The 144,179-nt window shown below is 46.1% G+C and overlaps 6 protein-coding genes across 13 annotated transcripts in view; 4 read left to right on the top strand and 2 right to left on the bottom strand.

Annotated features, from left to right (window-relative positions):
* The first annotated feature begins 23,645 nt into the window (after positions 1-23,645).
* On the top strand, positions 23,646-35,003 carry LOC142582742 (alpha-tocopherol transfer protein-like). The gene is made up of 5 exons (XM_075692752.1): positions 23,646-23,911; positions 30,029-30,268; positions 31,822-32,015; positions 33,260-33,370; positions 34,656-35,003. The coding sequence occupies exons 1-5, from the start codon at positions 23,755-23,757 to the stop codon at positions 34,887-34,889; spliced, it is 936 nt and encodes a 311-aa protein (XP_075548867.1). The 5' UTR covers positions 23,646-23,754; the 3' UTR covers positions 34,890-35,003.
* Positions 35,004-35,098: 95 nt separating this feature from the next.
* On the bottom strand, positions 35,099-45,415 carry LOC142582740 (solute carrier family 2, facilitated glucose transporter member 6-like). 2 transcript variants are annotated; one of them, XM_075692747.1, is made up of 6 exons: positions 45,165-45,415; positions 42,530-42,888; positions 40,836-41,059; positions 39,068-39,342; positions 38,187-38,459; positions 35,099-37,087 (listed from the first exon to the last, which is right to left on the bottom strand). In XM_075692747.1, exons 2-6 carry the CDS (start codon positions 42,798-42,800, stop codon positions 36,739-36,741), a joined length of 1,392 nt encoding a protein of 463 aa, XP_075548862.1. In that variant the 5' UTR covers positions 42,801-42,888; positions 45,165-45,415; the 3' UTR covers positions 35,099-36,738. The 2 variants fall into 2 exon arrangements, with proteins under 2 accessions (XP_075548862.1, XP_075548861.1); XM_075692746.1 differs by lacking the exon at positions 45,165-45,415 and having other exon boundaries at positions 42,530-42,951.
* Positions 45,416-45,436: 21 nt separating this feature from the next.
* LOC142582738 (neprilysin-1-like) lies at positions 45,437-59,825 on the top strand. Of its 5 annotated transcripts, none has more exons than XM_075692740.1 (7): positions 45,437-45,586; positions 45,671-45,748; positions 47,202-47,362; positions 49,575-49,678; positions 51,157-51,408; positions 54,726-54,986; positions 57,826-59,825. In XM_075692740.1, the coding sequence occupies exons 3-7, from the start codon at positions 47,251-47,253 to the stop codon at positions 59,809-59,811; spliced, it is 2,715 nt and encodes a 904-aa protein (XP_075548855.1). In that variant the 5' UTR covers positions 45,437-45,586; positions 45,671-45,748; positions 47,202-47,250; the 3' UTR covers positions 59,812-59,825. The 5 variants fall into 5 exon arrangements, with proteins under 5 accessions (XP_075548855.1, XP_075548852.1, XP_075548854.1 ...); XM_075692741.1 differs by having other exon boundaries at positions 45,533-45,586; positions 45,674-45,748; XM_075692737.1 differs by lacking the exon at positions 45,671-45,748.
* Positions 59,826-61,400: 1,575 nt separating this feature from the next.
* On the bottom strand, positions 61,401-70,626 carry LOC142582739 (uncharacterized). Its single transcript, XM_075692742.1, has 3 exons — positions 70,325-70,626; positions 65,153-66,129; positions 61,401-62,380 (listed from the first exon to the last, which is right to left on the bottom strand). The coding sequence occupies exons 1-3, from the start codon at positions 70,453-70,455 to the stop codon at positions 61,815-61,817; spliced, it is 1,674 nt and encodes a 557-aa protein (XP_075548857.1). The 5' UTR covers positions 70,456-70,626; the 3' UTR covers positions 61,401-61,814.
* A 47,847-nt stretch (positions 70,627-118,473) lies between these two features.
* LOC142582743 (uncharacterized) overlaps positions 118,474-144,179 on the top strand; it is a 38,738-nt gene continuing 13,032 nt past the window's right edge. Inside the window, exons 1-5 of one of the 3 annotated variants that reach the window (XM_075692753.1) lie at positions 118,474-118,705; positions 121,754-121,842; positions 129,637-129,873; positions 135,004-135,812; positions 142,508-142,815. In XM_075692753.1, the coding sequence (XP_075548868.1) occupies positions 118,661-118,705; positions 121,754-121,842; positions 129,637-129,873; positions 135,004-135,812; positions 142,508-142,815 (1,488 nt within the window). In that variant the 5' untranslated portion in view covers positions 118,474-118,660. Of the gene's footprint in view, positions 118,706-121,753; positions 121,843-129,597; positions 129,874-135,003; positions 135,813-142,507; positions 142,816-144,179 lie in introns of those variants that run through there. The other 2 variants (XM_075692756.1, XM_075692755.1) reach the window with 2 other exon arrangements.
* Positions 118,719-121,346, top strand: LOC142582744 (uncharacterized). The gene has a single exon (XM_075692757.1). The coding sequence runs from the start codon at positions 119,545-119,547 to the stop codon at positions 120,547-120,549; it is 1,005 nt and encodes a 334-aa protein (XP_075548872.1). The 5' UTR covers positions 118,719-119,544; the 3' UTR covers positions 120,550-121,346.

Raw genomic sequence — 144,179 nt, forward strand, 5'->3', positions numbered from 1 at the left:
TAATCTTGTTTGTCCCGAACGAAATCGTGGAGGCAAGCTGTGCTCCTTTGGAGAAAAAGATGCGCAACAAAAGCACAGCAAAACATACACCACAAAAATGCTCTGCTTTTTTACATGGCCATCAAGAAAAATATTTTTCGATAGCAAAACACAGTATCATGCGTCACCTAAACTTACCTTCGAGCATTTTTTCCACGGAAACTCGCTTAAAACCCACATGGCGTCATGGAATGTCCCAAGTACTAGCTAGTAAGATTGCTTAACTGTCAAATATATATTTTTAATTGCTCGCTATCGGTTGTATAGACAACAGCGGCTGTCAATCAGGGAATGTGAACACTGAATGTGACGCGAATGGTGAACTTCGAACATTATGGCTTCCTTTGATGGGCGCTGTCGCAAAAAGAATGCACAGTTGATGGACGCAATTCCTAAGGTAGTTGTAGTCAGTGCCCGGTTAGCGCCTTAATGCAATGTCATTCAGTTTCAGCACAGCGCCAATGCGCAGACACATTAGCGGTTAACTGGCTCTGATCACTGCCAGCTCCACCCTCTACAAAGTCCCCCCCCCCCCCCTTAGCCTTACTCTTTCTCGTTTGCTTCGTTTCTGGCTTCTACAATGAGACAAGAAGGGGCGAGTACAACGTCGATTGTAGGAATAATTGGTAAAGCGCTCCGAAGCGGGTGTAGCCCGAAATAACTCAGAATAGCTGCTGAAGTTTGCCTATAGCAATTTACCAACTTGCACTTCCAGGTGGTATGGATGATGCATAACTGATGATGCAAAAGTGTGCGCAAACACAGGCTTCGGGAAACGTGTTCGTTATCCTGCAAAATGATGGGAGGAAATGCTCTTGACAAATGCAAGCTTGAAGGGCAAGTACGCCGAAGACGAAAGAGTCCTGTCTGTAAACCGGTCATGTCCGTCTAGCTTTTACATACGCTTCTGTTTCTTCTTCCTTCATATGATACTCCTTTAAACAAGAACTCAACACCACAATGATCTAACATTGTTTTCCGCAAGTTCATTTGCAACTCGCGTCCGAAATATGGTCATTTGCAAAATGCGTCACGCAATAACCAAAAATTGGAGCGATAGCCGGGTCGCGCTAAGTAATGTTCGTTTTTCAGCCTCACCCGTTTAGCTAGAGTCAGCGATTCGGTTGTTTTCAATAGAGGGGCGCATGCAGCATATATACGTTGCAGTGACCACTGCTAATATATAGAACGCGCAAGTGTAAGCCTGATATAGCGCTACCGTGTTTTGACGTGCTGACGAAACAACAGGTGACATGGTTCGAGTATGCAGCATAGTCCGTAAATACAAAATACGTGAAACAACCGTTTTCTATCCGTAAGGCACAGTTAATAAAGTTCGGTGAGCAGGCACGAAGTGAAACTAATCATTGCGACAAGCCGACGCAGCGTCGACGGGGAATAAGACCCACGCCGGGTCGCGTCGTCATTCGTCGCGATGAATGCCGGCCAACGTGCGGCCGTCGGTCTCCGGCACGAAGGGAACAGCGGCCGCGGCGACCAGCAGCACGGCCAAGCCGAACGCCAACGACATGCTCCTGAAGTCGCCGGCCCTCAGCAGCTCCTTGTCGAAGTGGACCATCACGAAGGCGACCAGCCAGCGCGAAACCCAGAGGAGAGAGGAGCTCAGGAAGCGCCACCGCTTCAGGGGCAGCAGCTCGCTGACCACCAGTGAGGGCACGTGGCACAGGCCCACCGAGTAGGCCAGCACCAGCAGGCAGACGGAGCCCATGACGTCCCACCTGGTCGCGCTGGCCGGATCGGGCGACCACCGGCTGCACGGGTGAGCGGGTTAACCGAACCCACGACCGCGACATTGCGTGGGCCAGTGGCCGATTTCTTGTTTCCAACTTCCTGCCTCCCAGTGTTTCCAGCACGGAACGATATGCGTGACGAATTTGGAGCCTGTCTACTTGATTACCGCTGAAGTGATGGCAAGCGGCGTGGCTGGCACTGTGACGCCTATGGTGACACCGCTGCGATAATCACTGCGATCGCTGTGACACCGGCGTTTCGCTCCTGCTGTCGCCCCCTGCTGCGCGAACATGGAAGAGCGGTTTCGAGGCGTCGTGTGCGCGCCCTGGGTTGAAAACGATAGCAAGCCCTTGATTGTTGAAGTTCCGGTGCGAAATTATTGAACATTGAAGCCAGCTTATTATGTTGCTTCCTGTGAGGTCCTTTGTCCATTATTACGTCGTTTGTTCGTTAACACCGACGGTCACCCTACTTCAAGTTTCAAGTTTATTTTCTCCAAAGTTAGTACAAACTATGTGCAAACACTGTGTGACCCGTTAGCTAAAGGCTAGTAGTGGGGCTATCTACAAATATATAATTGGCAGTAAGCGTGTCTGTGACACGTTAATGCACAGTATAAATATAGGGAGCACAGAACATATAAAAAACAGTATAGATTGAAAGGAACACTTGGTTAGTACGAAAAAAAAAATATCGTTTGCAACTTGGCATAAAAAACATATTTGTAAACAAGTACGTACTGTTGGTCGCGTTCATGGGATGAACATATTCAGGCAGGTTCCGCGGACATTTGCTGAAGGTATTATTCTTTTCAACCATTTTGATACATTTTTGTTTTGTTTAGCCTCAAATGGTTAGTTATTCCATACTTTTATGCCAATAAATTCCCCTAATCTCTGGCCACATATATTTCTTGTCGGTGGTACACTGAAGTTGCAAAAAGTTTTATTTCGTGTTGGGCGAGTTGGCATACGTAATATTGATAAATAAAATGGATGATTGTCTGTTATGATGCTATTAATGCATTTGACTATATTTATTTAGCGCAAGCAATCAAAGGGCAGTATTTGTAATTTGACAAAGATTTGTTTACTTGTTTCATTTCGCTGAGAGAAAGTAAGGTGACCGAATTCTAACATGCCATTCGGCATTTTTTTAGACAAAGACATCTAAAAAGTCTTCCGTTAGATGTTCTGTATGCGTTTACCAAAATAGACTCTCCTGACACCAGTAGTGGGTGGTTACCGCAGATCGAATATATACTACTATATTTCAGGCGCTTAGGTTATGTTTAGAAGCACTTCTACTTTAAGTCTTATCGTAGATCAACACGTCTATAACCATTTGTAGCAGTTTCAGGACAATTTCAAGAGGTTCTATATCTCGTAGGATATGATCCCGTTTCTACGAAAGATCACGGAGACGATGAAGAAGAGCGCGCCGTCCTCCTTAGTAAGTTAAACACGGTTATAACAAACTGGACAGTCTTTCGTGACTCCAACGCAGCCCTTCAGTGCATACAAAGCCCCATGCTCCACGGACCGAATGAACAACTGGCCTCAGAAGTTCGACAGATATATCATCGCAGCCATGACAAGGGACACAACATCATCTATCAATGCTTTTCAGGCCTTTGCAGCATCAGCGGTAATGACCACGCCGACGAAGCCTCCCGATATGCATATGAAAGTGTTCAACGTGTCTTACTCCGCTTTCGCGAACAGACGCTGCGGCTGGGCTGCGATTGATGAACCGTGAACTTACTTTGCCCCTGTGGAACTCGAACGTTTCCACCGCGTGGTGTTTGCGTTCGTTGTCTCCGGATATACGGATGCACCGACCGCCTAGGTTAACACGACGGGAACAGAACATGCTGTACCGTCTGTGCCTAGGCGTTGCATTTACGAACGCTTATGCCTTCCTTATTGGAATGGCCAAGAGCCCCACGTGCAACACGTGCAACAGCGATGAGACGCTCACACACGTCATCACAGTGCGCGGAGACAAGTGATGTGCAGAGAGCTTGACCAGTTGGACAATCGTCCACTATCAGAAGTAAAATCTTTAGCTCAGTGATCCCAAAGAGTATCCACGCTGAAGGCCGTGCAAGCGTTACTAAGGTTCCTGTGGTCTACGGGCCCCCTACCGTTCTATAGTGTACGCGGTTTGTTTGTGCTCCTCTCTCTCTCTCTCTCTCTCTCTCTCTCTCTCTCTCTCTCTCTCTCTCTCTCTCTCTCTCTCTCTCTCTCTCTCTCTCTCTCTCTCTCCTCTACCACTCTTTTTCTCTTTTTATTCCTTTCCTCCTTCCCGCGGGGAGGGTAGCCAACCGGAACTACCTCTGGTTAACCTCCCTATCTATCTATCTATCTATCTATCTATCTATCTATCTATCTATCTATCTATCTATCTATCTATATATCTATCTATCTATCTATCTATCTATCTATCTATCTATCTATCTATCTATCTATCTATCTATCTATCTTCAAAATGAACTCGACAGTTCCTCGAAAAGTGGTCGCTATATCAGTAGTTTACATCTTGAACTCGCCGCAGAAATTGCAGAAATTAGTGACACTGAAGCTTGCGTCGTTAGTTGCAATTTCACACTAAACTACGGTCCGAAAATCCCATTTTAGTTGTTGTTGCTTTTTTTCATTTCTTCCCCGACCCTTTCCCGCATCTATATGCAAGTTTCTGCTAAAAAATGGTATCTGACGAACGGAAATGCGGCATTGTAGCTCTTCCTAAATGGCGCCCGGCCATTTCTATAACTTACCATATTGTTATTCCGAGCGCAGCCACCGCCATTATTTGAATGCGTAAGTATTTCTATGCTTACCCAGCGAGAAAAACCGTCCGTCCGTCCCGTAAAACGGCCCATTTCAAGACAGCGCCCGCAGCGAGCGAATTAACCTTCGTACTGCCTCTCGCTTCAACGCGAACGAAGCAGCGAGAACCCAGCTCTCGTGAAGCTCTGAGCGCACGCCGCACACTGCCCCTTTCGCGGATAGCTTTCAAGGTACGGGCCCGCGCGTCTCTTTTCAGCGCTAAGCAAGCGGCGGGGGCGTTGCCGTATGCACGTGCGCCCCGTTTTGTTGCGCGGAAGGAAATTTGCATGCGCACTCCTTTTACCACGACCGGGTTTGAAGCGTTTGCTGTAAATGTACGGCGCTTTTGAAAATTTTCGTTATTTGTGGACGCAGTTTCGACAGGCAGGGTCGGAAAATCGTAAATGGAGGGAAATGTTGTCATTATAACCAATAATTCGTTATATCAGAGGTCGTTATAAGTGGTTTCAACAGTATTTACGCAAAGCAACATTTTGAGGCACAGCAAAGGCAATATTCTTCAGCCAAAGGTTCCCACATTTCTCTTTGACGAGTTTTCGGGTCGGACAAGTACGATAAATAAGCCCTCATGGAGTTCCATACGTAGGCTAACTATATACAGGGTGTTTGAGCTAACTTTAGCCACAGTTTAAGAATATGCCGATGCACTCTAAGAAGGCGCGACCAAATGCATGTTGCTTACTTTTGTATGTATGTCGCGCTATTCTTTATTTTGCTTAATTAGATAATTAGTGAAGATTAATTACCAACGAAGCTAGGGAAAAAGAAATCCCATTAGAAAGTTGCAGAGAGGTTTGGAAAACGTCCGAATAAACAGGTTCTGTATCTCTATTTATTAAGTATTAGTGCTTTACTGCTTACTGCGGATGCCCACGAAATACAAAAAACAAACATCACATGACATTCCCGCTTGCGCCTCGTGATTGCACTGCTTCCAAGCGTTCCGCGCACAAACGAACATAGCATTTAGCCAGGTGTGCTGCCGCTGTGTTTGCATATCGCTATCATGAACTGCGACGAGGGAAGCACGTCGCTGGCGTAAATCGCTCAGCCAACGCCTTCGTCTCTGCCCTGTCGCATGTTAAGCGACAGCACGCCCTGCTATGATGCTACGTTCGTTTGTGCGTGGACAGTTTGGGAGCGCTGAAATCACGACGCGCAAGTGGGTATGTCACGTGGTATTTTTTCTTTTTCATTTCGCGGGCATCCGCAGTAAGCTGAAGAACGCTAATACTTAATACGCGCCGGTAGAAAGTTGGAAACTGTCTAATCGGACGTTCTGCAAAGCACTCTACAACTTTCTAATTCGAATTTTTTTGCTTAACTTCGCTGCTTCGGAAGTTGGTTAACTATCTTGACTAATGAACTAGTTAGCCAAAATACAAAAAATTACGTGACGCACTACATACAAAAGTGAGCAACATGCATTTGGTCGCGTCTCGTGTTAGAGTCCATCGGCATATTTTTAAACTCTGGCTAAAGTTGGCTGAAACACCCTGTATAGAACCGGTAGACGGCGATACCCTGCGTGACAGAGCACGAGAGGCTGGTCGGCAATAATGATGGGCGGGGCCTGGCGGCGCGGTCGTTATAGACCCGGGAACACGCGTAGTGACGCACGCTTCACAACTGCGATACCGACGCGGCTCCACTACAGCGTTGCACGCTATTTCCCTAAAGGCAGAGAAAACGCAACCGGTGGTAAACGATGTCGCGCAAATGCTGCATGTCTGATGCGAACTATACGCGGCTTGACCTCGATCTCTCGACAGGGCCGCTTTGTGAAGTGGAAACGGGAGCGCTGTCGCCTCGAGGCCGGCCTCGGTTCTGCTCAACGCACAGTTTCACGCGGAGAAAATTGGCCAACCGTACAGGCTTGATGACTATGTACCGCACTGCCCTGCCCTGCCCAGCCGAAATACTGCAAGGGGCAATTAGTCAATTCACTGTATATCGCATGTAAAATTGTTTGAACGCTACAATCATTCCTTGGAACGAATTTTCGCCGTCAGTCGGAACTTTCCGGAGAAAGGGGGCTTTCATCAGACACGCCTGCTTAGGTCCACAACAAGACCAGCCGCGAGAGGTCCTTCGGAGTCATCTCAACGCTTAGATAGGCGTCCTCTGTTAAATTAGATTAAATTGGTACTTAGTGTGCCACCAACAGGATTTTTTTATATATGGGACACGCATTAATGGGGACTCCGGTTGAAATTTGACTATCTGGGGTTCTTTAACGTGCAGCTAAATCTGATCACCCGAGCGTTATTGCATTTCGCCTTCATCGAAATGCGGCCGCCGCAGCCGCGATCGAACCTACGATTTCGAGCTCAGCAGCGCATTACGCCATGCCTACAAAGCTGGGCCACGGCGGGTTGCACCTGAAGAAGAAGCGATGGCGGTGGTGGCAGAAACGGTAGTAGCAGCGGCAGCAGCATAGTTATTTATCATTGTAATGTGCTAGTTGACAATGCTATTTTTTTTTCAGTTATGAAATGTTCAAATGACGATGTTATATTTCCTTTTGTGCTAGGTGTAAGCTATCCGCTGTTAGCAAAAAAAATTTTACCGGAGCAGGAGCCTCTGTCAGGCCTCGGTGCCTTTTGCTCTTGTCCCCGTTTCTGTAAAGATACAGAAGAAATAAATATTTCTTTCTTTCAAAGGTGACTACAACAAAAATAATATTCGCGATAAAAGAAGTTAAGGGAGATGATCACAAAGCCCTGGTCTAGCATGTACGCCTGAGCCACGCACCATTTTCAGTTCCAGAATTGTGCGAGGTGGGAATTGGCCAGAAGTGGTTCGCACAAGGGGCCCCGAAATGTGGACCTGCCGAGGAGCCGTGAGACACATGGAACATTTGGATCGCCACTGAAAGAGTGCGAGGGCTGAAATTAAGTCAAATGCTTTTTATTTATGTGCAGTTATTTAGAGGGAAAATAGAGGAATTCCAGATCAAGCTACAGAACAGGTATCCGGCTTTAGCTCAGGAAGAGGACCTTAGTGTTTAAGCAATGAATGACAATCTTGTGGGCATCATTAAGGAGTGTGCAATGGAAGTCGGTGGTAACTCCGTTAGGCAGGATACCAGTAAACTATCGCAGGAGACGAAAGATCTGATCAAGAAACGCCAATGTATGAAAGCCTCTAACCCTACAGCTAGAATAGAACTGGCAGAACTTTCGAAGTTAATCAACAAGCGCAAGACAGCAGACATAAGGAAGTATAATATGGATAGAATTGAACATGCTCTCAGGAACGGAGGAAGCCTAAAAACAGTGAAGAAGAAACTAGGAATTGGCAAGAATCAGATGTATGCGTTAAGAGACAAAACCGGCAATATCATTACTAATATTTATTTATTTATTTATTTACCCTCAGGGCCTTTCGGCATTAGAGAGGGGAGTGGGTTATACAACAAATAAGAAGAAAATAAATCATGAGCTTATACATAATATTTGCTAATTATACAATGTTAGCTGAAAGTATGATAAATGCAGTAATAGAACATGACATATAAAAGTAACATTAAACAAGAAAAAGGAAAACACCAGGAGCAGTTCGTAAAAATGTTTGCTATTGTACATTGTTAGCTAGTGCTTTTCGAAAATGATCATTGTTATGAATGGAAACAATGTCAGTAGGAAGATCATTCCAATCTTTCGACGTGCGTGGCAAAAATGAATGTAAAAAGTGCGTCGTGTTACATGTACCAATTCTAACTTTATGATGATGATCAGTACGGTGAGATAAATAACATGGTAGCGACATGAATTTTGAATGAAGTGTAGGGTGGTGATACAGCTTATGAAAAAATGAAAGGCGGGAAATTTTTCGACGTGTTGCTAGCGGTTGAAGACCCAGATTCGATTTCATTGAAGAAACGCTCGCACCACGGTAGTAATTCCAAAGAATAAAACGAGTGGCGTTGTTTTGGATGAGTTCAAGGGAATGTATTAGGTTTTCGTGATAAGGGTCCCATATAGCTGCAGCGTATTCTAATTTTGGCCGTAACAGGGTTTTATAAAGTAGTAATTTTAAAGGAGAGGGAGCATGAGAAAAGTTACGGCGTAAGTATCCCATCAAGCGGTTAGCTTGATTAATTATGTATTCGACGTGATGATTCCATGTTAATTTAGATGTTATATGTACGCCTAAGTACTTATATGAGTTAGTAGATTCTAAAGCAACGTTATTCAAGTAGTACACAGGCAGATTATCGTTAGATCGGGATACTCTCAGAAATTTGCATTTGTTAATGTTGAGTTCCATTCGCCTGTGTCTGTTTGTCTTACCTGTACTCACCTACGGGGCAGAAACATGGAGGCTTACGAAAAGGGTTCTACTCAAATTGAGGACGACGCAACGAGCTATGGAAAGAAGAATGATAGGTGTAACGTTAAGGGATAAGAAAAGAGCAGATTGGGTGAGGGAACAAACGCGAGTTAATGACATCTTAGTTGAAATCAAGAAAAAGAAATGGGCATGGGCAGGACATGTAATGAGGAGGGAAGATAACCGATGGTCATTAAGGGTTACGGACTGGATTCCAAGGGAAGGGAAGCGTAGCAGGGGGCGGCAGAAAGTTAGGTGGGCGGATGAGATTAAGAAGTTTGCAGGGACGGCATGGCCACAATTAGTACATGACCGGGGCTGTTGGAGAAATATGGGAGAGGCCTTTGCACTGCAGTGGGCGTAACCAGGCTGATGATGATGATAATGATTTAGAATCGTGAGTATGACCGACAGCATGGCCGGTAAACTTCTCGCGTTTGTTGTGACAGCCTTCTTCCTACTGTACCTCACGTATTTTTCCATCGACTCTTCTAACGGCCTTCAATACTTCACTTCGCTCCTACAAGTCCCTTTCGTTTTTACTCTAACCCCGCCCTATACAACACTACACACAATCCTCCTAGCTATGATTGGCGAGACTAACGCGAGACTCAGTTTTTGGTCCAATCACTCTACAAAAATCATAGCGCTTTACTACAAATATCCGACACGGAGATAATAAACATCGGAACTAATCGCAGAAATCTGAGCGTCAGCAAATCTAATTACCTAACTTCTCTATTTGGACCCTGCAGATAAACGTGGTTCTCCCCGATATCTCGCAAGCTTCCATGCGTCGCATCACGTTCAGGTTAAGTCTCCGTGGGATACGTACCTATGAAGGACGTTGCCTAAAGCATATCACTTGCCTTAGCAGGCACGAAAATGGTCTTAAAATACTTCTATGCCATACTTCACGCCATTACGATACTGGAAAAAAGAAATTCGCAGAAACAATACGCTGCCTCCAACGCCTTGACTTGTCGGTACTTCACGAGAGAAGCCTTCAAAATGTTTCGAAAACTTGCCTCTATTGTATTTTTCTTTATTTTCCATTTCATTTCTCATTCGGGTGCACAAAATATAAGTTTCTCTCTTCAGTGACAAAATTTGGGCCGGGAAAGTTTAACACTAGTTGCACGCTTAAAATATTAAGGTAGGTGCAGCAGTGCGTATCTTCGTGTCTCATTTCACTGCAAAAGATGCAAAAAAAAACTAAGAAAAAAATCTCAAGTGCTTAGTCGCGAACAATTACGTGTTCCTTAGAGGCAAGAGCGAGCGGCTGAGAGAAGAGCTGGCTGTCACGGCAGCGTCACGTATACCGTTGGGCCACTTGAATCTGATATTGGCCAGCTGCAGCCTGCAGATGTAGTTCTACGAAGCCGGCCTATACGCATAGTAACTTTTGCCATAATTCGCGCTTCAACCAAGGGTGCCAAGTTCATTGCTCTGCTTCGAGTGCGTCGTCGCAGTTCGTTTGAATCCTGAGCACGCCGTAACTTTCGGCGACGCGCGTTCACGTTCACGTGAAAGCTCGCCACTTTCGTCTCTGAAAGGATTCATCGCTCAAAAGCGATCATGAGCCTATTGCCAGCGGCGCGCCTGAAGTCAATGTCTTGCGCATGTTTCTCCGCCTACCACGTCGGGTTTCTACACCAAGTAGTGCGTCGACCATGTGACAGACAAGTCGAAAGGAGCGCTTCCTTACAAATTGCAGCTGACTGCGGAAGAGCAACTCGCAGATACGCGGGCCCGAAGGAAAGATGCATTGGAAACACTCGCGCAACTCATGGAAGGTGAGTAATACTTTCCAGAAGTACATGTTGCTGGGCCAGCCGGTTCGTATCGCTGAGTAGACCATAAATATGACCGCTATGACGATCGACATGACCGTCCTTCCGTGTTTGCGCCAAGCGATCAGATTTATGGCTTATACTCAGCAAGAGTAATACTTTCTTTGCTGGTACGTTATGGACCGATAGCGAAGCGAGTGGAAAAACTGAAAGAGCTGTAAAATGTTAACCGCTGCCTGCGAGAGGAGAAAAATGAATTGAAATACTTTTGAACCTGAGACATTGTGTCTTTTCCCAATGTATTCCTTTTATTATTATTATTGTTGTTGTTACTATACTACGCGAAAACGAGTAGCCATCACCGGCCAGGTGCCTCCTTTGGACTTTTAGAGCTACAGGAGCTGTCTGGATAAATGTGAGGAGGATTATCGGCTGGATAACTGCTACGGCTACATTAGAATCACCAAAGGAAACTTTGCAACGGAAGCAGATATGGAGAAAGCGGCCACGTTATTGTGAACAATAATATACAAGAAAAAGCTTCGGCAAGCAGTTCTATGGTGACCGCAACCACTTTACCACTGTATTCCAAGATAGATGGGACAGCTCTTAAGGGCACCCCTTTGAAACATCGTAGTGGCATGCGCCACATCGAAAACTTTTCTTTTGTATCGTAATGCCTCGTTCAGATTTTTCCTTCCATATGCATGCATCGTGCTAACAACCCATCTAATCTTAAAGGATTTCATTGTCCTTAATGGTGTTCTTCTCAACCTTCATGTTTCCTAGCTTTGCGACGACAGTCCTTTAACGACATTTTAGTTCTTCCTCTAGCAGATACATAAGCATTTCACCTATACTGGCTTTACAACCTAAAGCCTCGGATCGGTTTACGACGTCTCCGTTTACGTTTGGATGGATGCTGCGACATGACAGCAAAGCTCGTTGACTTATTGTGCTATTTCCCCCGCTATGCAAGCGCAAATTTTCCTGTATAGGCTTCGCGGTCAGTTACAACCTGATATACGGCTTCGAACAGCAGGGCACTTCTGTCTTAATAATTCAGAAAGCTTTTGTCTTTTGATTTTATTCTTCGCTGTTCGATATGATTTCATAGCTAGCTTCCTCTCCATCGCGCGTGTTCAGTACGTTGCTTATTTATGATCGCTAGTGTCCTACTTGAGGCACCTTAAATGACTCATGACTCCAGCACCTTCTGTCGGCGAAACCGCGTGCCGCTGATTGATCGAAAGCCAGACGAGAATGAAGACTTGCATGAACAGAATAAACAACTTGAGGTTGTGCGCTGTGCAAAACGTCATGCTCCCTTGTATTGCAGCAACATGTCTGACACATATATTGTACACTGTACATGCAACACGCCTGGATATTAGTAGCGGAGGAAGCCCCTATTCGCCTAGTACATATCAGAGCCGTCGACCTTCGCCACAGCGAAGAATGATTATACGGTAGTGTTTCTCTCTCTCTCTCTCTCTCTCTCTCTCTCTCTCTGTCTCTCTCCGGCGGCGCTTCAGGACAACCCCACATCGAGGCCAAGGTTGTCACATGCCGCAAGAAAGACTTTCTTTCGAGAGATGATGCGAGCAGCGTTGAAGCTTTCTGTTTCGCACGCACAACAATAGCTGTAATGTGAAATGAGGCGTTTCCTCGTGCCGCACGAAATCTGATTTGATTACTGCTCGAAGCGCTTCCGCCAACAAGCATCGCAGGTCTCTGCAGCTTGAAGGGTTGCGGTGCTTGTCTGACCGTGTCCGGAGTGTCGGTTGTTTCGCAGTCGAGTCTCTTAGTACGCATACACATTATAACCCACTAGATACAGTACGCAGGGAGCTAACGTGATATTTTCCTTCCTTCTTTCCCTTTATGTTCCTTGCTGCTTCATTTGTTTTCTTTCTTGCTCTTTCCTGCTTCTTTTCTCATTCTCTCATTCTTTTACTTTCTCTGTCTCTGTGCATGTGCGCGTGCGTGCGTGTACGTGCGTGTATGTGTGTGTGTGCGTGTGTGTGCGTGTGTGTGTGTGTGTGTGTGTGTGTGTGTGTGTGTGTGTGTGTGTGTGTGTGTGTGTGTGTGTGTGTGTGTGTGTGTGTGTGTGTGTGTGTGTGTGTGTGTGTGTGTGTGTGTGTGTGTGTGTGTGTGTGTGTGGAATGACAAAGATGTAACAACCACGACGGTATTACGACGACTGCACAAATTCCGCGAAGAGTAATAATACGTTATTAGAAGAGCGACAATTTTACAATTCGAGTGAGCGGGCGCCAGTACATCCGGAACAGTTGACTTAACACATGCATGGTGGAGACCGCAGCCCGTACACGGCTAGGAAGGACTCGTGATTAATTGTTCCAACTGACGTGGCCTTCGCATAGCTGCTGTTGGGTTGCGTTGCGGTGCTTTAGGCGTTATTGCTTTTCTGTATAGGAGCGCTCCCAACATACCGTTTTCCAGCAGGAGCAGGCATTATCTAAGAATTCCGAGTTTTGACCGGCAAGTGCTGCTGTCAAGATGACAGCGGAACAATTTCGTTCCTGGCGCACATACCTGTCTCAATTAAGCCTAATTATAGGAATTTCATATACGTCATTCTGCAGAGCAAATTTGCTTTTAGAACAACAAAAATTGCAGGACGGCCTTTTGAATGGGTGTGTGTTTATGAGGAACGCTTATATCTGTTTATTGATGTTTGGTCTCCCTCTGGTGTTTCCTCGCAATGTTATATATATTTGTAGGTTCTAACTGGGCGTCTACATAAGCGCAGCAGCCAGCTGTGACTGCTTTATTATCTTTTTTTTTTTTTTACTTTCCATAGACTGTAGGGATGCCCTGATTGCTCTGCAATAAGGGAGCTTTAAAACTAGGAAACCTAAAGTTAAGGGACAATATCATCTGTTCGAACCGCCGATTACAAAGGAACACAAGCGGAGTTTTGGTTTTCGGGGACGCTGCATGAGACGCTTGGTGTGCGCTACACTAAAGCTCCCTAATCACCAGCGTTCCGTACACGGCGCATCGTTCATTCTTCTTGATGGAAGACAGGCCTTATGGCGCAAGTGTAAGATGCCAGGACCAATACTGCCCCGTCAACAAATGATGGGCATAGTGAAGTGGAGAAGGAAATTAGGAAAATAAAGACATTTGACCAACTCATGGGGGAGAAATGCGAAAACACCCATGTACTTAGATTTAGGTGCACGTTAAAGATCCCCAGGTGGTCGAAATTTCCAGAGTCCTCCCCTACGGCGTGCCTCATAATCAGAAAGTGGTTTGCCACGCACCGTCATGCTCCGTGATCTTCCGGTGACAATAAAGAATCTTGGTATACGCCATCCTAAAGCTCGCCAATATTTAGCGTGCATTTGACGCACATCGTTAACGTACACCATGCGAGATAACGCGGTCACGTGACGCATACGAACAATGGAGAACGTGGCCGAAGCATAACGGCGGAATCAGCGCGCAACGTCGGATAGTCATCAATGTACATACACAGGCGCGCGCATATGGTGCTGCTTCTTGAGCGAGTTGGAATTTCATACTGTGGCGGAGCGCGCTTTTAAGATGAGGACAGGGTAAGGCGCACAGATAGACACATTTGTTTATCTATCTGCCTCACTCTGTCCTTGTCTTAAGCGCGCGCCCCTCTGCAATGCGCATGCAGTGACACGCAGAGTGAGGGGCTGCTCGCCCTATGCTGCAATAATGTTGCTTATGTTCTTTTCAGTGCTTTTTTCGACCCCTCGCCGCTGTAACGTCAATAACACTTGCCGGTGCCGTTGCGGTGGCTAGAGTTGTTGCCGCTCGTGCAGCGCGATATCGCTTGCACGTGATCGGCTTCCTGACCTGGATCGCTCTGCTTTGGCTTTCACCATGAAGTAGTTGGCAGTGCCTATTTGTAACTTAAATAATGAGAGAGAGAGAGAGAGAGAGAGAGGGGGGGCGAGGGCGAGGGAAATCCCCACGAGTGCACTGCACTGCAGCAGAGGCTACGGCGCTAGCAAGCCATGACATTACCGGCAGCCGAGAATTGCGCGGCAGCAGCGGGGTTAACAAAAAATAATAAAAAGCAAGCATCGGAAAAAAAATATATGCACCATCATCGCAGCATAGAGCGAGCAGCCTCGCACTCGACGTGGAAACGAGCGCATTTGTAGATCGGCCGACGAGTCGCCGAGGGCGCTCACTGTTCCTTCAGTTATGCTTCGGTCCCGCGCTGCGCTGTTCTCATTTCATTTGACCTCGAGAGTGCATCAGCGTACATCACCAGCGTCATCGCTGTGCCATGCCCAACGTCTAGCGCACATGTTTTCGCACGAGCAAACGGAGACAAGTGCTGTCCAGTCGTTCGAGATGCATGGCTCAGCGGTGAATGGTGCCAACTGTCTGCACGCAAGCTTTCTGTCTAGCAAAATTCCCGAGGAACTTGATGCTCAAAAAGGGACAGGCAGCTGCACATGTCGAGAAAACACGAGTTGCATCAGTTAAACGCCTGCCCTACAGTTCCCTACAGTTCCCTACACTAATTAGTAGAGGGACTCTGGTGCTACGATCGTTCAGCCGCCATGGAAATGATGGAAGGAGCATGGATTTGCCTGATCTTTGTGTTTGTGGCGTAAGACGTTCTTGCGACTTGGTTCGTTACGCTTTATCTACTTTCATTGTCCTAAACTTGAGAGCAATAACTACTTCTCTAAGCGCAAAAGGCTCTGTGAACACGCATTATGACTACTACTTGCAGTGGTTTAGACTGTAGAAGTGGCCAAATCGAAACGCACCAAGCGTCACAACACGCCGACTTGCCTGCGAGAAATTCATAAAGGCGGTCTATGGCTCCCGTCTGTGCACGCATCTGTGGCGTAATGGTTTCAATATTGGACATCTGTGCTAGGTGTCGTGTGTTCGAATGCAGCCGTCGGGCAATTTTAATAATGTTCCTTTAATTATTTAAAGTACAGTACCTTGCTGAAAACTATGAGTTCAGCAAGCCGTTAGAAGCCAAAAGGATGAAGTTTAGGCAAATCCATGTGCTTCTTATAATTACCATGCTGGCTGAACCACCTCGATTGCAGCTCCCATAGATATTAGCGCCAGTGCCCCCCTCTAGTAATTACTGTATGAAACTCTATGGACGCCTGCGACCTTATCAGCCTTCTTTGGAGTCAGCTTAAGATGCGCTGGTTTCTAGAGCAACAACAAAACGACGGGGCCTGTATTCGCGAAACTTCTCTTACGTAATCCAAAACAAAAGAGATGTTCACAGAAAGACAGAGCTTGAAGCGACTAACAGTGGTAGGACAAGGAACGTCACTGAAGCGGACGTTTCGAAGAGGGAATTTGCCTTAGACAGGCCAGCAACTGCTTTATAGTTGCTGCCCTGACGAAGACAAGTCACCGTCAAAAAACCTTGGCTTCAGCGTCGTTCATTGTTCTGCCCCTGCTAATCGCTTAAAAGCGGCTTGTCATCAACCAGCATTCCGGCACCAACCACCCATATAGCGATCACCCCGATGAAGATTGCTGGGTCGGTGACAAACTGCAGCAAATACGTTATGTACGATGAGTTTCTGTGAATGCTGCCTCTCGCCTTCAAAGAATTAAGCGTGAAACCACTTTCTTGAATAGGATGGTAAATGTTCCATAATTATGCTGAAATAGGTGTTACGCCGTGTCTATAAATTTTGTTTTTGCCTTTAGAAGTGACAGTTTAGCGCAGATAACACAAGATACGTGTTCTCAGATTCCTGCACAAAAAGCATTCTCTCATTTGATTGCGTCATTGAGTTCGTCGAGAGTAATCTAATGAAATGTGACAAAATATGCGGCATTAGAACATAGTAGTTGTAGTGGGCATTCCTTGCTGGTGTCATTGATGTGTGAAACATTGGCCAGGGCTCCCACACGAGAGCGCGCTTTAATTCAAATCAACCACCATCGGAAGCTTGTCGACGTCTGATTACAGTGTGCGTTCTGCGATACAAGTGCGTGTAGAAAGGGCATGACGCAGATACCTGCTTAGTATAAGTAGCTTGAGATTATCAAGGGAAAACACGGGGAAGGCGGGAGATGGAAATTCAAGACGATGAGCAAAACGAGAAGAAGGTAGAAGCGGGAGCCAATGTTTAAACAAGTGAACTTGTCGAAACGTTGTCAAGTGGTCTTGAAGAAGACAAGTCCACCTGTCGAAACGTTGGCTCCCGCTGTTACCTTGTTCTCGTTTTGCTCATCATCATGAGATTATCAAGCCACTTTTACAGCGAAGCTGTATATGGCTAGCGGATTCCGTCCGTCCATCCGTCCGTTTGTCGGTCCCACTATTCCGGTGGAACCCCATGCACATGCGCAAGAAAAAAGAGAGAGACAGAGGGACGCGCGATCAGCCAACGCCACCTAGATAGCACAAGGCCTGTTTACTCCTATCCATGTCGTCACACTACCTTTCCCGAAATTTCCATTGACAAGGCTAGCGTTATGAAAATGGTGATATTAAGATCACTGTTGCTTACTGGGGAGCATCCCCATTAGATTCTATGGCAGTTGGGTCAGGCAACATGACCTCATGAATCGGAGTGAAAAGGCCTTCTGCTATTTAGGTGGTGCTGTATTAACTAGCTGCGCCATTATTGACGTCGTTGCTCTCCGTCGCAGCCGAGCGCGCGGGCAGCAGTTTCTCTCCGGCACCGAAACGGGTTGTCCGCTCGTCATACGTACTCCTGAGGAGTAGGCAGCTTTCGATCAGATACGCCGCGTGCAGAGCCGTAAACGACCTCGTCTACGCCGTGCCGATGCTGCAGCCCGGGCACAAGAACAGACTCGTGCAGCCGAGCGCAAGCAGTAACTGTATATCGAGGATCCGGCAGCCTACCAAGCCGCAGTTTAATGAACCCTCTGCATTAACCCAGTTATAAACACCGGGCCGTTCGCATCTGCCAACTGAACATCGCAGATATTATAATTGTATCTTGCACGATGTTCTTTTATGGCGAAGCTGTTTACCGCAGCCACCGCCCCCCCTCTTCCAACGGCGCAATCGTGTCCGCGGACAGAAAAGCGCGAGCAAAAACTTTCATCAGCAAAGGCCCATACCCTCCCTAAGCAAGCAAAATATCCATCATACAGAACATGTTGAAAACTGATCATCAATGGATCATACCCGCGGAAGCAATGGCTAATTCCCCCCCCCCCCCTGTAAGCAAGCAAAAACTTCAATGGCTCATAGCCCCGTAAGGACACCTCCCCTAACACGCCCAGATCGGACATCGAGCGTTTCATGCGAACGCACTTCTCGGCACTAGCAAGTGACCGCACCACAGCGGTCATCGTTGTCGGTGATACTAAAGTGGGCATTGCCAAGCCACAAAACAGGTGGTTGGTCCAGTTCGTGGCCAACTAGTTTACCTTGATATGCTTCGCCGAAGCCACTCAGACAACAACCACACATGAAACGTGTATCGATCTTACGTTGACAATGAGCGTTTCTGCGCTTAAAACTGAAGATTTAGCCGTATATCATCGTGACCACAAAGCAGTGGTGGTGAATGTTACAAAATAAAATGTTTGCCGAAGTTTACTGTTTGTCTCGTCGCCACATCGTAGGTGGTGGTCCTCCCACCGCTTCGCTGTCCAACCACCTTCCCATGGTGGAGTATGTCCTGACTTTTTAAAATTTATTTTTCGTTGAATAGCTTAGCTAACGTTCGCTGGGACACGGTATACTTCGCCGGATACGCAATGCGTACCGCACAAGATCTGATTTCGACCTGCGAGATATAAGCTCGTCTAAGAAGACCGATCAGATGCTGTTTTATGTCTTCTAGATTAGATCTGCCTTTGCCGACTATCTAACACGCATTTTGTTACCATTTATCTTAAATAAACACAATTTTATCCATCGAAAAAAGAATATTGGCTTTTTCCTTCGCTAGCGCAGGTCTTCCTGGGCTGCTGACCTTCATCTCACTGCGGTAATGACCGCACAATCGAAATATTTACGTCGGCAAAAGACGGCAGACTGCACGTGGTCGGCCTTGAGACCGGCGAAGGCCGGGTGAAAGGCAAGCGCATTAATGCAGCTCATTGTGGTTTTACCTTTGGATACCGAAGCACGGGCTGCTGCGTTGCTTGATGGGAAACCCAGGTAAAAACGATAGTGTACGAAAAGAAACAAGCCCTACTGTGGCGTGCAGGCACGTGCAAATAAAAACGGTAAAAAGTAAGACGGTTTAAAGATAAGACGGTTTTGCGTGCCAGATAACACGATAGCATTATTAGGCTAGCCGTACTTGAGGACTCCGGATTAGTTTTTTTATTCGCTCTTCACGAAATGCGTCTACCGCGGCCAGGATTTGATCCCGCAGCCTCGTGCTTAGCCGCGCAACGGCACCGAGCCACTAAGCCACCACCGCGGCAGCCTGCGCCGACACGTGTTTGTGCTACTTAGCACTGAAAGAACCCAACGGCAATGCTTTCGTAAAACATTTCTATTTTGTGTTTATTCGCTGCTCGGACACTAAAAAAAAACAGCACAATAGTAGTCGTTTGTTGTTTATTAAAATAAATGAATGAATGAATAAAAACGAAGAGAAAGAAATTACTGCTGACACATTAAACGAGAAGAAAGGGGGGTTAACCGAGGGGCCCGATTATTATTGGTCATATCATGAGATATGACTGAGTTCATGAGTTCATGAGGTCAGCATATCATGAGTTCTCATGATATGCTGACCACATTGTAACTCTGGCGCAGCCTGCCGACACCTGAATGGTGGTCAGCTCTGAGGACGGGGGGTTGGTAGGAGCGGGTGTAGAAGAACATGGAGACAGGATATAGTAAATAAGATAACTATTTACGTATATACAACAGAGAGATTAGGTCAGATTTATCCATAGTTTACTTGTGCAGCGACTTCCTCGAGGGAGTTTGTCACCCGGCCCCGCACACCAGTACTGTTAGGACATAACGTAAAGCAACTTCCAGGGCAAAAGAGGCCACGTGACTGAGAATTTCCTTCACTGACCAGCTTACCTTGCAGACAGCTGTATTCAAATAGATAGTTAGTCACCCTTCGCCGACTGGACGTTCTCCTTTCTTCCTCGGACCTTCTTTCCAAGCGCTAATAGCAGCCCGTCTTGGTCTCCTAGCTCTGTGTGAGTAGTATGCGTGTTATGCCCGGCTTAGAAAAAAAAGAAAGTCATGCTGTCTGATCTAGCAGCCTGCCGCAATGCTATCGACAATGTTCTAGGTCCGATACCAATAAACAGACGCCTCACGTTGTAATACGCATGCGCTTTATTTGATGTACACAGACAGCCCACAATTGTGCGGCGTTACTGGCGAAGCCATGTTCCATATAGTCTCGACAGAAAACAATGAAATGATCATCTTGAACGCAATAAGAAACACATACTTATTCCCCATTGAAATAAAGATAAGCTGATAATAATGAACTTTAGACTGTGTTGACAGAAGTTGAATTATTGCTAAACTCACGCCCAACGACAACCTTATCGAGTCAATTGTAAGAACGACGCTAACACTAGCTCAAGTCTTGAAAGGTCGATGGCTACTCTCTCTCCCTGGAGACAAGGCTGTTGAAACAGAGTACAATTCTAAGAAAGAAGCGACAAAAGGACGATGGAGACGAAGAGAAATTTGTCTTGACGCCTTCTGGAAGCGAATTCACAAAGAATATGTTTCGTAGCTACCATCATCTCACTATGTCAGTTGCACTTCTTCAAGTAAGGCGAAAGTCGGAGTTGTCGTGCTTACTATGAACGAAAACTGCAAGAATTTTGTGGAACCTGGCTGAAATCGACAAAACATATCCGGGTCGAGACAATCACTTCATCTGTCTCTCTCAAAAATCCATAATAAAAGAAAAAAAAACAAGTCATAGGATGGTTACAAGCGTGTAACGCGAATGGCTCTTTAAGCGTTAGATGTGGTGCAGGCTCAGTGTTCTCGCTCCCCATATCGAGCTCGTCGATTCGCTTGGGGGTCTGAAGGTCCTTCTCCCTCCATAACATTTCGTTGCATGTGATGTTTTATAGCGTTGTCGTTTAAACTACTTCGTTCCTCCTCGAAGCTCGAGAGCTCAATCACTGGCGCAGCCGAAGGCGATATGACGTCGACGACGGCATCACGGCGACGGCATGACGGCATGACGGCAATGGAATGACGGCGAAATGATATGGCGAAAGTAAAACGTCGACCGCATCACGTAGTCGGCACGAGGACAGTCGGATGACGAGTAGATGCCGACGGTGGCGTGACGATGGCTGTATGACGACGAATATATGGCGAAGATGGCGTAATGGCGACAGCACGATGGGAATCCGATGACGAGGGGGGGGGGGAACGACCCCAATGGTGTCACAACTATGACACAATGACAACAATGGTGTGACAACGGCGGCATAATCACGGTTGAATGATGACAGCGTGATTACGATGGAATTACGAAAAAGGAATGACGTCGATATGGCGATGACGACATGATGAGAATTGGATGTCGTTTCTGAAATTAAGACGAGTGTACGACGACAGCGCGACGACGACTGCATAAGCACAATAGATGACAACGACTGTATGACGACGACTGCGTGACGACGACTGCATGATAAGAATCCGGTGATGAAGCTGGAATGACGACAATGGAACGACCACAATGGCCGCACTACCTTGCTCCATGATGTCCTGGAGTATATGACTCTCCTGGATTGTATGACATTCCAACGTCCTGGAGTATATCAATACGACGCCATGACGACGACGACGTGACAACGCAGTGATAATCACTATTCAGTCACGACAGCATCATTACGAAGAAATTTTGAAACAGGAATGACGTCGATGCAACGACGAAGGTGGTATGACGACGATGGCGTTAAGAGAATGAAATGACGACGAGTGTATGATGACGATGGCGGGCGCAGTCGGTTAATTTCCCTCACCCGTTACGCACGGAGGGCAACACCATCTGTTTGTGTTTCAGGTAACCAAGCTTGGCGTCAGCGTGAACAAAATGTGATTTCTTATTGGTGGAAGCACAGGCGATGAGCCGTGCATGTCAACCAATGGAAATACCTTCTGGCACATGCCATGGTACTATCTGCGCCTACGAACCACGCCAATGGCGCGAAACTGAGCAATGAACTAAGAAAAGGTAATGCTTTAATAAGCTAGGCTCGGACATCATTCAACGCCTAGAAATTCAGACTTGAGACATTGTTAACTGGCGCTAAAAAGACGCGGAAGGAGAACAAGCACACAGGACGCAGCGCTAGTTGTGTCCTGTCTGACATTGTGTCCTGTGTGCCTCTTGTACTCGTCCCGCGTCTTTTTAGCACTGTAGTTAACGATGTTTAAAGTCTAGAAAACGCTAACTAGTCCAACTTTCTTATTAAATAGTGATTGTAAATCATTGTTGCCATAAACGAAAATACAATAATTGCAGTTCCTCGCCTTCGTTATCCCCTTCATAGTCCTCGTCATAAACGGATGTTGCGGAAATAGCGATGAATGTCCAATTTACGTTTTTACTGCTACTTGGACACATAAGACTCACCTGCGCTTGTACTGTGGTATCTAGACAGCATATTTCACCCTTTACAAGAGTTTTCTAGATAAACGAATCCATGTAAGGAGTTTGGATAGCGATTTGGGTTATTTTTGTGTCACGCAAATACACGGTGATATTAGTATGCTCTGAGGCGTCTAGAGATTCACACCATATAATTTATGTCATCACTGACGTAATCTTGAGAAAAGAAACGGGGGTCATGTTTGTTTTTACTGCAACTGGAATTGACAATGCAGTGTTAGTTTCAATAAAAGCTGGAACTTGACAACAGGCTAACGTTTCAGGCAACAGGCTAGCGTAAGTGCACATGATACTTCCTACTGGACGTAACAGGGGGTAGCAGCACACATCAGCACCTCTAACATAACAGTATATCTGCGTGGACTGACCTTGACGTCTTTTAGACCGAATAACGCTAAAATTAAAAGACATTTCACGTAAAAAAGAGGATCGTGCTAACCGTCGCCCGTGGCCTCTGCTGAAATGTACGAGCTTTCGGGCTCTTCTCGTGACGTCACGGCTTAAAGTGCAAATACGCTTCGTCAGCTGGGAAGTATTGAACATACAAGCAGGTCCATGGGAAGGATCGTGATTGCGCTCACGAAAACTATACAGACGCTTGCTTAGTCGCCTTTCCCTGCGAAGGGCCCATGTGCCTTGTTACTGGCCTAGAGCGTCCCACAGTTCGAAGAGGCTTCGCGAAACAAACGTAGCACTAAGCGACAATGTGTAAGACAAGCAGTTGCTGCCTGACATAATTAGTTATTGTGGAAGAACGCATGTCGGCTTGCTTGGCTGCGGCGTATTGTAAAGGTATTGATTAGCATATAAGACAGTGATCGGTAAAGCAATCTCAGCTTCTTCCGCTGAGGCCAAGCCGCATGCCGCGTTCATATCTAGGGTCAAATAAAAGTGGCCTACTGATACTCCAATGCAAGGCCGTATAAGATGCGCCGCATACTCGAATTACGTGAAGCGCAATCAATACGATGCAGATAACCCTCGCAGTGCAGCCTGCTGACCTGGAGCAACGCGTAGCGCGCAGCAAACCAGGACACAGCGCGGCGGGCATTCCGCCTCCCCTCGTGGCCCATTCATTTAAAGTATGCATCAGGCACTGCGACAACAGCTTTCAAGGCTGCCGCCTTCATTACAACTCACTCTCGCTGCTCTCTCCCTGTAACCTGTTCCCCGGAGCCCGCTGTTCGCATAAACATTTTCGTTGTCGAGGGAACGAGAGAGGTGGAGGGATCTCTGCATGGTCACGTGTGACCCTTCCATCCGCGCAGTCTGAGGCCACTCTCACTCTCGCAAGGTTTCCCGGCTTTCGAGAGTGACACACAGGCGCGCTGACTCTTCTGCTGCGGCCGCCACCGTCCACACCTTGCAATGTCCGGTGTGTACACCAAGAAGTCCGTCGATGACGTGCACGACACTTCGGTGGGCGCTCTACCTTTCAAGTTGCAGCGGATAGCGGAAGAAGAGCTGGGCGAGACACAAGCTAAGAGACAGGATGCGCTCGAGAAGCTCACGCAGCTCTTGGAAGGTAAGATTACATTGTGCGGCATGTTTTACAGTGAAGCCGTTATCCTCTAGTTGGTCGGAAGTTTTGAGTCCGTACTCACCGAAAAGGAAACGGCACCTGAAAAAGGGTTCTTTTTTTTAGTTTTTGTGTAACAGAATTATGTTTTCTCGTATATTCAAATTACAGTCCGATTCTATCATGTCCGCAGGTAGTGTGTAAGTCGTATACAATTTTTCTGACGCATTTTACGTTGAGAATTTCAGTAACGCGCTTGCGCCAGGTGAAAGGCTTACCAGAATGAGGATGTATGCTCCACTCCAGCACACCTGCGTGCGCGCGTGACGAACGCGTGCGCGCGATAAGTCTGTCCTTGATGCGTGGACGCCCTGCCCGTTGTATCTGCCGCACAGCGTGTGCTCGTAATCGACATCGGGGCAAACACTGTTCAAAAAATCACAGTAACGTTTGGCTTCGTCAACGCGGGTTGCGGGCAAGCGTATGGACGCCGCGAATGTGCACCGTAGCGTCGAAGCACAAACGTAACGGTCGCGAACGCAGTTGCGGAAACTACATTGATTTCGACGGTGTGATGCCTTGTGGTGGTGGTAGTGCTTGTGCAACGTCGGCTACAGACCCTCTTCGTGATTACCAACAGAGTTCCCGGAAGACTGCCAGTTAAGAGGAAGCTTTAGATCGGTGCTCCCATCTAAATACATCTAAATGTAGAATTCGTTTTTATCGGCAACGACTGCATCAAATTTGACGAGGTTTGTCGCATTTCAAAGAAAAAACGTAAAATCTAGTGATTGTTCGTCTCTAGTTTTTTAGTTAGGTCGTCAAATTTTTATAAAATATTGGCAACAATCGAAAATTTTCAAAAAAATGACACTATCAAGTTTACACCTCCTAACTCAACAACAAAAAATGGTAACACAGTTCTGTGAATTGCATCTAATAGTACATCTAAAACGGACAAAATTGACGTGTTACACATGAATATAAAAAATTTTAATAATATGTAAATACAAATTTTCCAGAACCCTTGTAAACAACGTAACAAATTCACGTAAGATCTTAAACGACATATCGAATTTGTTCGCTTTGAATAATCTAATAGAAGCCGTTTACAAAACGAACCGCGATATCTTTTCTTGATGCCGATCTATGAATTTATAAACTTCGTGCTTCTATTTGTTTCAGACTGTCAAATATTTGAAAATCTTTTTAACAAAATTCAAGCCCTCAACCGATATTTCGATTCCAACAGTTACTAGAATTTAACTTTCTCTCTCAAATGCAACAAATTTTACGTAAAAATGTCCAGCGGTTATCTCAGAAAAACGTTTCTTTTTTTGCGTTTTACGTGTATTTGAATAGGCCGCGTCGGAGTTGGGCCCGAGCTAAAGCTTCCTCTTAAGCCCTCTGGAAAAGCGCGTTAGAATAGTCTTTAAATTTATAGAACTCTCCAGTTGGCACCAATTCTGCTGTACAATTGGAGTGTTCGACGAGTGAACCTTATTGTGAAGTACAACAAAAAGAATCCATACATGAGCTCGATGCATGGCATACGTTCTGCTTATCTGAACACATCAAAAATATGTGCCTACAGCATGCTATGCTACAAAATATTCCTATTTTCTTGGCTAACATGACTGTCAATAATGCAGCAGAGGAAGTTGTCTGGGGTCCTGAACACGCTGCTGCCATGGAGGGGAGAAAAGGGTCTCTAATGGAGGCAGAATTTTCTTGTGGATTCACTACCTAGCCGTCGCATCTGCTTGTAACGCCGTGTGCAGATTAGTAAAATAAGCAAAAGGAGTTCGGGGTTGTAGCCCTTTTACAACATGATCTGTTGGAATGACCATAGTTTGTTGTTTTCTGGAAACATTAGTCAGGGTACCGCACAAAGTTCAATGTATTACCTGTCAAATGTGACGCTTTGTTAGCCGCAGTGAGGAATTCGCTCTTTTACTGTGTTGGCGCGGACTCTGTCAACCTAAGCAACATGAGTTGCTTAGAATGTGTAGTTTTTCTTTATTCCGTTTTTGTATCGTTTGTAGGGACAAACGTCTGGAAACCAATGCGCTATCGAGTAGGTAGGAGCAAGTCTACATAAAACGACATTAGAGCTTCTTCTACATGACTTGAAATAATTGCGAAAGATATGAACTAGCGTACATGTAAAAAAATGCCGCATACATCCACGTGGTGCAAAAAGGTCAAAACAGAGTCCTCGTTCATTGCCAGCTACGGCGAACACCGACGCGAGCGAAATCAATGCCGATTGATAGTGGGATATTAAAGGCTGAGTACTGACCAGGATGTTTGTTAACAGGAAAACCGCTCGGTATCATAAACGTCGATATATGTATGCTTCGAAGGGAACAAACGGTTAGAAGCAGAGGCATATTTCGTGTACAAACTGCAAAAAAATAATACTTTACTGGCTACGCATCTGCGGCTTCGCATCTTAAGCGTGCGTTGCCACACAGTCCGTCTTTCTGAAACTCAATGTTACAGAACTGCTTACGTCCGTGCAAAGGTCGGCGGTCGCAACGTCGGCGTGCTGCAGGAAGCACGTACGCTGAATACTCTATATTTTCAGTCGATTAGAGGCAAAGCGGGCAAAAATAAAAACGATCTAACGCACGAAATATTTACATCAACGGGAAACGCTCGATTAGGTACAGTGTTTTTTCTTTTAATTATTATATTGGCTTGTCGGCGTGACCAGGCGACTTACAACCACTTACAGATGCTGGTGCAAGCGTCAGCTTCCATTCAAATCATGGGTACTTTTTATTGGATCAAGCGGTGCAGCCTTTCTTCACTATACCTATAGCCGGGGGCCGACGACAAATGTTCTTAGCAAGCAGAACTTTGGCGAGTTGGTTCATGGTCGGATGGTTGGGAAAGCAGCACTATGTTCACATCTGCTATGTGTCATGTGTCAGTCCCATGTGTTATATGTCAGGCAGATGTCAGATGTGTCAGATGTCGGACACATGTGTCATGTGTACTATGTACTCTCTGCCCTGTGTTTTAGCGCTGCGTAAAAGTACCGCTAAAACTTTTCCAGAAGCCACTGGGCGAGGCGCATGGCTTTAGAGATGCCACAACGCTGTGACCTTGTATATACGCACCTTCTCTCAACATCATCATTAACAAGCCCTTTTCCTATCCGTCCCTTTTCCTCGGTGTCGAGTAACAGGCCAGAGCAAGGTATAGCTCAGGCCGCCCTCTCTGCCTTTCAGTAAATAAATTAATATCTATCTATCTATCTATCTATCTATCTATCTATCTATCTATCTATCTATCTATCTATCTATCTATCTATCTATCTATCTATCTATCTATCTATCTATCTATCTATCTATCTATCTATCTATCTATCTATCTATCTATCTATCTATCTATCTATCTATCTATCTATCTATCTATCTATCTATCTATCTATCTATCTATCTATCTATCTATCTATCTATCTATCTATCTATCTATCTCTTCCCAACCGTTCTTAGCAAGGCCGTAAATTATTCCATTTCGCAAGGGTGCTCGTTGCCATCGATGATCATGACAGTCGAAATCCAAACCAACCTCAGAGCCAATATATAACTAACCGGGAATATTTAAGTAGTCAATAAGCGTTACTTCGTTGGCTTCTTGAAATAGTTTCGCTGAACTAGTGAGGTCTTGGTTGTGCAGCCATCTGTTGCCGTCTCCAGGAATTTTAGACGTTACCCTTTCGGCAATCTGTTGAACTTCACTGCAATATAGCAGCGTAATTCAATGGGCAACATTTAAAAATATGTATAGTACAAAATATTAGCCGAGTTTAAACAAGTTTCTAGTAGCAACGTCGAAAGGGTACTTCCTTCTAATAACATACGCATTTAAGCATCTTTTCAGCCCCTAATCCTACGTTATATCAGTGTTTAGGTCAGGACCAAAATACTGTTATAACGCAGAACTAATTGCCGAGTAAGTGTGATAAATGCGTACGTTAATAAAAGTAAGTACCCTATCGACCTTGATAACGAAAACTTGTTGAAACTAGGTTGATCTTTTGAAATATAAATCTTGGAAAGTACTGCCTCTTCAGGTACACTGATGTGATGCGCCGAAGCTCAACGAATTATCATAGGGGCAATATCCAAGATTCCTAGGTGTGCACTCGAGGCTCACTGCCCCAAAGTGCTAAAAATACCAATTATTCTATTAGCATAAAATACGCGTTAATTCGCTCTTTAGCCTATCAGAAGAATTTTTCGTAAACGCCTTTTAATGTATGTACGAATATATTTGTGCGAGTTACAAGAACGCACATTAACACTCTTCCCTTCACCGGTGTTTGTCACCACTCACTTAAACATCGCATCGACACAGTAACGATGTAATTTGAAGCTGCAGAAATGAAACAAACAACGAGAAGGATGAATTTGGAGAAGCAGCGGATGTTAGTTAAAACATTGCCACATTTAAATTTCTATAAGGTGCGTCATTACTTTGGTTTCTGGGATGGGGTCAAGTTGCCCATTTATGAAGCCTTAATCGGTTAGCCGTTACATGGACACGAAAGGCGAATTTGTATTGTCAGCTTCCTGTTCCGGATATATATAAGTACACACATATTTAAATAAGTAAAGCTTTCCAACGGCCGTATTTGAGAAAAGACCTTTAGCAAAACAGATATTATAACAATTAGATCACGAAATACTTTTTTTTCTTTTATGCGTGGCACTTGATTGAAGCGAGTTAACATCGTATGCAAGCATTACACAGACAAAGAGCAATAAATGTCACTTTAGAAAGAACCAACAGACATGATTTTTATGAGCAGTAACCGATTAGGAAAACGAGCACAGTTGCCCCTAAAAGAGGAGCAACGACAAATAATTAATCAATCGAGGTCACCAGTCCGGTTGAGAGCTTTTTGGTTTAGAGGTTTTGCTTTCGTCATTACTTGTATCCGTATTTGCACGTCCGCCTTTCAGTAACGGAAATCCGTACCAACCAGCGCGTTATAAAATAATTTGCTTTGTGAACCCAGGAACTGGTGCCTTCCTGTAACAGCGCTTAGTTAGTCAACAAAAACGTAATACTATAGGTCAATATTCAAGAAAGCATTCTTACGCTGGAAGTGATCGCAAAAGTAGACACCAGCCAGTCGCAATGTCAGACAAATTATTAGTGAAGGCGTCCGGCCTATTGCAGACGGCACTTACGAACAAAAATGATTAATTCGGCCCAGATTTTTCAGCAGTTTTCGAAACCCCTCTTTAGTTTTAACTTCGCCCACCTTGGGCATTACTAAGCAAGCTGACCTCAACAGGTTAAGAGTTGTCCTGTCTACTCCCACCACCTCTGTTCACGTCTTCAGATTCGAGTTCATTGATCTTCATTTTACCACATGAACCATGTAGCCCAAGAACGAGCAATCAGAAGTTATCTTAGGTTCCGTAACTTGTAAGCAAATGCAGGCTTCCTGCCACGATTGACCTGTTTCATTAGTAACTTATAAATTCCAGTGACCGAATACACAGAGCCTTTTCTTCCGTAAGGGTGGTTTTCCTTAGGCCAGGCGCGTTTCCTAATGATGTCTAACATCCCAATTGGCTCGCAGCTGTTCTGCTGAACAGTTTTAGCGTAAGAACGTGTTTGTGAATTCGGGCCCAGGTGACGTATGAGTAAAGCTTTTCGTTCGTAAATGCTGTTTACTATTGGCCAGGTGCCTTCGCTGGTAATACGTCTGACATTGCCAATGACTGTCATCTACCTTTACGACAAATTCTATAGCGTAAGAACTTTTTGTAGGGTCCCGTATTGACAAAGCTCCTTTCATCTACGTGGCATCCGCGATTGACCACCACCGCGGTGATCGCTTGCCACGCCGACCCATCCAGCAAATCAGAAAACTCTACGTAATAGGAGTTTTGCAAATGCAACCCCAGGTTTATTGTGTCTTTTGTTTCTCTAAAACACCGCTGGAAACCTGTACTTTTTTGTTTTCAATAGTGAAACTGGGTCACGAGTAGTCTCGACCAATGTTCTTTGGAGATCCCAACAAGTTCTAACAAATGCAGATATCTTCAGCTCATTTTAAACTCGGACCCCGTGCTTTCGCTTTCTGTGCCACAGCGGAAGCGGAGCTCAACGCAAACAAAGATCCCAAGTTCCTGCTGCGTTTTCTCCGGGTACGCAAGTACAACGTGGACGGCGCACTTCAAACTATCCGCAACTACTACAGGAACAGAGCTTCCTGCGTGTCCATCTTCCGGGACTTCTTGCCGCGGAAGGCACCGCCGGCGGGCCGCAAGCTGATGATGGTGATGCCCGAGAAAGACGTTCGTGGGCGTCCCATAATCCTTTGTAAACCAGGCAAGTTATATGTCGTTATGCAACCAACTTGTGTTCTATAGCTTCAATGTTATCATTGCGGGCAGACTACTGCTCTTGCTGCACTGTCACCTTTGCCGTAGATTGCGACGCCTTCAGTAGACAGACCGCACTGGAAAGCAGTTCACCACTGCGAAAACCGGAAATTGTGCAAGTAAATAATCAAATATTAGCAACTGAAATCTTCGAAGAAAGCTCCTGCCGGAGCGGCATTTACTACTTTCCAAACTCAGCGTGGTAATGTATGCTTTCTTCGAATATGTGAAATTTCTGAAAGAGCTGCTCAAATATGTAAATTAAGCTAAATGATTTAGAGTGCGTAAACGTCTTTCAGCGTTCTTGGCGTTCTTTCAGCGTTCTCCACAGATTTAGTACAAGATCTACAAACAGTATGGAATAAGAAATTGCGGAGATGACTTCATTGATTGTGGTATAACTGTGTTGCCTTTGTAGGTAGCCGCAACTGACGAAAAAGCGAGCCGGGTTTAAATCACGCATTGACGCTGAATCTGTCGCTAGGTGCTCCACGCTTTAGTTATGAAGTAAGCTCAGGATAGCTAAACGGGTGCGATGTTTCTTAACCTACTTGCATTGCTTTCTTGCATGCCATATATATCTCACTCTCTCCGCGAAACTTCATTTCTGGCTACGACAAGATGTTATGATTCTTTCGTACTACGTGAACATTTGTGCTGTCTATGAGAGAGAGAGAGAGAAGGCACTAGACAGACTTGTGCTCCTATCGTCGACAGCCTTTCACATCGCACCGTTGCTCAGAAGTGTCATCGCACCAAGCCTAGTACATAAAATTTCGGCTGCGTATTTTACTGAACTTCGGAGAAAGAAATATATATATATATATATATATATATATATATATATATATATATATATATATATATATATATATATATATATATATATATATATATATATATATATATATATATATATATATAAACTAAAGGCCCTTCGCTTAGAACAGTGACTGAAAAGCGTAGCACGAGCGTCTCTCTTGCACCTGCTGCAGCTTACATATAAGTGCTCTCGCTCATAAACGCATGCTCACGAACTTGCGCTAGCAACACGGAGGTACTGCACGAATTGGTGAAACCTCCGTGCTTGCTAGAGCCCGGTAATGGGGCTTTATCTTGCATGCACTCAGCGTATGACAGCTCTCAGCTTTGAGATTATGAAACAGACATGTGCATCTTTTTTTCACTTGCATCTCTTTATTTAGTTTTCGTATGTTTTTTTTTTGTGTGTGTGGCAAGAAAAGCAATGTTTTTGTGATATTTCTTCGTATTGTTTTCGTGATATAAAGGAACGGTTCCAGGCAAGACAACACAAACCGGCACTAACACAAAGTATAACTTCTTATCGCAAAGAAAACTTTGCTTGGTCACATATGCAGGAGGTTCGTATTACACGCCAGTAGAAACACTAAGTATAATTTGCAAGTTAATAGCTTCCATAAGGACGTCTGGCTGTCTGATGAAAGAATGATATGATATATATACCTCTTATTACTCCAGGTGTATGGATGCCGAACGAGCTTCCTTACGTAGACCTTCAGTGCACGTGGCTCATCTGCATGGAACACATAGCGGCCGACCCAGCAGCGCAGGTCCTAGGAGTTGTGCTCTTGGTGGACTACGCCGAATTTACGGCCGACAAGATCCTATCGCTGAGCTTCGGCCTCATCAGGAGAGCCCTGGAATATATCCAGGTGCGGACACCCAGTCAATGCGGGATTCATCTCTCTCTCTAGAAAGAGTCTCTACAGCAAAGTTCAGGTACTTCAATGCGTGACGACAAGATCTCCCAGGTAGCAACAAGCTAATCTCCGTAAACACAGCTCGCACATGATGGATATTAGATAGTCGCGAAGTAAAATAATCTCTGAGGTAGATAGCTACAAGCACTCCCACTAGCTATGGTTGAATAAAGACGAAAACTACCCGAATCCGGCTTGTAAAGCTCATTTGCTTCAGCATATATAGTGGAATGACGTCGCAGCTAAGGCTTTGAAGTTTAAATTGTTAGTTATAATAATATCGCGGTAAAGTGATGCAAGACGAGGAGGCAGGAAGTAGAAATACCCAAGACACAGCGAACTGTTTATTTAGGGGAATTTGTACCCTCGAAACTTAAATACACTTCGATGCGGCAACAACAGCGAGAGCGCTTGTCGGTCGTGATATCGAAACACACGGCTATCATGCTACCCCCATTCCATACGGGCGTCATTGCGCGTTCTACGTTACCTTGCTATCCTCACTGAAATTCGAGGACGTACTACAACAATCGGTACACTATGACAGGGCGAGCCCGTCTTTCTACGTGTGGCTACAACATTGGAGGCGCACGAACGCCAGGTTTAATCGGCCAAAATATGCGTGGAAATGTTCAGAAAATTCCACCCCCCCCCCCCCCGAAAAGAAAACACTGATTTTAGTAGTGTGTAGGAATGCACACGCTACTTCACCGACAGCGATGTGACTTCGACGGTTTTCAACGTCTGTATAAAAAGCGAGAGTTAAGAGAGAGTTAACGATTACAATTCAAATATATATTCTGTGAATTCGCCTGCCCATACCACGACCTGATTATGAGGCACGCCGCTGTGGAGGATTGCCGAATTATTTTGGCCACCCGCGGTGCTTTAATGTACGCCTAAATGTAAGCACACGAGCGTGTTTGCATTTGGCTCCAATCGAAATGTGGCCGCCGTGGACGGGAACCAACTCGCTACCGCGAGCTGTCCCTCGATGTTTCGACACGCAGGTGTGCACGACCTGCAACGAAACTCGCCACGTAGCAGCTCCTGATTTGGGGGGAAAGGAAACGTTGACGACATGCTGTTCATGTATCTCAAGGAAAGTGCAGACTGACATTTGTTGTCCGTGTATGTCAACTGTCATCGGTCGCCCGCATGGTGTAATGGATTTGCTTTTTTTTTTTACGTTCCAGGATTGCATGCCGATGAGAATGAAGGCAGTGCACATAGTGAGACAATCGTACGCGTTCGACATGTTTTTTGCGCTCATCAAGCCTTTCATCAAGGCGAAGCTGGCCGAAAGGGTAAGCGAAGTCACGTACTTTTTTACTTACTATACGCGTGGCTTATTAGGTGGCATTTGGCTTAATTGCACAATCGGTTGCACAAAGCGCTTTGAATTAAATGGTGTCGCGGCTTCCGTGGCCCGTATACTAAGACAATCAAGTTGCTGAGCCTCCCTTTGTAACTAGTTCCTCTTATCTTTGCAAACACGAAAAAAATATATATAAAACGCCACCGCTCAGCATTGATATTAATTAAGTAACTGATTGAGGCTGAAGATGTAACCCTCAGACGGCAGTGCGCTGCTGACGATAGGTGATGACCTTGATGTGTTTGGCGGATATCACTGTTAAAGTTGATGTTATGACTCGCTTTTTATCTTTCTTTCTTCCTTTCTTTTTTCGCTTCTTTTTACGCCCACGACGCTGCGGGCTTTGTGTATCGCGTTTTGAAGCTTCTTTACTTGGTTACCGCTTTCGATAACTACGTTGAAAATGACAACTGCGACAAAATGTTGCACCACTTAAAAATCATATGTATCGATAGTGTAGGTAAGGACAAGGCTCAGTGTAGAAGTCTGCGCGTACAAAGCGAACGGACACGTTCCGAACAACTCCCGAAAATTCAGCTTTTCCATGCTGAAGCTAACAAAAGGGCCGTCAATACAGCTCGGCCGAAGAGACGCAGAACCCAGACACGGCCAGACCTGAACCAGCTTGTCCGCTCGCTGCTCCATACGCACCGCATTTGCTGCATGCGGCTGTACTTATAAGTTTTCGCGAGTCTTAGAGGCAAAAAGCATCATCGGGACTCGCAGCAGCATGCCGTGTGCGACTGTTGTATTGGAGTCATAGCAGACCACTCTGGTAGCTGTGGGACATGCCGCTAGCGGTGCCTACCGTTTGTGACAAAGAAATGTCAACGTTCTTAAGTGAAAATCTGTATGATTGCTACACTAACGGATTTGCCGCAATTACTTTAATGAAATCTATTGGCTGTTAAGAAATTGAGCACAAGTAATATATTGTTGCACTCTTCCTTCAATCTTAAACTATAACCTAGAAAAATTGCTTCTTATTTCTTTTTTTGGGGGGGCATTTGAAAAATAATTCGCGGCTTCATTAAAATGGTTTCCTCTTACATAAGCAGTGAAGGGGTGTTAGCGTTCGATGTAGAAGACGTTTTAAGTGTGACATTCCTAATTATTGAGTCTTCTGCCATTTGGGAACAATTGAATCTACGTTGCACAAAACTTATTTTCGTTTCTTTTTTCTTTTTCGTGCCTTGCACTCTTTTATCCCCAAGTTTCGCTTCCACGGAGACAACTTTGAGAAGCTCCACGAGGAGATCTCTCCGAAGACTCTGCCAGAGGAGTACGGAGGTCAAGGACCGCCTGTCGACCACGACGCATTTTGGAGGCGAGTGGATGCCGAGTCCGAGGACTTCGCTGCCGCCAACCGCTTTGGATACCCCATGAAAGACCAGGACGACTTGCCGCCTGACAGTGAGGATCTGAAACAAGAGCTCACGTCGCTGTGATTGCATCATCAACACTCACAACCACTCAGTGTGCGGGTGCTGTAAGACACAATAGTTATGTGCATCGCAGGAAGCACCGCGTTTTACGGCGAAATAAAATCAGTCCGACACTAATCCGCAGCGCTAGAGTGAAACAGCAAGGCATTACGGGCGTGTGTTCTTTTCATTGAAGCAGAACTCCAGCCGGCAAGAATGAATAGTCTATTGCTTATGAACACAAGCAATGAACCTATTGGTTTGTACCTAACATGAAGTGTTTTCGGAGCCTCTATCGGATTTTTTCTAACTCTGTTCAGGTTCCAACGCTCATTTGTTTCTGCATCTAAGCAGTTCTACCACTTGATCTGCGAGCTTCGTACTGCAAGTAATCTTGTTTGTCCCGAACGAAATCGTGGAGGCAAGCTGTGCTCCTTTGCAGAAAAAGATGCACAACAAAAGCACAGCAAAACATACACCACAAAAATGCACTGCTTTTTTACATGGCCATCAAGAAAAATATTTTTCGATAGCAATACACAGTATCATGCGTCACCTAAACTTACCTTCGAGCATTTTTTCCACGGAAACTCGCTTAAAACCCACATGGCGTCATCGAATGTCCCAAGTACTATCTAGTAAGATTGCTTAACTGTCAAATATTTTTTAATTGCTCGCTATCGGTTGTATAGACAGCAGCGGCTGTCAATCAGGGAATGTGAACACTGAATGTCATGCGAATGGGGAACTTCGAACATTATGGCTTTCTTTGATGGGTACTGTCGCAAAAAGAATGCACAGTTGACGGACACAATTCCTAAGGCATTTGTACTCAGTATCCGGTTAGCGCCTTAATGCAATGTCATTCAGTTTCAGCACAGCGCCAATGCGCAGACACATTAGCGGCTAACTGGCTTTGATCACTGCCAGCTCCACGCTCTACAAGGTCCCCCCCCCCCCCCCAGCCTTACTCTTTCTCGTTTTCTTCGTTTCTGGCTTCTACAAAGAGACGAGAAGGGGCGAGTATACAACGTCGATTGTAGGAATAATTGGTAAAGCGCTCCGAAGCGGGTATAGCCCGAAATAACTCAGAATAGCTGCTGAAGTTTGCCTAGCTATTTACAAACTTGCGCCTCCAGGTAGTATGGATGACGCATAACTAATGACGCAAAAACTGTGCGCAACCACAGGCTTCGGGAAACGTGTTTATCATCCCGCAAAATGATGGAAAGAAATGCCCTATGAAACTGCGCAAATGTAAGCTTGGCAGGGCAAGTACGCCGAAGCCGAAAGAGTCCTGTCTGTAAACCGGTCATGTCCGTCTAGATTTTACATACGCTTCTGTTTCTTCTTCCTTCATATGATACTCCTTTAAACAAGAACTCAACACCACAACGTTCTAACATTTTTTTCCGCAAGTTCATTTGCAACTCGCGTCCGAAATATGGTCATTTGCAAAATGCGTCACGCGATAACGAGAAATTGGAGCTATAGCCGGGTCGCGCTAAGTAATGTTTGTTTTTCAGCCTCACCCGTTTAGCTAGAGTGAGCGATTCGGTTGTTTTCAATAAAGGGGCGCATGCAGCATATATACGTTACAGTGACCACTGCTAAAATATAGAACGCGTACGTGGAAGCCAGATAAAGCGCTGCAGTGTTTTGACGTGATGACGAAAGAACAGGTGACATGGTTCGAATGCGCAGCATAGTCCGTAAATACAAAATACGTGAAAGAAAAAAGAGACAATACAATCGTTTTCTATCCGTAAGGCACAGTTAATAAAGTTTGGTGACCAGGCACGAAGTGAAACTAATCATTGCGACAGGCCGACGCAGCGTCGACGGGGAATAAGACCCGCGCCGGGTCACGTCGTCATTCGTCGCGGTGAATGGCGGCCAACGTGCGGTCCTCGGTCTCCGGCACGAAGGGAACAGCGGCCGCGGCGACCAGCAGCACGGCCAAGCCGAACGCCAACGACATGCTCCTGAAGTCGCCGGCCCTCAGCAGCTCCTTGTCGAAGTGGACCATCACGAAGGCGACCAGCCAGCGCCAAACCCAGAGGAGAGAGGAGCTCAGGTAGCGCCACCGCTTCAGGGGCAGCAGCTCGCTGACCACCAGTGGAGGCACGTGGCACAGGCCCACCGAGTAGGCCAGCACCAGCAGGCAGACGGAGCCCATGACGTCCCACCTGGTCGCACTGGCCGGATCGGGCGACCACCGGCTGCACGGGTGAGCGGGTTCGCCTTAAGAAACGGGCACTGAACGAAACTGTTAGCTCAAGTTGCAGTCAGCTGCAGATCAAGGAAGCGGCGGCAAACGCACCCTCATAGAAAATGTTTACGAATTCGCCAGCGAATCACCTCATCCTCATTTCTCCTCTTCACCTGTCCTTGCTCTCCAAGTCCCCACCAAGTCCTCTCCAAGTTCAGGCGCTGCTGTGTCTTGAACCCTAAAACAAAGGTTACGGTGCTAAGCAGACGCGAAAGAAGTGAGAGACAAACGACACATACGGGCGAATACGTTTGTGTCTCACTTCGTCCTCGTCTGCTTAGCGCCGTAACCTTTGCTTTTAAGTCATGAACCAACTAGCTCGGCAACAAGTTTTGTTAAACCAAACCACGCACGTTTGCCGGCGAATCTCGCACTCACGCGCCATCACATGCGCAGATGGTGCGGGACAGATCGTACGCGTCGAAGCGCGGCACGAGCACAGATTTCTTCAGAGAAATGTCGGTGCTCTGGCTGCCTCACAAAAATACGAAACTATGTCTACCGAGGCGAAAATAGTGAGCCAGGTGGGCGCGAAGTGACACGCGTCTCGTAGGTTCAAACCGCAATTCTTCGTGAGGCGCGGAAAACACCAGGCGCGCGGGCGTGAGCTTTCGAGCGCCGGCAAGCGTGCGTGCAGTTTGGCCTTGAATGACGATGTGTTCGCGAAATACAGCTTTCTATGAAACTGTTCCAGATTGTGTTTGTTTGTTGTTGTTGTTGTTGTTGTTGTTGTTGTTGTTGTTGTTGTTGTTGTTGTTGTTGTTGTTGTTGTTGTTGTTGTTGTTGTTGTTGTTGTTGTTGTTGTTGTTGTTGTTGTTGTTGTTGTTGTTGTCGTCGTCGTCGTTGTTTGGTCGAATCGATCGCATTCTGGCACCAAAGCAACGCTGTTGCAACCGAACTGTCACAACGCTAGAGTAATTATCCAAACGACGTTTTGTATGTCCGTTCTCCGTCTGCTTCTTCTCTGTTTAAACAACGTGGATCACCAACCCTCCCCGTTCCCGCACTTCGTTTCGGGCTCGTCGGTGTTGCGCGATGGGCGACCTAACCTGATGACGACGTGATCGAACGGACGCAAGCCGGCCAGGACGCCGGCGACCAGCACTGCCGAGACGATGAGCAGTTGCCGACGGCCGATGCAGCGGGTCAGGGCGGCGAACAGGGTCGTGCAGGCGACGTGCATGGCGAGAACCAGGCAGGCTGACTCCTGCGGCGACGTCACGTCTATCAGGGGGCCCACCGCCTGCACGGCGTGCAGGAGCACGAGCTGCGCGCACGGCAGGTTCTGCAGCAGGTTCAGCAGCAGGCACACCGACAGCATCCTGCGGAGGGTCAGTGTGCACGAGTGGACAAGTAGCAGTCAGCTGCCTTTCTTGCCTACGCGCTGAGCTAATAGGGGGAAGGGGTCGACCTTAAGGAGCAAGGAGCGCGTATACCGTGCCGTGGACACCGCGACTAAAGAAAGAATCAGAATTCATCTGAAGCAAAGCTTCAGTCAACGGTGTGTGTTAGATCGGAAACGATTGTGTTTACTTTTATTCAGTGCAAGCGTGCTACCTCGTGCAATATGCATGGTTATTCACCACGAAAGTGACAGCTTTATTCCTGTGCAATGTTATTACGTTCATGCAAGATACGGCTCCAAGGCTTTACCGAAACGAAAACGGCAAATCAGGCAGATCTACTTCTTTTTTCATTGTGCGAAATGTTTTTATACCGCTCCCTGGAAAATAACGTTTCAATCGTTAGTTCAGCGCCTATAGAGTGTTTATTCTTGTTTGTCCGTGTCTGTTGAGCCAGCTAACCTTGGTCGTGGAGGCCCATCTCGCCCAAACGCTCAAATTTGGTGCCCTAAAGTACCTTATCAGCTCTGCTACGTTCTCTACAGTTGCAGCAGTAAAGACAAGTGCGTCCTTTGGTCGCTACCCACCTGGCCACCTTCTGTCGGCCGATTGTCGAGGCGTTCGATTCGTCTCCCGTCCTGCTGTACCTGAAGTCGGTGGGCACGTCGTCTCCGTAAAGCCGCACCATGGCGGTGTTTGAGTCACGGTAGCGGCCTTTGGTCGAAAACCAGCGCGGGTTCTCGACGATGTGGTTGTGCAGCGCAAAGACTGACAGCGGCGTCAGGGTGAACACGACCGCCGACATCTGCCACGCAGCACTACCTAGAACGTAGGCCGCTAGCATGCCCAAGCTCACGGCCACCTGTAGGCGATGCAGACGGTCCAGATGACTCAAAGCGCCTTTAGGCCTGAGATATGCGAGTTAAATGCGAACTTTGTCTAAAACAAATGTCTAAAACAATGCCTAAAACAGAAAAGATGGGAGCATCCTGTAAAGTGCACACGCAAAAAAAAAAAAAGGTGAGAAGCGCATTTTGTGAGAGTGCCGAAGCATTAACTGCCAGAGGCAGAAAGCCGTCAAGGGAGTATCTCTCCGCAGTCCATACCACGAGGCCTATAAAGAAAGGTCCACGTCGAATGGCAAGTCAGTCTACTCGAGCCTCCTGGATATATAAGAAGCAACCTTCTTTATGAATTTTTTATGAATTTACGTGCAACTTTATTTTCTCGTTGTTTAAAATCGTCACACATTCTTCTGTTTTTCAGTTAGGGTTAAATAAAGGCGCCTAATCGCTTACTCTGTTTACTTTTTCTATGAAATGATTAATGTCTAAGAATAAGTACGCAAAGTTGAGGTTCCTCCAAGCCGTGCCTAGTTTTCACTTCGAAATTCTTCCACACCACTTAACCCAAATAGAGACAATGGCTGCCGAAAGAGGCAATGGCTGACAAAGGCTGCCTAAAGCTTAGTGTCCTCGTTGAAGTGACTGGAAATCATTGACTAGAGATTATCTGTACCATGTGTTCGCTCAAAAGATGGTATACCTGTGCAACAAACACCGCTCCCTGTATTAGAATAATCGAAACGGTCACTAGGCGCATCACTGTTTTTCCCCCGAGACTCCGAGGAGTTTTTTATCGCTTACTCTCGAAAAGAAGCGAACATTCGATTACTTCGAATAGTATACGAATAAAAGGACAAATACCATTGTATTCGTATTCCAAAGTTCAATATTCATGCACCCACATAGTTAGGGTAAAAGCGAAAAATCATCATCCACAGGACAGTAGCACGAAGCTACAAATGAAGTAGTTGGTCCTGGTTCAGGAACACAATACGAGAAAAATGCCTATCCTAGTTGTTCTCTTATCTGCTAGCCAGGAGGCTATACTTACGGGCAACTTTCTGTGGCCATGAAGAGAAAGCTACGGAATCACAGCACGCACAATAAAGAGCGTTCCTGAATACAGTGCAGCATCATTCGCGTGAGTTTAACAGAGAACAAACATATTATTTATTGCATTTCATATATTGAAAAGAGCATTGCAATATTTTATTATTAACCGCTTTTTTCTCTTCCGCGTTTGGGCAAATGCGAAACCGTTGCAAGTGCCGGGCTATGCTGATTCAAAGCGGCTGTCAGAGTCTGCCGAACTATACTTGGCGCCCTAACACATGTACAGAAGCTCCATCCCCTGTATCCTTTCACCTCATTGCCACAGAGAGTTCGATTCGAGAAGATGGTAGATCGCAGGATTTGAAACCAATCACAATCAAAAGGCCTAGTTTAAGCCCAGAGAAACTTAATTTGCACCCCGCGTTTAGGGTGTCGGCGTAAAACGCCCGCCGCGCACCTCGGTGAGCCCGCCAAAGAAGGCCCTCTTTGCGGGAGGAGCCACGTCGCAGACGTAGAGGCTCACGGAGTTGGTGGAGACGCCGAGCCAGATGCCGCACGTTACACGGCCGATGAGCAGCATGGTGATGCTGTTGGACACGATGACGCATATCCAGGCGTTGATTAGGCCGAAGGCGGACAGCAGCAACGTTCTCCTGTGGCCCAGCAGGTTGAGCAGGAGCCCTATAGGTGTGTCACGAGAGAAATCGGGAAAGCAAATGTGTACGATGACACACTGGGTAATTAGAAGTTTGCTTTATTGAGGCCCGGGCTAGCCCCCCTTAAGAACAATTACATGAGGGAGCAAATATTCGCATCAGGCTGAGGCATGTGTTTGCTGCAACGAAAACACAAATTAGAAAATCACCGCCGCGTCCAGTCTGCGGAGATGGTCGAACAGCGAAGCTGTTTTAGTTACAACGAGTGTTATACCATGCAAGTCAAACATCGCAAGCAGTATATATTGTAAATCTTTTGTTTCACCATTCTTCTATCTCATTTTCGCTTTTGCGTGCTTCGCGTGGTGATCATGCTTTAGGAGCGCTGCCGTTTAAACTATAGGCATACTTGAGCCCTACTAAGTTATGCTAATGCCGTGCATGGTTATAACGGCGCGTTTTGAGGACAAGGCACAGAAAGAATGCACAGAGGACAGTCGCCGATCCTCTGTGCATTCAATAGATCAGATCGGCGACTGTCCTTTGTGCATTCTTTCTGTGTCCTGTCCTCAAAACGCACCATTATAATGATGTTCCATCAAGCCTGCGATGAACTAGCCCATCTAAGTATCTTAATGCCGCGCAGTATGGAGGCCACATAAATGGTACGATATTTTAAGTTTTGACAGACGCCCGCCTATATAAACGTTTGCTAAGGCCCGACAGGTCCAGCTAACCTCGGCTCATGCGCATGCGCATTCCAAGGATCGCGTGCGCTCGTATATGTTCTAGCGCGCCATTTCCCACTCAGGTCAGACACATGTGCTTCAAGATGAGCAGTGAATCTACCGAGGCGAAAATGCAGCCTGTCCTACTGAATACTGTTCTCTCCACCCGTTAAGCTGCGTGTCAAAGCGCGGCTGTTGGCAATCCAAATTTAAGCACTGGGTGCCTAATGCAGTCGAGCCCGTTTATAACAAACAGGCTTATGCGCCAAGGATTATTCGATGTATTAGATAATTGGACGCGCCCAAACTCACCTATAACGAATTTGAGCGAACATTTGTGATGCGTTCGTTATGTACGGATGTTTTGTCTCCAGTGTAAGAAATAAGCGAGGAAGAAATCGATTTATTGGGAACAGAGCTAGAAGTTTAGCAGGCAGTAATTTTTGCCTGTGCTTCGAACTGTTTCTCAGCATCACTGAGAATGGCGTTCTCAATATGAGGGATTGTGTAGACCGGCTCCAGTCCACTTGCCTCTCTATGTCGGCACGGTACCGGCTCACCGCACCTATGGCAGAAAGTGAGTCCAGAAGCAAAACGCGACGGGCCGATGCCCCGAAAGAACGCCTCGAGTCCGATATCCAATGTCCGGTTCATTACGAACGAGCTATTTGGCATCGGTCAGCAAGTTTCGCGTGTTCGACGCACAGGCCGTAATCCATTTATCGGGGTCTCTCGTATTCGACCTGTTGTCCGCCACGCCAGCTCACCGGAGAGCAGCGCTCCAGCGACCGCCCCGAGCAGCAGGACGTCGCCGGCCCACTGGTTCTGGGGCGTGCTGGGCGGCAGGGTGTACCAGGGCTCGAGCTCGATGCGAGGCATGGACGCGGACGCGTAGCCCAGCGCCGTGCCCGCCGACATGTTGACCAGCAGGGCGACCATCATGGCGCGCTCGTGGCGACCGCCGGCCGCCGGGTCGTCCGGGGCCGCCGTGGGCGTGGCCCCCTTGATCGCGGGACGCCAGCGACGCAGCGCGTCCATGGCGGCGTTGACGGGCGAGCCCGCCGCTTGTTGCTGGGGCGGCGGCTGCTCGTGCGGGGAGGCAACCAGCGAAGGGTCGCTCGACGTGCTGCGAGGAGTCGCATTCGGCGACGAATTCAGGCTTTGTTGCAACATCCGGGATGATGCTGAGGTCCGCGGTCAAAGAAGCCGCAACGAAGGCTCGGCTAGAACTACACGACCCAGTGACATGACAGAAGCGAGACAAATAAAGCAGCGAAAGGAATATTACTAATAGAAACAAGAAAAATACGCATCAAAGAGCAAACAGAGCTACATATACCAGCTCGCTAGGTGCGTCACTGATCACATGCTCAGAGCATCCTGGGAGCACTATGTGGTCAGTGACACCTAACGAGGATGTGTGTAATACGTGTATAGCTCTGATCCCGGAACTATAAACGTTGTTGAATGTAGCGCCGTGTTGCATGTGTCTGCGTCGCTCTTTAGTAGTGTGTCGTATGCGCTATGCCGCAGGCCTTCACTACGAAGCACCAACAAGCGCAATGCGCAACCATCGTACACTTCGTAACTCGCTTAGGCAAGCTGCGACATATTGCAGAAACTCGACATCGCACACATGAGAGAGCAGTGCACGTTACTGTCAGGCAGACGTAAATTCAGAGCGTAGTTTATGGCAAGCAAACGCGGAGGCCCCGTGCGGTGGGCCTTGCCTGAGATTAATGCATAGGTTCAGGTCTAGCCATGACGGCTTAGGGCCCGTGCACGTGGTAAATAGTGTGTTTTGCTTATAATTAAATGAAAATTCGATTGATTGATCTGATTGATTGGGACTCATTAAATTCCGGGAAAAGAAGATATGCACGTCGAACAGACATACTGAAATCTATGTGAAGCGATGCTTTCGGGAAGAAAATTAATGAAATGCTATAAAACTAAATGACGCGCAGAGACGCGCTCTTGTCAACCCGTACAACGTGTAATCTCTTGCAATGTTTGCGTTTACGCACCGCACGTCTCAGAAATTTAATATCACCCAAAGTATGTTTAGTGCGCCGCACCGCTCACAGGTTATACCATAGTGCATGTAGCAATTCGTGCCACACTGAGATGTCGACACACTCACGTCGCAAGGACGAAGGCCATGCCTGTTGGTTGTCGAAGGGAGAACGGGGTGGAGACGTGTATGCAAGTAAGTACGACGCGAAACAGAGAGATAAGTTTCGTTCTACTTTTGACCCAATGGAAACTGACGCCCACACGTGACGTCACGCATGCGCCAATCATCTCGTAGCTATGGCTAGCGACGGCACAAAAGAGGTATGCGCGTGATTGTAGCCTAACTGGGGTCTAATGGTTACACTCCGCTTCATACTCAGCGCGCAATGCCGTAGAAGATATATATGTATACGCAGAAGTTCCGTCATGAAAACGGATCACTTCACGCATTTCGTGGTCACTCATGCTCGCTGCGCGAGCCGCGCTAGCGTGTGTGTGACGTCAGCAGAGGCTTTACAAAAAGCGAGCGCCCGCATGGGCACAGCCAGAGAGCATTCGATCTGGCGCCCACTAAAGTACTACGCAGCCTTCTTATCGCTTCTTGCTATCTGCAACCCAAGATTATCGCAGCTGCCGAAATGGGTTGCTAATCAAAAACCCCAAAAGCAAAATGACCTAAAACGACGTGTTAACAGCCGCATAACGCAGTTCGTTCAAATATTTAGGGATTTTAACTTTTTTTCGCTCATTACTTAGCATAAATGAAGACCAGTTCTACATAACTTCAGGTAGGCAAAAGGCACTAAACTTTCTCGTTACGAACGCCGAAAGAAGTCTTTCTGGCCTCCGCGTTGTTGCACACTATGTATGAAACGCAGCATAAGGCACAGGGCTGTTGAGCTGAGAGCCTGACCTTTAGTCCCACCATCTGGCATGTCATTTTATTTTCTGTGTTTGAGGTGTTCCGCAAGGCTCGGCAGCAGCACAGACAGCTCGGGATGGTTCGCAAGAAAAGCTTCTCTTTAAAATGTGACGCGCGGAAAGCTTACCGCAACACGCCTTTCTCGTGTCGTGGTAAGCTTCTTGAACAGTGACTGCGCTCCTAACCATGTTTTGTAAACGTGTATGCTTTGTATCACGGGGCAAGAGCACAAAGTTTGAGTGACTGAAAACCCTCAGCGTTGCTTCACCGCTATTAGTGTTCGTTAGCTATAAGCTGACTGACAATATAGAGGAACTGCCCCCCTATGATGTACGACACGTATGCTAATATACTAGGAAGCGACGAATTGGGGCTTCAACAACTATTGTTACCGAGCTAGCCTCGTCCGAGCCACGAAATGGTGAAGCCTAAGCTCACCGCGATAAAAGAAAGGCAACACTTACGCGCGGCATTTTTTCTCTGGAGCCAGCGTGACGGGAGAACAGCAGGAAACGCAGCTGATTCACCGCTAGCTTCTTCGCCTTCTTCGGCGCGTGAATCTTTCTTGTCGATGTTGATGAATCGTTGCCGCGTGGCTCACGTGAATTGGATGTTCATCTTTTTCTTGCTGGCCAGTATTAACGCTTATCCACTTCAGAGGAAGGGCTCAGAGGCAAGTGGTTATAAAATTATTAGAGGGTAGTTATTTCGTTATTCGTCAAACCTTATCCACCTGAGTCTTGTCCAATTCCCCACAGTTGCTGTGAGCCACACGTCCAGAGGACAAGAAGAAGAAAAAGAAGAACTGCGCCGAGCACCCGCGTATGCGTCACGAGGCGCGAGTCGAAGAAGAAAACGGCTGCATTGGTTGCACCTTCGAATCCAGGTGGGTTGCGCCACTGACTCGCGAACGAGAACAAGAGTCAATGTTAGCTTTCTCCTGCTGCGCTGTTTCCCGCTTCTCGTACAGCAGGAATCGCTCTACGATTTGTGCCGGCTAGAGTTCCCCAAGTTGCCGGACGAGCGGTGTCGTTCCGCCTGCGTCTCCGTAAGTTGCACATTCTGACAACGCTAACTGCCGCAGAGTGGTATGCGGGGGCACTCACTGCGAGGACAGCTTGCGGCTTTTATTTTTGTTTGTGTAATCGGATCTAGTGGCACGCATGTCCACACAGGTTGACGAATGAGAATAGAATACGTCAAGAAACTCGAAGTCAGGTGCTGTAGTGCGGGCAGCAGCACCCGCTTTGACTTCAGAGAAAAGCTTCGTAAGCATATAGATTCGACAGTTTGCGCCGTTCGTTCAGTGTGTCTATTTGATTTCGCACAAAATGGTGGTGATGCTTCACGGCTTATGTCCCATTCTTGTAAGAATTAAGGCTCTCAAGTCGTCAGAGTCAAAAGGTGGTCTCGTATTCCGGGGGTGTTCTATAATACCGTTACAACATGTTATGTGCTCGGATATGATGACTCGTATGACTACACAGGTCGGCTGTTTAGGACGCAATGCGTCGCCAAACCCAAAACGAGGCCTGGGCTTTATTGTCTCCTGATATGGGGCGGCGCCAGCATTCAGCAGTCAATTACAATACATAACTTTTAATCCCTTTTGAGTTGTTGATGGACATTCATCTCGGTTTCATACTTTTAAAATTGCCTTCGTTTCGTACAAACGTCAAATAGCCGCTTGGCCAAATTTTTTTACGTTTTCCCAGCCAGAGTTGATGCTGACTACATAGTTTCGACAACTTCGCTTGTAATAAACAAAATTACCTGGCTCGCTGTGTGAGGTAGCCTGTCGAGACTATACCCTTAAAATGTCACTCCGACAATAATTAAGCCGGCTTTACCCTCACAGTTAACGGAAAGGAGCGATGCCCTTAATACGACTGTGATAATTTATTATGTAATTTGACCGCTATCGTCAACAGCAATCGTTACCAATGTTTCTCCCGCAGAAAGCATGCACCTTTTTTAATTCATCTTGTTAGTCACGTTCATGCATAAGTTAAAAGGGACATCTAGTGCAGGTTAGGCTATATTGAAAAAAGTATGAGAACAGCAGCGCCTGTGGCCACACCTTTTGGCAATATTGCGTTAGAAGTGTTGTTACGTTGTCCGACTCTTCTAAAAGAAAGAGGCCAAAACGTGTTCGTTATGATTATATCTTTTTTTCTTCATTCGAGAGTCAAACAGCTATAAGCGGTTTGATGTTAATAATGATTTCACCATACGAGTCAACAACTTTATACAGCGGCAGACTTTTTGTCTTAGTGTTATTCTACGCCAGGCGTCATATATATAGAATGTGAAGCCTGGTCTCCACCGTAAGCTATGAATTCATCCTTTAAGATGTACTGCAAAACATAACAGCCGGCACGACTGTTACCTTAAACTTGACAACGTGCGGTTTCATCAAGTTTAGCCTGACAGAGTTGCAGGCTTGTGCCTTAAAGACTTTACGAATTCCGTTGCAGGGACATTGTTGTTTCTGCTTACAGACGCCACCGCGTGCCTACCCGTTCCCTGACTGGCTACTCTACGTCGACCATGAAGAAACATGGTGAAAAGAAGCACGGTGGAGTCTACCCTGAGAAGAGGGAGAGAAAGGAGCCACCGGCTCCACCGGTCCCTCCAACCACTCCTCAAGATGCTCTCGCCGGTGAGCGCACCTCTAACGCGGCGGACAAATGAAAACCGAGCGGAAAAGTCTAAGTCAAGAGCGGTAAATTTGCGTGCGCCCAGCTTTCTCGCAATTAAACGAATTAGCCTACAAACAACTGCGGGATAAAGAAAGCGTCTGCGCCAACGTTGGTTTGCGGCCCATAGGAACAATGGTTACATCAGTTAAAAGAAACAGGTTCTTTTTTTTTTTAATTCGGTTGACGCAAACTCGATCTAGCAAACCCCCGCGAATTTAGTATGGTTCATATAAAGTTTACTCTTTTTTTTTCGCTATGACTGCTTAGTTACACATGCTCATTGCCATGAATAACTTCAGAGCTTTTCATACATTGATATTTTTTGGTGCTGAGAGAGGCAATAAACACCTTCATTGGGAGCAAAAGAATGGTTTTTCAGGAGAGGCTCCCTTTCCCCGGGGATCCATGTGCCATCTTTGCTACGACCGCCCTCTGAATCAACACGATCTGATGCGAGAGGCTCGAGCTGGACAGCAGCGTCTCCCAGTGCTCTTGGCTGGAGGGGACGGGGAGTTCTTCTTTACATTCGATGATAATGTGCCGTAGTGTTCCTAGCTGCTCGCAGTATTGACGTATTGAGTTGGGAACAGGAGGCGTAGCCTCGTTGGATGTGGGAACGGTGTTGAATTGCAGCTGTCTCTTGCGTCTCCGTGAGCTGTGGGTGTGGCGGCGGGAGTGTTCTGCGATTGAGCGTGTTATGTCGGATGATGTCCTGGTGTATTGTCGGCGGTGTTATCTCTTCTGTGTCCTCCATGGCTTGGTCGATGAGTTCTCGGACCTTATAGTGGGCGAGTTCGTTGCGCTCCAGGGAACCGTGAGTGGTATTTCAGCAACTCTGTCTGGCAGCTTGTCTGTTAGCATGCGATGAGACGTCGGTGCCACCCAGCCGTAAAGCTCCTGAAGACTTCTTGGGAGGCAGTTAATATCACTGTTGCCTTAGTCTGTGTGAGGACTAGTGCTATGTCTAGTTCCTCTGCTTCCTGAGCTGTTTCATCTTTCATGGTGGCTCCAACGAGGTGGTCCGTCTTTCTCGTCACCCCGACGACTTTGGCTCTTCTGAATGCGGCCGCCTTTGTATAAACGATCTCCTCAAAGGACCAGTTGTTCAGCGCCTTGGATCATGCTGCGCGACGCCCTTGGTAATGGGCAAAGTGCATCTCTCTGGGTAAGGGGGCGGGGGTGGGGGTGCATGACTTGACACACCTTGGGAGGTCTTTGAGTAGTTTGACGTCTGGGAGGATGTTTCACTTGTCAGTATGCGCTTAACGACTTTTTCGTCTGGTTGGACTCGTATGGAGACAAAGGGCTCGCTTTGTGGCTTTTCAGATGAAGATGTTTAGTTTGTGCGTGTCGGTCTTCGTACCACGTACGGCGCTTCATAAGTCACCCTAGAGAGGATGAAGGCCTTAACGAGGCGGATGGTAACATTTTCTTTTGTTTCTCGGAGTCCGTTCGCAAGTTTCAGCATCACGTGTAACACCTGCTCCGTCGTCCTGGAGAGGCGTGGGACCACCTGGTCGCATTTTGCATCAGCTTGTATGAGAAGTCCCAGGATTCGGAGAGATTTGCAGGGCTTTATAATAGGTCCCTTTAGGGTGACTTATATGTTGTCTTCATCATTCTTAGTGCCGCGCCGCCGGACCACAAGAAACTCAGGCATATGTGGCGAGCAGACAAGTCCACTCTCCTTTGCATATTGGCTTACCCTGTCCGCTGCCAATGGCAAGGTACCTCGCATTCCCCCGAGCCAGTCCGTAGCCATCCAGAGGGTCACATCGTTTGTGTCTACAGCGCATGGCGTAATTTGGTTATACGCCTCAGCAGCTTCAAGAGACCTAGGAGTATTCGCGAATACGTTCCGTAATCGCAGTGAGTGAGCGTATTTTGTTATTGACTGGTGATACACGAAAAACACCAAAACACCGCCACATGCAGCTGTGATTCTTCAGTATTCTTGCACGGCGTCTACTTGTTACCAGTAGCTACTCTGCGCGAGGCTATCATTGCGGGAACAGGTTTAGGAGGAAAGCGAATGTTGATATGCAGTGTTCACAGTTGGATAAATGCGTGTGAAGGTTTGTCGCGGGTATGCTGCAACACGGCGAAATTTATGCCCACACACTCACGCTTCAGCAGTGAGCACTCCATCTCTCCACTTACGTTCTAATCCAGAGTCATCAGACGTGGTTTCCAGCCCGCTGGCGGCATTATCTCCAGCTCTGTCACCACCAGCCGGCGCATTAAAGCAAGGCAGGCGACAAACGGTTACAGGCCAGGTGAGCTAAGTACATGTCTGTTGTCTGTCACGTCCGCACTTGTATAGGCAAGCGGTCGCATCTAACTGACTTGATCAGTGACAGTTATCGTAATCTAGCAACTTGTAACCAATTTAGCGGCAACATGGGAGCATATCTTTTTTCGGTAGTCGTTTGCCAGTCATCAGTTATACTTCAGCAAACAAAGTGTAGCCAGCACCAATGGGGAAGCTTGTTCGTTAAACTTCACCCACTTTGCCAATTTTTACGTATGTACAGGATGTCTCAGAAAATGCTATCTAGAATCTTCATATATAGAACATATGCGATAATTAGGCGATTTCCGCGATATTGCACTTATGATAGAGGCATACAGTTCAACATGACTGGACGTAGTAATTAGAAAAGTAACTGCGGAAATTACGCTAATTAACATTTTTAACTGAGAGTCAGACGAATGATCCTAATGCAAGACTTGAAGTCCGTCATCCGAGGAGTCCATAACAGGTTACAGACATGCAGAGAGCTTACTGTTCATTTCTGCAGTGCAAGGAATTCCGGCCAATATCACCCAGAAAGCCGTAACTGAACTGCCGAAGAGCACGAATGTAACGCCCTAAGCAGATTCCCATGAGTGATGTAACAATTTAGGCATCACCGTCCGGCGAGTTTTACCAACACCTAAATATAAATGAAAGTCTTGCTTTTCGTGTGACGTCAAGCGGGTCACTTTTCGTAGTCAGCCGGCTTGGGAACGTGTCTTTTTGTAATTGTGGCATGCCGTACCTGCAGTGTGCTACCTCAGTGTGTGATGAGCGCGCGCCATTTTGCAGTCACTGTGGGGCTGTGAAACGTGGGAGAGACCACTGGCCATGCCATTTAGGTGTTGTGTTTGCAAATGTGCCATGCAAACTAGTCAAAACAAATTAAATAACGGGGTTTCACGTGCCAAACCCACGATCTGTTAATCAGGCACGCCGTAGAGGGGGACTCCGGATTGATTTCGTCCACCCGGGGTTCTTTCATGTGCACCTAAATCTAAGTACACGGGTGTTATTCTAAACAGTATGAAGAAGGGAAACTAAATTTAAAATCCGTTTATTTTGACTTACAAAGTACGCTCTGATTTATTTCCGTGTGAGAGTGCTTGTAAATACATTTTTATTTCTGGGCACTTATTTAAAAGTGAAGACGAACTGTACGTTAGCGGCTGCATTAGGAAATTTCTGTGCTTGGTGTGGCATCGGCCACCTATCCCAGGCAACGGGCACGTGCTACATCGCCTCTCTCTCTCGTTCAAGCCCTCCGAGATCTCAGTGAGGCCTTAGTCTCGCATCGGACGTAAAATAGGCTAATGACGAGGACAACGAACATCCTAGATCGTAAGCTGTGCTCGTAGCGATGGGGCGTTCTCATCCGAGCGTTTTTCGTTGTCGTTAAAGAACTAAAAGAAAAGAAAAAAGGAAAAAAAGAACGCGTGGACCGCATTTTCGCTCCAGCGCGCCGTGTCAACAGGAGCGGCAGCAGCACTCACGGGGGAACCCACACTCCCCCTCCGGCCTCTTGCTCGCCATGGAAGCGCCACCGCTGCTGGCAAGAGGCAGTCCTTCGCCCCCGGTTCCATTCTTCCCATCTCGCTAAGGAACAGTGCTCCGAACCTCGTCGGAGGCCGTAACTTACTCTACCAGCGTGCTGACTCAACTGCGAGCCAAGTTGGAGCTTCTGGATCTAAGCAGCCTTCCACCGCCGACGTAAGTGCGGGAGTTGCGCGCCGTTTGCAGAATGCGCGAATTTACACCGTAAATTATCCCAAAGTCGTCGCTTAGACGTGCCTCGTCAGTGAGAGTGCAGTGGCCGATCTCTTGGGGAAAGATGACAAAGTTCACCAGTCGAGTCGGAAGAATTAACGAGAGTTAAGAGACGCAAAGTATGACCGAGATGCTTCGCAAATATATGCAGCGGCGTGTGCTGAAGCCACTAAAAAAAGAAAGAGAAAAACATATCTTCGTAGTTAACAAACAAATAACCAATATAATGCCGCCAGCGACATCTGCAAGCTTCTCCTATGTGCATGGCTAAACCGTCGTTTTCGGCCTTATCTCGCGAGTCGGTGATTTCTACGTGCTTATCGCGGAAGTGATATATTGTCAGAAATTGAGGGAACTTAGCCCATTAACCTCTTAAAGCGATTATTAAAGCCAATATCTTTCACTACCGCGCACTTTCTTTTTTTTTTCTTTTGGACGCGATATCTTGCGTGATAGGGAGAATTCTAAGTCGAACGTGCAGCACCTGGAGACGTAGTATTCGTGCTCTCGAGCGAAAGTTTTGTGGCATCGCAAGATTTATATGCTGCGCTCGTTGGTAGCGTTGTGTCACGTTTCCACGCCGCCTCGGCTGACGTCTTGCGGGGCGCATTCTATCGTTTCGCTGCATGTCTCTTGTCAAGTTGGTGTAGGATACGATTATAAGACTTTCTGAGTTCGGTCGTCAGGCCTCTGATGACCAAACGCCATGGGTCTCATAACTGTATCTTCCGGAATCATTTGCACCACCTGGGATTCTTTAACGAGCACCTAAATCTAAGTGCACGGGTGTTTCCGCATTTCGCCCCCATTGAAATGCGGCCGCCGGGGGCGGGATTCCGCTACCTCGTGCTTAGCAGCCCAACCCCATAGCCACGAAACAACCACGGCGGGTACGACACAATGTAATCTATGTATGCTATCGCATACTTGGAGAGTTATCGGTGCTAAGCTCTGGCCTGGCTCTTAAATTATTTCCCTCCACTTCGGTTCTTTTGGTCACCTCTCTTTCCACGCTGGTTTTCGTGTTTTTTTAACTCACCCCCCCCCCCCTTTCTTTGTTTTACCGCACGTTTCGCCATGTGGCATAAAATGGTTAAATTAATGCGTACAGACCTTCGTCAAGAAGCGCCATAAGTGGCATGCAGAGCTCATCTTCCAGCCACGACAGATGGGGCTTTCTTGGACCGCCGTTGAACCAAGACAATCAGTGCTGATTCTGCGTCCACTTGCCGTAAATTCTAATAAAGACGCTAAATTTTGATATGTTACTTCACAAAATAGGCGAAATGATGCATTGTTTATCCACGTACTATTTCCACAAAAATATTTCATTACGCTCTTTGGAACGAAACAATGCGGCGCCAGTGGCACATTTCGAGTACTTATCTCAGAAACTCTGCTCAGAGTTTCTACAAAACACACATTTATTGAGTGCTGGCGGGCTTCAGTTGCCAATTTTCAATGTTGAACACAATTCAATGAGTCATAAAGTAATAAAAAAATACTGCTAAGCATCTGCTTATTGTGATTTGCTACAAGATTAATTTCACCTAGTCAAGTAATTCATCACAGTTTAACTCTATCCGTCTAAGGCCATTTTTACATCCGTATAGAAAAAAAAGGAAATCACGTGGTGAATTTTTTGAAAACCATTTAACTCCCCCCACCCCCTATACCCCATACACTTACTTAGAAGTTTATCTGTCACGGCATTCATTGTGTGACACTGCACCTTAGGAATTACGAAAGACCACTGAAGCAGAACCATGGTGGCATCACTAAACCGCTTGGTCTTTTGCAACGACTGGTTTTTTATCGCTTTTCTGCCGTGACATGTTACAGATTACCTTATTGCTAAGGCAATTTTATGTGCTGTACAAAGTCATGAAAACAAACTTCACCTTCTGTTAACAGTCTCACCGAGGTTCTGCTTCCATGGCACTTTATAATTTTTAACTAGCGTTAAACAACATATGATGTGAGGAAATGTTTGCATCCCCCGTGCACTTGTAGCACATTACCACAGGCTAAATCCAAAAGGTAAAGATTTCTCAGTGGTGTAGCTTCGAAACGCCTTTAATATGGGTACCTACTTTCTCGTCTATGAAGCTTCCTCCATGTCGCGGTTCTGGAAAGAACTTATTTGCTCACGCAGGATATTTCTAAGGGAACACATATGGCTTTCCTTTGTAACTTCGTGCTACATTCGGGTGGATGATAATTTTTTTCCTTTCAGGGTGTTTATGTCGTAACGTTACCATGTTCTTTTATTTCACTGTAGTATTTGTTTGGCTTGCATTACGCACACATATACGTTTAATACGCCGCTAAAATCGCTGTTTGGGCCCCGTTGCGTTGGACCAATGATGCACCGCTACATAGGCGCTTGTCGTGGTTACGCGTGTTGTATTATTAAAGGCTTAAACCGGTTTCATTGGTGCAACTCTCGCAGTTGCACACGAAGCAACTGTGGAGTCTGCGTAAGGTAGCTAGCTTCATGGCACGTCCTATGGACGTACCGACACGTCGAAATTGAAAGGAACCCGGAAAAGCTACATTGATGTAAAGATAAGCATTGTGCATCACCCCGAGGAAATAGGCATAAGAAAGGCTACCTGCACCATTTCAAATAAAGAGATCGCAGCTGCTGCTGCTGTGTCACATTACTGAACGGATAGATCTACGGATTGATTTTATCAACTTTTATCGAGCAAAGCTTCGGTTCGGACTAGTCGGTAATCCATACTTAATACTGTTTTAGCGCAGAATTTTACAAAAAGCACAAAGGGACACTCTTCGAGACGTCTTGGTGGCATCTGCATCCCGAGCCCCTCCCCCTTTTTGTCTTTTCTTTTTTTTAACCCTTCTGCTGTATTGTGTCTTGGCATCCATGGTTTGTTGTGATAATCAAGTAAGTCTCATGGTATTTTGCACATTAAAGCTGGCTAGTTACCACGTCACTAATGCTCCCCCTTCGTTGTATGTTTTCCCTACTCTTGAGCCGGGAACCTTCCAGTCGTCTCTTACGTGTTCACGGTGCATATCCTTCACTTTTCCCTAGCTGTCCTTAATCTACGGAGGCTCGTTTCGTCATCGTCATAGGGAGATTTTACGCTGCATTTTGTGACAAATCGGATCTGGCTTCGTACAACCCTTTGTATTTCCATAACGTATGTATTTTCCTAACTTGTTCTTCCATTTCTGATACAGCTTGAAAGCCAGACTTTGCTCTGTCGTGCCGCCACGCACGTTTCTCGCAGCGCCCTCACCGCCTCACAGATGCGCCCCTGTTCGATGAGGAGGAATCGAGCAGTACGACCGCGGTGGCGCCTGTGCCTCGATCTGGAGGCGGCAGCGAAGGCATTCTGAAGAGGCTGTTCTCGTCCTCCGGTCTGGCCAAGACGAAGTCCACGATGATGGCCACCAGCTCGGCCACAGCACACACGCTCATGGGTCGCGAGGCGCTGCAGTCCGCCAGGCACTCGACGACCTTCGCGCAGGGATATTTTATTCCCGATGCGGTGAGCATTACAGTTGCACGCTGAGCTTGTCTGCAGTGTGTGTATATAGCTGCGAGGCCAAAAGGCATGCGGAGCTCTGTTCCCGCGAAAGGAAATTCGTGCAGATTGGCACATCTGCGCATCATATAGATAAGCCAGTATTGCTGAACTTATTTCACATCGTTCGCTGTTCATGAATGCCTCGTACACCGTGCCGCGGCTAAGCGAGGGCTACGCAGCACATTTTTCTTTACCTTCAGTATATAAGACGAGGAGCAAGGTGTTTCGAGCCACGATGAGGAAGCGGAAAAGGCAGGCGCGCTTAGTGAAACAGATGTTATACAGTAGCTATTAAGCACTTAACCGAGAAAAGTGCGAAGCTGTTATGCAAAGATTGCTTTCTGGAAGGCAGAAAGAAATAGGCGTCCTAACTTTTAAGAACACTTGGTGTTAAATAGCTTGATTCAATCGATATTAAACAGCAAGGAGTACCTATCGCATGTTATGTTTCTGCAATAACATTTTTCCAACAGAAATTTGCATCCACTTGTGTTTAAGCGTCAATGAAACAGTTCTAAAAAGCCGAAGAAATGAAGGCTCTGAAAGTAATCCTAAACGAATGGTAAACGTATATGTTCCGCTAAACAAGCAAACTGCATAGGCTCAATGATCTTCACAGAGTTAAAAAGCTATAGTGAGCGGTATCGTAAACCAGGTCACTCGGAAATCAGCAAGACCTACAAACAGAAATGCGAGAAGTCAAATGGCCAAATTTGTTCTGTAAATTGTAAAAGCGACCCAGAAATGGTGCTAAAGCGTCATTCGGTTCATTAACGATAACCATTGGTGAAATAACAAGGTCGCTTTAACATAAAACCAATATTTCGCACCAATCAAGATGTTTGTTTTATTTACCCGCGAAACCGCGATGTTTTAAGAGTGAACTTTAGAAAAATTTCACGCAAGTTCACCTCGCACTCTGACTGAAGTGCAAGCTCCTTGTGTTCCGCCGTAACCGCAGCGGAAAGCATCCGCGCTATGCAGCGAAGACAACATACAGGGGCTTCAGAGAAGTTTTGAAAGAAGGAAGAGTGCAGTTTTCATGGATGACACGCGACATTGCATTCGGATCCGAAAGGCTACTCTACTTCTGGTTAGATGCTACCGTGCTCGACCATACAGTGGTAGCGCACCTGTGGGACGTCATTTTGGCGTGGTGGTCAAATTCGATCGTTTTCGCCACTTTAGCCAACTTCGCTTCCAATGCCCAAGAATGAGTCCCTTTGGAACGTAAATCGGATGGATAATCATGCGAAATACAACCGTAGACAAAGTTACTAGAAGGTTCATGCGCCTAATAGTAGTGGATAGAAGGTGATATACCAGTCTGCCATTTACATGCAAGCTTACACGCAAGCGCTGTTTTAGGGCCGTGACAACTAGAAAATTACGGAAGAACCCATCTCACGATGAGTGTCGACGTTAAAGCGATTAGCATTCAAGCACCGTAGCGACAAACCATTGTGCTGAACACACCTTTATTTACAGCCTGTAGTAAGGTAAGTAGGCTGAGAATGCTAATTGCATTCACACACCCACGCACGCGACCACGGTGCCAACGTACGATAAGAAACCATAACACAGCGTCTACACCATCTGACGCCACGAAGCAAGCTCTACCAAACGCGGCCTCCCAGTCGTAGCCAGTTTTGTCTCGACCTCACTGTAGAATTAGCGTTCAATCATCACGTCTGACTTCGAATAAACTGCGGCGTGATCGCATAGTTGTCATTTTTCAGGCTTAAAGCTTCATTTTCATTGTCCGCTAGAGGAGTGGGCGTTCTCACCTTTAACAGTGGGACTCATAAGTTCCTTTCTTTTTTTTCTTCGAGCGAGAGCTACGTTTCAGGGGATCGCACATAGCAGCACTCCAAAGTGGGCGTGGTAGACTAACAATGCTAATCCCAATAATTTTCTTTTTTGCTTCGTGGCAGTGACATTTTAAGGGCTAGAGAGCAGCAGCACGCCAAAGTGGGCTAAGTATAGGCTAAGAATGTTAATCGCACTAAAGCTCTCAGCGTCCCGCGAGGAATCGAACTTGCGACCAACAAATTGACAGCCCAGGATGACAGCCCAGAATTCTACCTCTCAGCAACTCTGCCGATGATGCATGCAGTGGATAATACTGATCATGGGGAGCGCGATCAAGCCAGAAGCTGTTTTGATTGGCTAACACCTGCTCATTATCATGTGTGTAGTGCATCGATGGAGATGGCGTCCCCACCTTTTTCGTGTTCTAGCACGTGGTCTTCATATTTGCGGAAGCGGTCCTCAATTAAGTAGCGACAATGATTGAGCGCGTTATGCTTCGTCTTCGTTAGTTTGCTTCTAGCGCTTTGCTTCTTCTCGTGTTTACTTGATGGCATTGGTGTCGTCTTGTTTTCTGTAAGAATAGCGCGAAGGCCTATTAATGGGGTAGACCAAATATAAATGTGAGAAAAACCGTACGCATCCAGCAGTATGAAGCTGAAGGGTTGTTTTAGCCGGGACCAATGACGCATTACAGATAGCTAAGAGGAGGAATCAAAGCCGAGCCTTACCTATTCCCCACCAAGAGCTGCAACTTCCACAAACGAATACGATTCACACTTTTACTTCTCTAAACAAGATTTTACTTCGCTAAAGAATATTGTTCGCTCGCAGCTGCTAGTGCTCACTAAAACAAAAAAAAACAAAAAAAGAAAAGAACATCAAAGGAAAGAGTCTAAACGCTTGCTGCGCATTATTTTTCGCCAACTATCGCGTCACTGCTTCGCATTACGGGTGAAACTTTTCTTTTTCTCGACGTTTATTCCTCTAGACCCCTCGGGAAACCCGCCCAGCGGTCAAAATAGTCCTGGTCATCGTCTCGGCGTTGGCGTTGGCGATCTTCCTCTGCTTCCTTCTCCTCAACATATACTGGACGAGCAGTTCGGCGGCGAAGAACCAGTGCGCAACGCAAGCCTGCGTCTCCTACTCCAGCCTGCTACTCTTCTCCATCAACCAGTCCGTCGACCCGTGCGAAAGCTTCACGCGCTTCGTGTGCGACGGCTGGAAGCAGAAGCAGTCGCTCAGCGTGCGAGAGACCCACTTCATCGACGCCCTGGACAAACTGCGCCGGTCGGCGCTCTCCGCTAGGATCCCGGCCACGAGGCAGGACGACGTGCAGCGGGCGCTGGCGCTTTTCCTGAGTTGCGACGACGTCGGACGGGGCAAAAGTAACCAGCTTCCCGTCGTCAAGAAAGCCCTACTCGACGCGGGCGTCGTCTGGCCGGACATGACTCGCAACGTCGACTTAGTGTACACGCTGCTCTACTGTTCCCTGACGCTGGGATGGGGTACCGTGCTCGACTTTGCCGTTCTTTCGTCTCCGAGCGGACACACGCTCATCGTTAAGGCCGGCAGCGCGCTTCCGTATGTCATCGACAAGATCCGCGGTTTCAAGGGGAGCGTCGCGAAGTTTACTTACTACCACACGCTGGCGCTCGCCTTTCGTCTAGGACGCGAACGGACGGCAACGGCCGGCTACTACAACACGACCGGCATCGAAATCGAAGCACTGGAAAAGCTCGCCGCGCACCATAGTGCATACGTAGTACACGACAGCACTCCGTCGCCATTGCAAGACATTGTGAAGTCGAGCCGCGTGCCCGTCTCCGACAGCCGCTGGACGGACTGCCTGGCCAGAATTAAGCCTAAACTTGTCGGCAGCGTCAACGTCACAACCACCGCTCGGCTCTACGTGGCGGCAGTCTTGCAGCTTTGGGCACAACTGGGAGAAAGCAGGTTGCACTTTTTCGTCTCCTGGTGCACGGTGCAGGTGGCCGCTCTTTACGCCAACCAGGAACTCGTAGAGAACTACTACGACAAGAGCTCCAGCAGAACTCGAGCCTATCACGGAGCCTTTTGCCTCAGTCACGCCATGTCTCTGTCCGGTGCTCAGGCGTTGCTTTCCAACGAAGGCGTCGGGGACATCTATGAGAGCGACGCCGGCGCGTACGCCCGAGCGATTACTTCGTCCGTTCGCGAGGCATTCCGTACCCGGCTTTCCAACTGGACGTACTTCAACCCAAACGTCACGGTCATCTCCGAGTGGGCATCCCTGGCGGCGGTGTTTCGCTACGTCGCCGCCTCTGCCAACGACACTGCAGTGGTGCCACTTGGCCAGCAGCCGGACATGACGACCGACTCATTCGTACATAACTGGCAAAAGGTGGCGCAGCTGGGGAGCGACTCCGCAGGCTTAGCAACCGCCACGTTTTACTCGGCGAGCAAGCTCCGCTACTACCTAACGTGGCCCGAGGGCCGAGACTTCCAGTTCCTGCCCTACGCTTTGTCGTTCCCCTTGTTCGAAGCCGACATGACGGATGCCCTCAACTACGGCGGCATCGGGGCCATAGTCAGTCGCGCGCTTGGCGGGCTTCTCATCGACGCTTACGCGGCTGACCCGGAATCGGCAACGCCGGTCAACGTCCTGCTGGATTGCCTGCGCGGAGACCCGTTCGCGGACCCGGGGAGCGACGACGCGGGCATTGCCTTCGGGCCGGAAGCTTTCGGATTGGGTGCGTTAGTGGAGGCGTACAGGAGTGTGGCCGCGTCTGATCGGTCACTCGCTGGCCTGGAAGCGTACAGCGCAATGCAGCTGCTCTTCATCGCCCTATGCTACAACAAGTGTGAGGGCGTGTCGAAAACAAACGACGAGTCCTTGTGCAACGTGCCACTGAGACACCTGCCGGCGTTCGCGGAGGCCTTCCGGTGCAACACGCATACGCAAATGAACTCCTTGCACCGCTGCCATTTTATGTGACGCGCTCTCACTTCCAACACACGTAGCCAACAGTGCTCTTCGTTAGATGCGCCGATGATATGGCCCAATCGTGTACTTTAGTGCGTGACTGTGTGCCTGTGATTATTATCAAGCAATGTTCACGGACCTGTCATTGACACTTCTTTGCTTTGTATCGCGTGTAGGTATTGATAGAGAAAATGACTAGGAGAATTTAGTACTTACAGCATCTTGCCTTTCATCGCGACCTCCGCTAAAGTACATTCTGTATCTCTATTAGGCCCGTCACATAAAATGAATTAATCTTTTTTCTAGCACCTATATTGTGCATGTGGCACTTGCTAGAACAACTTGTGTTAAGTGCGCTGTCGTCTCTCGACTAGTTTAACGCTCCTTAAAATTTTGTGTGTTTACTGTTCTGCAGCGAGTGACTCCATGCTGGTCAAGAAGAATCGTGCAATTTGATGTTGCTACTGTGTAAATCGAAATCATGTGAAATAAGGACACAACGTTCGGCTAATTCATGGTGCTGTTGACGCTGCTACAGGCTGAACCTGGGAACAATTTAAGTAGATTTCAATAACCACGAACGTCTACTATAAAAAAGGCGAGTTATTTCTGCGTTTATTGGTGTGAATTTTCTGTGAAGTCTTTTTGTCGAACTTGAAAAGTTAACTGCACCGATTTACTGCCAAACATGCTTGCCACACAGACGCATAAATGAGTCATAAACTACGGCTTCGTCACTGCGGGTACATTGATTGACGTACTTCCTCAATGCGTCAAGTGTTGAAGCCTCTCCAAAAATAATGTGCCATGTTCCAGAGAGGAAGGGAGACTGCTATCATGTTCCCAGTGGTAGGCAGGGTGGGAATTAGATTAACTGATTTGTTGTTTGCCTTTTTTTTTTCATACGGAGCTGTAGGTGTGCCGCATGCTTAAGCCAGCGTGTACGAGCTGATTGAAGAAGAGGTTATACTAGCTTTGCACTCGGTCCACCGTTGGGCATCTCACGACCGCTTAAACAACGTCGTGTATTTTATAATTGCGGCTAGTAAACCACAAGTTCGTTGACCCTTCCTCCAACAAACTTGGAGACACCATTAACCGGAATATTTGGCAAGAATGACAATTTAGAATTGGGAACTGGAGCTGGCTGATGAACTGTTTCCCTTTCCCTTTTCTTTCTGGAACACTTTAATGGGAAGAAGAGAGATGCTGACACGGAGGATTTCATGGTCGTAATCTGTCACTGAGGCTACATTTAATATTTCCCTTTGTTATCTCTTCAGGGGACCACCGGGCCAGGCCAAGCGGCGTACGAACAGCTGTGGCCGTTACCATGGGGGTCGTCATATATTTATAGCTTCCGTGCTATCTTGCAAACATATGTAAAAAGAATCCTATGTTTATGTTTTCTTCTTTCGCAAACGTATTTGCCGACAACAGGTGAATGTTAGGCCCAAATGCTTCGCTATAACAGCCAAGATTTCCGGATTTAGACCACCTTGAGCTTGTATCAAGAACAGAATAAAATGGTCTTTAAAATTAACCAGCCCTAAAGACCTGCAAGAAAACCAGAACATGAACTGTGAGACACTTGTACCTTGTATGCCACATACCTAAGCTTGCTGAGTGCGTTAGCATCACGCACTTTAATCAGGAAATATAAGAATATAAATTACGCATGCGAACCCCTGTTCGCAGAGTTCGTAAGATTCTGTCAGAAGAGAATCGAGGACTAGTTGGTATCCCACTTAGATTGTCGAGTACTTGTATGTGGAACGTAGGGCTTTGTTTCTTTTGTGTGGAGCCTTATGCACCCTTCCGACTAATCGGATTTTTCTGGTAAGAAATTTCTTAACTCATTAGCCCACGCCCGTAATCGCTATCCCCCTGAGCGCCTGCGTCATCTCTCGGTGGCTCATTCAACATTTTGTGATAACAAGCTGGTCTGCTTGCGCGCTGCATAAAGCACGTAACACAGCCAGTGTCACACTTCGGCGACACTTTCGCTGTGCTTGTCAGAACATCCCGTTCATAAACGTGAGGAGTACACAGAGGAAAAGACGCGAGACGATGTCTTCCAGGCAGCATCGGAACACCGCCACGGCAGAGTTCCTCAGACTACTGCGCCTGGACACAACTTCGCTGGCCGCAGCAGCCTTCGGGTAACTCAAGGCCGCCTCCACGTCCTTGATGGTCACTTCTCCTGCCTTGCCTGCTGGCCTCATAGGGTCATCGTCGTCTTCCCGATTGACTTCGGACACTGGATGCGTCCGGCGGATTTTGCTTCCGGTGTAGGAGGAGTCCGCGTCCTCCAGCGTGCCTCTAGATTCTGTCCATTTCTTGTCCGTGTCATAACGTCGCGCTGGTGGCAGCTCTGGCGGTTCGAACTCCTCGTGGCACTGCATCGACGTGAGATTTAGCGCGGCCACTTGCGTTCCGCAGCTCGGGCTACTCGTCGCCGCCGGCCCATCGTCGAAGCAGCAAGTGATGTCTCGCAGTTCCCGCCGGAACTTGTCGTTCCGCGTGGCATTCTCCAGGCGCTGCACCCAGTCCAGATCGCAATCACAGATGAACTTGTTCCCTGCGCATAAGGTGACTGTGAGTTAAACTCTGTTAAACTGAGTACCTCGCGTGAATATGTATGCTTTGTGCAACTTCTTGTTGTATTTATGTTCTTCCGCAATTGATGCGACCCGCGTTTTCTTTTTCTGTTTTAACTACTACACTCTATACTTTGTCGTTGCTTTACTTTAGTCTTTATGACCCGTCCATCCTCTGCTTCTTCTTTCCTATTTAGTTCCTTTCCTTTTTTATTCAACTTATGTGTCTCTATCAACTGCTCCCTAAAGAGTAGGCAGGCGTTACGCCCCTTTCAGTTGCAGTTTCCAGCCCGCTTTCTCTCTTATTAAGGCGAAAGCCTTAAGAGGCTCGTTGCAATGCCTCATACCTAAACAACGCGGTGTCTAGTCGAGGGGTACAAAAATATAATCAGCAGCAATTACTCATACTCCCCCAAGCAAGCTAATATGCAATGGTTCATAGCCCTCTAAGCAAACAAAAAAATGGCTCATACTCCCTTAAATCAGAGGCTACAAGCTCTCAGCATAGTGAAGGGAACAGTGCGTACATTCATTGAAATCACCCATACAACACACAGAACGGCATACGTTTCAATAAAGAACAAGCTCAAAACAAGCACAGGAACCATCAATAAACACTGCACATCCCCTTAGGAATTACGTTATGGCCGAGGATGCTTGCCACGCGAGCAACGAGGTGCTACGTGCGAAGCGGCGGGAGCGAGGCGTTCGACCGCGAGTGCTACTTTCTCCTGATGAGAGGATGCAACGTAAAGTCGAAGAGTGACGTCGTTGGCGCGAGTATGACTTCACTATTGACCCTTTTCGCGGAGCAGCTTGTTCTAGAGAAACGAGATGGCGCTTTCGGCAACGCGCCGCACGTCGCCTCAACGACAGCGCACGAATATGAAACCATTGCTGCTTGCACCCTGCTTCCGTGCGATCAGCTGTCGTAAATGCAACTGAATTTTCGCTCACGCACCGCGCTCCAATCATGCCGGATTGAATCATGTGGATTGACGTGTGCAGTCGTTTGCTGCGAAAATAGTGACTGGTATGTTAAGGAATGGAATGAGTGTAGTCAAGTTCGCGGACCGTTGCTACAACTGTCCGTACGTGTCACCAGCCCTTCGAGATATACGGCTTTCTTAGAGGATGCAGAATTTTTGCCCATCCGCCAGCATTGTATCGCTAACCTTCAAAGAAAGTGCTTCTGCCCCGGAACCTCGGCAAGAGTGAGTACTGCTCGTTAAACAATGACAAATGGAGTAGCGGCAGTTCCTGTCGTAGTACGTTTCGCGCACAGTACATATACACGCGCCTACCACAACTGGTACGTAATCTTACGCCCACTCTGTCGCTAACATGTCAATATGTGAATGGGCGCACACTTGAATATATGTGCACGATATACACAGAATAAATGACGGACTACACTGATAGCGCATGAATGGTCGACGCTGAAGGTTTCGTGACGGTCCACAAGAGCAAGCGAGTTACTAGCGATAATACATCTTTGCTACAAGGTATTAAAATGTACAAAACGGCTACGTTTCAAGCCTTGTGCACAGCAAGGACAAATCTATCGGAACTGAGCGCACCCGCTAGCGATTAGGCAGGAATAATCAGATAGTGACCGCACCAAGTAAATTTACTGAGTCATAAATGTGACAAGCCGCTGCTTCAACATATTTGCCAAATAAAGAAGGAGAAGTAAAACACACTAATCCTGATTCAATTCATGAGCAGTAAGTCTGGATAGCTTGGAATACATATTTAGCCTCGCTTTTAAAACAAGCGCCAATATACGCTGGTCGCATAGCTTAAAAATTAAATTATGGGGTTTTACGAGCCAAAACCACTTTCTGATTATGAGGCACGCCTTAGTGGAGGACTCCGGAAATTTCGACCACCTGGGGTTCCTTAACGTGCACCTAAATCTAAGTACACGGGTGTTTTCGCATTTCGCCCCCATCGAAATGCCGCCGCCGTGGCCGGGATTCGATCCCGCGACCTCGTGCTCAGCAGCCTAACACCATGCGCATAGCTTAATCAGCTTCCAAAGCGCTTTTGCGTGTTCTCTAGAGCTGTGGCCTAAGCTTCGTGTCGTCCGCACAGTGACCGCCTACGATATCTCCCGAAACACAGGCTTCCTAAGCCGCACAGGCATCATACACACCAATTGCAAACGCGGAGACGATGGAGGCATTTGTTTGAGGCAAGCAATGGACGCGTCACCACGTGACCAAACATGGCAGCGCCCACACGGGATCGCCGCGAAAAGAATCAATACCAGCGCGCGAAGCCGCAGCTAGGCATCGAAAACGAGCCAAGGAAGCCGAACTGCGAAAGCAGCAACGCGACAATGCAATACGGCAACGTAGAGGAGGCCGAAGCTCGCAGCAGGCTTTCGCGTTCACGTGTAACAGGAGTGCAACATGCTGCTGAACTTTTTCCCTTTCTCTCCATCGTACACAGGTTTTCATATCAAATAATAATAATAATAATAATAATAATAATAATTTCAATGGAGACCACGTTAATGTCAATTTTTGAGCATTCATTCCTACATGTTAATGCCTCAGCTAAAAAATCAAACGAGCCTACGCCATATTTAAAGTTAGTGCACGAAGTCTAATATAAGTAAGCCAGATTTTCATTTCCTATACTTACACTTATCTATTCTACAATTTTCTTTCTACTGACATTTATTTGAAACTGCTGACAGTATAGCAATCCTCAAATGCGTTCGAGATGCCACCGAGCATGCTTACCCACGAGGCCCATGTGGAAGGACTCGGCGTCGATCTTTCTCAAGTCTTGAACAGTCCTCCAAGTAAGCGTGACCAGCTCGTTCTGCGAGAGGTCTACACTGAGCAGGCTGGGAGCACCCATGAACAACCGGGCGGGAAGGGTGCGAAGCCGGTTGTACGCCAAGTAGATGATGTTCAGCTGCGGCAGGCCGTCGAACGCCAACGGGTCCACCTCGGCAACGCCGTTGTACTTGAGGTCGAGCTCGACGAGCATGGGCATCGCGCCGAACACCCGCGCTCCGAGCCTTTTGATCTTGTTGCGAAACAAATCGAGCCGTATCGCCCGCGAAAGGCCCTTGAATGTTTGCTCAGTGAGGCTCTCGATGACGTTGTCGCTCAGGTCGAGTTCTCTGACGTTGGAAAATTCCTCGAATGCGCAGTCCTCGATGTCCCTGATGCCGTTTCGCTCGAGGAAGACATGCGTTAGGACCGGCAGACTACGGAAAGATCCGGCTGGAACAGCCGTCAAACTGTTGTCACCAAGTTCGAGCCTCTTTAGACGCGGCAGGTCGGCGATACATTCTTTCTCCAGGATCGTTATGGCGTTCGAGTCCAGTGAAAGCCATGCTAGCCTGGTGAGGTTGTGGAAAGAGTGTGTCTTCAGTGCGCCCAAGTCTGAGTTCGTGAACTTCAGTCGCTCCAGCCGAGAACAGTGTCTCAGGGCGCCAGAGGGCACGAAAGACAGCTTGTGCTTGAGGTTGAACGCGTTGAAGGCCAATGAAACGACGGATGCGTGACCTTGAAAAGAGTGGAACACAGCGTGGTCCGGCGTTATCGGCCTGGTGACGTAGCAGAGCACGTCCGTGGCGTCGTCCGCGAAGTCCTCGACGTTGCAGCGGCAGTACAGAGGCTGGTCCATGAGGCGGCAGAGGTTTGGCACCACGTCCGCCGAGTTGGCGCCAGCGACGGATAGGATAATGCATGTGGTTATGTAGAGGCTGCAAAAGCGAAAAAAGCAAGGAACTCTCAGAAACAAGCGGCGCCCATCACGAACTACCAGAAATTCTAATGTCGATCTCCGTTCCTCAAAGGCAGTAACATGACAACACCATTGAGCGAAAGGGAGTAAACATACAGTGCCCGCCATGACGTTTCGTAGGCAAACATTCCTTGACACCACCAGATGAGGAACAAATCGTATGTGTTTGTCGCCTATTTTCGGTCTCGAGTCCCGCGGCTTCAATGCGTTGATTTGGCGTTGCGCTGTGACAGCGCTGTGACAGCGCTGTGACAGCGCTGTAGAATCTCAGCAGAAATGTGCCGTTCCAAGTATTTACTCCCTAACGTGCATACACTGTCGCAGACACTTCTGTCTTTATTGCGTGGAATGAGAAGCATGCGTCAATGCTTGCTGACACTAAATCGCAATCAGGTCATACGTCAAATGTGGCGGCCACTGATGAAGGCGCCTCAGCGGTTCGCATACTTTTAATTACGAACAGGCTCCTATTTTAAAACGCCAGAGTCAGTCGCGGTACACAGATTAGCATTGTTTAGATAATGACTGTATGCTGCCTTCTGTTATGTTCTGCCCTCTATCATATGTCATTGTTATCTTTTGTTGACTGGCTATAATGTGCTAGACTTGATTTCCTGTTGACCCGCCGTGGTTGCTCAGTGGCTATGGTGTTGGGCTGCTGAGCACGAGGTCGCGGGATCGAATCCCGGCCACGGCGGCCGCATTTCGATGGGGGCGAAATGCAAAAAACACCCGTGTGCTTAGATTTAGGTGCACGTTAAAGAACCCCAGGTGGTCAAAATTTCCGGAGTCCTCCACTACGGCGTGCCTCATAATCAGAAAATGGTTTTGGCACGTAAAACCCCAAATATTATTATTATTATTGATTTCCTGTTGTTCCTCTTCATGGGTCGCGTAGAATCGCGATGGCGAGTCGACGAGCCATCAACAACACATTTAACAGCAACGACAGACTAAAAACTAAAGCATCTCTGCAGTACGGCGCAAAATGCACCACCCAAAGTGTTTTCCATCCGTCACTTGACACTCCTTTTTTATGAGTACTCACGTGACGTCAGTTCGGCATATTGTTCCCTTATTCATATTTTCCACTGTGCTACTGGAGACAAGCGGATCGACGTAAAGCGCAGTTTTTCACCATGCCGGCTGTAGAACAATATGGCGGCCTCAATGACGTTCATGCGTACCCTCTATGACATATCAAAGCTTCCGTTTCGAGCTGTCATGAAAAAGAAGACACTTGCACCTCGCTTTGAAATCTATTAATATGGCAGTACTTTAGATGGATTATCAGCATAAATGAGAAAGTCCATTACACGCATCTTTATCAGGCTCAACTGAACATATGCGAAGTACAGCTGAATGCTCTTTTACAACTAAATCATTCTAAGTGCGTTCTCTTTAGGAGCAGGGCAAGATGAAGCAGTAATTTTACCGCAGCACCTACAGACCATAAGAAAGCACGCCGCTTTGCTTACGGTGTATTGGTTTCACTCAGTCGGCATGCTTCCTTGTGCCTGTTAAAGCTATATTTTTGGCGGATCTCACGTCGCGTTCGCACTGTACATACAATTCCTTAGAGTTAAAATAACAAGCACGCGCACCGTGAACTCACGAACCATGGCATCCTACAAAGCCAAAAACGCCGGCCGGCGTTGCGACACTCCGATGCTCGCCATCCGGAGCTATAACGCCAGCAACATTCTTTCGGAATTGGGCAGCGCCCGCTGCCATGAGAACGCACAGCTTACGCGCAGCGACCCAGCAGCGCGCCGAGAATCGCTCCTCAAGTACGCCGTTTATCGCCCACCCGCCCATCCCCGAAGTAGACTTCGTCCAAGGGGCAGGCGGCCCGCCGAGCTCGACCTCCTCTCCCTGTGGTATAAGTGCCGCTGGATTGCCGACGCAGCCCCCCAACAAAACGTAGCAGGCAGGACAAGAGTGGACCGGTGCGCACGCGTTTAAGCGCCCGCGCGCGCGCGCGCGTGTTTGTGTGTGTGTGTGTGTGTGTGTGTGTGTGTGTGTGTGTGTGTGTGTGTGTGTGTGTGTGTGTGTGTGTGTGTGTGTGTGTGTGTGTGTGTGTGTGTGTGTGTGTGTGTGTGTGTGTGTGTGTGTGTGTCGGGTGGCGAGCGTTGGAGCTGTGGCGGGCGTAGCGGAGGTCATCCCATCTCAAGCGAGGGTCAACAGCTCGGCGAGAGAGCGCACTTTCGGCCGGCGTGTGCTTAGCATCCGGAAGCCGCAGCTGGAGCTAGCGGAGCGGAGACTATACTCAGGCGACGGACGCTTGGCCCTCTCCACCTCGTCGCCATCTGGTCCGTACTGACGCCCACGGGCCCAGCGGCACGGCGTCTGCTGCAATGTTCCGGACAAGGGCCCACAGTTAGCGGCCCGTTGCCACTTCAGTCCCTAGATGTTGTTCACGTTCGTTGGCGTTTATGTTCGTTGACACGTTTCGAACGGTGCGTTGTGCGGTGGTGCGAAACGTCAATCGGGAAACGCATAAGTAACACGTGACAGCAGGCTTTACGAACTTTTTTTCAGAACGTCACAAGCACAGCGTCAGTAGCCCAACGGCTCATTCCGGTTAATTGGTTCTTTTTCTTTGTAAACTTTAGAACAATGAAAAAATCTTGCTTTTATGCGAGAACTGCACTTACAGCACCCTGCTTGTTCTCCTTCCAGACAAGGGTTCATATAGTATACTCCGCTATGTCCGTTCCTCAGCTTTCAATATGTAATTTTTTTTCTCGGTGTGGTAAGCTATACGGACAGAATGTACATTCAAGCGAATGCAATTTCTTCGCATTGCGTGGAATTTGTGAAAGAAAAGCTTATTTCATCAATAATTTTTTTCGGCTCTTATTCTCACCGGCACATAGCGATCGCGTTTATTATAGGGCCTGAACATTATCAAATACACAGGGTTACTTCTTATTTCTCGTCTGTCGCGAACCTCCTCACGGCAATATCCTCTCGAAAGTTGCAGGGTATGGTTGGCGCAACATGGCAATTACAAAGTTTCGTGCCACTGCCTAGGTGAAATGTGAATGGTCTGACAGTGTTCTCGCGTTCAATATCGCCATGCCAACAGCAGATGAGTATGAAAGGGTGATATCCAAATTAGCTTAATGCAGCGGGAAAACATATTCTGCTACAGTCACCTCTTGGAAAATGCCATGTTCGGCTGCATAGGTACCTGCATGTCATGAACGAGAAGTGAACGAAGTTGTGATTGTTGCTGTGGTGGTCGCCTTTAACATATGACACGTACCCACGAGGGGATATTGGCCAAGGTTCTCAATGTAAACACAACAAAAGTAATCGCTTCCCTTTAGTGTACGAGGGTAAAGGTATACTTGCCCTTTGTCAATGGCAAGATATCGAACTTGGCGCGAGAGCGATGTTGAATGTGCCTATTAATTTCCAACGGGAAAGGTGAAACAGAACACCATACAGCAAAACGTTCATTAGTACGCTGATAAACCTCAGAGCAAACTGGCGACTAAGCATTATCTACGTAACTTCACAAGAAAATGCCCCCAAGTTGTGAAGCTTCGTAAGCAAACCTTGTCTTCAACCCTATCTATGTGCACAGTAGTGCGTTTTGCGCTTTTAGCGAAAAAACATTTTCATCGAAATCTTCATAATAGCCCGCTCTTCGTAAAAAAAGGACCCTACGAAGAGTTAGGTACTCGGCCAGCGGCCGAATGATGCTCCAAGCAAGCGACATCCTAACAACCCTCAGTTAATATCGCTTAGTCCTTTACAGAAGCTGCAACACTTGTCACTAAATTTCAACAGTAGCTCACTTACTACGGTGGCGCCAAGTAAGCCCCGCGCATGAATGAGTCCGACTGTTACTCAAGAAATCGCCTTCCGACGAGAAATGAGTTCTGCGAGCTATGACTGACTTGAATCTAGACCTGCCTTTCTTAATGAGAAACTGCGCATATCAGTCAAGACATTATTCCAATCCGGCTGGTCCCCCGTGAGACACCGGACCCTAAACCGCTTTGACGCATCCAAACCCCGCACCAGGCCGACAGTTGGGCATTAGAGCTAGGAGTTAATGGTAAATAATCGAATAAAACAAACAGATTGTAATTAGACAGTTCCACGAAACAATGACGCATGCAGGACTCAAAGGCTGTCACCTCAGCATCAGCGAAGAGGGAAAGTAAACACGCCGCGTCGACTTGTCCGACAGCCGCGAGACGATGACCGGGCGAGAGGCCAAGAGCCGCCGGTTGTATTTGTTGAAGCGCGCGTCCAGTGCAGAGGGCATCCTGCACTTCGAGCCAGCGCAGCCACCAGCGAGCGGGGTCCGAGTGCGTGCGATGACAATAATCCGTGGGACAACGCCAACGACGACGGACTGGAATCCATCAGCATTGGGAGCAGAAACGCGAATGACCGGCACAGAAGCTCCGCGCTCTGCTGCCGCCGACGCCGCCGTTCGAAGTGTTTGAGCCGTTTGAACCACTCCGACCCCGACAGCGTGCGTGCTCCCGTGGTGAGGGGGAACCGTCGTCGACGAGCAGTGGGGGGTGGCTCCTCCTTGATGGGATTTGACGGCGCGCGTGTTTGTGTGCGTGTGCGTGCGTGCGTGTGTGTGTGTGTGTGTGTGTGTGTGTGTGTGTGTGTGTGTGTGTGTGTGTGTGTGTGTGTGTGTGTGTGTGTGTGTGTGTGTGTGTGTGTGTGTGTGTGTGTGTGTGTGTGTGTGTGTGTGTGTGTGTTTGTGTGTGTGTTTCAAGGGAGAGGGAGAAACGTTAACCAGACCCTTACAGAGTATGCCTGCCTGTAACCTACGCGGTGAAAGGCAGAAAAAACAAGAAAGGTTACCATGTGGGAAGGGGAGTTGTTATGAATACGCGCACACAATACTGCTGCAGTGCGGTAGTGTTTACGCGCCCACCGAAAGTTGACATAAGGCAGAAACATGTAAAGATAAAGAATCGCGTATAGAGCTTGTTCATTGGCTGCCGAAGATTCCCTCTAGAAAAGCGCCGCTGCGCATTGAAGCCTCCCATTAAGGGGATTTATTATAGTCGGGTTATATATACAAAACTCGGAGGACGATGATGGTTTGAGCTAATGTTGCGAATAAACGAGGTACTTCTGATGATATACAGTTTAATGAAGTCGCCAGGAACAACATATTTGTTCCCTGACCCTCAATATATATATATATATATATATATATATATATATATATATATCTGTTGCATTGCATTAAAAAAAGTGACAGCTATTTTTATAACTAAGAGATCTGGTTATCGATCACACACCGGTAAATTAAAATACTTTATCCGGACCCCTCCCCGTACCCCCTTCCCTCGCGGACGATCAACTTACCGAAATTTTTCTTTGTGCTAGCATTAGCAACATACATTCACGGCACAAGACGACACGAATTGCCCCTTGTTACCCCTCTACATACTTCTAGGCGTCTTCATAATCACCTCAGCCTCAAGCGAATTTTTGGTAGAAACAAAGCCTTTAATTCCTCAGCGTTGTCACAAGCCACTACTCTCTGGAATAATCTTCCTGATAGACTGGTCTCCATCACTAACCGTGAAACATCCCGCGAGAACTTGTACGCTCACTTCTTGTAAAGTTGTGTATTAAATAGTACATAAACTTTTTTATAATCATTAACAAAGTTCATTTGATCTTGTTTATGCATTACGTAATTTTGTTGTGCTTCCTCCCCCGTCACTCAATGTCCCTATTGGATCCTGTGGTGTATGTACAAATCAATTAACTAATTAATTAATTAATACATAAATATTAGTAATATATACCGATTTAGCAGCTTGTTGCGACAAGGCAGCGTCATTTAAAAGGGCACTAAAGTGAGAGAGAAAAAGATAGTTTGAGCTGTATCAGTATATTATCCTTCTACAACACCAATATGAAAACCCACTCTTACCGTGAGAAGAGGTTCGATATACGAATCAGGGAGACGTGAAACACTAAAGACGCTTAACGATGCCGCCTTGAAATTCCCGCACCAGTCCGCTGTGACATCATGGTTCTGGACGGTGTATGCTCGCAAGCCTAGTAAGTTCTGTATATTTATTTTGATTGTATTTGTGCATACTGCGGCCCCATAAAGAAAGGCCTATAGCAGGAGTGGCTTACCATAGTAGTCAGCAAAAAAAAAAGAAACGAATTAAAGCAATAACTCTTTTAATATTAGCGTTATTCATATGTATTATTGCAGTGGTAGAAAGACTGGAAAAACGCACTTTCAATACCAAAAGCAACAAAACAGCGAATAGGTTCTTCATGAAATGACACAGAGAAACCGAACTAAGCAGATTCACTCTCATTTTCGAAAAGTGTACATTCAAATTCATTTATGGGGAGTGAGCGAATGTAGCCAGCTCTACAATTACACGGTTCAATAAAGCGAGAACAGAGACTGCACTTAAAAGCACCCGTACGAGCGCAAAAATAAATTCGGTTAAGTTCATGACCGTTACGCGTGGAAGATGGCATGGCGAAAGATAAGCGGGCTACGTTTGAAGATCGATAAGATATATTTTTTGTTTATTATGGTGTGTCAAAATTTTAATGACTCCCCGTCGCGACTTAAGGAAACTGACCTAATGTTTAGCTCAGGGAACGCAGACGTGGTTGAAAATGACGGCCATATCACCGAAAAGTGAAACGGGCACCTTATTTCTGGAATCTATCGAGTTGGATAACATTAGACTGACTATGAGGTGAACACATCGTAGCGGCATAATGAATAATGGGGCAAACGAGAGTTCTATGTCAAGAATTTTTTTTCCTTTGAAGCATTGTGTAAAGTGTGACGCAAGTGTCCAAGTTGTTTAGAGGCCTTAGGAAATGTTGAATCAATATGTGTAGAATATGAGACATCATGAATAAATATCATGCCAATATATTTATACTGTGAAACTTCGTTTAAATATAATCCATCGAAAGAATGTGTTGCAATTGCAGGCCCCTTTGTTTTCGTAAGTGACAAAACCACCACTTCCTTGGACCTAATGTTGATTTTTAAATCTCGGATCAAGTACAGATAGATGTAAGTGAATCATTCAATCGCTTATGGTCAACCGGAGAATGAATTATACTAAATAAAACACAGTCGTCTGCGTAAAGATCAATCCTAGAAGAAACGTTGTCTGGCAGATCATTGACATAAACCAAACAATAAAAGGCCAAGGGCTGACTGATCCTTGAGAGACCCCAGAACATACTTTTAAAGCTGACTTGGTGGAATTGAAGTCGATGTACTGTTATCCATTAAAAAGAAAACCAGCAATCCTGCCAACCAGATGGGAATTTTTCAGAATCACATTTAATTTTTGCAAAAGGTGAGAATGAAGTACTGAACCGAAAGCTTTAGTGAAGTGGGTAAAGAGAGCATGAATTCTTTTTTTTTTTCGCCTAAGTCTTACTGATGAGCAACGTATCGTGCAAACTCAGTTAATTGCGTTAACGGCGCGAAGTTTTCGGGTACAACGAATAATAGATGTGTCGTCATGGCGATTCAACTGCAAAGGAGTTTGGATTTCCGCATGCGGCTTGGAGACTAGATAAGCGAGTGAAACAAACAACTGTATGGTCGGAAATTCCATCAATTACTTCGCGCTCAGGTAGATTATCAACAATGTCTGCATTAATAATAGACACCAGGTCAAGTAGTGCGTTTTGTCTTGTAGTGCATTTCTACTACTTGTTTGAACTAGAAAGACAAATAATAAATGAACCCGTTTGCTACCTAAGCAATGACAGGAAAGTGAAGGCCAATGGTTGCCCGGCACATTGAAGAGTCCCGTCGTGAGAATCAAGCTAGATGCATGAAAGTTGTGCGTGTTTATATGATCAGCGAGAATAAATAAGTTATCAGTTGCGAAGGCAGGCTGATGGTAGAAAAGCGAAACTAGGATTGGTTTTTTGGCCAAGTACAAAATTCGTCAAATGGATTCAATGTACGCAGGAGCAGAAATAACATAAAACTGCAAATTATATCTGACAAAATGGGCGACGCCATCTCTTTGGCCAATTTTACGGTCAGTGATTGGACAGCAACAAAGCCTGGTGTAGTGAATTCTGAGTCGTATATAGCATTGTGTAGCCAGGTTTCAGTAGCACCAACAAAATGAGGGGATTAGGATGTTACCATTGAAAGAAACAGTGGGAACCTATTTATGCAAAAAAGAAGTGAGGCGTGCAGACAGGACACAAGAGTAGAGAAGTGGACAACACGAACGAACGGCGAACACGAACACGAACCGCGTTCGTGTTGTCCACTTCTCTACTCTTGTGTCCTGTCTGCACGCCTCACTTCTTTTTTGCATAATGAATCCTTACCAACTAGCTCAGCTTTCTGTCGTTCGGAACCTATTTACTAGGTTTCTTGCACTGAGATTCAAGAAAGTGCGGTAATAGGAGTCATGGATCAGTCAAGCTGAAGGTGATGTAAATGGAGTGTTTGATGAATCTTCATGGTGGCCTGAAGCGTTCCCTGGAGCACTAACTGCGACATCCCACTTATAGCAAACATCGTCTATGTATGAAAACATGGCCATTGCTTAACTTCATCGCAGAACCATGATCACGAAACGATGCGATTGCAGTCCAGTGGTCTTTTCTTTTTTTTTTTTTTTTACGAAGCTGAGAAATTATCCTAGCTGAGAAATATCCAGTGATGTAAAAAATTTTTCTTTCAATTTTGAAACATTCTTCATTACTTATATCTTCATCCTGAAGTCAAATTCTCGTCAGTATAGCTGAGCGCGATGGCAACGATCGATTACGAATCGATCGAGCGAAACGGCATCGATGGATTACATTGTATTCTAAAAACAGAAAGACCGCATTTAACAAGTTTCAGTAATTTTTACTGAGTCGCAACCATCGAAATATGGAACGATAATTTGAAATCAGTGACGTCACACTTAAGTACCGGCACTGGGGTTTCGACGCGAATTTGGTAAAACGAATCTTGGACTTTCATTTTCGTTTAAGACGACCAACCTCTGACCTCCAAATCAGTGAAGGTAGAGTTTTGAAAGATTACCTTATCTGTCTAAATTTATTTAGTGTTTTTCTTTATTGCCCCTGTAAGTGACGATTTTCGACAACGAGAAAGAAAAAAAAGAAGTTAACCAAAGGGTCCGATTTTTGTTAATCATATCATGAGAAGCCAATAAACAAAGATACCAAGGAAAACATAAGGGAAATTACTTGTAATTACTAACTGAATTAAAGAAAAGATAAATTAATGGCAATGAAAGTAGATGAAAAAACTTGCCGCAGGTGGGGAACGATCCCACGTGTTCGCATGCGAAGACGTGGGATCGGCAGGCACACATCGGCAGATACACATCAAGTTTTCATGATGAACGTATACATGCACGCTTTGGAAATTAACAGTGCAACACAGACAAGGACGAAGGAAAAGAAGAACGCTACACTGGTGCTGTTAATTTCCGAAACATGAATCACCACCAACTCGCCCAAGTTTCTCTTCTAGTATACATGAACGTCAAAATCGCAGTCGGGAACGGGTAGCGCTACAACTTTTTTATACAGACAGGCGAAATCGCACGTGACAACAGTTGACACCGACTGACAAGAGGGGGAGCCTGCGAAGCCTGCTGCGACAGCTCATCGCCCTAAACGTCGCGCTCTCACCTATCCCCGTTTTCAGCATGCTTCCAGTGAACGACGACATCCTCACTGCAGGTGAAAAATTCTGATAAAAAATGTTCCACGGCGTTTTCCGCGTTAGCACTTGATGATTAGACACTCTGACCTTTAAGCTTTCCATTGCACTAAATAAAATGGGTACCATAAAAATTAGTTGTCAGTACCTTTAAGTGGCCGCTATTCATAAAGAAAACTTGGTCTCAGATGTTGTTTCGTTAGATTTATATACCCGTGCGCAGCCGACAGTGCGCGCTTCAAAAGTGTGTGTGCGTGCCTGCGTGTGTGTGCGGGGGGGGGGAGCAAATGGCGTGCTACTTGCCCTCCCCACTTTTGACAGCGAGGAGCAAGTGCCCCCCCTTGTCACTACCACCCCCTCAATATGTACGCCTGTGCGCCAGTGACGACTTGTGCATGTTAAAGAGCTTTGGTTAGGGGACGTAAGCGGTCTGCGTACGCAAGATCCATGCAGGGGTTACGGTACTTGGTCTGCTCATGCGCAGTACCGTAACCTCTAGTTCTTGTGTACGCAAGCCGCTTTCGTCCCGTAATCTAAAACTATCTAACGTTCCTCACGACTGCAGCCGTTGGGTACATTCGTGCTCGCTCTCGCAAGCGCTCTTTGAAGGTCGCGCTTTGTCAGCCTCACGATTCACATGTAGACGAAATGCGGGGCGTTCTCGGCCCGTGGGAAAGCACCGGCTGCTCCTTGTATACACAACGAAGACCGCTTCTAGCCTTCTCGAAAGGAAGGCTTAATGAGACTTAGTACGCATATAGCTCTGAGTCCGTGCTTGCATACGCGCCTACATGTGGGGCAAGATGTCACGGCCAGACAGGCGAACCCCATTCTCCTTTCGTTTTCTCTTTTCTTTCTTTAACTCATGGCACCTCGGGAAATATAGAACATGCGCGCCAGTTTCACGCACATCAACCATGCATCTAAGGCAACCACGTCTGAAAGCGTTCCACGGGTTTCTTGCTGTTATTTGCCCTGACAGACGGTTGACAGATGTCATGTCTCGGAACATTGATATTTGGCAACTACTTTTCGCGCCACTGCTTCGCAACTACTTTATATATATATATATATATATATATATATATATATATATATATATATATATATATATATATATATATATATATATATATATATATATATATATATATATATATATATATATATATATATAGAGAGAGAGAGAGAGAGAGAGAGAGAGAGAGAGAGAGAGAGCGCTTCGCAAAACTGACTTTTGCAGTCACTTCTAGAATTGTTACAATAGAACAATAAAATTTACTTGTAAAATCGCAAACTTTGCGAAGTTTAACTTTGAAAGGCTGAGCTCCAACTTTATGAATACCTATAACAACCATGTGTTTCCGGATTCAGTAAATGAGGATTGGGGCCTTAAATAAATACGTGAACTCTCGAGAATATCGTACGATACGGTGAACTTTATGAGAGGTACTACTCGCATGAACGTATTCATGAATTTTTCTCTCTTCACTCTCTCCGTGGTTGGGATAAAAAAAAACATTTTAAAATGCGTTCAGCTATCTTAAAATATATGTGCTATTTGCTACATTATGCCTGAACATAATCTCTGCCGATTGCTTACGGCCGATACAGGATGAGGGTGGGCCAAGTCAGTCAATAAGTCCTTTCGCTTTCGTTTTCGTTAAGGTGTATTTATCGCACATTTCATGATCTAATATTCAGTCCTCATTTCGAATCAAGACGAGATATAAAATAAATCAAATGCATTAAACAGAAACAGTGATAATGGAGGCACATATTCTCCGTTTCTTTACGGTGGCTTCGGTAAACATTTCTTACAATGTCTTAGAATCAATATATACACTCCCCCCCCCCCCCCGCCCGCTGCCAAATTCTGGACATGACCGATTCCGTTTCATTCTGTTTTCATGGTGATGTCGAGCCGGGAATGCAACCCACATGAGGCATCTGTATTGTATGATATCATTTATGCTCTCAGAACAGCTGACTTTCTTTTTTGTATTTTCAATAATATTATGTTTCCTATTTCATAATAACTTTTAACAGTTGGGCATATTTGCAGAATTGTAACGGTGCGCACTTTTGTGCGCTATTATTTTATTTTTACTTCATTTCTTCTAAACTTTTTTTCTGTTTGTCATGTAGGCGTTGTCTCTGTTGGTCCCCCACCCCCACTCCCACCCCTATAGTATGCCTTATGAGCCTTTGGCGCTTATTAATAAAGAAATAAATTTGCATAACGGCAAACCGTACACAACAAGGCCCTGTCAGAGCAACGCACCGACTCTGGCAACAAAACAAGGCATATATGTGTTAGAAACCGTCCGAGAAGTGCCCTTTGATATCCTCTGCGTACCAATAATGTTAAAGCTATGAAATCAAAATTACGTACTCCCACTGTCCTAAAGAGCAACATATGTTGTTGTTTTTTCCCTTCTCTGTCTGGTACTACACGAACACCGAAAGTACGATGGCTATGCATTTCGGAAACTCACTCACTTCGAAACACGCCGACAGGCTTGCACACAACATATAAAATTTCGCTTTGAAACAAGGTTCAACACTTCTTGTTTCCGTACTCTGCGACCCGAACCTTAAGGGTGAAAGGTTTAAAACAAAATCTGCCAATCAGCAACATGCACCAAGCAAACGTACTCGGAGAGGACAGATGCCTGTATTAGTGCTTAGTTCGCACTCCACTGCTCATCTTTAACAACGACAGGGTACAAACACCGAGTTTCTCGGGATGTTTTCTTTGTATTTCGAAGCTCCGGAAGGCATCAATAAAAAAAAAAGTGCGGCTTCTTTGTTTAACTCTGTTCCGAACAGATCCTTGTAAGCGTCAAGCTTACCAGAAAGTAAAACAACGTTTCTTAATCCACAGGCAGGTAGTGCTACGTGCTGTGTTTTTTTTTTCCTTATTGAGCTATAGCTAAATAACTTACTTATAAGTAACACTCTACGTTCTCGAGTCATTATGGCCCCTCTGCACGCGTGCTACCAACTGACGTCACTCGCGTGGCGAACCTCGCCCTCCTATAATAGTAACTCTGTTAAGGAGGAACATTTGATCGCTGCAAGCAAGGTGTAGTCTGTATAGTAGCCGAATATATGTTGCTGTGCGACTCACCATTTCCTCGAGGAAACGGCCCACCCTTCTGCATCTCCTTCCACCCCCCTCCCCCTTCTCAGCGCCCCCTTCCGCTCGAAGGCCAAAGAAACACCAGACCATTCCTGTCATCAGCCACCACTGACGATAAATTGCAAGCGATTGGGGAGCCGGAAGTAACTGAACGGAGACCACACTGCTTCACGGCCCCGGGATTACCTAGCGTGGCCAGCCTCGCCCTCTCTAATGCAGTCGCAGTCAGCTGGAAGCATATGTCCAGGCCGCGGGCTACTCGCACGCGAGGAACAGTTTGTTCGGGCTGCCGATGCTGGAGAAAATTGGCGTGGATTCGTAACATTTCCGGCGGACTATCCGAAGTTTCCGAAACCGACGCTTAGTCAAAATCGCACACACGCTTTGGGGTCAGGAGTGCGGGGAGTAGGCACGAATTCAGAGAGTCTCGCACGTACTTCCTCGCAGGAAATAGATGCCCGTAATAGCCTATAGTCTTCCGCTTTCATTTCTCTCTGTGCTTTCTTTCTTGCTCACTCGCGTGCGTGCGTGCGTGCGTGCGTGCGTGCGTGCGTGCGTGCGTGCGTGCGTGCGTGCGTGCGTGCGTGCGTGCGTGCGTGCGTGCGTGCGTGCGTGCGTATGAGCGCGCGCAAGCAAAGCGACCACAGCAACGTCGAAAACCACTCTGAATAGCTAAGAGTACAGTTATTAAATGTCTTACTGTTCGTACTGTGATGAAGATGATGCATGCGCACGTGTCTAATTAAGAAACAGGTACTATGGGCGTCCCGTAACGGTGGCCCCCTTCCCATTCTTATTAAGCTTCACGGCATAACGCGATTTTACTGCGGCGAAGCAAACGTAGAAGAACCGACCATTGTGCAACCCGTTTTGGACCTTCGCACTCCTCAACGCTTGTCTCAACCTGAAGCGGCGTTAAGCGTACACTGCATCCTATAGTGAACTAGAATAGACTGGTTCACTATACTGCCTGCATACAATTGGCTTGGATTTAAATCTGATTTCGGCTAGCGACCTAGCGCATAATTGGAATTGCGATGTGGCTTTTCTGCATGACGCATTGTACAATCGGAAAGGAATTGGTCGGAATTAGGGAGTTCCCCAGACAAACCGGGGGAGTTGACAGGTATGCAACGACCTCAACAAAGGAATGAATGAATGAACGAGTGACTTGCGCAAGGCGTTAGGGATGGTGATGGAAAAAGGGGAACGAAGCTACTTAAGGAAACTTTATCGTTTCTGTGTAATATCCCACAATATGCCTACAGAATTGCAGGAAAATAGCATGCTCGCAGGATTAAACCAAGGTGAGACAAACACAATTATAGAAACGTATGCTAAACTAGCAAGAAAACAAGTCAGAAAAGCCAAATTAGCTGTAAGAGGAGCAAAAGTATTGAACGGCGAAGCATGGTCCACGGCGAGCGAGGAAATTTCTGTGGAAATTCCTGTAGGCGTTGTAGGAGTAGTAACTATAAATCAATTTCTATTTAGAAACAATCGCTGAGCTGTTATAACCGACACTTAAAAAGTTTCACGCAACACCGCGTCCGTTAGTGTCAGAGTAGCATATTTAACGCGCAAAATTTTTTTATCGTTAGACCACCTCTTTCTCTTTAATACCCCCCTGTGCAGTCGTGGTAATCATTCTTTACTTACAATACAGTTTGTGGATGAAGGGCACTTTGATGGTGCAGCATTTATAAAAATTGGATTAGAGAGTCTAAAGAGAGAAAAAGAGAGAGAAGGAAAGCTTGTTGTAATGAAATGCAGAAAATTCTGCCGGTGTGTGTAAGGTGCGCATACTCGCTACTCTGCATGGGGCAGGGATTAAGGATCGAAAGGCCCCAAGACAGCGGCTGTCTACTTTGCCTGCTTTTGTGTCTGTAATCAACATGCTGAGTTCAAGGTTGCATTCTTTTTGTAGACACGTCGTGCGCTGTAGGCAGTGTAGACAGCTATAGACAATCCAGCGTCCATATATATATATATATATATATATATATATATATATATATATATATATATATATATATATATATATATATATATATATATATATATATATATATATGCAGATGACCTTGAACTCTCAAAACAAGTTTTGCAAGGACTACGAGCGCCTGCTGCAAAGTGAAAAGCAAACTTGCCATAATCATCTTCATCGTTAGTACTCGCTGGTTAGCGCTCCGCATTCTCATAGTCGGAATGTTCAAGGTTCGACGGCCAACTCGAACCGCGACCTTAAGTTTGTCTGATTGCCCGACGGGTCGGGGCGGACTATTCCTTAAGCAAGACTACGCAATAATAGCGAGATCTTTTTTCTTTTTTCGAGAATGTTCGAGAGTTTTACCAGTTTTACACCGTTAACTTCCCCGTGAGTGGCTCCTGTTTTCAAAGGACACTTCGCAAGGTCCCTTCTATCTTTGAATTCAACATTTCGCTCACGCAGTTAGAAAAATGTCTCAATAACAATCTCTCTGGTAACGGTCCTTATACTAACCGTAAACTCAGCAGCCAAATAGAGTATCTCTTTCTCTCTCTGGGTGCAGTCACAAGTGTTGCGCGCGCGGCGTCCTCTGTCGACATGCCACGCGAAAGGTCAAGAAGCGCTGGCGTTCGAACGGAAAGCTCCGGGGAAACTCAACGGGGCAGCGCGTCTGTCATGCGAGGGCGACGTGTCAATGACTGCACGCGCCCGAGCGCAGACGCGACGCAAGGCCGAGCGATGGGGGTCTCACGCTGTAAAACTGTGACAGGCTTTCCAGCCACCTGGAGCGCTCGCCGCGCTATTGAATGAAGACCCGTTGACGGATACGCGCGCTGTTTACGGCGCCGAGACGGAAACGTGCGTGTTGCGAGTTGTTTAAGTCCTTCCACGTCGTAAATGAACAAGGACACGAAATGCCCACACGCCAATTATGCCTCCCTTGCATGCGTGCTCTTTATTTTATTTTTTTCCGCGTGATTGAGCGCATCGCGCCAACTAGTCTTGCTTATAACTGGGCTATGGTGGCAAAGTGGAGAGAGAGAGCAAGAAGAGGAAAGGCAGAGAGGTCAACCAGACGAGCACCCGGTTTGCTACCCTACACTGGGAGTAAAGGAAAGGGTGACTAGAAGGAGGAAGAGCAAGGTGGAGCATTTCAAAAGGCAAATGTTGCAGTAGGTGGTTGGTTTCTCTATTTCTACTTCCCAGCATGTCTTTTCGAGGGCTTAACCCGACAATCACATATCTAGCTACTGCGCTAAATCTATACCGTTTCGCCAGTATAGTCGCTCTACCATAACGAGCGACGCGTTATATTTTGTTGTCTCTCCGTAAGTCTTGCATAACAAAGTGAATTATCTCTTCCATTGAGCATTGCTGACAGCCGCCGCAGAAATATATTTCAACAAACTCGGGCAGCTCAAATGTCTACACAATATGCGCCAGTGCCAGTGAAGTCTCGTCACACTTCAACACGCGAAAATTTGCTGTTACAGCAAGGTCGGTTTAAGTTACGGCAACTGTAAGGTATATCCAAAACAAACACCTCTTTAGGATGCACTTTGTCCTGATGAGATCGAATCGACTTGATTCCGGTAAACGTCTAAAAGTTTAAATGTGGGTCGCAAACAATGTGGCGCGAGCCACTTCCCTCAGAAAAAATTGGGAGGAGGTGACGCAAAGGTGAGTACTGCATGTAGCCTAATGAACACGAAAGTCCATCTGCCCGACCTTCCACAGCTACTCTGATTCCATGTCACTACTCTGACTACCATGTCACCACTCCTGCGTCATGTGCAAACAAGAGAAAAAAAATCATTAGGAACTCATCTAAGGAGCATGAGGAAAGAAATCATAAAAATAAAAAAAATATCATAAAGAGCTTGCCTTACCACGAGCACTTTTTTTTTTTTTTTCAAACGTAACCAGCTACGAAGTCTGAGCGCTCCTCGCCACGTTGTCAGGACAGTTGAGGAAAATTTACCAAAGGATAAATTTACCCGTGATTGTAAGCACCACCTTGTAAATCGAATGCCGGTTGTCTACGTTTGAGTCGATTTAGTACGTGGCGACGTCTCGCAAAAAGCGCTGCATGTCAGGGTCATGATAAAGCTGGCGACAACATACCAAAAGACATCAACAGCCGCCGAAGCAACACAGCCACCTGGAGCTAGCACTATAAAGGAGCACAGGAGTGAACTTTTAAATCTCTCTCTCTCTCTCTCTCTCTCTCTCTCTCTCTCTCTCTCTCTCTCTCTCTCTCTCTCTCTCTCTCTCTCTCTCTCACTCTCTCTCTCACTCTCTCTCTCTCTTTCTTTCTTTTTTTTCACTGACGAAAAGGTCGCAACCTCGAAACGAAGAACACTGGTAGGTCTCGGAACATTCTAGATAATTTCCTATAAATATTTTTTTTTCTTCGTCTGCTATCTAGCTTCGGTTTCGGTTGACAGAAGGCGTTTTATTCGCTTGCTTTGCTGCATTTACGGAACTACAGACATGGGAAGGAGCATAAATGAAGAGTTTTTCATTTGCCGGGAAAAAAGGGAGCAATATTCTAGTGTTATATAAAGATAGAAAAAATAAAAAGGAAAAAATTGACTAATTTGGCCACGAGGCACACTGAAAACTTATTACACGCAAGAAACAAGCACATAATGTCATAATGGACTACAAAGAATATGTGCAGGTTTACATATGTGCCCTCTACAGAAACGTGAATTTGATTTCATGCCGGAATGGAACGTTTTCCAGAAACGTCTAAAGAAGCAAATGCCTTTCTTGTGATTACTTGAAAGCGAGATGTGTGATTTTGTGTAGCCTGGCGCTAATAGTGAGTGAGTGAGTGAGTGAGTGAGTGAGTGAGTGAGTGAGTGAGTGAGTGAGTGAGTGAGTGAGTGAGTGAGTGAGTGAGTGAGTGAGTGAGTGAGTGAGTGAGTGAGTGAGTGAGTGAGTGAGTGAGTGAGTGAGTGAGTGAGTGAGTGAGTGAGTGAGTGAGTGAGTTAATAAACTTTTATTTGGTCCAGCAAAACGCGATAAAACGAGCACCCGGCTAATCCCACGACGGACTGACAGAGCTAGTCTGCCGGCCCGATCGCGGGCGCGCTGGACGGCCAGGATTTGGTCCTCAAAGACGGGACTTCGCAGGAGCACGTCCCACTCTTCCTTGGTGAACTTCGGGCAGAGCGACCCGCACTCCCAGGGCATATGAAGCAAAGTAGCAACCTCACCACAGGCCACGCAAGAACAAGTCGGATAATTTTCATGATATATGCTGTTAAGGGACGGCGGATTTTGGTAGGAGTTCGTTTTGCAGTAGTCTGAGTGTGACCACCAGAGGCCTGCTTAGCTTGGAGTGAGGCGGCGGGAAAACCCTTCTCTCTAAGTAAAAGAATTTAGTAAGTACAATTGTGCGTTATAGGAGCGTCTCTGTGTCCGGGGAGAGAGTCGCCCGATCCGAGGGCAGCGCGGTCGGTAAAGCCACGCGCAGCCTCGTGGGCAGACTAGTTGAGGTTCAGAGGAACCAGCTCAATCGCAACGACATAGGCAGGGAACCATAGGATGGAGTGTATGGAGGGTGTCGCCGTGTTTTGCGCCTTTCAGAATTCGAATTGCCTGCCGGGCTAATAGCGTGCTGATCCTTAAACTAAGCCTCTGTGATCGAATCACCGCAAGCCATGCGTAGCGGTGAACGTGAAAACAAACATTTGTCTTTTAGTTCGTCTTCTCGTGTCCGCGTTTCATTTCAGAATGATAGTGTATTGTATATATGGAATGTCCCGTCTAACGTTAACCAACCTTTCTAAAATAAAAAAATAGAAGAAAGGGAAAATAAAGGGTGATACCATATATGGTTATGAGACCCCATACGGTGTTCCGTCATGTTTCCTGATTTGCTGCTAGCATGATTTTTTTACTAATTACTTCGGTCCTTCGAAAAAAACATTAATTAAATAAATTAAAGCAGCGTCTTGGCTAACGATAGTTGGGACACCTATTAAATGTATATGCAATGCATACCTACGCACACATAAATCCAAGCGGATAACGGCAGTCAGAAGGCTTTCTGAGACTCGAGAAAATATATATGGATCATCATCATCATCATCATCATCATCATCATCATCCTATTTATGTCCACTGCAGGGTGAAGGCCTATCCCTGTGATCTCCAATTACCCCTGTCCTCAGGCTATTGAATGTCATACATGGTTTTCAGCCTCCCGCTTTTGCCACTTAACGGGTGCTGCCGTGGAGTGTTATTGGAAGGAAGCGCCTAAGCAACCACTATCAGAGCAAAGCCTCCGAGATTAAGTGGCGCGCTGTCTTACAATGTGCGCCGCCGATTTCGGAGGGCATAATCAGTGCGTATCATGCACATAGGCTCAGGTTCTGGTACGTCGTTGTTTCACCCTTTCCTACACTTGCATTGTCGATTGATCAAAATGCGTGATGCAACCGGGCCGCCAGGCGGGTCTCCCGACAGGGTAAACTGCACAGCACCACGCGAAACCCCCGGTTCCTCGAGACTCTTGGAAGCCATGCGAACATAAATGAACGTGTTGCCTGGGGTTTCCGCAACGTGGCAGCACAAGGTATAAAACCCATACGAAGACCTAAAGGCGCCAAATTTCAACGTGTCAAATGTTTCCGTTCCCGTCGTCTCACCCTGCGGGGGATGCTGCCGGTTGAGAAACTGAATTTCGCATTTTGATGACGGTGAACATACATTGTACTTCTTTTTGCGCAGTGTGGCTGGCTACATATTGTATGTTAATGGACGTACTTCATAGGAAGCGTTAGTTCGGTGCCAACTTCATGTACATACATGTAAAACGCAGATATGTGTTTATGATCCAACCACTGAACATATTTAAGCGAAATTTCTTGCATTTGAGAGAAAAGGTTGTTCTAGAAACTCTAGGAAGCAGAATTTTGATTGCCCATGATTTATCACAATAAATGTCTGGAATCGATAAGTTTAAAAAAAATTGAAATATGCTTACAAGCCCCTAACTTCGTACCGGAAAACTGATATCGCATTTCTTCAAATGAGGATAAATATATACGAATTTAGAGCTTACATAAAATTGTTACAATGTTTGAAAAATTTTGCAGGAGTCCTACTCACAAATGTATAATATATCAATTTTGTACGTTTCCAGTTTACAGAATTGTGATACCTGCATTGCTGAGTTACAGAGTTGTAAGCTTGATACTTGAATTCTTCTTTACTAATCTTATTTTGAAAGATTAAATCACTTTTTCCTGTGAAAATGTATGACAAGGTGAAGCCTGGCGTCCTGCAGTTATTAGATTTTATCTTTTCATTTTATATACAACAAACCGCATTATAGACGAAAGCGATTTCTCCGTTACCAGGAGCCCCCAGGGAAAGAGTCCTCTTAACTCGAGGGGAGGAAAATGGGTCACAAAACGCTTGCACGCCGACAGAAGCACACGGTCACAGGCGTCAAAGCCGCGGTTACATGTGCGTACGCGGGCGAAGGCGGGAGTGGAGAACGCTCATTCATGCGAAACACCGTGTCCTCTTTAAATACACCAACCAAATATTGTTTTCAAACACACAGATCGTTCTTCTCTTCAGAGAGGCGTGGGCAGAGGAGTGGACACACGAGTGAAAGAGCCTCTGCGTGCTCGTCCTTGACGACCGACATCCGGTGCAAGAGCCCGCACGGAGATCTAGAGGGTGCAGAGTGGCGCCCGATGAAAATCAGGTCATCACCGGTGTATATGTATATGCGCTATATGCGCTCGCGCTATATATGCGCTCGCGCTATGTTACACTAACGCACAAGGGTGTGAATGCAATGCAGTGTGCACACAGCATCAACTGTTTGGAGTGTCCTATGGAACATCGTATTGAACTGTGCGTCATTTTGATCCGAGCCAAGTTTTCTTCGCGTTTCTCCCCGCCGTATGGCTCCATTGGTTTCCAGCCGAGTAAAATGGGTCGATCCTGGAAACTGGAAACCGTGGTCGCGTTGGTCACGAGGGTGGGAAAACATGGGTAAGCCCGCGATCATGCTGAAATCCACATTTCAGTCACTGTCAGTGCATCGCCCGTCGAGAGAAAGTGGGATATTTTTTTTAGAATACCTTTAATTTAATTACACTACAATTACAATTACATGTCTTCGCATACGCCGACCACGGATATGGCTGACTATCACGGCCTAAGATCATTATCAACATCATTATAATTCTATTTTTTAAGTCCGCTGCTGGACGTAGGCCTCTTCCAGCGATCTCCAATTACCCATGTCTTGTTACCCCATTACCCCATTCCAACCTACACTTGCATATTTCCAAATTTCTTCACACCACCTAATTTTCTGCCGTCCTAGACTGCGCTTCCCTTCCCTTGGCATCCATTCTGTATCTCTAATGGTCCACCAGTTATCTTCCTTAAGCATTACATGGCCTACCCAGCTCCATTTTCTTCTCTTAAAGCCAGCCAGAACATTGGCTATCTCTGTTTGCGCTCTGATACCCACCGCCCTCTTCCTGTCTCTTAACGATACGCGTAGCAGCCTTCGTTCCATAGCTCTTTGCGTGGTCCTTAACTTGTTCCCGATCTTCTTTATGAACCTCCAAGATTCGGCGCCATATGTTGGTACCGGTAGAATGCAATGATTGCACACTTTTCTTTTCAAAGACAGCGGTCAGCTCCCAGTCAGGGTTTGGTAATGCCTGCCGTATACACTCCAGCCTATATTTATCTTTCTGTAAATTTTCTTCTCATGATCAAGGTCTCCTGTGAGTAATTGACCTAGATAAAGATTTTGCTGTAAAGATTCTGGAGGCTGACTGGCGATCGTGAATTCTTTTCTTGCCAGGCTATTGAACATTACCTTTGTCTTTTGCACATTACTATTCAACCCAACTCTTACACTATCTCTGTTAAGGCCCTCATCCATTTGTTGGAATTCATCCCCGTTGTTGCTCAACAGGACAATGTCATCCGCAAACAGAAGGTTGTTGAGATATTCACCGTTGATGCTCACTCCTAAGCCTCCGCAGCCTACCAACTTGAATACTTCTAAGCATGCAGTGAATAGCATTGGAGAGATTGTGCCTCTCCAATGAGATATAGCGAAGTAAATAAAACATCCGCGGCTCTTCTTCGGCTTCGTGGCGAGCCCTAATCAGGGTTAAGGAAGCCTCCCTCTTTTCTCCTTTGATAAAGACCCTCTACCATTATTCCACAACTGCAATGTACTGCCCGCAAGAAGAGAAAAAATATCTTTTGTTACTTTACTTTACTTTCCTAGACACAAGATGGTTTTCACGACTGATATTAATGGAAACATCATAAAATAGGAAATCCTTTTTTTTATGATATAATTTAATTATCTGGCTTAGTGCCGATTGTAAGCAGCGCGGAAATGTAATTTATAATGTACTTGCAGGAGGAGTACAATATCTTAAATTGGGAACGTGTGCATACGCCGTCCCCTGTGTATACTTACTGCGCTGTGGACTACCCGCCGTGGTAACTCAGCGGCTTGCGCTGCTGAGCTCGAGGTCGTGGGTTCTAATCTGGCCACGGCAGCCGCATTCTTATGGGCCAGGTATGCAAGAAACGCTCGTGGTACCATGCCTTGGGTGCACGTTGAAGAACCGCAAGTGGTCAACATTTATCCTGAGCACCCCCCTCCCCCCCATACACACACACACACACACACACACACACACACACACACTGCGGCATCAATCATAGCCGACTGTGCAGTTTCTGGACGGTAAATCACACACTTATATGTTTTTCGTTTTGTTCGGGGCACTGAATTATATATGAAGCACCAGAATTGCCCTAAACATTGTAGGTATAGTCATAATAAACATCGCACAAGCTTACGAGTCGCGTTATAAAGCGCACCGTAATGCTGAAAAGCTGCCGCATTCTCAAGATAGTCGTCATACATGACAAAAAGATATTTGTGCCTGGAGCTCCTGTGAGGGCCATTTCTTAAACTATATTGATTAGCTTTGCAGTGACAGTATATATGCCAGGCTAGAACTGACCAGGCATATGGCGTGCTGCTTAAAGAACTTTTCTGAGCTGCCTAAGTTTTCTTTCTCGCTCGCTAAATTTAACGAGCAATCTCGGAGTAATTTGGCTATCTACTCATATATGTGAACGCCATTACAGAAATACAGGATACACTTTAGTTCATTTAGCTTTTATTGAAGATTCCTCTATACAGTAACGAGGATGGAAGGTCCTGATACACCGCTAAGTTTGAATGCAGTCTTCAGTACAAAACACAAAAGGCACCATTGCATACATCTCTCTACAGCCCCGCTTATCACAAACACCTGTCTAAACCTGCGTCTACAAAGAAATAAACTTTTTCGTTACCACACCTATTCAAACCAGAAGAGTAGAGCTTCCATAACTAGTCGCGATTTTGTATCTGTGGAATAATGCTGATCTTTATATAGCCTTTCATAAACGAAGAGGTGCGCATAGTGGCAAAAATTCACGAGGCCCTCGTACTTCACCGCTTGAAAAAATATATGTAAAACAGGAGCATGTGGCTACTGATTACGGCACATGAGTATTGAATAGCTGTAATCGGAGGTGAAAAAAGAAAGACAGATAATCTCATTATATTGTCAGATTTACGGTCTCAGAACGCCGATACTCGACAAACGGAAGAAAAAATCGGCAGCTGTCCGCCGCGGCAATTCTATGTTTCGACTCGGGGCTGCTTTATTCACCTCGAAAGGAGTTCAAAAGGCCTGCCGCGTGTATCGGGCAGGACTGGGCATTTTCAAGATGTTTAGAACAGTCGCAGCTTCATAGAAGCGCTATCTTCGGTCAGCTGCGGTTCGGAATTGAGCCCTTCCAGCAGCCGCTGGCACTCGACTGTGAAGATAGCGAAGACCTCGAAAACTAGTACCGTAATTTCTACGCCAACCCGCGAAAATGCAAAAGGGGTGAGACTGCAAGGTGCGCCATCTGCAGCCCAAAGTGGGACAGAGGAACGAATGTTTGCCGCCAAAATTGCACAGTCTGCCGATCGCCTCAGGAAGTATAGGAACTGCTTCACTGCATAACACTGTCTCCGAACAGATAAATTTTGTTGTGTGCGTTTTGTACCCGAACAACAATTGTTCGCCAACTATTCTCTCTCTCTCTTTCTTTGGTTTATAGAAAGGCGTTCTTGGACCATTTATCTCTGGAACGTATATTCTGAATTTCTTTTGACATTTTATTTTGTAAATATTTCTTCTTTCTTTTTTCAGGTGGCCACAGAAAGCCTTGTTTATTAGTTATTAAAGGTCTTTTCTGGCAACTCATGCATTTGAAAACCAATTAATGTTCTATAATTCATTATTGCTGCATTATATGGTAAAGCGTTTTCTATGCCAACAATGTGTTTTTATTAGATCCCTAAAAGAAATGGTCACTTTCCCGGGTAACGAAAGAGTTAAGATATTATCTTTTGATCTAAATATATCCTACAGCTATAGCCGAAGCGTGCTGTGTAAAGGGACCCTTGTGTCACCAGGATGGAAAACCAACAAGCCCAAGCTGCTATTCTAGAGAAGTGGAGAGTCGTATCCTGCATTAGAGAAAGCTATTTGTGTATGCCACGTTCAAGTCGAAGGCGATGGATGGATGTCTAAATATGTGTCGAGTAAGATGCCCCGCTATCTTTTACCACTTCTGTCAATTTCATATACCAGGGATTGTTCCGCCTGTATACTGCCGCAAAGCGAAAAGGAGTAGCAATTTTTTAGCAAATTCGTTACGCTATTTCGTCCTATAGTCCCCCTTTCTGAAACGCTGATCATGCATTCGCGGCGATTTCAAACGCAAATCATCTGTCCGGTACAGATGATATATAAAAACTTTCTGTCGTCAGTATACTTACAATCTCTCTTTTCTTTGCAAATAAAATTCGCGGCGTGAAATGCTTTCTGCGGATCTAGGCTGTTAATCATGATTGCGGAAAGAAGTATAGCACGTCATAGAGAGGGCACATCAAGATAAAACAGACATGGACAGGCGCCCTTGTACTCCCTGTCGAAATAATAGCCATAGTAAAAGAGATAGAAAAACAGCAATGCGCATTTCGTACCATCGTTGCTGAAGTTAAGAGAACGAAATTGAGCTTGCCAAACCGTGTATGACGTAGAGCAGGTAACCGCTGTCAACGTATAACGGAAAAGGCAGCAAAAGAAGGCAGACGCCCCCGAACACGTCGGAGCATTAAATGGTGCGATGAGAGTAGGAAATTTGCAGGCAAGGCTTGGGTTCGAGTCATGCGGGACAGATGCAATTGGAGTTCTCGGGAAGAGGCCCCTGCTTTACAATAGACTTCATTTGCCAGGTTATGGAGATCACGGGGATAATTAATACATGTTTAGAGCATGAACTAGACGGCCGGTTGTATGTATGTATGTATGTATGTATGTATGTATGTATGTATGTATGTATGTATGTATGTATGTATGTATGTATGTATGTATGTATGCATGCATGCATGCATGCATGCATGTATGTATGTATGTATGTATGTATGTATGTATGTATGTATGTATGTATGTATGTATGTATGTTGGGTAAAACCTAAGTACTTCCTCCCGCGGACGCGCCTCAATGCTTGCTTTCATTATTATATTTTGCTTTGCTAAATACAGCTCGTCACATGAATTGAAGCGACCACGTTCACATCCCTCTCGAAAAAATTTTAACAAGACAGACAGAGAGAGAGAGAGAGAGAGAGAGAGAGAGAGAGATTCCGGGTGATGCGAAGTCAGAAGACGGGCAGGAGGTTGAGTGGCCAGGTTCACCGCGCGCTTTTTCTCACTAAAAGAGTGCAGCGCTCTTGAAGCTACCTTTAGCGCCAGCGATAGGCGAATGTTACAGCTACGTTGAAGCAAAGGGCTCGGTATTTCGTATTCTCAATATCACTAGTTCGCATCTTGGTACACTTCCTGATGTGGCAGCACTTCAGCAAGCGTATACATCACCGGTGTTCGCTATACATCAAGTTTCACGGAATACTTAAAAATCGTCTGTTGCAGAAAGCATAACTCTTGTCCTTGGGCTGGATTATCCGAAGAGGCGGACATGACAAATCAAAACACATACAACTAATTAACGCAAATTACTGATTGACTTCTTAATTAGTTACCTTACCGCACATATTGCAATTTACTGATTGTATAGCCAGTCATTGCAAGAATTTGTGCATTTTTGTTAATTAGTCAATTATGCACTTCAATTTTTCGTACAAGTAATATCCGCCTCTTCGAATAGACCAGCTCATATGGACTAGAATTGTGCTATCTGCCGCAGACAATGTATTTTTTTTCTTTTTATATATATATACTTGAACGGGTTCGCTGAAACATCCTGTATAAGGCAGCGCTGCACGTATTTAACGCTGCGGAACGTATGCGGCAGATGGGCGCTCTTTAAGCCTACAGAGGAGCCACGATTTTACCGCGCACTCGATCCTGTAATTCCGAGCACTTTGAAACATTCGCGTGCCCTGTCCCTCTCTTTCTTTCTTTCTTTCTTTCTTTCTTTCTTTCTTTCTTTCTTTCTTTCTCGGCGTCTCACATTTTATAGCCAATGCACCGTCAGTGGTTGGCGCTAAGTGTGCCTTATACGACCCGCGTAATAAGCGGCACGATGTGCGCGCGAGCCGACTTTCCGATCGGGTGAGCAGTGGGCCCTGCTGCTGCTGCGTGGCCTGGCGAGAGACCAAGCGGTGCTGGTGGGTGCGTGTTGCGCTGTGCTCTGCCGCCGCCGCCGCCACGGTCGGTGCACCTCGATAGCGGATCTGTGCCCCGAAATCACACGGCGCTCCACTCGCCCGCCGGCCCGCCCGCCCGGGGGACGGAGAAGCCGCCGCCGGGGGCTCTGCAGGTTCAACGTCCCGCGCCGGGCCGCAAGCCTGACATGCACCGTGCCACGGTTGCAATGCGCGCCCTGCCGCCTTGCCGCTTATAGAACTATTCGCAGCACCGCGTGCGCTATGGAAGCGGTCTGGGCTCCTCCTCGAGCAGGTGTCTGCATTTAGGCAGCGTTGATTTTGTCTGGATTAAACAAAGTTGTTCCCGGGGGAAGCTTATTAGAAAGACTTTACGGAAGATGCGGCAGCTAGCTAGAAAGAAAAAAAAAGCAGAAGAAGAAAGAAATAGAACAACGCTCTGTTCTCAACACTCTTAAGCCGGTGGGATTTTCTCTTTAGCCGCCGGCTCTTTATGCTTCGCCCGCGGTCTCCCAACATATATTGCCAGGGCGCGGTATGGGAATGCAAGGTGCATGGCTGTAGCTTATGGTGGCATTTCACGTGGATTTCGGTTCAAAGCAGATATATTAACGCGCGTAGCCGTTGAACACGGGCTACGGACCCATAACCCGAATTTATTTTATTTTTAGAACAATTTGTAAGATACAGAGTAGTTCGTAAGAACGAGAGCCAGCCGATCCTGTTAGTGCAGGTTGGTAGGAAACGTATGTGGGACAGCAAATCATCGATCAAAAAAGGCAAGAAAAGAAGCGCAGTAAATGAAGCCCGTCGTGTAATAACGGTGTGTGTGTGTGTGTGTGTGTGTGTGTGTGTGTGTGTGTGTGTGTGTGTGTGTGTGTGTGTGTGTGTGTGTGTGTGTGTGTGTGTGTGTGTGTGTGTGTGTGTGTGTGTGTGTGTGTGTGTGTGTGTGTGTGTGTGTGTGTGTGTAGGGTACGCAATTCACTTCCCCCGGAAGCGTTGGCGTGTGCGTGTGTATGCGTGCTCGTAACAGCCGTAGGGAGAGAGCATTTCTTTTCACTCCGGCTTGGGACGCAGCTCTCGGTTTCTCCACTTCGAAGAGCGGTTTGCCTGGTGCGCCAATTCGGCATGGCTCCCGCGTGCCCCCTCGCACGCGATTCTTGTGCGGTCGTTTTGTTGTCGTTCGGCGAGTGGGCGGTTTGACCTCGCGCGTAAGTCCCGGTCAACGAGGTCGCCTCTTTGTGCACGGAGTGGCAAGCATCGATGCGTGTGCATGCAGCCCCCCGCGCTCGCGACGCTAAAAGCGGGCCACGAAAGCGGGCTCGGCCTTCTGTGTGTGCAATAGCGTGTCTTCCTGGTCCTGTGCGTCTTGCAGGCCCCCTGACACGCTACGCGATTGGGCGGTCGCCATGGAACGGTAGACGTGCGATACAACTGCTGGCTTATATCGCACCACACAAACTGTATACCGGGAAGTTTTAAAACGGTGCTATATAACTGAAAAAAAAAGAAATAGTATGACAATCCGATGCTACAGCTGAAATGCAGAACAATTAGCGCAGCAACTATATATACGGCTGAAGAGCCTCTGCAGGTCGACTCGAGCTTGCGCAAGCATATGACCATTTATGCATGCTTCACAGTCATATTCATTGCGGAAGCACTCAGACTTTAAATATCAATTTCGCGGTGTCTGTAGCTATACTGGCCCAATAGCGTAGCCTTTCAGCAAGAGTATATCTGGATTTGGGGTCGAAAATTTTGAAACTAGTGTCTGTATTCCTATACTAAATTTTACACACATTTCTTACAGCGACGCTGTTCAGGGCTAGTTTTCCCAAGATCGCGTCCGCGTGTAGACACAAAACTCCCCATACGTGGGCCGATTCCGAAGATAGTGCAATGCCGGTCCGACCCGCGGCGAAGATGCGGTTCGTCATTAAGGGGCCCACATAGACAGCTCCGCTGGTCATTCTTCACAGAGTGAAAGACCACTGATTTTTGTGTTTATTACACACTTTCGTATTTTGTACTTAGTGCACACTTTTTAACCTTCATCGGGCACAGTGTGAAATCTATGTGGGGATGCAGCCCAGTCAGGCAACCTTATGCCTTTAGCCGCAATTCCTGGGATTACTGTATGTATGCAGAATGTGCGTCTCAATTAAACTTTTAATAATTACAAACCCGGGCGTGCATGCAACCCTACCTGGGAATGGAAAGTACCTGTGACTGTCTTTCGTTTGAGCAAATCTCTGACGGACTGCTAGAAAAGTACAGGTTCATTATATTCATTGTACTAAACGCGCCATGAGAAACATATACTTCACGAGTACCTGTATTCTCTCTCGCATAGCCTTAACCGTCGTTGCCTATAGCTCCGTTTATCCCTCAAATGGACGCTCATTCTGGTTAACTTCCCCACCTTTTTTGTTGTTGTTTTCATCTCTCTTTTGTCTCGTTTTGCTCACTGGTTAGTATGTGTCGGTTCCCACTCGCCCATTTCGCCACGTCTCCGCAATGCGATTCACCGCTCTCTTTCTTTTTTCGCGAGCTCCACGCATTCGCTAAGTTGCGAAGCATTCAGACGAGCCATCGGCTGCTTCGCAAATGCATGCCTGCGCGCTCATTTAGCAACTCGACGGAGCAATTAAGCCGCGAGGCCATGAGACGTGCCGTATAATTGCGGAGGCGGTGGGCGTCGTCGAATGGCGCGCCCCCTCACTGAAACAACGCGTGTGCGCTTGGGCGCCCCCCCACCCCTCACCCCTTAACCGGAAGACGACGATGAGACACCCTCCCTCCCTCATACCCTCGCACCCGACGAGCGCCCCCTATCCTTGTCGGCTCGCTCCTGCTGGCATTCAAGGTGGAGAGCCACGCGAGCGTGTCAGCAGCCCTTACGGATGTCGCAAAGAAACGCACCCGCTTTTAAACTCCAGGAATGCTCTTTTACCTACTTAATTTATTTTACCCGCGTCAAAGCGTACCCTCCAACGCACTGCCCTTCAAGAAACTTGGAACCAAGCGGAGCCAATATTTAGAGCGAACACCAGGCGCCGAATGCACGAAGCTTTTCGTTCGTAAGTTCCGTTCACCATTCGCTGGCCGCGTTCGCTAATGGTACTATACGGCAAACATCACGGATGGCTGACATCTGCTCTTGGGAACAGTTCCTCCATCAGAAATTTTAAAGCGATTATCTTTCTTTGACGTGTTTGGTCCGTTTTTGTTTAGTAGTCGGACTTTCATTGCCGATACAATGGTGTCGATGCAAACGGCGCCTGCCATCGCGCAACCGAATTGCAGCGCGCGTTCGTCGCCGCATATTATTATAGCTCTTTGAGGTTCACACATGTCGCGCGAAGTGTTTGGGGCGTCTGAAGGTTTAGACGCTGTGGTGGAGGGATCCGGAAGGGCATCCCTACCCTGCCACACGTCTTCCTCCAGGGCGACTGCGGGAGAGGGCTCTGGAGGAGGGAGAGGAGGACCGCAGTTCCCTACTCTAGCCCTTGCGACGCTGAACAGGCGTGTGAAGAGAGAGAGAGAGAGAGAAGTTTAATGATACGAAAGGCTGAGAGGTCGGCCTGAGGTATATTCCTCTAGCCAGCTACTCAGCATTGGGGGAAGGGGAGAGGGAAGATAGAGGTGCATGATGGGGGACGATGACGATAGAAGGAAGATGTAGAACATATGGCAAGCAATTTGGCATGCTCAAAGTCTGCAATCCAGGCCCGTAATTTTAAAAAGTTCAGTAATGCCTGGATGGCCTTGAAACTCGATTGAGCATCTGGCCAAGGGCCTAAAATAACGTCCTCCGACAACGGTGCGCTGTCGCGACGCGTAAGGTCGTTGTCCAACCTCTCCCGTTCTTCCTCGCACTTAGGGCAGTCACAAAGCACATGACCTATAGTCTCAGTCACATTGCACACCTCACAGTGTGGCGACTCGGTGCGTCGCATGAGGTGCACGTATCCGCGCGTAAATGCTACCCCCAGCCTTAGTCTGTGCAGAAGACTGGCACAGTTTCGTTGAATTTTCGGTGGTAGCCTAAAATTCATGGTAGGGTCCAATCTCTGGAGTCGCCTGTGGCGATTATCCGGATTCTCCCAGTGCTTTGCTGTCAATTTTCGTATGAAGAATGAGCGTATATGTAAAGCCGCCTGTAATACCACTACAAATTCGGTGGGAAACGGCTCTGTTCTCTACGGAATTAGCCAATGAAACAACAAAACGCTGCATAATTTCCTCACTGCGAAAAATAAATGCCTTCAAGCAAATCATTACACTAATGAATCAATCGCTTCCTATAAGCGCTCGGCTGTTCGCTTACGATCATCTTCGATGGTTTCTGCACAACTCTTTGCGAATAATGGCTTAAATTTCCGTCTAAAACCAATAATTTTGTCTGTTCTGGCAATGAAAAAAAGATATATTAATCCCATGGACTTTTTAGCACGAGAGTTACGCACCAAATGGCAGTGAGGGAGCCTTTTTGTACTAACAGGTTTGCAACAACTCTTGTTTGTTACGTGTTAATCCCCTTTCGTATTGGCGCAATACGTACACGTTCGGGACATTATTGCTATCCTCTTTCGCGCAGAATCAGCTCTTAGTCCGTAGTATTTGCAGAAGCTTCTCTTCGAAGTATACGGTCTGTGCCCGTGACATGGTTCCTAAAGCGGTGACTGTCATGAATTCTTTATGTTCTCAGCGCGTCCATCCATCTACCGTTAAAGCCCGTCCTCTTCCCCCATGTTATAGAAGAAAAATAAATATATCCCCGTCGTTTTCCCATGACAAAAGCCGGAGACCCCATCAAAGCTGTAAAGGCGTGCGCCTGAGGGAATCTTATGGTGACTTTCCAGTGAGCTAAATATGTTCGCTGGGTGCATGAGCACGATCCGACCACCAGTGTCCACATCAAATGTCCTGTTGATGCTAGTATAGGCGATAAAGTATGGGATACGAAGGATAAGGAGGCCACATTGCGGAAAAACGTCCTATATATATATATATATATATATATATATATATATATATATATATATATATATATATATATATATATACGGATTTGCCAAAATGTTGTTTTCAGGTCGTTTCGGAGAACGTACTGAGTGCGGACCACAGACATGACCAACAAGCAAACAAAAACAAAGAAGAAAGAGTACACAACTATAGTGAAAACAACTGCCGAGATAAAGTCCTCGAGTTCAATGAGAAGAACCTGTTTTCTGTATTTTTTATGCGCTACAACTATAAACAAATACTACCATGTCTGCAGCGTATGTACAACTCCTTCTACATTGTGTGGCCAAATCAACCTTTAAAACCTTGATTCGGCATGCACCACTCAAGGTCAGGAAATAGGGGACAACAGTGAGTATACTGCAATGGAGGCTGTCTGCCTGATCTTCACTACAGGCGCTGCTGTTGTCCCACCGCAGTCAAACAGAGCTTGTTGGGGAAGTCATACGCTACGTATATATATATGCACACGTCGCCTATAGGGTGTGGCGCCTTGCTTTCCACACACCAGTGGTGGGTCCCGCGAAGAGGGAGAAAGAGAGAGAGAGGGACGCACGTGTCGTAAGCGAAGCGGAAGGCATTTTGAATGCAGCCGCCGCCAAGCACCGCAGCGCGCAGAAATCGACAGTGCGGTGCAGGTCAAACTCTCACGGGGACATATCCGGCCTCCTCCGACTGGCAGGAAACGCCGGGAAATAAGAAGAAAAGAAAAGTAATTTGGCACGTCGGGCTCGCTTATTGCGTGATGCACACGTACTGGGAGATGAGCTGTAACCCCTGATTCTGATTCCGCTTCCCCGCCGCGGCGATTTGTTTAAGCACCGCTGCAGTGTGTATTTGCATATTCGTAGCCACGCTCGTAGCCCGTGCGTGCGCGTGCCGCTGCTGTGACCGTGCAGTTCCAGCCACCTTGCCGGTCCGCTTGCGTATGTGACATATGCGAGGTCTGTCTGGAAAGTTCGTGTTAAATGGACACTAAAGTGAAGAATGATTTCTTCTGCATGAGTAAATTACCGTTCTACAACACCAAAAACACCACCCTTACAACGATAAGACGTTTGGTGAGCCACAAAAAGCGCAAGAACGAAATACGGGTGGCGACGCCTACTTGAGTTCCCGCACCTGGGGGCTGTGACGTCTTGGATTTTAATGGCATCTTCTAGGGCCTACTAAGTATATATAGTGGTACAAATTGACTACGTTGTGTTCTAAAGGAACCAAATATTAAGCATGGCAAGTTTCAGGAACCTTTATTCAGCCAAAGCGGCCCAAATGCGAAAACATACTTTGGAATTCCTGACGTCACGCTGACGTACCGGCGCTGGGGTTTCGGCGCGAAATTCAAATGCTGATACTTGAACCTTCATTTTCTCATCTAATAAGCAAACTATTTTATTGAAATGACTGCCTGTAGGGTTCTCAAACAATGCTTCATTAGTCTAAACTGATTTATTGTTTCGCTTTAGTGTCCTTTTAAATATAAAAGCTGTTAGAAATTACCGAGAATAATATTTTGTGTTTAGAATAGTTACTATCGGAGTCTGTGCAGGAAATCCAGCAGTTCTGCAGCCAAATAAGGGCATACCCAGGAACTCTTGATTTGTAATGCTGCGCCTGTCTGGTCGTGACATTTCTTTTTTTTTCAGTTTTCTTTTTAATACCGCGCTCGATAGAAACTCATTACGGTGAAAGAGGACTTTCAATTAAGAAAACGGTCAGGAGGATTAAACGGGGCCTGACGGAGGTAACCCGACTAAATGCGAGATTGGTGCGTTATCTAAGTGCCACTGGATGACACGGGGCATCTCATGGGACTGAGACTTCCACAAATCTCACAGCAGAAGTTAACAAGATGCAGATACCTTAATTATTGTTATTATTATTATTATTATTATTCATTTTAATAACAAAAAAACGCACACTACTGCCACTAATGTCAAGAAATTGGCGACTTGGAACGCTTGTTTGAATGCTGTATTTAGACAATAGATTGTCGTCTACGATGTAGGGGCTAAAGACAGATGCAACTGCATCCCAAAGCCCCCCACCGTTCGGTCCTGCTGCCGCTGCATGAACGTCGAAGCACTTGACATCCTGCAACCTTCCTACATGCTTGTGTGCGACATATAATGTTCCTCGGAGGTCCGAGGATAGCGCGTAAAGAAGACTCACGCCTTCTGCTCGCATGTCTACTTGACACTGACTACTCTGCACTGTTTCGAATCTTTTCTTATGTCTTTTTCTCTCTGTCTCTGTCTTCTATTGCATGAAAATACGGCACCACCAACTTAAGGCGAATGTTCTGTCGGCTTTAAAAGATTATGGAACACGGGATTTGCGAGAGAAAGGAAAAGCCCGATTCCCGCCTAACCAGGGTACGCGTGGCCTGGAATTCAGACCTTTAGTCTGTAGTTCAGTAACGCTGCGTTTTGTGCGTGTTGGTATGACATGATGAGGCTTAGGGCGCACGAGAAGACGAGGACACAGAAAGATGTGGTACACGCAGGCGCTGACTTATACAACAGTGTTTATTTATAGTCGGTAGTAAAGTTTTTGCGACCGACACCGTAATCTATTCAGTTAGAGGCCTGAAAGGAATAGAAATTCACATTTGTCGTGGAAACCGTGACTCATGCTCTTTTGTTGCCGATTGTAGATTTGAGCATAGGGAGTTCCGCGGGGATTTAGGCATCACGCCTGCAAACTCTGAGGGGAGTGGCATTTGTATGTGTATTTCGGAGATCAGAGCAGACTATGCTCAAGCGGACGGAGACCTTGTGCACTTTGCAAGGAGAAGATTTCTCACAGTTTCGCGATGCACTCAGTGCGAGCAGCCTACCGCTGTCTCAGTAATTGAGTTCACAGCTGGAGGACTCGTTCAATATCAACAGACATTTTTTTCCTCCTATGCCTTCCTACCAGGAGGCCAGGTAGATTGACCCCGAAGATTGCGCACCCTATGGTGCAACGTGGTGCAATTCTCGCGTCTCGTCTTGTGGCCGCCGTTGAAGCCGCCCTCCAGACAGGATTGTCGCGCGCGAGCCATGCTTAGTCCAAGCGAACTCGCTCAATTTCCCAAAAGTGTGCCATAAGGCGGCTTTGCCTCAACATCTCTATACTTGTGGCGGTGCACCCTGTACAGGTGTATAAAGCGATGTGGTTAATTTTTTTACTATATTGGTGCTAATTACGCCTGTACTGCTGATTGCACCTATTATGCGACTTATTATCGCTTGTCTTGTTGAGAGCTTCATTTTGATTCCTCTTGCGACTCGCTACGTCGGTCTAGAGGCGCAAGAGGGCAGTTTTGTTTTTCTTCTGTGGAAGTGGTTACAAGATACCAGGTCCTAGATACACCAATCCCTATGAAGTCAGTTAAGACGACCTTGTCTCCAAAAATTGCGGCAGAACCCATTTCACGATTAATGTCAACGTTAATGCGATTAGCATTGGAGCAATCTTGCGATATACGGCATTGCCACCGCCGAAACACGTCATGCATGAGGCGTGTATGGAGCCGGGCTCCTCTCTCGCGCTTCCCATTAGAGGCGTTGCGCCATCTAGCGTCGCCGCCTCGAAGCCCGCTCATTGCACATATGTGAATATACATACAAGATTGTCTGAATATGTATGACGCGGCTTCGATTCTCCCCAACATGGATAAATATTAAAGGATTTTTTGTCTTTGAAAACCGGCACACACGCAGTGGCGCGTAATCAGAGAACGAAGTTAGCATCGATGAGGTTCATCAATGAGCTGTGCATGCCCAGTGGCACATGCACCATGTGACCGAAGTTTTTCCGACCGTCGCTTTCTTATCCTGTCCGCTCAGCACGTCAGCCCGATGCTCTACCAATTATACCATGGACTACACACTGACCCAAATTGGCGGGAAAACGGTCAGAGACATAAATACCTCAAAGTGCGTTAATGTATTCTGAATATGCTAATCCCATTAAAAGTCTTTTAGCACACTGAAAGCTGTCTTTTCAGGGCCGTGGTCCAAGTATCGCCCCAAGTGACAATGGTTGGTTGCCCATATCCCCAAGTTTGAAGCGAAGCTGTTGCCTTTGCTGGGAATTCAGTGGGATTCCAGAAAAAACTAGAGCTATGTCCCCGTCCGCCACACCACACGCCCTACACAACACGGAGCTTGCACGATGTATCTCCCAAACTTCGCGGTATTTTCGCATATATATTGAATTTCAGCCCAGGGTCTACGGCATGCAGAAGTGATCTTTCGAACAATTCATGAAATCATGCCGCAGACGACATCGCTGAGAAATTTCGTCATATGTTTCTAACCTCGTTGTTGAACAGCGGAATGATGTATTCTTCTCCATGGTCGTGTGCACGTTTTACAAATTCGTCCACTCGTTCGTTTCCAATTACTCTAGCATGACTAAGAGCCCAGTGAAATGCACTTTCATGTCCGCGGGATCCCGCAACGTGCGTCAGCTCAGCAGTTCTCGCTATTACGTTGCTGTGTGCACTTTTTTGCCCGAACGTTGCGAAGCAGCTCAAGTGCCTGCTGAATCTGCGCAAACTACCCGCTTATTTGGAAGCTGATTAGCTGCAATAAAGCTTGTCGCTTGCAAAATCGCGCACTGTTCTGCCGTCGTTGGTGTGGTAACGCGACAGTGTTTAAACGTGTTTGTACTCTTAGAGAGACAAAAAAGATTAATGATCGGAAAGGTGGAGAGTTCGGCCTGAGAACCTTGTCTCTTGCCTGTCATTCCACAACTGGATTAAAGGGTTATAGAAAGACACAAGCAAAAGCACGAGCCACCTGTGTGCACTTGCTTTGCGCCGGCACGTCAGTAATACATTTGAAGCAGCGCTAACTGTACCGCAACGATTGGTGAAACTTCACACTTTTTTTTATTCCTATCGATTAATGAATCAATCAATGAATTAACAAGAGCATGTGGCGACGCCACGAACGGAGCTGTAAATTTCCTTTTTGCCATAACCGAAGTATAGGTCTGCACCTCCATAACGTTGACAGCGTCGGCGTACAGGTGCAAGGAACGCACACATACATGCGCACGCACACGCACACACTCGCACAACACAGGCACAAAACATGAAGTTATCCAAAAGTGTGAGAAATGTACGGGCTGGCCTTAACGAGCGGAAAGTAGACCAGCGCGCGTATATGGTAGCCGCGTAGGTGTGTATACACGGCACTGCTCCTGCTGTCGTTGAAGGGGCGTCGGGGAAAAGGCCCGAGCGGAGGCGGACCAGACAGCCTCCGGTGCTGCGAGCCACTTTATGAAGTGTATACGGCGGCCGGCGCCAATGACGAGCCTGACCACGCATCGCAGCGATGACCTCGAAGCGCGCCTGGCTCCCCTTCGGCCTCTGCAACACTTCGCGCCGACCGCTTACGTAACGGTGGCCGTTGCAGCCCCGTATGCGGGTCGCCTCCGCGATTAACGGCTGCTGGAGGGAAGTCACGGTGGGGATACGCACTCACGGAAAGGCGAGATTTCGAACTGACCGACCAGAAAGAATGCGCGTTACGCGTCAGACGAGAAGCACCTGCAGCATACGTATACAGCACAGTATAGATGTGGCGTGTATCCTATGCTGTCTTACCGCGTCCACTGCCCTTTACGACATGCCGTACTGCTTCAGCTATCTGTGAGTGTTGACTTCTATTCAGCGAGAACAAGCCCTAAAGTATAGCCTGTTTGGTTGGCACTTAGTGTAAGAGTAGGTGTTCGTTTTTATACACCTGTTTGTCTTTTTACTTTTCTGAGACAATCAAACATTTGTAAAGCGGAGATTTCTTTGCCTATTGGCTGCCCGGCTGCTGTTGGGTCGGTCGCTATCTCGGCAGATACATTTGGGGATTCATACATACATACATACATACATACATACATACATACATACATACATACATACATACATACATACATACATACATACATACATACATACATACATACATACATACATACATACATACATACATACATACATACATACATACAAAGATTATACATGCGTCCGAATTAAAGTACCAGCGGACTGGCTTATATAACCCTTGTAGCTGACCAAGTATGTAAACTTCTGATGTGCGTAATAAAAATACAACCTTCTACATAAAGCCTGAACGTATTATGTCGCCAGGCATCTGTGGCACACCAACCTGTTAATGGAACGCATAATCATATTCAAAGAATTCTTTCATTCACTTTATTTTCTTTGAATCAGCCATTTATTATGTTCCGCTGGAAGTTTGCCTGTTCTTGGCCAATCATGCACTAGTGGGCAGGCATGTTCCACTAGGATTCCAAAAACCTGAACATTTAATCTGTTCAGTGAATGTCAAACTACAGCGTCAAATGCGTACTTTAAGGATGGCTAGCGCTGTCCGCTGTTGGTCTCCCAATTGCTACACCCCGCCCCCCCCCCCCTTCTTCCGTGCTTAATAAGTGCACTGCTGTGAGCAAGCACGCGGATCACGTAACACGATAAATAATTGGAACGGAGAAGGCTGCTCAGCTGGGTGATACCTGTGTTAGCACCCCACCCCGTCGATAGCCTTATCGATTAAACAGCTATGACATGCCATGGGCAGCTTCGCATGTTTGTCTTTGCGTGATGCATCGCCAAGATTGTGCTAATCCCGTGTGATTATGAGTGCACCTGTATGACTGAGCACCGTTTTTAGAACGAACTATACTGAGAGTCAGCGCTGCGGGTGTCTCCTTCTGTCCATCCTGTCTCTACGTCGCGCTGCACCCACAGTCATTTAACGTCGACTCACAGAGCTCTCTAATGCGCAACGACCCCTTAATAGATTGGTAATTATATTTCGCAAATTCTTTGACTTGCTTTATTTTCTTTGATTCAGCCATTCGCAGTGTGTCACTGGCGGTGCGCCCGTTCTTGACCAATCCTCCAGAATGGTCATTCCCCCCCGTGACGCAAGAGGTACAGAATCCCTGAATGTTGCTTAATATACGTGCCGTAATTGTGTGTGCATACACCTGTTATCGCCATTCTTCTATCGACAAGTATCATACATCGCCTTCGTCCTCGCCACGTCGCTGCGCAGACGTCTCACACTCTGCATCCGCCTGGTTTGGAAGTTGCATTTCGCCACTGCAACATGTGAGCCATGGAGTGCATATCGATCAAAATTGCATTACAGTAACGTTCTAACTTTTGTGCTGGAGAAACATAAGTTGCATGAGATTACAGGTTGCGTATAGGGTGAAGGTAAACAAAATTGTACGCATCGCCATTAACTTTAAACAATTTTATTAACCACACTCTACTATATAGCTTCGCTTCTCATAGATTCCAGCATGTGCATTGAACTTGCATAGCTTTTTTTTTTCTTGGGTTTGAGGTTTGGGCTTAACAAGTCCCGGTAGTGGAATAACAGTCGGTTGGGCGTGGATTCGGAACTTCAGTGTCGCGACTATACGAGCGTGATTAATGCATCTGAAAACAAAGGGGTCACGATTTCGCGAAGTTCTTTTGTTCGTAAGTGCTGTTTACCATTGGTTGACCGCTTTCGTTAACAATATGCCCAGCGTGCTGATAGGCTGGAATCTGTTGTTACGGGCTCTTCTAGCGAAAATACTTTTCTGTGAGTACAGACCAAGTATGGTGCTGTGAGTGTCATAGCGCCCTCTTCTTATTCTTTTACGCTACTTTGTCTTCTTGTAACCGCGCCGCACTAATACTTTGTTGGCTAATAATGTAAGGTAATGAAAGAAAATTTCCCCTCGGCCTACTGTTCTCTATTTTTTTTTTCTCAGTCTTCTATACCAACTGTGATGGTTTCTTCGTCGCTAAAGCAAATAGCTTTTGTCACGGCAGCCTCTATCATGAAGGGACTATTTTTATCAGCAGAAAAAGAAATGCCTCTAAAGCATCATTTTTATCATAGGGGTACACCCACAAGATAAGAAGTCTAGACTCTGCAGGCGTGACCGCAGCGATTCGGCCGCATGTCGCTGCTATATCAGCTTCCACAAGCAGAAAAGTCACGCCAGTCAGGCATACATTGTGTTCGAGTTGCGCCCGTACAGAGGCGAAGGATGCCGTGAGCGTCGCGACACTTGCTTAATAAAGAAATGCTGGCCCTGTTTTTCCTCGCAACCAAATCCAACCTTCATTGTCTTTCTGCTGACATATAACTCTCGTTTTATGCTCCTGCGTAAACAACCGCGCCCCAGTCTACCCCTTTGAGAAACCATGGGGGCAATGTCCGCGACCTCTGCTGTCTCTATAGGATATATGACTGTAACTACGACCGGCTGTCGATAAGACGCACAGAAAAGCTTCAAGCAGACGAAAACATGGTTTCACTGCTTGAGTAAAGACGCGCAGACCCGCCGTGGTCGTTTAGGGGTTTTGGCGTTGCGCTGCTAAGCACAAGGTCGAGGGATCGAATCCCGGCCGCAGCCGCCGCATTTCGATGAGGACCAAATGCAAAAGCGCGCGTGTACCGTTTTTTGGTGCGCGTTAAAGAACCCCAAGGGGTTAAAAATTAACCCGGCGCTCCCAATACGGCGTGCCTCATAAACAGATCGTGGATTCGACTCGTAAAACCCCATAATTAAGGGGGGAAAAAAGACGCACGTCTCAGAAAGGACGCGTACTGTATATTGTGTGGGTTACTTTCTTGGTAGAAGCGATGCTGACCGCCACTACAGCCGTTGTCTGACAAATGAGGAAGTGTACTCCAACGCGAGATTCCTTAAAGTAAAATTCTGTTGTTACTCGAGAGTTGTTGTCATTTTATATTTAGAGCTTTCCGGTATGTACAGTGTCTGGTCGCGATTCCTGAAACAGGTATAAGCTGACTTTAAACCCGTGAACTCTGTACACATCCGCCCCAGCATCCTGCCCCGTCACTCATGTGTCTATAGAAGAATATCGGTGTGTTGTTCTACGGTCGAACACCATATTTTTCCAACACTAATACTATACATTTTCTTTTATTCTTGCTGCGCTGTCAGTCCTCTTCGAGCGTATGTGATTACTTTATCGAAAGATAAAAAGCACAACGACGACCTGAATTACCTCTAGACGTTCGTCATAACACTGAAGCGCAGCCTTGAGAGATTTTTCATGGGAAACACATTCGGCCCCGCGAGCACGTGTATGACCGATAGTGGCTCATGTGTGGACACAGCGGATACGACGAACGACATTTCGCACGAACTTCCACATCCAAGTTATGTTTGCATCAGGTTACAACAGCTTTCAAGAGTTTCCAAAAGTATCAAGCGGTCGGAGAAGCCACCTTTCCGACGCGCCAGATGTCGTATCGAGCTCCACATCCTCGCACCCCGCGCGCCTCCGGCTTGCATATGTGACAGTACGTCGTATATGTGTATGTTGCGTATGTATATGTGTATATGTTGTATATATGTTGTATATGTGACAGTGACGGTGTCGTGCATGGCGAGCGGGGGGCAGACGGTAGTGGCGCGCTGTGCTTGCGCTGATCTACAGACGTCACATGCGGGACCCCATTTCCAGCATTGCTTTGCATGGTGTTAAAGACAGACAAGCGTATTATCAAGCTCGGGCTGTCCTCTTTTTTTTTTCTCTCTCTCTTCCTTTGTTTTAGCGGTATGGCGATTTGCAGACGGGCGAAGGCCCGTCTACAAATCGTGCATGGACCCCGTGCATGGACCCAGCTCCAAAGCACACCGTGTTGTGCGCGGGATGTCGCCGAGAGTTAGATAAAAGAAGATAAACGTTTTACGGCACTCGTAACAGTCTTCCCTCCGAGATGAGCTGCGGGGACGAGCGATGACACCCTGATGTCAGTACAGGGACGTATGAACGATGGATCAAGCAGAATTTTGCTTTGCGTAACTATGTTACTGCCGGTGCCACTTTACACATACTTAAGAGGCACTGACTTAATTCGTAAATGCGTACAAACGCTTACGCTGTTCTCTTGCCTCACCGACATTCTCGGACCAGATGTCTCACCCTGACGCTCCTCGCAAAAGCAAAGCAGTATATGTCTCCTTCTGGTGAATACAAGGAGCATTCGCTGACGAAGAATGAATAAACAACCTAATAGCAGTTATAAAACAAACAAAGAAACGTGTATATACACGCGGAATATACTTCTTATAATAGGTAAGAACCATTTAAATTTATTCTCTTCTCCGCATAAAACTTCGCCCAGCGTGAAATATTGTCATTCAAGTGCCTCCGCGCAGTGTTAGATACGGGACCTTTTTCTAGGCCCCCTTCGAGTTCCCCAGACCACATCGAATCGCACCACTGCTAAGTAAGGAATGCAGGAGCGCGGATTCCACATTCCGAAGGCACGACACGTGCAAACAAGTCGCCGGGCCCCACAGCCAGTGGAGCTATTCAACGCTTTACTCTTCCAGAAAACGAAAGGATAGCCCGGCACTGTTCCAGGTAACGTGAGTCCCGAAGCCAGACGGCTGTGATGTACCGGGAAGGCCTGGCAGCGTCGCCCCGGCCGCCTTTGAAGAGGGCATTTGCAAGCCAGCGAGGCCATACCGCCGGGAGTAGGGGGCCCTCGGACAATTGGGGCCCAAGCGTCGCCCCCGTCCGCCTTTGAAGAGCGCATTGCAAGTCAGCAAGGCAAGGCCGCAGGGAGCCGCCGGGTGTGACACCACCGCACGGGCGCCTACCATTGGCCGAAAATGGCGTCATCTGAGCGGACTCTCCCATTGGCCGAACATGACGCGTCTTCCGGACATTGAAGGACTTAAAAGAGAGGCCGGGAGCCCAGAGCATTCCAGAGATTCCTGGAGCATTCCCTGATTCACCTCTCTCGAACTTCTTGCCGCGGGCCGCAGCGTCCGAGTTGCTGCCGGCCCGTAATGACTGTACGACTGTTCATTGACGTCTCACTGTAAATAATGTAAAATAAACCTCCCAAGTGTTTCATCCCGAAGTCCGTCCTCAACTCCTACAGCAGCCACATAGGCGTGTAGGACTCACATTTTTCACTGCAATAACAGCTCACGCTATTTCATTGAAACTCGGCAGAAAGTAAGCTGACGGCGACAAAAAGTAAACAGACACACAACTAAATGTTTATTGTTACCCTGGTAAGGGTTGCTGCCCAAAGCGCTCAACGGGACACGTTCGTTCGTTACGAATCGAGTTGCAGATAACGAGCAACCCATCTCACTCGCAAACATATACAGCTGGTATAATGTAGCGATTCCTCTCGCCCGATTATATTTCTTTCTTATCTTCCGCCGCTGACAACCGGCCGAACGTAAAAGCTAGAAAAAACATGTAAGCGGATCACCGTTCGGACCACTGACGATGTGCGAAAAGTGACAAAAATTGCGACAGAAGCGTTACATTATCTCGGCCCTGGGAGCCGCGTTCTCGGCTGATCAATTTCGAGGGATGCTTCGTCTTTCAACCTGTAATGTCCAGATTTGCCCTTACCCCCGTGAGCAGTAGCAGTAGAGACACGCTCTGCCGGCAGATCTCTCCTTCTTTCTACTCATTGCAATCTCCTCCTCTATCTTGATGTTCGGTATGCCTATAGTATACGACGACGCCTCGGTGGAGCGATGGGTACCCTGCTTAGAATGGCTCAGCCATTGGACGGGCCACAGACAGCGGCATCCCCCAATATTGATCTTCTGAGATAACAGCCCTTGTTTTCAGTGTGCGACAAACGAGCCGCTCATGACAGAAAGTGAAGTCAATCGCACGCTTCAAAGCGCGGTATGTGCGCCTTCGTGCTCTGGTCGAGCAACCCAGTTTCGTATATACGAGCGAGAGCGCGCGTTCGCCGGGCCCACGCATGCCGTATTGCAGTAGAAAGAAAGAAAGAAAGAAAGAAAGAAAAGGCGATTGCGCGTAGTACGGCCGGCCTCCGACGACCACGGGAGCGGGCTATACAGCGTCGACAAGCCGGTCGACTCTGTTCGGTGCAGTGAAACGGATTCGACGGTGGTGCGCCATCCTGTACCACAGCAAGCGTGTGACGCATGGCTCGACTGAACAGGGCAGGAACTTAGACCTCGAAAGATTATCTGGGAAGTGCTCCCGAAAGATTTAATTGCTCATGAGGTCGCCCTAGAGGTCACCCTACGTGGTCTCCACAGAGACTCGCGAGTAGTGAGGCGACAGCGCAAGAGTAGAACATATTTCTCCGAATAAAGCCGTTTTCACATTAAGTCAATCTCATGAAACAGTGGGCACGGTCCGCTGCGTGCCGCTTCGATAATAAGCGCAGCCTGGGGGTTAATTTACCTACCGCAGAGCACCAAGCTCCCCCATCAAGCATCTTCGTTCCTTCCGTCGCGTGCACGTAACCGCACGCAGCCTACACGCTACCCCGCCGCTGTGGCGGTTCGGTTGAGTTCTGCGAGCTGCTGAGTATGAGGTTGCGGTTTCCATTCCCGGGCGCTGAAGCCGCCTTCCAATGAGGGCTCGGCGTATGCCAAGACGCTCAGTGAACGCGAACGGCTATGTCTATTATGGTTGGCAGATGCACTCTATTATGTACAACTCGACAGCGGAAGACGACACACGCGGGCCTCGACGACTCGACAGCAAGCGCAACGCTTGACGACGTTGTCTCTTCCAAAGACCACCGCAAATTTCATCGAAAGCGAATTCCGTCAGCTCCACCTCGTCGGAAGCAGGCCAAAGCCACTGAGCAATCGTCGCGGCTATAAAGGTTCCGCCATACTGCAGCGAACTATATCGATGGATGGAAGTGCAGCTACACGCCCCTATAGCGGCTGCAAGGTGACCGGAAAAGTGTCGCTGCTAGAATACGGGGTCGGTGGTTTGCAGCCCGCGAACTACCCACGGAGGTTATCGTGAAGACATGCGTGGGATTCTCGACTCGAGCGTTCGAAAGGCCCTTCTGTTAACCCTTCCCGGTCCATTGATTTCGGCAGGGACCATAATGCCTCACGAGGTATACTCCACGTTAAACTGAACAGGAAATAACTGAGCAGGACGACTGTTACTAGTACGAGATTAATAAGAGATTCATTCATAATTCATAAGAGGGGAGATATTGAATAATAAAATGATTATAGGCCCTTTAGCTTGCTTTCAGAATTGTACAAAATATGCACCAAGATAATCTCCACTAGAATCAGGGCATCGCTCGACTTCTGTCAAGCCAGAGGACAGACTGGATTCACGAAGGGGTATTCTACAATGGTCCAAATTCATGTTATAAATCATGTAATTAAGAAATTTGGGGACTCTACAACCAACGTCTCTATATGGCTTTCATAGAGTACGAAAAGGCGTTTTATTGAGTTGGCACACCATCAGTCATGGAGGCATGACGCAGTCAAGGAGTACAGGAAGCATACGTGAATACCCTGCCAAATATCTACGAAGACTCCACAGCTACCTTAATTCTCCACAAGTTAAATTGGCCCCCTAATGAAACGTCCTGCGCACACCTATGAGACGAGACATAGCAGATATTGGACGTAATATTAACACCTTCTTGTCATCGATTACAAGAAAGCATAGTACATTGTGACAGTAGTGGGATCGATTTGACAGAAGCATCACTGCTAACCGGCCTAGTTGGAATTGATTTATCGTGAAACGTTCCGCAAACAGACGAAGACGAAGAAAGAAACACAAGGACGAGCGCTCATCGTTGTGTTCGTTTCTTCGTCTCTGCCTGTTTGCGCAAAGTTTCACCATCGATTTGACTGTGACACGTTTGTAGTTGCAATAAGCTGGAAGGCTTCGTGCATGTCACATTGCCATCCGCTATCGAGCCGTTGATCTTTCAATTTTTTTTTTACTCGACATTATTGTGAAACTTGAAAAAAAAAAAAAAGAAACTACATCTCAACAAAAAATAACACGACGGCTCTACGACCCTATATACCACGGCAGGGACTACTGTAAGGCAGTCAATTACCTTACGTTTGGCAACACTGATGACAAGTAAATGCGTATTCTTTCATGACCGGTACGTAATTCGCCCCAACAGCACTCATTAAACAAAAACAAATTATTCATGGATCTGTACTGTCATAAGCGCGGAATCTGCAGGAACCAACGCACAAGATGCACACCTATAGCAAGCACATGTAATGAGTTCTATGGCCAATTATCTTTTTCTTTCTTTCTTTCCTTTTCAGCGGCACACGAGGCAGGCCGGGAGGTTATTCAAGCAACTGTCTCCTCAGACAGTTGTGCCCCATAGTAGTCCTATGTAAATGTGCTAGTGGTGCACTGTTTTTTTTTTCTTTCTTTCTTTTTTGCCAATTCGCAGATTGGCGGTCTCCTCTCCACAAGTGGAACACCTTCGCCCACATTTCAGATTGAGTCGCACGCCCACTCGCATTGGGCCTTGCGGCGCGCAGTTGCCTACGTATGTCGACCCAAGCTCACGCGTGCGTTCGCACAGTTCGTTCAAAATGCAACTGTATAGAACAGGTGCGCCGAAAGCCGCGGTGCGTGTCAACAGGTGCACGCGCTTAACCTGGCCGGCGGTCTCTCGCCGGGGCCAGCAGCGCTATGCGAAAGCTGGTTGCGTGCAATGACCATAGCATGTGCCTGCACGTCGTATACGCGACCGCGGCAGGGCGAACGAGGATGGCTGCTGGGACAAGGTGAAACGGGGGACGCAACGGTGTGCCGACAGAGAGCTGTAAATTGCGTGCATTTACTGCGCAGCACGCATGCATGCGCAGACGCGCATGTATTACACGCATGCGCACACGCACGCGCGTGCACACTACTACGCCAGAACGAAAGCGGTGCGTCGAGCGAATTTAGCGACCCAAAGCGGGCGACCTTTCCAGTTTTTTTACCGATCATCATTATTATTAATTTTGTTGTCGTCGTTTCTTTTTATCTCTTGCTTTTCTTTTTTGCTGTCGCCGAAAGCTTGCATTCACCGTGGCACAGTGGGCAAATTACACTACCCATTCGTACAATAAATAAAAAAAAACGTTCTGAGGATGTTCTCACATAACCAAAGCTTCCTATATAGTCCCGCAAGTGGCGTATGTATACCGAGGACGTCCCTAGCACGACGTGTTATTTTTTTCTACAAAATGCACCTTAACTGTTGTGGGAGCGTGCTCTGAAGCTACCGGAAAGAACTGTGCGCATTTATCCAGAAAATGTGACTGGGAATTTTTTTGCCACGTTTTACGGAAAACTGCAATGCGGCTTCGTTTTTCCGATAACATGCCCTAAATACATTTATATTAGTTACTCAGTGGATTTAAATAATTCGCAATAAGCGAATATGACGTAAATCTAGACGTCCACGAACAACGTACTGTTCGACAGACTTCCATCAACGGCGAAATTTAAAAAATATGGAAAAAAACAACGAGAGAGAGAGAAAACAAAAACAAGAGGCACGACGATCGCGAAAAGCAGGTGACAGTTGCCCTCAATAGTCCTGCTTTATGTTAGCTAAACTAAACTGCCGCTATAGGGGTGAGGATGCTAGACTTTTTGAGCCCTCGAGCAATAAATTTCGTTGAGTATCGACATCTCCTATTTCCTTGGCGCATAAATTTATTTCACACTAAAACAATTTGCAGTCATTGTTTTTAACATTTATCGTTACAGGGCTGGTCTTGCGAGCACATCTCCTTTCCACTGTGCCCATTCTGCGGGGACGTTAACACAGTCAATTTTTTCTTACGTCGTCACCATTTTTATACATAACACACACACACACACACACACACACACACACACACACACACACACACACACACACACACACACTTTTGAGGTACCGTTTCGAAGACTTGGGTTGCGATTTTTCCATCCCAAACATTCTTTCTCTGGGAGCCCCCCCCCCCCCTCTTCTTGGACACTTCTTGTGCACTACTCAGCCACGAAGGAATTTCAGCTTCTTTCAAGGCGATTTTTTCTTCGTGATTAAGTATTTGTACATTAGGTTATATTTTATTTTCTTGATTCTTCCCCGCAATTTTCGTTGTTCTTTTTTAGAAAGAGCTAAGCATCTTTTGTAATACCATACGTCTTTTGTAATGCCATCCGTTTGTAATTGTGCCCTTTCAGTCATAGTGTCTCCATAAGGAGACGCAACCTACATTTGCATGTTCTAGTGGGCTGTCCAGCAGGCCCGAGAGGCGGCGACGAGGCAACGCCACGAAGTCTCGCGTATGGGAGACCTGAGCCCGGGTGGTTAAACTTTTCCGGATTTAGAATAAAGTTGTTTCCATCCATACATTGCCTGTTCCGGCTAGTGACATTACGAGAATATTAAAAACAGCACTGAATGTAAACGCAACTCTCTGCTAACCAAAAAAAAAAAAAAAAACAATTCGTAAATCGGTTTAGTACGGAGAGTAATGCAAAACAGCAATATTTTAAGAGGTGCACTAAGCTTGGCGAGAAGTTCGACGTGTAGCTCTGTAACGCTGGGCTGTTAATTAGTATTAATTTGTCTTGCGTCAGAAGACTCTCCACTCAATAATAACCAGTGCATCTGCTTGCAACAAATTTTTCAGTTTTTTTTTTTGTGATATAACGCATCATCTGTAAGAGGTGAATATCCATAATCAATTATTATGTGTAATTTTTTTTTTTTGCTTTTTCCCCACGAAGGTTGCGACATGTTTTCAGAAGAAAAAAATGGAAAAGTTTGGAGGCCATACGGGTGACAGCAATCTATGACATCCGCGAGTGGATATCGGGGAACACGGATAATACATGTGACTGGTATGAAGAAGTCATAACGATTAAAAGGCTCTCATATATACGCATGCTCAGGCACGCGCAATAATGCGAGCGAGCAATAAAAGAAACGGCAAGCAGAGAGAGGGTTGAAATAGAATTCGCTAAAATGCAGAAGTAAATCGTCGGAGCAGCATCACTGTTGAACAGTGTAAAAGCCAATCTATCACTTCGTTTTTTCAGAGTTAAAATATAAGCTACTCCCATTCAACTGCAATGACATTTAAAGTTATGTACATTTGTTGGCACGGATGTAATGGTTAGTGATTTCAGCAAATCATTTGATCGGGATTTACGTTTCGGATTTTTAACCAAACTTAATGAACTTCGTTTTCCCGATACATTAATTGGCCAGCCTCCTACTTGGAATCACGAAAACGGTTTGTTGACTTAGACGGTCATTATTCTTGCTATATTGTACTGAATTCTGGTGTACAACAGGGAGGCGTCCTGAGTCCATTAATGTTATTTTTAATTTACGTGAATGGCAGAACCACCCGTATAAAAGAAGGCGAAGCTGTTTAGCACACGACAGGGAAGTGACACATAATTTTCAACAAAGGTACGAACTCATTTATTGTCTTGATGGGTGGTCATCATGACGAAAGGTACGCACACTCATTTATTGTCTTGATCGGTGGTCATTATTTCACTCGCAACTGCAATCACATTCTTTGATAATGTCGAATCGATGCGCGTACGCCACTGGTTGGCTGGGCCGAATCGGCGTGGCATTGCAAGGGATATGTCTGCAACACGGAACGCGTGAACTGCTCCTTTTTCGGTAACGACCCACCACATTGAAATCACCGACAACGACCACATGGGTGGTGTCATCGCAGCTAATTCACGCAAAGTGAGTGGCCATGGACCTTACGAAACTATGAGCCATTGCATTTTTTGCTTGCTTACGGGCGTATGAGCCATTGATGATGACATGTTCTGTATGTTGTATGCGTGATTAGAGAGAATTTAAGCACTGTTCACTTCACTTTGCTGAGTGTATACTATGCCTCTGCCTTACGGGCTATGAGCCATTGCATTTTTTGCTTGCTTACGGGAGCATGAATGCTTACGGGGGTATGAGCCATTGATGATGATAGTTTTTGTTCATGGAGAACAAAAATGCATGGAACCCTAGCCATACACACCCGTATGAAAGGAAGCATGAATGCTTACGGGGGTATGACACTTTCAGTTGACTTTAATTTACAAGTTATGCTAACCGATACATTGGCGTTATTCCTTCACTCGTTATCACTTTCGGCTCAATCCCGCATATTACCTGCAACCGTTTTCAACAATACCCGACATATTTCATCATCATCATCATCCGCTAACATCATTTATGTCCTCTGCAGGACGAAGTGGTCTTTGACCTGTGATCTCCAACTGCCCCTGTTCTGCACCAACCGACTCCAGCTAGTGCCTGCGAATTTCTTAATTTCATCACCTCACCTAGTCTTCTGCCGTCCTCGACTGCGCTTCCCTTCTCTTGGCACCCATTCTGTAACCCTAATGGTCCACCGGTTATCTAACCTACCCATTACTTGACCTTCCCAGCTCCATTTCTTTCTCTTAATGTCAATTAGAATGTCGGCTATCGCTGTTTGCTCTCTGATCCACACTGCTCTCTCCCTGTCTCTTAACGTTATGCCTAACATACTTCGTTTCATCGCTCTCTGCGCGGTCCTTAACTTGTTTTCGAGCTTCTTTGTCAGTCTCCAAGTTTCTGCCCCATTTGTCAGCAGCGGTAGAATGCACTGATTGTACACCTTTCTTTTTATTGATAATGGTAAGCTTCCAGTCAGGATGCGACAATGTCTGCAGAATGCGCTCCAACCCATTTTTATTCTTCTGTAAATTTTCTTTTCATGATCAGGGTTCCCTGTGAATAATTGACCTATGTAAACGTACTCCTTCACAGACTCTAGAGGCTGACTGGCGATCATGAACGCTTGTTCCCTTGCCCGGTTGTTCATAATTATCTTTGTCTTTTGCATATCAATCTTCCACCCCACTCTTACACTCTCTCTGTTAAGGTCCTCAATCACTTGTTGTAACTCGTCCCCAAGAAATTACCGCAGCCTAGTCTTCAGAGCTCTCCTTGGGTTTCTGGGAGCAAACTGAGCTGTCGTGCTTGCTCTAAGAGCCCGTCTTCCTATATAGTGTCAGCAGAATGGTCCTGCCAACGGCCATTTCTTTTATTCTCTTCTTTTCTCTCCTATTCTTTTTTGCGTTACAGGCGCTCAGCCATACTCATTCCAGGGAAGCAGAAAGAGCGCTTCCTTTCTCTGTGCAACCGCACACTTCCCCTCTTTCATTATTTTCCATTTAGTGTTATGTACACTGTTATATTATGCAGGTATACGTATTTACTACTGAAATGTACTTAATTTTCTTTGTCTGGGTACATCGTTCCCACTGCTGCGTTGGCTGCGCAAATGTGACCTGCAGTATTTTGTATATGAATCAGTTACCTCGCCCAAGTGAGACTCGTGCGTAATAAATTTCGCTGCACTCTGCAATCGAGTAGTGCATTTCACAATTCGTAGAAATGTGCCGCCAGGACAAGTTCTGTATAACAATGCCGTGAAGGACGCTTTATTGTTTAATTTTTACTTGGGCATTACCATTAACCTGATCTTGGGAAGTTGAAATTACGGCGTACACACTTGGCGTAATCACTGTTAGCGGACGACCGGGATATCGAGCGCCACGTCTGGCGCACTTGGCAGCTGGGACAGATATGTTGCATTTCATCACCTTACACTGTACTTCAAAGTCACCGTGAACTTCGATATAACGCACAGTTTGTTGTATGCAGCGTCGCCGCAATCATTATGGAGAGTCAGTGCGCGCAGAGTACGTTCCCAAAATATATTCGCTTCTCTTCTCCGTGATTCTGTGCTAAACAGGAGTTCCTCGAGATTTGCGAGTGTTACCCGTCACAACACGTTTCCAGTTTCCTTTGTTCCTCTCATGTTTTCTTCAAGTATACTGACCAGTCTTGCTCAAAAGCCGATAATGCTGCTTTCTTTTTGTTGACATTGTGTGACAATTAATTTGCGTACCTTCCTGAGCTGCAGTGGGAGCCGGAGACAGTGGAGGTTCTAAGCAAGATGTCCCAGCCATAATAATTAAAACATAATAAAAATGATATGGGTTGCTGATGAGTTAAATCTTTTCACAAACTCGAGTAGCTGGCACTCACTGACATAGGAAATTTGCAGGCGAATCACCTATAGCGCAAGACCGCTGGGAGATGCCTTCGTCATGCAGTGGGCATAAAAATAGGCTGATTATTATTATTATTATTATTATTATTATTATTATTATTATTATTATTATTATTATTATTATTATTATTATTAACTTGGACAACGCAAACAAACTTGTGAAAAGATTTAACTCATCGGCAACCCCGTACCACCCATATTGGATGGAACATCGGACTTAGAACATCCACTGTCTCCGGCTCCTTTCTTGAAGTCAAAATGGACAGCCTTAATTTTGTCTTTCTCTTCTTCTTTGGTATCGCGGATGTGTCAATGCTCGGGAGAACGTTATCTGAACTGAGCTACTGTGCGGGCGTCAACGTGGAGCTAATCAGCTGATCTGGCGGTATGTGCCGGCGTAAAGAGGCTCTCGAGTCTGGATACTAGGCGCACTCCAAAATTGGCATCCTTTCTTTTCGGGTTATAGTCGTTCGAGCAACACCTCCTCTGCAGATTGCAGCCTGTCCGATAAAAAAAAAAAAAAAAAAAAAACGTGCCGCCCCGTCAAGAGGGAGATGAAAAAAAGAAGCAAAGTGGCCCTTCGCGCTGTCTGCTTCACTGCGCGCTGCCGACGCGAGCGCCCGTCGCGGAGCAAGAAGTGGCGCCGCCTTCAGGCGGCCGTGGGAAACGTCTGCTTCATCACTTCCGGTCAGTCACCCTCCCCGTGTGCCCCCTCCCTCCCGCACAGCGCATGCCTCGCACTCGCAACCAACCGGGTTGGGCGGCTGTGCTTGCTTATGGCTAGCGCGCCGTGTGTTGGCCTCCGTCGGTGTGCTAGCACACTTCGCCGTAGCAGCTAGTAGCAGCAGAGTGTAGCACGCCCGTTCCCACTGCGAGTCCAAGAATCGATCGGCATCGGGCATGCATGTGGAATTCCTCGGAGAAAAGACGTTTCGATGGAGCCGTATCTGTGAGTATCCGACGAAATTGGGGCCGTCCGTCCTGCTGTCCATGTTTGCTGATGCGGCACCGCGCCCGCGCTTAATTATTAAAGGCCCGATCGTACGGGTTGTTAGAAACTGTGGGCCTTGCGCTGCTGCTTTACTGACGCCTCTGTTGATTCAGACCTAAATACCACACTGGGCGTGTGTACGGGCTTTTCGCTGTTTCGGTGCTCACGTCTGGCGCTCGACAATAAACGCGATTGTTTCATTATGGATGAGAAGTCGTTTTGTATGACCGCGTATTTGTTAAGCTGTTCTACTTCTCTCCAGGAAACGTATAATCGTCTGTCTTATCCTTGTTGGTGTGGTTAAGTTCCTCGTTTACTCGTCTTTCCTCTCCTAACCAGACAACCGAGTGCGTGCTCTCATGTGCTTTTCAAAGAAGACACATTGCACGTCTGAGACAAGCGGGCCGCACGTAATGTCTCGCTGCTATTTTTCAAACCGATCCGGTTGGTCCAAATGTTTCTTTTTGAACAGTTATTTCGTACGCCTTCGCGCTACCGGGTTACGCGAGACCGGTCCGAGCCGCACACAACACAATCTGTCGGCGGCTTCACGGCGGTGATCCTCGGTTTCTGCCACATTTCGCGCAGATATGATTGTCGCGAGACTCCTCTATGCGCGGTTCAGCAGGTGTCGAGGGCGTCGTGACAGTAGCAAGAGGAAAAAACAGGGTGCAACAACTTTTTAAAGGTGCAATCGAGTGTCTTCGGCGTGTTTCATTTTCTGACAATCATTTCGGATTTTCGGAGGACTGCATGAACGGTGCTTTGTCGGGTGGACGCCTTTCGCCAAGCGCCGGATGATGAGCTGTCCTCAGCTGGCGGAAACCGAAAGAAGGCCTCCATCTGCCGCCGCTCCCAGTGGTCCCAAGCCCTACAACATCTTCGAAGACCTCGAGGTGTTCGCCCACTTCGAACACTATCGCAGCGAGAGCTACGCTCAAGCCATCCACCTCATGTCTTCGCAAACGAGCTTGCGCTCCGACTCGAGACACTCCTATGCGTCGTGCGCGACAACGCTCAAAGAACTGTCACTCAGCGCCCCCTCCTCGCCCAAGGGCATCTACAGTGACGAAAAATCGTCCACGCTTCCGTCGACATCATCAAACATCGCGTCGTTCCCAAGCCCAAAGAAGTCGAGCAGCCTGAGCCTGTCTAGCTTCTTCCGAAAAATATCACCCCGCTTTCACAAAAACCGAAAGTCAAGGTCGAAACCCTGGATAGTGGTGGAGTTTTCACAAAAGGAAATTGAGGGCCATGGTGCGGACCAAGAGAGCATGGCTGACAGCGATCAGTCTCTGGAACTTGCACTTCAGGGCAAGGAACAGTACATGGCTTCTCAGACGGCAAGCGCAACTGGCCACCTATATTTCTCAGGGAGCGGAAGCCAGTCATCCCTAAACGCATGGGTCAGGGCAGGGAAACCTAAGGCATTTGGTCCTTTACATCATGACACACAAAGGGTGTTCGCGAAGAATTATGGCAATGTGATTGCCAAGGCACGTGGTTGTCACAGCCAGGAATGGCTACAGGGCTCCAAGGTGTCATCAAAGCCATCAAAGGCATCAGCACGACCTAACCAGTGGCCTGCGTCATCGTGCACTGGTTCTCGCCACAGCATTGGGTCACTAATGCCAACGGTAGTGGTGAATTCTCCAGGGACAGTTCCAACGGTGCTATTGGAAACGGGCTCCTCTGAGCAGGTACTGGCATGCCTGCAAACAAGGCAGCGAACCAGCCTTCCTTTGAACATGCCTCTTGTGACAAGTTTGTATACACCCTGCACGATTGTTATATTTTTTTAATTACTCCTGCACTCTCTCCATGTCTGGTTCTTCTCATTGAGTGGCCAGGTTTCCTGACTAGCATGCTGTATGCCTTGGGTTAAGCAAAAGCATCGTCTCTGGGCATGCTTATTACCCCTTCAGAATTGTTGGGGAATACATGATCAATTTGCAAACAAGTCATTTCCTAGCCTGTGTACTTGGGCTTGGTCCCATCTTGCCTGTATTAGTTTGCAAGTGACTGGTTTATTGCTTTGACTGTGTAACGAAGTTTGTAGTGTTAATGAGCAAGAATGTGAGCATCTTGTATCATTATTTATTGGAAGAAAGTGCTGTGTTGATAAAGTTACTGCTTCTGTTGTGTAGTGGTTTGTGTAGTACTTTATCTGCAGGAATGTAGAGCATCTTGCAACTCTATCTGGTAGGAAGAGATTTTTCTGCCAGGAGACTGGATTTGGGACCAGTGAACACTGCTTTGTATGGTTATCAGAGCGTTAACTTTGCGTTCCCACTAGTGGCCCGAGATCTGTGGCTTGTGTGTTGAAATAAACTTGATTTCTGGTGACTGTTGCATCAGTCAATATTTATGGTGCACTTGCCTATATGCTCGGCATGGACAAAAATATGAATGCTTGGATATGATGTTATCCACAGTGTGCATGCCATCTCAACTTGCTTTTACTGCTACTTGTAACAGACTATTCACTAATTTTGTGAGTGAGATTTTGTTTGCTGTCCAGACCACTAAGAAATTGTTGGGTGTGTAATAAAGAGAAACTTCTAAACTCTTGAGTTGCTAATGTATTACCCGCTATGCTTTAAAGTAGTGGTCATGTTGAGACAGTGTATGCTGCACTTTCTCAAGCACAATGCAGTACTGGAAAAAGAAAAAAAAGCTTGTCCGATGCGAGTCTCATTGCTCATGTCCGTTTCCACTTCTCTAAAAATTTTTGTTCACTGGCGGGCCTTTTATTAGATTAAATGACGGAAGTTTCTGAAGGGATTACATACAAGAGCGATTTTAATTTGACAACACATTGTATTAATGAAACTGTCATTCACAAAATTTCAAACGATTTGTGCCTCCATATTGATGTGCTGGGAAATAAACTTTTCAGCATTATACACAATGCAGGCTTGTTGCACGCTAACCTTAACATGTAGTCACATTTGATGTTCACAATTTTATTATTTACTTATTTATTTTATCTGTGTTGCTTTGCAGGAGGATGCATCTCAGCAGTCATTTGCCATACCTCACAGTCTGAGTGCTGGTACTGGCAGTGTCCTACTTACTGGGATTCCAGAGAAAAGGTGCGAAAATCTTGCAAAAACTCTTTGTGAAAGTACATTTTTGCCACCTACTTGTGTATTATGTCATGCCAGCAGATGTCTGCACATGTATCTTTCACACGTACAGCTGGCACATGACTATCTGCAGCTTCAAAGTCCTCACTGTTAAGTGGAATTAACCTTCAAAGCATCCACTACCCCTCAAAACGTTCATTTGGTGACTTCAGTTTGTTATAGGAAAGCTGAGTTTAGATTTCTTTTTCTTTTTGTCTTTAATTGCTACACTCAGCATACTCCAAATACCATGCACCAGTAGTATTGACTTAGTCATTATAATGTGCTGCTGCTTTGCATAAGGTCATAGGTTCAATTCCCAGTCATGGCAGTGAGATTCCAGTAGGGGAGTAACACAGAAATACTCCTGTATTTTAATTTTTGTGTATGTTAACGGACTCTAAATGGCCAACACGTGGAGTTCCCACAGTATGACAATTCGCATATCTTAAGCTGTGAAAGATGCTTTGCGACTTTCGACACCATTATTCAACCAATCCAAATACTGGGTCATTATAGGATCATGTTTAATAACACTAGATAACACTTCATGTACTTTGCTGTTTCAAGTTGGGGAGGTGGGGGGGGGGTGGAATAGACATCCCCAAAGCAAGGATTGTGGCACCAGACAGCTACTCTGCTGGAGATGCTTCTACACATTAACAATGGCAGCTTGGAAACCGACACGTTTCAGTGGTGGCAGCCAGGCTACAAGCCTTTTGAAAATTCATTTTTGGAGAAGTCTATGTCTGAGATGAGGGGGGGGGGGTTAAGTCTGAGATGTTAGAGTTAAAGGACTGGCTGTTTCCCAAAATTCTTGGATCATGCTGTACTTGCATACTCCAGAGGTTTGTGATAGCATAGCTTTTCTTCTACACATAGCATATAGGAGACCCTGTTGCCCTAGCTGTTTCAGTCCTTGTCGAAGTCAATTTGTGCTAAAATCTTCAAGCATGGTCGAATCAAGGCCCTGCTGCACGATCCAGCTACATGTATACCATACATCGAGGTGCATATAAACAGAAACCTGAACTTCATAAATGTGCTTCTGATGCAGCAGAAACAGCTTAGAAAAAAGATGTAGAAAAAGCCCATTCTACTCGATTGCACCAGAGTGGTGCAGTAAGTTTCTGTGAAAACTTCTGACACTCAAGAACACTTGAACATAAGGACAGATTGGACTGCACCACTTGCATCCTTCCCAGCTACACTGCCCAGAGAGAGAGGGATACAATTAATTAAGCAACTATCGGGAACTTACACAGCCATGATTGTAACAAGAAGTGGTTTTGCAGCGGTATGCTAAAGCACAACATAGCGGCCAGAAAAACCAAACAACTGCATCCTGTTTCACACGTACTTGGCAATGCTGCATATGCGAGAAATCAAACTAGGAAACAGTCTAGAAACATATAAGCATTTCCACTTTAGATGCCTGATGCTTCAGATAATTCTGGACAATGCTGGGGCTACACACTCTGCATGTCATAGTGAAAAGGCAAGTCTTATATTACTGTGCTGTGTGGATTTTTATTCCAGCCATGTTTCAAATAAAAAAATATAAATGTATGGAGGCGCCTGCATAACCTTTTCCCTTTAAGTCCTGTTTTTTGTGTCAGCAAAAAGTACTCCAGCTGTCAGGCTGTCTCTGACACTGAATTGTTTCAAACAGCTATTGTTTTAAATGCTGTCCCAAGCGAAACCTGTGACAGTTGCTGACTTTGAGGAGAAAAAGAAAAGAAGGAATAAAAAATGGCATTCCTTCTGCTGTCTGTTTACCATTGTGCAATGTTCACAAACAGTACCAATCTTTGGTTTTGTGATGGGTAACTTCCCAAAGCACAAAAGACCAGTGAAAGGCCAATGTGGAAAAAAAAGGCAGCACTATTGTGCAGATATTTTAATAATGTTGGTTGACGAGCCAATGCTTAATGGAAAATGTCAACTTAAAAATGCAAATATCTTTGGTATCGAGGGCATTTGTAATGCTCAGGTTAGTTGCATTGCAAAGGTTGAAAAAGGTAGGGTTATGCAGTAAAACCAAGACCTGAAGCTTAGCTTCATGGGTGGACCCTCATGTTTAAATAATTAAAAAGAAACAGTATTTGTTATGCACACCAAATGGACCAGCAAAAGATATTTTCAGTACACAGCGATAATCAATTATCATTTTAACTGATTAAGGTGAACTGCTGCACTAGTTCAAGTTTGCAAGCAGCCTTTGCGATCCTTGATAAATATATAACATTCAGTATAACAGATCGCCCTCAGGATAAAGCAGCCTGCCATGTTTTCTGTGATGTTGAACTGGCCAGCTGAAACTTCTGTGTTCTTTTTGTGCATTGCAAGTCAGTAATCAGTGTTTATTTGCTTATGGCTCACGCATCCTATACAGATAATGCTGCAGTATTAAAATTCCGCTCACAGCAGCTAGCTCAGTGGTTGCTAAGACCATCTCACACCTTAAGCAAACATAATAGTACTGTACTGTGCCAAATGCTGGTTTATAAAAGCAGTTCTTCAATTTAGTCAGCATTACCCTATGAACTGAAATGAACCTTAGTGCTTCTTCCGTTGCGTAACTGCTTTTAACTTGCTGTTGTACAAACATTGATGTTAATAACCGATTTGAATTGTTCCCGTGAAGCAGTGCTTATCTTCAAAATTACCTAACTTGATTTAGCTGTACTTGCTCCTTGCCTAGTGCTGACGCAAGGTGACAGCTTGATAATACCAGTCTAGCATTTCTGGACAGGTGCAACACATATTTTGACTTAGCCACTACACTGTTGACACATCAGATATTTATTGACAGGATCCTGAAACAAGCAAAGAGTTATGGTGTTAGTCATGAGTGGCTTTCATTACCAGTCACTAGATCTCCAGGATGACTGCGCAGTCTCACAAATGTGAAGCACACCTTTTCAATTATGAGTTACGGAAAGGTTTTAACAAATTTCAGATCTGTCACTGGTGTCCTGGTGTTGTCCCTACACAACCACGTCTTAATCCTGAAACTTTGTAGTTGATGCTTACTGCCCAGCTTGGAGTGCTATAACATAATTACGAATTTTAAAAGTGTTGCATTCAGAATGGCATGCTTTAAGTCAATATTTGACAACTGGTGTCACCTGATCTAGTCTTTGTCAGGGAAAAAAAATTAAGCCATTATAAGCACAAGTGTTTCCCAGTCCTGGTGCTAGAAAGCTTCATAGGGTGAGGGGAATCATTTACTTACCTCTCTAGGGCTTTCTGCTGCATTCTATAGGGACCAGAATGCAAGAACGCTCTTTGACCAATCTTTGTTGCACATTAAAGGACCTTGTGGCCAAAACCAAAATTGTTTTTTTTTTTTCTATGACCCATTTCACGGCACCTACATAAAGTGCCTTGGTATGTTAAACCGAATAAAAAAAATAATGAAACCCTTCTAGCAGGGCAGATGCAACAGAATGCCAACAAAATTTGCCAGGGTCAGCTGCAGTGATGAACACAGAAGTTTCATTTCTTTTGACAAAAACAGTGGACTGCACGGCATGCGTATTTAGGGTGTGGGTGGCAGTGACTATTTTGGATTCTTGCTGGGTTTTGATTGACCCAAGATCAAGATAATCTCGCAAAAGCTATGACACTAAATGTTTGTGCTAAGTATATGTACAATGCTTAGAGATAGAAGTGCGATACTCGTAGTGCGTGACTGCTAACGCTTCTTGGACCACCGGTGGACACTGGGTAACTTTAGCTGGAGCACTGGGGTATGTTATAAAGGCATGACCTTTTGTGATGTGTTATGACCGCATTTCATCTCCCAGCGATCACTCAGTGCTCACCGGTGGTGCAAATAGTACCAACTCCCATGAGGTCCTATTATCGCATCTCAGTTGCTGAACATTGCGCCATCTGTCACAAATTTTTCGCCAGGCCAAGGCCTCTGCAGAAATCTGAAACACTTTAGCACACAATGTTATTGTGCTCATTGGTGATGATCATATTTATGCATACAGATTTTTGAGGCATGGAGACCTTTCTAGTGTCATATCAGCTCAGTGCCAGAAACAGAAGCACCGCCATGCATGAACATGTCCAAAATAGCCTCAAACATTTTTGTGTGGGAACTCTTGAAATGTATAGTGCTTTCATTATCCCTTCCCTTCACACGCTACTAGTTTTTATTTTCGCCAATTAATATTGCCTTACACACCTGCTGTGATTTCGTGTTTGTAAACTTTTACTGTTCTCAGTACCTCTTGTGCAAGCTGTACTGCATGTTGTGTTCTCAAGGCGTTTGGGCTTTCATTGAGTGAAGTGCTTTTGTTCATGTATAACAAGGCATGCTTTAACCATGATGGCACTGGTTTGTTTATAGCAAACTCTATTTTGTGAACAATGTGTTCTAAAGCAGCTGTTGTGAAGGCTTGCACCCATCTGAACACTGTGTATGAGGCCAGTGCAAGCCATCATTTCAGCAATTCTAGAGGACTTTTAGTGCTGCTGTTTTCCCAACACTACAAGTGTGCATCTTATGCTGGATTTGTTGGCAAAGACTGGGTTAAATGAAAAGGCAATGCATTAGGTACAAAAGGGTTATCTTTTAGTGAATTATTTGCACTGGTGGACACTAAAATTGTATGAAAACTCTAACTGCAATTTACCAACTAACTTTCTAACTTAATGCTTAACTTTTTAACTTTACTATTTAAATTGTCTTAGAGGGAGCATGTTGAAACTGCAGAATTGAAGCTTGCCAGTGCTCAAGGCATGTCCACTTAGCAGTTGTCTTGAGACTACCACCAGTTTCCCAATATTCATCTGAAATGTGCACCATGAAGCACATTGTTGTTCAAGAAAATTTTATGCATGTAAGGAAGGCATCCTGGAAAATCGCTTAGCAGAACACCAGTGTGTAGTATAAACTGTGCGGCCAAAAGACAAAGTACTACTTGAAAACTTGAAGGAAAGCTAAAGGTCATGCAGCAGTGAATGGAAAGGAAAATAACAAGTGTAATATGAAAAGATGTGAAGACAGTGTCAACTAAAGATCATGTGCAGGCAGATAGTATTCTAGTTGACATTAACATGAAGTGGAATTGGACTACATGGTGTAGAATAGATAACTGGTGGTTTATTTGTGTAACAGTGGGGGCCAAGGAGAGGGGGACAACACTTGAGGATAAAAAACAAAAAGAATGCAGCAATTTTCAGAAATTTGCAACCCTAGGATGGTCTCTGGAGGCAGTCTTTGTCCTGCAGTGGACTTAAATAGGTTGATAATGCCTAAGCTTTATGTGCTGTAGTGGCACAGAAGCACTTAAAGGGGCCCGGAATCACTTGCTGAATATAGTTTTTAATAATGCTGCCAATCTGTTAGTGGGGCTCCTGTGAACACATCAACCAAATACTATCGCACTGCATGCAGCAGGGTATCTACAATCTGTCAAAAGTAGTGAACATTCGCTTGTGTTTGCATCAGCAGTGTCGTCATTGAAAGCAGCTGGTCCACCGATGCTACTGACACGTTATCAGTAATATGTAATTGCTAATTTTGAGTTAAGTAAATGAAAGATATATTTGTCTGCAATCTCAAAAAGGCGGCAAAATCATTTCATTTTTGCACTGCATGTAGCTGCATCTGTTGTGCACGGCCTCCAAGATGGCAGCGGCGTGCTACATAGCGTAGCCTACTGCAGCTGCCACGGAGTGCCAACAGCGATTCCTTTCATCACTACGACACTCAGCTTTTGGCCAGCGCTTTGCTCTCTTGCCTTCTTTGCTGTGTAGCTTCCAGCGGACTAGCACAGATGAAAAGAGAGAAGCTCAGTATCGATGCAATAACTCCATTTTAAGTGGAAGAATGCGAAAAAATTCTGCAGCATAAGATTCATGGGGCGATGTACTTTAATAGTGAGGCCATTCTACGATTAGTTAGAAAGGTGCTTCAGGGTCCCTTTAAGGGAAGTGTCATGTAATTAGGAGAGAATCATGCCAACCATGTAGCGCCCTTTGAGAAGTTTTGCTCATAGGGCAAATGCATGGCTATAAAGATAGCGCACTGTGTGTATTTTTGTTCATAGGTGTACACTGAGAAATTACAAAGAGGTTCAGTTTGATGTCCGTTCAGCTTGCATGTTCGACTTGAGTGGAGTTTGTCATGCTTTTGTTCTTCTGAATATTGTACAATTTTTCAGGTTTCCTGCATTTGATGAGAGCAAGGGTATAAATCACGTTCTGTAATACATAAAGAGACAGTGTGATACCATCATCTTATGTTTAAACACAGGTTGTAAAATAGAAGCAGCTAAATGAAAATGAAAAAATGCTTAAGCACACATCATTTATTTTGTTCAGTAGTGTCACCTGTATCATCTCCTTTCTTACTGTTGTCTTTTCCTTTCCCATGTTTTTTTTTTGCCTTTTTAAAATGCACCTGTGTTGCCTAACCTTTAGTTTGATAGCTAAACAGTGTTGAGCATGGATATGTCGTAATGTAGCTAAATAATTGTGCAGACATAGAAATGGGGTACAGTACGTTCAGCGGACTTGTCATTTTCATGGTGAAAACAATCATGGATGCAATTATCAGCTTCAGCCGTGGGAATTTTCATTGAGGTGGGATATAAAAATTGAGCTGAGGAATATAAAGATTGTGTACCGAGACTTGAAAGCCTAAAGAACCCCACATTGTTGACATCCCCTATATCCAAAACATTGCTCTTGGATCGGAAGATCAATCGGCTACTTAAGTTATCCCTGTCCTGTCTGCCCTGTCATTATTATGGTTACATTTCATATATACTGAAACACTGTATAGAGTGGTCCTTGCTTTCTTTGTAGCTGTGCATTTCATCTTCCGAGTGCACACTGCAGGCAGTTTCTGCAACTTGCAGTAGGCATGATTCAAGGCTTAGCAGTGTATAACAATGACAGCAAAAAACACAAGAAATGACATGTGTAAGTGCTAGCTCCCAACTAATTTTTATTTTACAATCACTTGCGTGTAAAACCTAAGTGTAGCATCAGTTGGACTGCCAAAAAGAAAATAGCATTATAAGTTTTTCTTAAGGGCTCTTCGTCTTTATGCCATCTCATCTGTATGGCATCACAGCAGAAGACGAGGCAAAAAAAGTAACCTTAAGTTATCCCTTCTCCCAAAAAGGTACTTGTTTAAGGATGATGTTTAGGCGAGCATAATGATAGTACTGCAAACAGCTAAAATCTTAGTTTTCTTGATTGTGCTTTCTATATCGCTGAATTGTTTTTATGTTGTATGTATGATTGTACGTATAATGCATGTGATCCTGAAATAAAAATTTGTTGGAAGCCAGTGCTCATATGTGCCCATTTCCAGCAATGATGTTTTATTTGCTGTATTCATTTACGTGCCCTTTAGATTAGGTCTTGTTTGATAGATTAACCCGCCATGGTTGCTTAGTGGCTATGATGTTGGGCTGCTAAGCACGAGATTGAACTCCAGCCACATTTCCATGGGGGCGAAATGCAAAAACGCCTGTGTACTTAGGTTTAGGGGCATGTTAAAGAACCCCAGGTGATCCAAATTTCCGGAGTCCCCCGCTACGGCATGCCTCGTAATCAGATCATAGTTTCGACACTTACAACCCCATAATTTAATTTTTTATTTTTTAGATTATATCGTGCCGATTCCCCCATACCGATGTACTTTTGCAGTAGGCATTGCTGCACTGTAAGGTAGTGTGATGTTTGGAGCTGACAGGATGGACCGCTCTTGCGGATGCTGCGTGACAGGCGGGCGCAGCCCCCCCAGTCTCTGCACCTCCTAGGACCGGAGGGGGATCTGCAGGTGCCCCCGATGGAACAGTTGAGCGTGCGGGTGCCCTCAACTGAGTCAATAGGTGCCTGTTCTTTGGATGTGGATGCAAGCGAGTCGTCAGCACGGCCGATGATGACCAAGGAGGCATCGGAAGTGACCCTTCGCAGCATGGTCATGTCCACCCGCGAGAGCTCATCTGTGGCAGTGAGAGGGTCAGTGAAGGCGCCTATTAGCTGCAACAAGGGTCCCACTGGCAGGTTCCCACTGGCCCGGTTCTGTGGTGTTTGTGTGTGTGTGTGTGTTTGTGGCCCACCTCTGTCCTTCTTTCCACCTCCACTGTCTCTGAGAGGCACTGCACGACTACACCTTACCTCAACTGCCCATTAGTGCCTGCTGCCTATCATGCATACCTACACTTTGTTCTCGATGCCTTTGTTGTACAGTTGAAAATAGGTCTGCAGAATTTTTCGTCTCTCCATGCATGTATGATTTGATTCAAGCCAATAGCATAGCCAGAAGCTTTCTTCTTATTTGAAGAGAGGGCCCACGCGACAGTGAGACAAGAACACTTTTTATCTGGAACTAGCTGAATTTCATTAGGAATGGAGGAGGCCATGGGCTCACTTTGTCCCCATTTTATACCATTTATAAAAGCAATTGGCTCCCAGGAAAGTAATCAGCAATGTACAACACCCACAGAGCCCTAGAGTTAGCTACAGTGTAAAAGGACACATAATATTGCTGAACGGGAAGCTTCTTTCTGTAAATTGCAACTGACCTTATACAGGCAGCGATGTGTGACACTGAGTTAAAGGTTGCTATGTTTGCATATTGTGTATCCAGAAGTCTCAAAGGGGACCACCATTATTGGGGCACTTTCATTTCATAGAACTCTACAGGAGCTTAGGCTTCAGATTTCAGGCCTTGTGTCGAACTTGGAAGTTACCATACTGTAATAATTTTGCTGCATACTGCTTTTTGCATTCATTAAGGTCTTTCAAAGCAAACCTGTATAGTATATTATTTATTTATTTTTGCAACAGCTTGTAGTGTAAAATCTGACAGTTTTTGTTAGTTGCCTGGCAGCCGGCTGTCATTTGTATTACTTGTTCCGACTGCAGCAGCCACCGAGAACAGGGGGCAAAACTTCCACATTATTACACCTTCCCGAAAGTCTATGCTCTTTTACCGCTGTCAACCGTAAACCACTTTTCCACAGAGTTCCACTTTGCAGACATGCGGAGAAATGTGTACGCACTTCTTTTACATTTGCTGATTAAGTTAAGAAGCTTGAATAGTCTTCACATGGAATTGTGCCTCCACAAAAATGCTATGTTGCTTGATGTTTCACCTTTTCTAGCACCATGCCTTTTTCTTCACACTAAATTCTGGCATCTTGTGTGCACCGTCTTGTGTTGTCTGGGAAAATGCACTTGCACACTCTTTGCATGCTGGTGCTTGCACCTTGTGGTGGGATTGTGTTGTTATGACTTGCACTGTGAATGTTGCACAGCTATAGATATGCTACACCATGTACTCTCAGTTTTAAGATTTTATTTGTGGTTCGCTCATTTGTTTAGATGCACTGGCAGCAGTTCTTGTAACGGTTGTCTTTCTTAAGGTGATGCTAAACAGACATATGTTAAGCTATATTTGTAGACTACTCCCCTGGATTTAAGAATGCACAATTATTATCATGGTCACAGGCTCGACGAGTCAGAAAGGATGCGCAAACTGCAGTAGGCAACATCACCTTGGCCCTAACCTGCTGCTGTGGCTATGATAATAAGGCAACAAACTGGGCTAGTTGGCAATACTTCAGGGCAAAGTGCACAGCTTGTAGCTCTGAATGATGCCGACTCACGTAACTAGTAGACAGCAAAAAGACAACACTGGGTTATTCTGCTAAAAACAGGGTGGCCAGTACATTTCCCCGCCATGTAAGCGACATTCCGATGTGGGAGGCTAAAATGCAAAAATGTTTGTGTCTTGAGTTTTGGGTGCACATCACAGAAGCCCAGTCAGTTAAAATTAATCTGAAGCCCTCCACTGCTTTGTTTTGCATATCCCAGGCTTTACTTTGGGATGTTAAACATTGCCAATGTATCAATTGGCCAATAACATTCCTGCATGTGCTCCTTGCGATGTGTAAGTTCTGGCAGTTTGTTCAAAGGCCTAGTTAACTGTTTATCAAAAGAAAGTATGTTTCATTTCAAAGTGAAAATAAAATGTTCGTCCCATGAATGTATGCAAAATTTTTCTGTACAAGAACTGTCCACGTGTAACAAAAGCAGTATGTTCGATGGCCTAGTTTACTATTTATCAAAAGAAACAATTATATTGCATTTTAAAGTGAAAAATAAAAGGTTTGTCTCGGAAATGTATGTGAAATTCTTTTGCACAAAGACTGACCACATCTGAGAATATAACTTAATATTCGTGACACCATGGTGACTTCACTAGTACCTCAGCTTCAGCATGAAATTTATGAAGGCCAAAGTTAGGTCTCTGTTTTCCATTCTAACTAATGTTTGCTCCAGAGGAATGCATATAGTAACTGCTCCAGGTGTTTGAGGACATGACGGCAACTTCACGACCAGCAAAGATATGTTGGACAAGAATCGGTGGATTTGTTCAAAAATTTTTAGATTGTTTCTTTTACTGCTGTTTTCTCAGTCTGTTGAATAAAGCCTTCTTTAGCCTCAATTATTGACTGGATTCGGCTTCGATTACTGCTGTATGCTCAGATCAGATATTCCATTGATGATGGGTAGTGCTTCCACAAAGCATCATTGGGGAGTTTTTAGCATTATGTGACTTTTTATTGGTTGCCCTCTCAGTGACACTTCCCATACATAGCAGTGTAGCAAGCTTATATTGGGAACTGTAATGCCACACTGTTGGTGATGTAGCTGCAGAAATTTGTGTCGGCGTTGTGGGTTAAAAAAAATCGGTTACCTAGGAGTGGCACCCAATGACATCATGCACAGAAATCTTGGTTGTTGGCTTTGACTCTTGAAGTTGCTCTGTAGTGACCATAATTGGCTTTTTAACATTCTCGCTCATCATGGCCTCCACTTGCTGGAGAAACTTAACTGCCTGAGTGGTGTCCTAACACTGGCAGCTCAAATTTTTCTTACTCTGAAATGATAATTAACTATAAGCTGTTGTCTCTTCCCAAAATGAAAAAAGTTTGGTGACGCCTAAGAAGGCATTTGGTGACATTTAAGAAGCTCGAACCTCCACGACTCTGTGGTCTGCGTGTAAGGTGACTAGGACAGTGTGCAGCTTCATCTCCTGTGCTAGAATAGAAGCTTGTGCCCTGGAATAACTGTGCTAGGTGGGTGACGGAGGATTTGGTGAAGAAGAAGTTAAAGCACCTAGACGGATAGAGCGAGAGTGTTAATGTATGATGTGGTTCAGAGCCATGCTCTCAAGTACCTTGTATACCTGGTAGCTTTGAAACTAATATGCGAATCTAAACTGGTGTTCCTCTAAGATCAACTGTTAAGCTAAATGGCCTGATAAGCTCAATGCTAGGGAATTTTTGCCTAGTTTCTCATGGAGCCAACATACTTCTTTTACAATGAACTTCAGTAAAGATGAAGAGGTTTTCAAGGTTCAATTCATTTTCTCCTAAAGGAAGTCTGCTCTGTATTGACAGCATTGGGGCTGCAAAAGAATCTTTCCCAAGTTGGCGGGCTTCTCAGTGGCCAATGTGTGAATTTTTTTATGGGCAACATGTACTGTTTAAGCTTCACCCACAAGAGTATGAGAATTCGTTATCTAAAGCATGAACTATACATGCTAGATTTTCTTTAAATAGTAGCCACTGCTGTTGCACTGTAGATTTCAAAATTGCAGTTCGATGACATGTAGCTCAAGGTATTCATTTCTTTTTTATATATTTTGGCCAGCATATTTAAATGAAGCTATAAAATTAACAGCTGCAATCATATACCTTGTGTCCTCATTGTTGAAAGTTTCTTTCTCTAATTTTTCTTCTTTCTTGTTGTCTTTTTTTTATTTTTCACTGCTTGTAAACCAGACGGATGACAATTTGAAATTACAAGTGTGATTCTATATTGGTGTCATAGCTGCATATTAACATGGGTGTTAAAAAAACTAAATGTTTCTTTGGTTTTGTCGTAAATGTGCATTGACTGCTTGTCGCTCGTCTCCACTGCATGTTGACTGCAAGACTTTCTTGTCTTCTGGTTGATGCAATCGCTGCACCATGTGCCTCTCAAGTGCAAAACTTTTCCATGCACTGTTTTGTATTGCACTTTGTGCTGTCTTCACTGCCTTAGATAATTACTTAGTGCCGCCATATCTCGCACTCCTTTGTGTGTAACCTTCTGCCACTTTCCTTGTGCATGTCCTGTTTGTTTCAATGTTTCTTGCACTGACAATCTGCAGTACTGGAGAACCAGGCTTGACCTTTCAAAGTGCTTCATCACAAGTGCTATACCGCAGTCACATGCTCGTTTTCAGTCACCATTTACGAATGATTATTAAAATCCACAAGCCCCATTGGCTCCCTTCCATGAGCTCACACAGATGAGATAATTAGGCACGGGCATTTCTTTGGATTTTGGTTTCAGTGGCTATTGAAAGCGAGCACGTGGCTGCAGTATTAGTTGAGTTAGCTTATCACTTTTCTTCGTAAACAATCGCCATGTCCTTTGGCTGCAACAACTTTATCCATTAGCCACTTCTGCATGACAAGCTATCCATAGGATGGGATGAAGAACTGCACATGGGGCGTCGTCCATTGTAAATTTCAAATTTCTATGTGGCATTGCTAGTGCTTATTCTTGTCCTCATATATTGTGCTCCTTTCAGACCGGGTAATGCACATTTATGCTTCAGACAAGTTATTCCTGCCTGTGTATGGAAGGTTTAACAGCAGCAGCAAAAATAAAGAAAGATGAGGAGGCTAACAGGCGGAAAAGCAACAAGGTCAAAGATATCAAATGCTAGTATAGGGGATATTCTAGTTGAGAATAAGTGGAGTTGGGCAGGTCATGCAAAGCATAGAACAGGTTAGTAGTGGTTTTCTAATGTAACAAAATGTGCCCCAAGGGAAGAGAAACTTAAGTGAGGGTGGCAGAGGATTAGGTGGAATGCTGAGATATGGAAAATTGCAGGCATGGTATAGGCACAACATGCATGACAGGGGCAGCTTATTTGGATATCTCTGGGAAAGGTAGTTAACTTTACCCAGGCTTATGATGATGATGAAAAACAGTGAGTCTGTTGAGCTAACACCACATAATGTTCACTCCTGTTTGTGAGTAGTGCTCAGTATATGGCTAACTGCCATGATGTTTCTTCCACAGAGCACTGGACAGCAACGTCACGCAGCTGTCGAACGGCTGCTGGAACATTGGTGGAAACACTGTAGAATCATTGTCTACAAAAGTGCCTGAACACCGGCCATCTTACCTTGGCATCAGCTGTGCCATCAACGGATACACGAGCTACAGCCAATTCTGCCGCAGCCGTGACAGCAGCCCTGCCCGTCCGAGCCCCCGCACGTCAGCTCCACTCGCCACAAGCCCAGGAAACAGTCTCAAGGTGGAGCCCATCCTGGAAATCAAGGCCAGCAACGGCCGTGGGGAGCTCACCAATGGCCGCCACCATGGTCCCCAAGAGACGGCAGCAGCGCCCGAGCCCTGCATTTCCCTTGTACAGCAGCGGATCGCGGCTCTGTATGGGTCAGAAGCAGCAGAGAGGGTGGCGCGTTCACGCACTCGAACGGCCAAAAGCCCACTCAAGCTGGAAAAGGCCATGTCAAAACGCAGCCCATCCTGCCCTGCGCAAGTCATCCGTGGTCGCTCCAAGAGCCCACCTGTGTTCAGGCACCTGACACGTGACTTCAAGGAGCACCTCCGTTTGTCGGAAGTGTCCGCCTCGCCCGCCGAGAACTTGCCAGGGTTCATTCCTGCATCGACACGCCTCCCTCTTCCGAGCTCGCCCGAGAAGCGAGCTCCTTTCTCTGCGACAGCATTACGCATCTGTGATGTGGACAGGGGTGACAGTAGTGCGCTGAAAGAAGACGTCCTGGAAGAATCTCGGCATTTCCAGATTGTGAATGGCAGTGGTGCACCAAAGCTCAACGGGAGTCACGCTGCTGCTGTTGATGAAGGTAAATGACATGTGGCGTGCCTTCATGGTTTATTGTGGCCCTTGCATGGTCTGCCATTCTAGATGGCACACCTTTCAACACCACATCTCTCACGATACAGTTGAATCTCATTATGATGAAAACACATCAGACATGAAAATCCGAGCTTATATCAATACTAGAGTTTGCTACTATTTTTGGCAGCCTTAGGCAAACTCTTTCATAACTGCCAAATATTCATTATTCATTATAAGCATGTCTTATTACTTGCTATCGGCAAGAAATATGTTACTTCATTTTATCCGATAAATTTTTTTCTGCTTTATATCAGCGTTTCACCTGTAGTTTCAAAAGTGTTACTGATACTGAATTACTTTCATGTCACATATTCCATGTGAAGGGTGTCAGAAAGAGAAGTTGAAGTGTCTGTATGATAGTTGTCATATTTTAGTGGTATGTTTAAGTTCTCAAAGAGACATAATTGTATATGGCACACTTTTGACATCTCTCCTTCATGATATTCTTGCGGACAATGTCGACTCAACGCAGCACTTAAGCATATGAGTGCTATGTTTTGGTGAATGGAAGTAGCACAGTGGAAAAAAAGCTATACAACACCTTCTTCATCAGCTAGCCCAGAATGTAAATTACTGATGTTTCCAGATTATCATTCTAGAGTTTGCCACTACCTTGGGTAGCATTAGACGATGTCTTCGAATAACTGTTAAATAGTTTGTTGGAGGTGAATGCCCTGTCTGCATTGTGAAACAAGAAATGCTTAAATGGAGGAACTCTTCTCTGGCACAGTCAAGTAGCTGCGAAATTTCTTTGCATTTGTGAGGTCATCATGTAATGTTGTCATCTAGTGGATGAATAGGCAACTGCCCTGTCATTTATCCTGCCGCAACAACCGAGCACACTTGCATTCCATCCTGCCATATACTGCCAATCACTTCTGCTCCCTTTCATACCTCTCGCCATACTTTTTTTTTTGTGGTCTGTGGGGTCTGCTCATCCCTGCTCTTGGGACAAAGGAACGACAACACAGTAGTGCAAATAATCACAAGGGCACTTATTGCACCTTTCATATACTAATGCCTGCTAGCCGAGTTGCTATCCACAAAACATGCTGATGGGCGCGTGACAAATCTCGGAAGTCTGACTCACCGCGACCGTATAGTGAGCGAATATGTTCGCCCCATGCTAGACACTAACGCCTGGTCATCTGCACATATGGTCACGCAAATGATGGTGCATTTGAACGATCGTGTTCGTCCATTCTGCCTTAGGCCTCGCGAGACGGTCTCACAGAAACGTGGATCGCCGTACGCGCGGAGCGCTGTCCCGCTTGCCGACCCGGAGCCAAAAAGGAAAAGCCTACTCCCTGTCGCGCCCGAGCAGTGCCACGCTCACACCATCTTTAGTGATGCGCCGCAACCAGACCGATCTCCGCCGGCACTAAGCAACGCGCAGAAGCCAGATTACAGGAGACGCGTGACATGCAGGGAAAACAACACGTAAGGGGACACGCGAGAGTCGCACATCCCCACAGGTCTTACACAGTCGTCGCATTGCATAGCACCATTTAGCAACATCCACAATGAAACGATATGGTCTGAGCAAATTTGGTAAGAGTTTATTTATGGCACATCATTCTCCTTTGTACTGTACACCCCCTCTTCCTCTTTGTTGTCTTATGTTGCACAACAAACTTGCACTTCATACAGTAGACTTCTGTTAATTCAACTCTGGTTAATCTGAATTTTCTGGAAATTCAATCCTGACCGAAGGTCCTGCCCAGTATCCATGCCATGAGCCTATGGGCCCAGTCTTTCGTTATTTTGATCTCAAAATTGGCCTTCGCCAGATAATTCAAACTTTGCCAGTCATCACATGCACGCCTGAGCCCTATGGTGACCCAAGAGAGACTCCTCTAATGGCAGCGTTTGTCACAGCAGAGCTTAGGGAACAGTGAATGTGTTGAACACATGTCATCTCCTATCATTAATGCCTATATTTGGCCTGCTCTATAAAAATTTTCAAGCGATAACCGTAGCTCACCATTTCTCATTACGGTATCACCCGATGCTAATGCGCACCTTTTAAAAAAGGAAAATTTCGCCGAAAATTGCCTTCGCTGTGTAATCAAACACGAAACCAAAAATTTGGAGGACGCTTAGCTTCGCCTTTAAGAGTGGAACGCAATAGCATTGAAACATCCCCAACTGCTTCTCACGCTTCCTGGCAACTGAAGCATATGTAACCGTAATGTTTACCTGGAAACGCTTGCCGCGCATGCTACGCACAAAGGCAAGCTTATGGTAGAGCCGCGGCCTCTTGAGTGGGCCACGATGTGGTGGAGGCGAGCACCAGCTGGAGTCAATATGCAAGGAAACGGGCACGCTGACTGCTCTGTGGCCCCCAAGACACCCATCGCGCCAGCACGCCCCGAATGGCAGATGCCACGGACGGTCTGTGAACGCCACGGTTGATTTGTGTGTGTGAAGGGGTTTCGTTGAGTTTTCGCATAACAGAATTATGTTTTCTCGTATAGGCAAATTACAGTCCGAGAGCTATCATGTCTTTAGGTTGTGCGCAAGTCGTAGTTTACGATTTTTATACGTATTTTAGCTTGAGAAATTCAATTAGTTCAGTCAATTTCTCGCATCATATGGAAGGCCTGGGTAAACGTGGTTCAAAAATCTTTTTGCTGATGCGACGTCAGCTGCCGGACGCAGGGCGCTGGATTTTCTGCAACACAGGCTCTTTAACGCTATCGCGTTAAAACTGCCTTTGTAGCACTAATATGCTTTAGGCCGCAGCACTGATCTAATGCGGTGAAGAAGACTTTAAAATTGTGCGCTGAAGCTGACTTTAGAAAACCGGCCACCATTGTGCAACGAATATTTGACCCTTTCCCATTTGCTCAAAAATTGGGCGCGCATTAGATCTGTACTTTGTTTAGCAGCTTTAATTTAGACACATGGACAGTGGGCGAACACTTGATTTGGGGATGTGTTAGAATCCGACAATTCCTGCCGGATGAATCGGCAGTATGCTTTGGCGCTTTTCCTGCATCTTGTTTAATTTGACCCGCCATATAATCAGATTAATTTTGTCGGTCCAGTCAGGGCTTAATTAACAGAAGTCGACTGTATTTGCTTTCCATGGTAAAGGAGAAAAGAGAGATCTGGGGAGGTATCCTGTAAGAGTCCACCTAGTGGACTGTCCATTTCGGCCATTCCTGATTGGCTAAGGCCACTCGTCTCCTCGCTTGTACAGCTGCATCCAATCAGCAGCGGATGAAATGGTCAGTCCACTAGGTGGACTCTTATAGGATACCCCCCCTCCCCTCCCTGTACACCACTCATCAGTCTATGTTGGTTACTGTCTAAGGGGACGTGTGCATGCACATACACTGAAGAAACCACATGCCAGAATTTTGTATTCGCTCACATTATGCGTTGTTGTACCAAAGAGGGGCACTGCAGGTTACAGTCTGGTGCTTCTCACACTCGGGCTTCATTTCTGAGAAATTTTCATTTGTCTCCAGGCATGCAAATTTATATGTTGCCACAAAGCAGTGTTACCACGCAGGCAAGCAGGTGAGAGATTGCAAACACTAGCAAAAAGATCGCTTAATTTGGTGACTCTGTGCCCAGAGAATGAAGAAAGCTTTGCAGCTATAGTTACTACTGTATGATCTGCATTAGGCAGATACTATTTTATCATATATAGATGTAATTTTATTATTTGTAGATATTATTATACTTCTCACCATGAACACATTGCAGTGAACATGCAGGCAACAGTGAAAGTTGTCAAGTACATAGGCCACAAACGAGAATGAATCTTCGCGTTCTTGTTGCATATAATTCATGTATACTTGGGCCATGTCACAAACAGTTGTGCAGAGTCCTCCATTCCTCTTTCTCTCTTTCCGATATCCTGGCTGCATGCTTTGGCTGTGAGAGAAATCTTTTGCTTGGCTCCTGTATTCTGAAAATTTTTCACCGTTAAAACGTAAATAAAATGGTTTGCAAAGGAATGAACTATCAAAGATCGTACTATAATAGACCCAATTATTCTTGCTCTATCACATTGGCATTAGGGTGTTTCATTCAATTACTTAAAAACGTAGTTTCTCTATTTGAATAGTTGAATAGTACTAAACTGAAGCAGTAACGTTGCCTGGCCGCATACCACAATGAGAACTGGACATATTGAGAAGTTCAGTTGCTTAGCTGACCTTTTACTATCTTAAACAGGAAGCTTTGGTGACTTATTTCGGTATTTTAGGCAAATGTAGCACAGAAACAGAAACATGATAATGTGGGGCCAGGATGAGATGCAAAGGAACAAAGCCTTATGGATGTGGCACTATTTATTTGGTTATACTGTTGCTCTTTTGCTGCTCGATGGTAAAAGCAGAGCACACAACATTTGAAATAAACAGACCAGAAGGGCGTATCTGAAGGAACTTTGTATCCTTCTCATGCGTTTTCCTCCCGCTTACTGTATGTTCCATTAAACAGGTCATGGTGCCAGTGTAGTGAGCTGCCTCTTCTGCAATGAAGAAGGTGCACTTCTTCTTTGTTACACTTCCATCAGCATCAGCTTATTTTAAAGGCACTGTAAGACAGAGACCATATACCAGGAATTTGAGTTACCCCTGTCCTATATCAGCTAAGCCGATCCTGTGCCAGTGCACTTGGTAACACCAACTCCGTCTAGTCTTCTTCCACCCTCAACTGCATTTCCCTTCCCATTTCATTTGGCCTCTATTACGTTGCTCTCTTGTGGTCACACTGAGTTGTCTATTCTATCCATTCCATCTTTTACTCAGCTTCACTTGTCATCCACACCCTTCTTTTTCTACCTTAACATTTCACCCAGCTTGCCCAAAAGCTGTTCAACACCTTCATGTTGTTGAGAAACACGCATCAATGTATTCAGTTTGTTACCAGCTGCATTATGTGTGAATCTGGTTCTTGTGGCTCCTGGACAGTGTCCCCACTTAATTACTTTCCTTCACTGGCTCACTGAAGACCTCCTTCATTACGGTACATGCAGCAAACATTTACAACGAACTTCACATCTCAAAAAACAAGAAGTGGCATGATGCAGAATCTTTGCTGACTTGCGCTATATCGAGCATAAAAAAGAGGCAGACGCCACCGCATGTTCCCTGTGCCACTATCAGTGTGACCAGATAGTGCAAAACTGTTTTATTATCTACGTAATGAACAAAGTAGCAGTTTTTGGTATTACTTATTGTTTGTTAATATCGAAATAACTTTCCAATAACTAATATGTTTAATATTGCCCCTACACTTTTCATTGCAATAGCTCGCTCTGAACCGACAGACGGAGGGGAGGGAAGGGGGGGGAAGAAGAAAAGAAGTGCTGCCACCTGTGTAGCCCAGCTAGTATTGCTGCTTCAGCAATTTTGAATGAAAGGGATCAATTCTATAATGGTGTTACTGCTCGCAAGAATGAAAGAAAATCAAATGGGTTTCTCCAATCCACGCATTTCACAGGGAGGCGGACTGTACCACTGCAGTAAAAACAAAGGAAGATGGCAGTTTCAGTGCAGAAAATTTGTCCCGCTGTCAAACACGTTCAATAACTTAGGCAACATTGTGTCCAATTATAGTTTGTTAGAATGTCTTTCCGTCACCAATTTATGTGAACTATGTGCAGAACTCTCCTCTACGACATAACCGAAATATTCTGTCGCTGCTAAAAGCACATTTATTTCAGAACTTAGAGAGTCGAATTTGCCATGTTGACAGTGAAAGTCTGAAGAGAAATACACCATTATAAATCATGCGAATGCCTGCTTCTAGAGACAACTGCATGATTTGGGATTGTCTCCTGGCTGAGTAGTGCAAGGAGCATATCCAACATGGCCACATCTCTTTCTTACATTTTTGAGAAAGCAGGTTGTCTGATACCAGTTCACTTGAAGCTTTAGCTACTGCAACATGCCACCCATCGGGACATTTTTTCTTCTCTATTTGTGATGCTACATTCAAATATAGTACTTGCATCAATCCAAGATAATGCCACATTTTCTTGAAAACATAATGGGCACCATACAACATCCAATAGGCAATAATGTTGAATTCCTGTCCGTGTTGTTGTGAAACTTGTATACCATTACAAGCGGACGAAACGGAATCTAAAGCATGAAGCTAGGAGCAATTCTGCATGTGGATTGGCTCACGTTCATCGCCACGCGTAGGACGCTCCTGGCGGTAGTGCTTGCCTGACCAAAATATCTCGCGAGGCCACATTAGCGGCTGGTGCCAACTATTCTGATGCAGGCTGCCTTGCGGTCGCCAGTGGATGAAGTTCGTCGCTTGGATGTTGTATTTCACTCCGTGTACGCCAGGCTTTGTTTCTGTGGTGCTGGCCCTTCAGGTCGCCACGTCGTCATCGACACTTGTGTAGCCGTTTATGTCCCCAGTGGCATCATTTGCTTCTTGTACAGCTGACCTCCTGCAATTCTGCTGATCCAAGTGTTCCGTTAAGCCATTTGTTACTGGTAGCTGCCGAATACAGCCTAAACACATCGATGATTCGCATTAAGCGAATGTCTTTCGCATCAGGTCTATGGAAAGCCAGCCAAACGTCCACATATTATTTTGCATATCTAGAAATTTGGCTCAGCAGGGCTCATTCTTAACAGGGGATTATTGTATTTCTTTCAGTTGACAAAGCATTGAACTTGCCTGTTCAAATGGCGCCCACGCAACACATGTCATCACTCCTGTCGCCTGTGTGTGCCAAGGCTCTCTCGTCATCAGACCTGCCTGTGCGGGAGGGCCACACATTCCTGGCCACTCTGTCAAGCACACAACAGGTCCTCGAGTGCCACATCAGAGATGCCGAGCAGGACCTGAATGAGGCTGCCATCTCGGAAGACATGAAGGGCCGGATACGGGCAGCGATAGGCAAGGCCAACCTCCTCATCACCAAGAAATTTAAGCAGTTCAAGGAACTGTGCCTCAAAAACATTGTGAGTGTATTGATATTCTTTACTACTTTTTGCTACACAAATACCCATAATGCCCACACAATATTTCATATCAAAGAAAATCAGAACTTGTTCACTGTAATTTCTGGCCATGGAGTGTACATTCTTACAAAAAGCAACTTACAAAAGCAAAAGCAACCTAGAGCTACTTCTTCTGTAAAACATTTCAAGCGCATCAATAAACTGAAAACTGAAACTATTACTTTAGTAAAAGTTAGTTGCTGACTGACAATTCGAACACCAATAATATGGACATGCTCAATTATTCTAACAGCTTTATGGCACCTCCACTGGCCCCACAGACTTTAATATACTAGGACGATAGAAATTTCAAGCATCTTACTGCGTGCCGTTCGATGATTCAGGCTCCGCCTGCATAACGGCATGCTAATTTGACCACTGATTTGAGCAGAAGTAGCTATATTTGGGCTTTGATATGTTGTCGGCATAGTAGTTGGCCATGTTGGTGGTGCCTCCATAAAGCCAAAACTAGTGAAGCCTAGTCTATGCAGCACTGATCACACCCAAATCGCAGGACAAGCCAAGCCTATAAGTTGCATTCGTTCACTCATACAATTGCGGCTTGTCATGCAATTTTTACGTGTTTGTTCAAGCAGTTTCAAGTGGCACAAAACTCCACCCTTGATGTTTGCACCAACTAGGGCAGCGATTAAATGCACAACAACATGCATGCGATTTTCTGGTGACAACGACAAGCAACAGAATTTGCTGTCACGAAAGGCAATCCACTGCTGTCTCTTGTCACATTACCAGTTTTTGGCCACCCAGAAAATTCTTCTTGTTGCCTGGAAGTCTGTGCAGTGGGTTGCGCTGACCAGGCAACATGGCAGCAACTCCCCTGCTTTGATCTGAATTCACTCTTGCTACTTGCTATCAATCGTCTGATCTTATGCTGAGGACTAAGTATTGAGCTGTTTGTTTTATGATGTTAGGCCTAAGACACCACTGAGAGCCGCAAAAGTGTTTCCTCATTTCTACTTACCACATTACACCATGGCATTTAAAGCTGGCGTCTTGGAACACACTTTTATTGGCGATGACGTCATAAAACTAGTACAGTTGAACCTCAATATTTTGAACAGTGTGGTGATTGTTAAATACTTCAATATAGCCAGAATTCGATGTATAAAATCGCGTGAAAAATGCGTAAAAACTTTTACAGGTCAATCCATGAACCAAGGGCAAGATCGGGGATCGTTGTTCGGAGCACGCGATCAATTGCGCCACGAGCGATCGGCTAGCCGCGATGACTTTGCACAGCTGAACCAAATGCACGCTCCAAGCAATGATCCCTGATCGCTCCCCAGTGAGCTCGCGCTGCTGCG

Source organism: Dermacentor variabilis, chromosome 5 (assembly GCF_050947875.1).
Source record: "Dermacentor variabilis isolate Ectoservices chromosome 5, ASM5094787v1, whole genome shotgun sequence".
NCBI classification, from domain to species: Eukaryota; Metazoa; Arthropoda; class Arachnida; order Ixodida; family Ixodidae; genus Dermacentor; species Dermacentor variabilis.

Excerpts from the sequence above, each read along its gene's own strand:
- LOC142582738 (XM_075692737.1), top strand. The coding sequence starts at position 45,525 with ATGCGTCACGAGGCGCGAGTCGAAGAAGAAAACGGCTGCATTGGTTGC. Across the intron at positions 51,409-54,725 it reads AGCAGCCTTCCACCGCCGAC|CGCCCTCACCGCCTCACAGA; the intron begins GTAAGTGCGGGA and ends CGTTTCTCGCAG. Across the intron at positions 54,987-57,825 it reads GATATTTTATTCCCGATGCG|ACCCCTCGGGAAACCCGCCC; the intron begins GTGAGCATTACA and ends TTATTCCTCTAG.
- LOC142582740 (XM_075692746.1), bottom strand. The coding sequence starts at position 42,935 with ATGTTGCAACAAAGCCTGAATTCGTCGCCGAATGCGACTCCTCGCAGC. Across the intron at positions 41,060-42,529 it reads CGCTGGAGCGCTGCTCTCCG|GGCTCCTGCTCAACCTGCTG; the intron begins GTGAGCTGGCGT and ends ACACACCTATAG. Across the intron at positions 38,460-39,067 it reads GGCCGACAGAAGGTGGCCAG|GATGCTGTCGGTGTGCCTGC; the intron begins GTGGGTAGCGAC and ends GACCCTCCGCAG.
- LOC142582742 (XM_075692752.1), top strand. The coding sequence starts at position 23,755 with ATGTCCGGTGTGTACACCAAGAAGTCCGTCGATGACGTGCACGACACT. Across the intron at positions 23,912-30,028 it reads GCTCACGCAGCTCTTGGAAG|CGGAAGCGGAGCTCAACGCA; the intron begins GTAAGATTACAT and ends TCTGTGCCACAG. Across the intron at positions 32,016-33,259 it reads GAGCCCTGGAATATATCCAG|GATTGCATGCCGATGAGAAT; the intron begins GTGCGGACACCC and ends TTTACGTTCCAG.
- LOC142582744 (XM_075692757.1), top strand. The coding sequence starts at position 119,545 with ATGATGAGCTGTCCTCAGCTGGCGGAAACCGAAAGAAGGCCTCCATCT.
- LOC142582739 (XM_075692742.1), bottom strand. The coding sequence starts at position 70,455 with ATGCCCTCTGCACTGGACGCGCGCTTCAACAAATACAACCGGCGGCTC. Across the intron at positions 66,130-70,324 it reads CCCTCTTCGCTGATGCTGAG|CCTCTACATAACCACATGCA; the intron begins GTGACAGCCTTT and ends TCGCTTTTGCAG. Across the intron at positions 62,381-65,152 it reads CTTCCACATGGGCCTCGTGG|GGAACAAGTTCATCTGTGAT; the intron begins GTAAGCATGCTC and ends CCTTATGCGCAG.